Genomic DNA, 137,441 nt, shown 5'->3' on the forward strand with positions numbered 1-137,441 from the left:
TTTCTGAGCTGCTGAAATAAAAAACCTGTAATAAATTAAATTCCCATTAAAATTCTGCAATTAATTTTTCTCCCCCATAATGGAATTTTTAATTACAGGGATTGGTCCCAAGTGGTTGCTGCAAGGCAAGTTTTTCCAAAATGAAAAACACAATCACTCACCAATAAGGCCAAATAATGCAAATGTCATTAAAGGGGAACTGTTGCTGATAAATTGTGAGTCTAGAGGCAGCAGCAGTTGGGTGTGAGGACTATGAGTTTGGAAAAGATAAAATATCTAAGTGGTGTGGAGTTGAAAGAAAGAATACTTTCTGTAGCACACTAAATCTCTGACCAACCTGTTGCCGATCCAATGCATTATTGGTAATGTAGTCCACAGGTTTAGACAAGGAAGAATACTGTATGGAAAAAAGACATCTCCGCTTCTACTGCATCAATTTAGATTCTATTTTTTCCGTCTATCTTGAGTGACAATTTAGTGGGAGTGCAATGCTGAATCAGTGCAGCATTCTGTCAAGAGACCCGTCAAATAACAGCACAATTAAAACAAATATCATCTCTAAAGCACCTCACTGCCTTTTTCATAGAACAACTAGTCAGTCAGTGACAGCGAATGAGAGAACCTGTTTGCACAATGGTGGCAAATAAAACAAACTGTTCAGCTTCAGGCTGTGTGTGGACCATTTTTCCATCTCACTAGCAGCAACATACTGAGTGCACTAAACCTGCGTCTGGAGCGCAGCGAGAGTGCGTCTGTGAGGTCAATCCCATAAAAGTGCACCAGCAGGTGCCTGCTACAGTACATCACACAGAATTACACATTCAATCGTACATGCACGCGTAAATACACACCACACACATGCATGGTTGAGCTGATACATCCAGACGTCTGACTCCACAGCTCATAGCTTCTGAGTGCTGCTTGTTTCCTCAAATCACCTCTGAGGGAGAAGGGCCGAGAGACTTAAGAGACCTCAGTCTTATTTACCCCTTTGTTTCCTTGAGTGTGTGTTAATTCAGATCAAATAAGGTGCTGTGTAGGACATAAGGGGCAACCATAACAGATATTTGCACCATTCATAAAACCACAGAGATGGGATGGATGAATGAAGGAGCTCCAGACTCACTCTCTTCAGATGTCTGTCTGATTATGATACACTGTTCTGCTGCTTGGTTCTGCCAGGGGGGTTTGGTGAGGACTTTACTACAAGCCCGCTGATTGGCTGGCCTCTGGGTGACCCGGAGCTGCTGGTAGTCTTGAGATGTCAGACTAAGAGCTGCATGTGTAGTACCAAGATGCTCTGAGGGTACAGGAACAGTGTCTGGATCAGTGGCAGAGACTTTTGCGCCCAGATTGACAAAGAAGTGGGTCGAGTGCATGGCTCTTTGTTGGGGGGAAGTATGTCATTGCGATTGTGTGGAAAATGTGTGTGTGCAGCTTTGCTCTTCCAGTGATGATTTGTACACTTCAGCTAAAAGTCTTTCTCACATCAGGCCAGTTTACATTTAGAAGACAAAATAACGTCCGCTGATCAAAGCATTTGTCAGCCAAATACAATTTCACATCATCATTTTGTCAGTGTCTCAGCTGGACCAGAGGCCATCAGTAAAACAGAGGAGGTGCATACGTTATATCAGAGAATATCTGACAACACAGACAAATGTCAAATAATAGAAGGTGGCGGTGAGTAACCTCAATTTGTCATTACAAAGAACATGATTATTGTTGCCAATACAATAGGCTTGGTCGTATTTTATGGCAGATGAGGAAGAGTGATGTGATGTGTGTGGGTGTGCATGAATGATGGGCAAAGCTGTCATGCGGCTGTCTGGTGGAGAGAGCAGGGAAGAGGCACATTCATACCCATGGACATAATCAGTTTAGCTGTCTAGGAAATCAGAGTGACCAGTTCTGTTGATGTCATGGATCCAACATACACAAGAAATAACAAAAGTAACATAAGGAATAAAGGATAGATGTGAGAGAAAAGCTCTCTGTTGATTTAATTAGAGCAAAAATTATAGCGAATGATAATTTTAGGTCTGTTTGCCAATCATTGTATCACTATAGAGTCAATCTGTGCATCATGCTGTTTGTACCTGCTGATCTTAGACAGTTTTTTGAATAAAAACCAGAAGAAAAAAGTCACATGGCAGCACAGTTCAATAATCTCTAGGAAAGGCAATGCAAAAGCAAACTCAACATGGACCACTTATCATCACGAAACATGGACTGCCACCTTCATGCTCAGTTATGTATTGTGAACATATAGTCACTGGGAATGACAGATATTCTGACACGGCTGAAAAATGATTTGAATTTCTGACTACAGAGAATTCACCACGCTGAAATCTTTGCTGAAGCTTAATATTAAGTAAATAGCCTGTTTTTCCATCCATCTACAGGTAGACATCTCTATCTATTTACCAGTCTGTCCACCTGACTAACATTCATCCATCCATCCATACATCCACATAAACATTCGTAGAATCCGTCCATTCAGGCAGGGAGCTGCTCTTCCCCTGGGAGAGGCTCAGCTGCCTCCTGCAGCCCTAAGACATGTTTTAATGGTGAGCATGAACTATATAGGCTCCCCTGACACACACACACACACACACACACACACACACACACACACATCAAACACTGCATAAAATTGCATGTATATCAGCAGTGGTGACCTAACCAATGCCTCTGCCTTCTCTTAATATTTATACGTTTTTCTGTATTCAAATACTAATTTCTATGTCCACATAAAACATCTTTGTAGTCTCTTTTCATCTAAGTCCCTGTAAACACTGGTTACTTTTCTCTCCATGACATCCTTTTTTGTCTTGTTCTTGTTCCTTATCTCTCTGGCCCCCAGCCTGGCCATCCTCCTGGCTTTTCCTTTTTCTTCCTCTTCCTTGATACCACCCCTCCTCTTTCTGCTCCATCCCCCTTTTGTCCTTTTATTCATTTTTTTGCGTTTGCTCATTTTCAGCCCGTAATGTCATGCTGCCCTGTAGTAAATGTCTTTGTGTAAATGCGTGTCACGTGAGGACAGAATGTGTGCGACAGAAAGAGACAGACTCTGAGAGAGAGGGAAAAGTTAACTGTGATCTGCACAGATGGAAGGACACCTGCTCTGTAATGGTGTTTTCAGATGCTCCCTCTCTCTTTCATGCCCTCATGCACAGACACACACACACAGTTTCTTCTGAGAGGCAAACCTGGGCACAACATGAAGGCCCATCCTCCTCCTCCTCCCATGGTGCAATGGAGGCAGAGTGACGGATGGGATGGGGAGAAATGGGAGAGAGATAAAACGACAATATGGAGCCATGGAGGCAGGTCCAAAGGGGGGGCAGAGGGAAGTCACACAGAGATAGAAAGTGGGGGACAGACAGGGAGTAGTTCACACATTTGGCGAGTGAAACTAGCTGTGATAAATCCAGCTGAGCGGTCTTATCTGCGTTGGGTCATGTGTTTGCATGTGGTGAGTGCGGTCCTGTGAGGCTGAGAGGGAGCAGGTCTGTGCAGCTACAGGGTACACAGAGAGATGTGATTTTAAGCCAAGAGGCTCATAGTCCTCGTTAAAGGCTGTTACTGGACCTGATCCTGAGCTGTGATTGGATTCTTGTGTTTGAGGTCCAGCATATATTTTAATAACAGTCACAGAAAAGACTCCACATTGCTCTATGAGGAAAGATGAAAGGCACAAAACATGTCACCTTGAAAGTGATGCACTTAAGAGCATTTGTTTTTGTAGAGATAGTACTCAGGGCATAGTGAGATCTTGGACTGTGCTGACCTTAACACAATTACAAGTAAAGCAAATGCAGACTGGCCCTTTTTTACAAGTTATTAACATAAACATTAAAAGAATAGTTTGACATTTATGGAACTCTTGCAGAGTTTTTAATGAGAAGATTGGTACCACACTCTTCCGTGTCAGTTCAATATGAAGCTGGAGCCAGGAGGCAATTAGTTTGGCATAACAACTGGAAACATATAGCTTTCTTGTGTCCAAATGGAACAAAATACACTTACCAGCTGAAAACTAATTAACATGTTACATTGCGTTTGTCTAACCCGCACAAAAACGTCTATATAAAATCGTCACTCCCCCCCTCGAAGGAATTGAATTGAATTGAATACAGCCCTCTATAAAGCCATCAACTGCATGGATTTTAAAAAATGGCAGATTAACCTTTACATTTGTTTAAAGACTGACAAGCCATTTACCCCCATTTCTAGCCTTCATGCTAAGCTAAACTAAGAAGAGCTGGTCATAGCCTGATTTTGAGGGTGGTAACACTTCACAAAATGTCAAACTATTGTTTGAAAAGACTTATTCTGAAACCCTGTAACAGTAAGCACACTCCATAGATCGAAATGGTCGTAGGCCATCGCAGCCCCACTTCAGTTTTATTCATAAGAATATTGCTTAGTAGTTTTTAAAGTTGAAATCTGGTAGCAACGTGTTAATTATCAAAATGTATATCTCATCTCATCTCATTTTCTATACCGCTTATCCGTCAGGGTCGCGGGGGAGCTGGAGCCTATCCCAGCTGACATTGGGCGAGAGGCGGGGTACACCCTGGACTGGTCGCCAGCCAATCGCAGGGCCACATACAGAGACAGACAACCATTCACACTCACACTCACACCTACGGACAATTTAGAGTTACCAATTAACCTAATGTGCATGTCTTTGGATTGTGGGAGGAAGCCGGAGTACCCGGAGAGAACCCACGCTAGCATGGGGAGAACATGCAAACTCCACACAGAAAGACCCCGAGTTCAAACAAAATGTATATATGTTTATACATTTTAATATATGAGGGCTTCTATTCTCTATGAAAATGGGAAGAACCCAGAAGAGGTGGCACGGTGAATTTTCAAGCAACATGCTAGTTCTCAGAAGAGATGGGGCCGTATGGTTCAGCAGGCAAACACAGAGCAATGGCCATAACCAGTAGGAAGTGTTCAAATGGGGTTCCTGACGCCATGCATGTCAACTAGGACGAAAAACTACGAAGACACACACTGAACACACACAGCAAATAAACAAAACCTGGTAACTCACAGAAATGTCCATAATTACATGCACACATCATTATCTCATTTTATTCACTTCTGAGCAGAATCACTATAACATAGCCTACAGGTGTCATTAACATTTCAGACAGTGAAAATTATGCAAGCACCCTGCCACACAGTGGGGGCAAGCAGCTCTGCTCATTAAACACATCCCCCCGGCCGCTCTGACAAAACCTTTTCCTCATCTGTCAGTGTTTCACAGTTTTAGGAAAACAAACATCTTGTCAACATCGTGCATATCACATTTACAATAACACACACCCAGGCATCCGGGGGGCCGAGACAGACAAAAAAATAGCACTGCTAACTCAGCTGAGGAAAACCAATTTCAGGAAACACACACACACACACACATCGATATCTCACACATGAAAGATGGTATCAATGAACATTTTCTGCTCCCATCATCTTTTCTGACCCTCTTGGATAGACTGTCCAGCCCTGTGCCCACCAAAACCAATCTGCTCTTATTTCATTCCATCCCAGTCTCCCCTTTTCTTGGGTAAACTGACCAGTGTGTGTGTGTGTGTGTCCATCACACCCGGTGGAGGTCTATGTGCAGGACCTCAGAATATGAGGTAATCAATCACATCGTACTGCCTTAGATTAGAGTCACATCGATCTGGTCTCAGCTGTGACAAACAGCCTGACCTGGAATACATCCACCTGGACAGGACACACACACACACACACACACACACACAGGATCTCTTCTTTCGCAGCATTTCTACCACTCCACACAGCACCCCCTCCCGGGAGTGCACACCACCACATACACACATACCAAGAATATTTACTGTGAACCGCAGTCTCACACAGAGTGGTCCCTGTGCAGTAAACATCCAAGGCGGGATGATTTTCCCCCGTGGGTGGCTGTTCATTTGTATGCTCCTTTCACTGTCCATCACCTCCGCTGCCCCCGTCCACGAAAGCAAACACGTTCATCTTGACATTTTGACGTTCTCGTGACTCTCAACAGACTCAGGAATGCCATACATATTTCTACCTCTGTGTGTGTGTGTGTGTGTGTGTGTATGTGTGTGAGAGAGAGAGAGTATGCGCGCGTGTGTCTTCTCTCTATTGGCTTCATGCACTCATTTCATTTATTAATGCTGTGTATCGTCCCAATCAATGGTCGGTGGCATGATGAAGGTCCTTGCCTGAGGGAAGAGAGAGCAAATGGAAAAAGCTCTGAGATCTGCAGCGTTCACAGAATCATCAAGTCTGAGCTCAGGCCTGTGAGTGTGTGTGTGTGTGTGTGTGTGTATTGAGCTTAACAAGTAGCCTAATCATTAGCACTAGATATGCAGTGAGGGTGTCAGAGAGTTATCCAGGTATTGTTTGAAGATCCCTTGCTGTCTACCCTGTACTGCAGACTAGAGAAAATCAAAGCCCTGAACATCTAAAGTATGTGTGTATAAGCTTGTGTGTGCGCAGGTGACAAGCCTTTCCCACCGTTTCACCACAGAGCAGAGACTGAAATATATGCTCCCGTAAAACTACAGACAGGGGCTTGAAACTTTTCCACCACCTCTTTATCACAGCGTGAAGCATATGGCAGAGAGTACAATTAATTCCAATATTTCATTCAATCTTTGCATCTAAGGAAGACAAACTGTTTTGCAAAGTTAACACTGCTCTTCAAAATGAGAGTATGGATTCTTTTTGTGTGTGCGTATGTGCATCTGTCCAAGGCTACAGCCTGTCCGTCCTTGGGAGCTGGATCTCTCCTTCACTGTGGTGCTCCCAGAGATTTCTCTTTTCCCACTGGGTTTTTTGAGTTTTTCCTTCCCGAAGAAGGAGGGTCATAAAGGGCAGGTGATGCCTCGGACTGATCCATTGGCCTCATCGACTGCTGGACTCTTTATTAGATTGTTTGTTCGCTTACACTTCTTGTTTATTTCAGTGAACTTTGTAAAGCACTGTGAGACACTCTGTTGTGATATTGGGCTATACAAAATAAATTGAATTGAATTGAATTGAATTTTTTAATTTAACACATATGTACATACAGAAGTTAAAGTCATACAGCACTTACATACCATGCAGAGTGAATCTGAAACACTAACACGGTGCGTATTATGATGTTTATCATGAGGTCACTGACTGCTCTGCCACACTTTACTGTTGCCTGTTTGGTCAGAAACTGCTTAGCAGTCAATGAGTCAGGGCATCTCTTAGAAGAGGACAAATAAAAGTAAAAAAAATTGGCTCAAAATTTTGAGAAGACTTAGACTTTAGACTTTAGACTTTAGACTTTTCTTTATTTGATCCCCCATAGGGGATCAAATAAAGATCAAAGGGGGAATTCTCATGTTACAGCAGCAACAACAGTACAGGGAGAGTGAAAAGAAGCAATAGTAAAAGAAAAAAAATAGCAATAGCAAAATAAATATAAATATAAATATATGGCTGTGATGAAATAAATATTTACACTATGGGATATTTACACTTTGGTTCAGAAATGTACAGGTATGGACAGGAATGAAGGAATGGAATGACATGGATGGAAAAACAGTGTATTAACATCAGCCAGTGATGCTGATGTTAAAGAGTCTGATGGCTGATGGGAGAAATGACCTGCGGTAGCGTTCCTTCTTGCAGGGTGGGTGCTGGCCTGCTGCTGAATGAGCTGCTGAGGGCCCCCACAGTCTCATGCAGGGGGTGAGAGGGGTTGTCCATGATGGACTTGAGTTTTGTTAATGTCCTCCTCTCACACACCTCCTCTATGGAGTCCAGGGAGCAGTCCAGGACAGAAGCGGCCCTCCTGACCAGCCTGTTCAGTCTCTTTCTGTCCCTCTCCGTGCTCCCTCCTCCCCAGCAGACCACTGCATAGAGGACTGCAGACGCCACCACAGAGTCATAAAAGGTCCAGAGCAGAGTCCTGCACACTCCAAAGGACCTCAGTCTCCTCAGCAGGTGGAGACGACTTTGGCCCTTCTTGTACAGGACGTCTGTGTTGTGAGACCAGTCCAGTTTGTTGTTGAGGTGAACACCCAGGTATTTGAGGGTCTCCACCCTCTCAATGTCCAGTCCCTGGATGTTCACCGGTGCAGTCTGGGATGTCTTCCTGCGGAAGTCAATCACCATCTCCTTTGTCTTGCTGGTGTTGAGCTGAAGATGGTTTAGCTCACACCAGTCAACGAAGCTGGAGACGACCTCCCGGTACTCCTGTTCGTCCCCCCCTGACACACACCCTACGATGGCTGTGTCATCGGAGAACTTCTGGAGGTGACAGCTCCCAGAGTTGTAGCTGAAGTCCGAGGTGTACAGGGTGAAGAGGAAGGGGGAGAGTACTGTACCCTGTGGGGTCCCTGTGCTGCAGACCACCATGTCAGACACACAGTCCTGGAGCCTCACGTACTGCGGTCTGTTGGTGAGATAGTCTGTTGTCCATGCAGCCATGTGACAGTCCACTCCCGCTCTTTCCAGCTTCACCCTGAGCAGTGACGGCTGGATGGTGTTGAAAACACACTTGTTCATTCTCTTATCGAGAGATAGATGAGAAGATTGATATCACTCTCTTGTTTATACATTAAATATAAAACTACAGCTAGCAGCAAGTTAGCTTACCTTAGCACCGGCACTGGAAATAATACCTTGTTTATTTAATCTGTGCAAATACCAAGGGCCTTGTGGAGTTACCGTGACGTTGATGAGCATCTAGCAAGGGGACCTAGAGGTGGACATTGTTTGTCAGTCTAGCTGTTTCCAGTCTGTACATCGGATCTGCACATCAGCTTTCTGTCCCCAATTGCCATAAACATTGATGTGAAACAGAGGAACAACAACAAAACCAATAGAAAACAGCCTGACTTAAATTACTTATTTTTGAATTACTCCACTCTGCCAGACCTAGAACGTGCAACATACATGGAAAAGATTGATTTGATCAATGAGTCATGCCCCCTCATTCTACAGCACCAAGCTGGTGCAATAAGGTCCAATAACAACCCCACACTGTGGCCAGTGGTGTCCTACTTGGACACCTGTTTTTACCTTATTGAGTCTCCAAGTCTAAATTACCAGTGAGATACGACTTTCATATCAAGTTATCGAGTTTGTGTTGTTTCTGTTTAGATTTTTATGCTGGACCTTGAACTGGGGCTCATCTTGTGCCCTGGTGAGCAACAGTTGCACAGTGTGAGACCTACAGAGACAGCCGGGGGGGTCGAGTGACCAATGGAGTTCCTCTGGAGGTGGGGGGATTGACCAATGAGAGAGCAGGACTGATTGGAGGTGATTTACGTTCCTGACATCTTTAACCAAATTACCCAGCATCCTTTGCGGTGTGATTACTTTGATGCACAGTCTTGATGCCTGTGTGTAAAGTGTGTGTGTGTGTGTGTGTGTCATGCGGAACTGGAAGACGGATTTGGACACAACAAGTGAGATCCAAAACTACCAGACAGAAATAAAACATCTGTTTTTGAGATGTTCTGTGATAGTGTGACGTCTGTTATCTCTGGCAGTTATCACAGTTATCATGCCCACTGACCTGCAGGCGAGGCTTAGACAACGTGTTCAGGGTTTTATGAAGTAATCTCATTGATCGCTTGCCAAGACTGCAGTGAGAACATCCAGATTTTCTCAGCATTTGTTTGAATTTATGGAATCTAACAAGCTTGCGATTACATTTTTATACCAGTGCAAAACAATTTCACACAAAATGCCTGCCTTTCAGCAATCTGAAGACTAATAAATATTGAGCAACACTATCTGTAATAGGAAGATACAATAAAACTGTGCATGACATTCTTTGATTAGCTGACATCCTGGTGACTAAACCTGGTGACGCCACTGGTTTAATCTTTCCGAAAGACTAAACGAGGGGCGTAAAGATTTTCAAATATTCTGAGGCCTCGGTTAGCAATCACCTGACAAATTGCCATTAAAGACAGAATATATCAAGTAGAATATGGTGTGATTCTTTGTGGTTCATTGTGAGATATCTCTGTACTGGAACCAGCACCGTTTCCATTAGAGCATACAGGCTCATCTGACTGGGAGCCCGCATGATCCATCAGTTCATTTCAGCCACTCTGTTCTCCTAGCTCTGCTCTTAAAGACAGATAGTGGGAGACTGTCTCATTTCACGCTTGCAGGAGTTAATGCTATTAAACTAGACACACAGATGCACTCAAATTTGCACACATACACACATGTGCACACATACTAGCGCACACACACACACACACACAAGATGTAGCTGCTATCTGATGGCCTGAACAACGGCAACCTCTGAGATAAAGAGCAGCTTTCCTGTTCCAGTGATACACAGCCATGTTCAGCCTCGAGATGATATGTGTGTGAGTGTGTGTGGGTGGTTGCACCTTAGTGTGTGAGTACACATGACTGACGAAGGACCAATCCCTCAGTGATCCTATTACAAGGGTCTGACAAGCGAGGGTTGTGTGTGCGTGCGCCAGTGTTCATGTGTGTGTGATGGAGAGGATCATCTGAGAACTGCTGTTAGTTAGCACCATTCTCTATCACTGTGGCATGTTATTATCTGGCGAAGGTCTATGTCACATCACTCATACTTACACATAGAGATGCGCACGCACACACAAACACAGATTTGTCTTGATATTTTTGTGAGGACACTCCACTGACTGGATCCGTTCCTTATTCCTCATCACTACATGAACCTTAAAGAATAGTTCTTTAAGTAACATCTTGGGAAATGCTCTTATCTGTTTTCTTGCCATGAGATGGAAAAGAAGATATCGCTCTTACGTCTGTTCAGCAAAAATGAAGCTAGGGCAAAGAAACGGTAGCATTAAGTCTAAAAACAAGCAGAAAGCAGAAACAGCTACTGTGGCTTTGTTCAAAGGTAAAAGAAAATCTGCCAACCAGCAAGTCTAAAGCTCGCTAATTAACATGTTATATCTTGTTTGTTTAATCCGTATAAAAACTGAAATGTAAAAACATTACATGCAGGGATTATTTCTTGGAACAGTGACTTGCGCTTACTTGCAACTTCACAGTGATGATAAGAAGTCGCTGAGCCCCGCCAAGAAATAGTTCCAGCACCTCACTCTCCATAAAATTGTCTAAACATAAACCGAATCAAAGCCCTAAACCCAACTCTTAACCTTAGACAAGCCACTTAAAGGTGTGAGATCACCTTATCATAACCTCACTCTGGGGCTCAAAACCTGAAGAAGAGAGCAAGAAGAGCAAACCCACTCACGCACCCCCAATTTACTTATTGACTTTATAACCTCATCTGAGTAAAAAAAAATCATAATTTTAAAAATTTTTAGAGTAGCACTAATACAGGACCCCAGACGAATTACACAGGATGTGGTACTGTGTACACACTGCTCTGCCAACTGGTCCTTATCTCTATGCAAACTCGTCTCCCGGTACCTTGTTATTCCTGTGGAGTGCCAACCTGCCTGCATGACAGCGGAGCACAATTCAGCCAGTCAGCACAGACTGAGACACAGTTAAATGATACATCATCCACATAGACCAACACCAACAGTATGACAAATATTCCATGAACCTCGTGGAGCTGAGGTGCCAACCCTGCATAAACTGATCTGTGTCCACACACATCAGTTTGTATTTGATGTGTTTGTAGCTAACAATGCATGTTTATGGTGATTTACACATCTCGCATACAGTCTGTAAAAGCTGTAAGCTGAAAAATTCACTGCATTTACAGTGTGTGTCTGTGTCACACTGCAACCTATATAAGAGCTAAAATGTCAGAAAGACGTCAGTGTGTGTGTGTGTGTGTGTGTGTGTGTGTGTGTGTGTGTGTGTGTGTGTGTGTGTGTGTGTGTGTGTGCCTCTTTCTAAAGGTGTATCAGCTTGACTTGGAACAGGTTATGCCTTTCCTCCTCATATTTCTCCTCAGGTCCCTGGTTTACTCGACGCTTGTACCAGCACCTGAGAGCAGATTATTGTTTAGGAGACTTGCAACAGAACAGGCAGTAAGTAGATCTCCTCTTCTCTGCTCTAATCTAATCAAATTTGATGTTTCCAAACACACAGCAGCTGGCTAAAGGCACAGTGATGATACCCTAGGAACAAAGCCCACGCTTGTTGTTGGAAGCTTACCTAAGCTTCTCCAATTCCTGCCTCAATTTAGCATCCTCCCCCTTAAGCTTAACGCTGGAAAACAACAAGAAAGCAATTTAACTGCCTGACACTGTGAGTGTGTGCTTGGGTGTGTATGTGAATTATCCTCAGAGCTGTTCATGTCTGTTTGTAGAGCAGACATCCTCTGTGGGTTGATGGGGCAAGTCTCCCATGATCCCACGCTCTCTCAGCAGCAGCAGCGCAATAAACGAAAATTCAAGCACCAAGAGACGGTACTGACACAAGCAACCTTTAAATATTACCCCATCTTTTTACAAACACGCATTATATGTTCAAATATGTGCTGAAGAAAACAATGTAGTAACTGCATGACTACTAGCTTGATGTTCAGAGGTTAGGAGAGTTTTCCCTGTTGGCAGGTTTGTGTAGCCATCCTATGAAATACATAGTTTATATGAACATGGTTTGTAACACAGCTACATAAATGTTGGCGGTCAATGTAGGATTCGATTGGGTGGTGTAGATATGCTACCACTTTTAAGCTTTTATGCATTATTAAAACATAAATAATTTCTCCCTTCAAGTGAGTGGAATAATGGGGGAAGGGCTGATAGCTTTGATACACTATGTGTGGATCAAATGTAGAGATCACTCCTCTTCAGTCAGTACTGCAAAGATCCTTTCATCACTTTGACCTATCCAGCTCTCACTTTCATCTTACGCTAACAAGGGGCTCATTAATTTCTAATCAAAGGATCCCGATTTACTGCAGGTCTATTGAGGATATTCAGCCCCCTATGCACAGAAAGTGGACGGGGTCATCACATTTTAAACAATACATCTGAGGACCGGTGGGTACACACGACTGCTCACATAAACACACAGGGTGAAGGTGGATCTGTCTTTTTAATCATATGTATTAAACTCTATGCAGCCCAGACTGAGATGAGGGACAAAAAAAGGGGTTAGTATGAAGGCTGAAAATAGAGCTGCTTTGTGTTAAAGCATGGCAAAAAGTTCCCTCACACACATCTGGAAAGAAGACACTATCTTACTGTGTGCTAGTGAGTGTGTGTGTGTGTGTGTGTGTGTGTGTTATGTGTGTGCTTATGTGCACGCGCAAGCAGGAATGGCCGTTCCGCCACGTTCCAGATAATTCCACACACAGGCGGGTCTCTCTATACTCCCAGCCTAGCTCGACTAACACACCATCGGTCACTTTGGTCTGTGCTTGTGTGTAACTGTCCAGACTCGGTGAAACAGACGACTGCGCCTGTCTGTCATAGGCTGTTTAACAAGACATTCTGCCTCCAGACTCTCAATCTGCAGCTGCTGAGAGCCAGTGGAGCAAGTTTTATCAGTAAAAAAACACATTCAGTCTATCAGCAGAATCAATCACATCTCCACGGATTTCTAACTGGACTCAAAACCATTAAAACATCATGTAAAAAAAGCAGTCATGCTATTGTAGCAGCAGAATATCAAATGAATTCCTATGATAAATTAAGTTATGGAGTGATATGATAATCTAATCAAAATGAGTTGGTCTATTATTACTACTATCCAATTAAGGTAGAGTGTTATCATGTGCTCTCATTTCCCCTCTCTGTGGAATGAAAGAGAAAATATGGTAACTTGAACATATTTTTTTCTGACCATGCTGCATTCAAAGCACTTTAACACTATACACATCACATTCACTGGTTGTCTGTCTCTATGTGTAGGCACTGCGATTGGCTGGCGACCCTGCCTCTTGCCCATGACCCTTAAGGATAAGCAGTATAGAAAATGGATGGATGGACAAGTTGCCATCAGGAGGAAGATAATCGTGTTCGGTGCGTGATTGGGGTTCAATGTGCTGCCCAAAGACACTTTGACCATCAGACTGGATCATTTATCTTCTGATTGGTGGACGACCAGCTTTATTTCTGAGCCTACAGATAGTAGACAATATAAAGATAAGGGGAACAAGAGAGGATGTGTGTGGTTAAAACACGTGCACACACAAAATGTGCGTCCTCACAGCAGCCACACCAGTAACTTCCATGACAAATGGCTTATTAAGAATAACTGCAGAATATTTAGTAGTAAACTGTAAACTCATTGTTCATTGTGCTTTGCAAGTACGATGGTCTGGGGCAAGTCTGCTGAACTGATTCATTCAAAAAATAATTAAATGATATTATCATCATGTATCAGAGGGGAACATTTGCAAACATGTTTAGCTGTCAAGTTGTTGCAAGAGTTTCAGCTTAACAACATCTTTTTGACAGTTTCAACACTTCCTCATAACACAAAGACATTTCAGTTCAAACAAAAGACCAAATGCACATACAGGAGGAAAATTATTCATTTTCCATATTTGGCTTAAACCAGAGACAACAAAGGTGTAAATGAGACAAAAGACAGCAGCTTAGCAGCGGCAGTGATCCACCTGTGTCACAGTGCCATCTAGCTATTAATATAAGAAGTGCAAAGGCATTTTCTGCAATTCATCAATTAAAAAAATTTGTAATGTTTGTGTTTGTTTAATTGTCACTTAATGTAATTGAACAGGCTACGGGTATACTGCAATAGCCCTGCAGTTTATATTAGCTTATTCCGGCATCTAATGTTCAATTTTTCTAAAAGCTGTGTTAGAAGCATGCTACCTGGACTTTGTGATCATTTGTGGAGCTACTTTGTGGAGGTGTTGGTGAATTAGACTGCACTATTCTGTAATATGTCGCTGTTAGACTCACCTGCTGGAGCTGCTAATGACCTCAGCACACAGCAGTGACACAAGTTAACAAACAGGAGCAGGAACAGAAAACGACCATGACGCAGTGCGGAGAGTGTGAATAACTGTTTGAAACCAACATTCATGAGACCTGCAGAGCGCTTTCAGACACTGAGTGACTTACACTGAGCTCATTGTCTGTCCGCACACTGTCCGTTTGTCTTCAATAGTAAACTTCCAGAGTTTCAGAGTAAATTAATTACTAATGAGGGAGCCAGTTCGATTTGAGGGTATACAGTAATATCACACAAAGAAAACCTGTGCTTAATTTTTGCAGAAGTACATTTAATTGCTCACACACACACACACACACACACACACACACACACACACACGCACACACAGAGCATGCATGGCCTCTCTTTGGACACAGGCACTTGCTGAACTGCAGAATGTTAAATAAACTAGTGGAGGAATTCCACTGAGTCAACACAGGCTGTGGAAGTGGGGAGCTCTAATGTGTGTGTGTGAGTGACTGTGAGTGTGTGTGTGTGCGTGTGTGTGTGTGTGTGTGTGTTTACTCAGGACTGCCCTGTTACAGACAGCACTCTGTTCTGCTCCCAACGCACACGCACACACACACACACACACACACACACACACACACACACACACACACTGTTTAGAACCTACATGCCCTCGGAATGCACAGAATCCAGCTGCTATGGCAACAGAGACCTGCCACTCTGTTAAACACGTTCTCTCTCACACACACACACACACACACACACACACACTCACACTCACACACACAAACACACACACACACACACACACACACACTCACACATGGCATGATGTAGCGTTTGTTGTATCATCACTGTCTTTCATGTTATGAGACGATATGGTATATGCTTTATACCTGAGAGGAAGCTCGTCTTGAACTCGTAGCACTACTGATCTATCATTATAAAACATACAACAATACAACTACACAAAATCAATAGATCAGCCAACTAGTTATTTGTGAGTAATATCCTGCACCTTCACAATATATAAATATAAGAATAAGAATAAGAATAAGACCGCCTTTATTTATCCCGGAGGAAATTGTTGTGCCAGAGTGCGATACAGAGGTCGTCACAACAATACAAAATATTAAAATACAAAATTGAACAGAAACTTAGACACAATAAAATACAATTAAATAGTCTGTCCCTTTTTTAAAACAAAAAGTACAGATTGAAAAGTACAAATTTGTGAGAAGTGTCACAGTGTGTGAGGTGAAGTGTGCAAAGTAAGTGAAACTGTACAGAATAGACTTTAACAATTAAATAAGATATGTGCAAAGTGCAAACTGCAAAACGGGAGACAAAGTGAAAGGGAATGACCTTTAAGGTTATTGCACATGATTCTGCTGAATGAGTCCGTTACGTGTCCCTCCTGCTGGTGGAGGAGGCGTTATACAGTCTAATAGCCACAGGTAGGAAAGACCTCCTGTGGCGTTCTGTGGTGCACCTTGGTGGTCTGAGTCGACGACTGAAGGTGCTCTGACAGGCTATCAGTGTGGCGTGCAGGGGGTGGGAGGTGTTGTCCATGATGCTGAGCAGCTTCTTCAGCATCCTCCTCTCAGACATCTCCACCACAGACTCCAACTCGACTCCCAGGACAGAACCAGCTCTCCTGATGAGCTTGTTGAGTCTGTTGGCGTCAGCTGTCTTCAGTCTGCTGCCCCAGCACACTACAGCGTAGAAGATGACGCTGGCTACCACAGAATGATAGAACATCTGCAGCATGGTCCTGCAGACATTGAAAGAGCTCAGCCTCCTGAGGAAGTACAGTTGGCTCTGACCTTTCTTGTAGACGGCGTGGGTGTTTCTAGACCAGTCCAGTTTATTGTCTATGTGGACACCGAGGTACTTGTAGTCCTCCACGATGTCCACGATGTATATGCATACATTCACACAACACCCACAAATGGTTTTATCCCATGCACTCACTTACATCTATAAGCCTTTTCCTCAACATATATTTTGACTTTTCATCATAAAACAACAGGTGTCACTAATAACATTAACAGTTAACGCTCTGTTCTGCTCAACAGTCCCAGTAAGTCGTGACAGTGTGACATTGAGCCAGCATGCACAATACCAGGACCCTTAAACTGAAGGACCCACATGAAATGAAGCCATCATTTTTTCTTTTGTTTGCCTCTGCACCTGTGCATTTCCTATTATGTCAATACGACTTTAGTGAAAAAGGCCTATGCAGCAGTAACAAAAAAGAAATGTTGACCACCTTTGTAATCAACAAAACATAAATGATTTATCATTATTATTTTCAGTTACTCTGGCTGATTATCCCTCTGGTCAGGCTGAAGATGGTTGAGGCTATGCAGGGAATTACCTAAAATGTCACCTAAATCTATTCGGTGACATAAAAGGTGTGCATCTTCATGGTGCTGAGAAGATGTCTAACCAGGCAACAAGTGAAGACACCTGCGTGTGTATATGATGGGATATTTGACTGTAGCTGTGTCTCAGTTCCATACTACTAAGGGGATGTGAATATGTAGTGTGTTCATGCTGAAAGTGTGACATAATTAAGTGATAAAAATTTTAAAAAATCAGTATGTGCACTAAAGACAATATATTTTTAGAGGGTTGTTGATTAACACAAATGAAATGGGGGAGCTAATCACAGCTCATAGATGCAAAATGTGTTAAATTGCAGGTGTTGAAAGAGCTACAGAAAGATTTTGGAAATTGAAAAGCAGAAATAATAATAATTCCTTCAAATCACTTGTCAGTGGCATTCCTTAGCCTACACCAAAGTTTTTGCACAAGGTTTAGTCTGTAGACCTTTTTTTTGCAGTAGACATTAATAAAAGCACAAGTGGAAGAAATAACATGATCAACAGTTCCAGCAACTAATGCAAGACAGCAATTAGTCATGTGATTAGTTACACCTGAGTATGTCAAGTAAAAATGTATGAAAAGATCAATTGTGTTGGAAAAACTCACTAAATTTCACCATTTTACCACTAGATGGCAGTAAATTGTCCATCGTTTTATACAACTTTATTGTTTTATTTCCACAGCCAAGGACATAAATTGTGTAAAGTTCTTCTTTTATGTACTCATGGATGTTGCACTCGTGCTTGTACTTATCTTATACAGTCTGTGGTCGACTCCAGACACCATGCGTTGGCACGTCAGATGAAGTCACACGCAAAACTGAAGTGACGTCTCCTCCGTTCCCTCAACTTCCGCCTTGCACGTGTGTTTACTAAAAATGTGCACAGCTGAGCCTAAGCAGCACTAGCTTGTACATTATAAACACACTAACTGTCTGCGCAGCGGTGTAAATATGGGGAAGCTCAATGTGGTGGTGTTGAGATATTTATCCCGAGATGACTTCCGAGTCCTCACAGCGGTAAGAAGCTAGCAAACTGTCACGGGTGTTAGCTTCTGTGCTAGGCTAGCTTTGGACGGCTTGTCGCTGTAGCAGCTAATCCAGCGTGATGATTTTATCAGCAGGTCATTAACAGTTTAATGATGACATGGTACCGTTGCTATCAATTTGTGTTCCCCCTCACCCTTAAGAATAGATCCAAAGTTTTCAAGTCTGTCGATATTTAGCCCTCATTGAGATTACTGTTTGCCATAATCATTCCTCACTAAAGTGACTTCGATGTAACGTTAAGTGATGGGGGACAAAATCCACAGTCTTCACTCTGTGCTAACATGTGTTTCAAAGTTACGTTAAAGCTCTTACGAGGGTGTTAGTCAAATCAAGTGGATATCCTCCGAGTTTAACTGCATTCTTGTACAGAAAGTGTATTTTTGTCCCCCACCTACACTGTGATTGTGTTATGAAGGGTATCTCTAGAGGGCCAGGGGGGAGGGCATATCCTGTGGTGTTTAACCTTAATCTGTAATTAACCATAACTTTAAGACCTGCACACAACCACAACTGTCTATGATACAGCAAGAGTACTGAAAAGTGCTCCTCTAGAGAAACTGACCTTCATGTGTAAGATCAGTGACATGCCTTTTCAAATGGTGCATCATATTACCATAAGAAAAACCGTGTGTCAATGCATCTTCCAGTTGTCTAATGATCAGACGCTGTTTCCTCTTGTGAATGTCCCCTCACGCAGGTTGAGATGGGGATGAAAAACCATGAGATTGTTCCTGTGAGTCTCTTGTCCTCCATCGCTAGCCTCAAACACGGCGGCTGCAACAAGATCCTCAGAGAGCTTGTTAAACACAAACTTGTGGTCTATGAACGCTCCAAGAGTAAGTAAACGTTTCAGAAATGCTTGCTGAGCCTGATGAGTCCTGGTAGACACGGTACATGTAGATTATTCTTCTAATGTCCCATGTGTGTTTATTTTAGCTGTGCAGGGCTACAGATTGAACTATGGAGGATATGACTACTTGGCGTTGAAGACCATGTGCTCCAGAGAAGTGATCATTTCAGTTGGCAATCAGATGGGTGTGGGTAAAGAGTCTGGTAAGAAAACCGTCACAGGCACGATGTGCATGCTGTATATCTGCATACGCTCACATAGCCATCTCTTGTTTGGCCTGTGTGATTTCCTTGAAATCAATGGCATAATGCAAATTATTCTTAGTGATATGTGCAGTATATCATAACGTGGTGGACGCAAGCAAAGTTATGTGTTGAATATTTAAACGTAGATTCGCCCCAGAGAAACGCACAATAACTTGTAAATAGTTAAAAGAACTAAAATGTATTTTTTTTTAAAAGTCATGTGATCATCATATCATGAAAACTTGTTTATTCTAACAGACTATTGCAAATACCGTTTGCTGTTATGAGAGTGGTGTGTGTGTGTGTTAATGATAATAATATTATAATTCCTCCAGGTTTCCAGGCTCATTTTCATGCACATATTTCTCTGTATTCACCTCCTGCAGATATATATATCGTGGCAAGTCCAAATGGCGAGCAGTACGCTCTGAAGCTTCACAGACTGGGTCGTACCTCCTTCAGGAACCTGAAGAACAAGAGAGATTACCACAAACACAGGAAGAACATGTCCTGGCTCTACCTCTCTCGCCTTTCCGCCATGAAGGAGTTTGCCTACATGAAGGTAATGGAACAAATCAGAGACAGTATTTAAGTTATGTGAAATGGAGCGAAAATGTCACCAGCAATTTATGAGATGTGCCGTAAGACTCCAGTTCTGTGTGGGGCATCTTTTTAAGTCATCTCCTGATTTTTCAGGCGTTGTACGATCGAGGCTTTCCCGTTCCCAAACCTGTGGACTACAACAGACATGCTGTAGTGATGGAGCTCATCAATGGATATCCACTGTATGGAAACAAGCCATTCCTCTTTCTTGCTTTAAATATAACACTAGTGATAGTTCTAGTGCACTCGTCCTACTCTCAGGTTCTTGTGTAATTTGTGTTATCATGTCTCTCTTTCAGGTGTCAGGTGCATGAGCTGCAGGATCCACCAGCCCTGTACAACGAGTTCATGGAACTCATAGTCAAACTGGCCAATTACGGCTTGATTCATGGAGACTTCAACGAGTTCAACCTTATGTTGGATGACCAGGACCACATAACTATGATTGACTTCCCACAAATGGTGTCCACCTCACATCCTAATGCTGAATGGTTGGTGTCTGTTATAAAATTGAAAAATTAATGTACACCTAAAATTGATAAGACAAAGTTTTATCTATTCACCGTTCTAAACTTTGTTTGTAGGTATTTTGACAGAGATGTCAAATGTATCAGAGATTTCTTTGCAAAACGGTACAATTACGAGAGCGAGCTCTTCCCAACCTTCAAAGACATCAGGTAACTGCTCAGATTTGCGTCTCGCTTGCACTAAAACAAATTTTAGAAAACATTTAGAAAAAATACATAATGCATCATTGGTTTTCTTTCTTTTCTACATGGTTTTTGAAACTGATTTGGATGTGGAACTGATTCTTACATGACATTTTGTGACACTGTTCCTACAGGCGGTCTTATTCTCTAGATATCGAAGTCTCAGCCAGCGGCTTCACCAAAGATCTGGAGAGAGATGGTGCATTGCTACACCCAGCTGGACCTGAAGGAGAGGAAGATGATGATGAAGAGGAGGAGGAGGAGGACGACGACGGCAACGGCGACAACGAAGACGAAGAGACAGCAGATGACAAACTAGAAGAAAGCGTGGACATGGAGGAATATAAGCATGCAGTGCTGGAACTGGAAGGTCTGAAACTCAGCGGCACACATGCAGACACACAGGACGACGACGATGATGATGATTGTCAAAGAAATGAAGAACAAACAGGGAGTGAAACGGCACCTTCTGCTTTAAGCGACAATGACACAGGCAAGGACATGCAGGAAGAGTTGGATGAGGTAGAGGATGAGTGTCCAGCACTGGCAGACCTTTCTACCTCCAACAAAGAGTTCAAACCCTTCAGGTAAACACAATGGAAAGTTAACAGAGATATATCTAATATCCAAAATGAAGCACATTTGATAATATGATGCCAAGTTTGAATCCTGCACCTGCAGCTGTAGTATAGAGCCAACATATAACGTTAAGTCTGTTAACAGGAATGCCTGCTAACTTGAGAAATAATTTTTGACAAATATGCTGCATAATTTGGGTTAAATAAGGCAGGGTTGTTTAAAAACTGCTCAGAATTTGCATGCTTTGCTGTACAACGTGCCATAATAGCAACTGATTTATTTTTTTTTTTTTGTTATGTGTTTTCTCTGGCAGAGACTCAGACAGTCTTCTACACATGGCAGAACACAGGAGGAGGACAGACAGTGAGGCCACAATGGGCAGCATAGGGAGCTGCTCTACCATACCACCAGTAAGTAAAACACGGACACACACGTGTGCACAAAAGCGTATTATACAAGGGTCAAAGTAAGAGTGAGGGACATTTATTCAGTACCATCGCAAAATACAAATACTCTGACTCAGGTGATCACTTGAAAATGTCACAATTTGGTTATTTCACCAAACGCTGTAGCAACACTAGTACACAGTTTTGGACAAAAAAACGGGAATGGACTGTAGGTGTTGCTAAAGAGCTTGCACATGGTGTTTGTCAAAGAGTGTGACGGGTGACTTTCAGCAGACACAACATGTCTACATACTGTTGTGTCTGCCTTGTAGAGACAGTCAGCACATAAATTCGTCTGGAGTAACCAGCTGCCCTTGTTTTTGTGTGTGCTGCAGGAGGTGGTCCGTCAGAAGGTGCGGAGGCAGCTCACCAAGCAGCAGAAGGCAGCGCAGAGGAGACGTCTGCAGAAGGGAGAGGCCAACTTGGTGACCAAATCCAGAAGAGAGAACCAAAGTAACATCAAGTCCAGTATGGAGAGCGCCTCCTTCTGGGGATGAACAGGACTGCAGTAACGGACAGATGGAATTCATGTCAACATGTTTTTTTATTTGGTCAACATACATGCAGCTTGGCTCCTCCGCTCCTTTTGTCTGAAAAGTTGAAGACACACGATGTCAGCAAGAGAGTATCTTTGCTACAACTTTAATGTTCCAAACTGTCATGGAGAACACGGGACAGAAGAATTACAAAACCTCAAATTTTGAACAGCTGTGAACTATCATGTTCTACATAGTCTAATGTAAATATCAACTCCTTATTTTATGAAGCTGTGTGATTGATAATTAAACCATTAAACGTTACTGATCTATGTGTTATTTTTGTGAAGGCTTTAATTAAAAAGTACAAAATACTTTTTATCATATGAGTGAGCACATCTCACTTTTATTTTGATACTGGCATATCATCCCTCAAGATGGCTACAAAACACAGAAATCTATGAGCAACTTTTGCGGTTTCAAGTTCATTCTAGTCCTGAGTTTACCGTTGACAAAGTGACTAATGTGGGTGTGGATTTAAGATTCAAACAGAATACACGTTCATGGAGAGCTTTTATTCATGCTCAACTCCTGTGGCTCAAAGCTTTCCAACTATTATGGTGCAATGAATAGATGGATACCTCCACCCTCCCAGCAACCAATCAAAAAAGTAGAGAATGACACAAGCATGTGGGAACACATGCTCCAGAACACACCAATACATTTAGCATGAAAAAGTACAGGAAATAGACGCGTATACCCCTCGGTTCTGTCTCACTGACGAGACTCAACACAGAGTGAGGCATGACATGTACAAGATGAGAGAGCAGAGGACCACTTCTTTCTCAGAATTTGGTTCATTTATGCGTAAAAGGCTTTCAGAGAGCGGGTGGATTCAGACTTGAACAATGGCCATTCATATTGAAGGGGGTGAATGGAGCTCAGACCCTGGGCTCTGTGTGAAGTCAAAAGTGTCCCACCCCCACACATTTTAGAGACCATGTTGGGTAGAAATGTCCCTGAGATATTGGATACTGTGGGTATTTCATATAAAAAGAAGCATCCAGTAATACACCAGATCAATTCATATTTTTCCTGTTCTTTAAGAAGGTACATTGTTTTGCTACATCTGTGGTTCCACTTGGCAACTTTGTGCAGGTCTTTAACTGTCCAACTCTGTTCAGGGATTAGCCAGCTGCACAGCCCGAGGGGTGGGGCTCAGCATTCCAGCTCTGCACCTCTGTGTGTGTGTGTGTGTGTGTAGAAAGAGTGAGGGGCCCTCTGAGCTAATTGGCAGAGAGGGTGACAAAGGTGGTCCGCTTCAAAAGAGAAACCCTGGTGAGATGCTCACACAGCACAGGAGGAGGAGGAGGAGAAAGAGAGAGTGGAGGAGCAGTGGAGGTTTTGATTTTATTCCTTATGATGGTCTGTGATGACAGCAGTGGTTGCTCATTTCCAGAGTCATGTGGGCCGCTTTGGTGGACCATTCTGACGAGAAAAGTGGACTGAATGTGTTTGAGGCATCTGTGGAAGTAAACGCTGTATGAGGATGAGTAAAGTGAAAGTGGAGGAGAGCATCATGTCATACCTGTCACAGAGCGAGGCTGGCACCTGCCCCAAAGACTGTGAGTATCTGAGGAACTTGTGGTTTTAAATACCAGAATCAAACAGCTGTTATAACTTACAATTGTGTTTACCAATGACCTGACAATGATTTATTCAAATAATGCCAAAAAGACAAGTAATTTATTGTTTTCTTATAACTTTTGTGTATTCTTCCAACAAGTGTCAGTCAGTTTATCCCTGCTGCAGTGAACTGTTTGGCACACAGTGAAGGAAACGTTTAAACCTACCTCAGGGTCAGAAAAGCTCAAAGGGTTACAAAATGCTGATGCGTCTAAGTTATGGGGTGGTACTCACAGCTGCCTAATTCTACTCAAATAAACAGTGTCTAGGAATGCTGATTTACAGATGTCTGGCTTGTATATTTAAGTTAACATTTACACTTATTCTTACAGGTATACACAGAGAGAGACTAAAAGAAACTTGTGATGACAACACAGTAGAGTTGATCAAAATGTTTGACTTATTAAAAGTCAGTCACGATTAAAGAAACGTATCAATTTACACTTCCACCTGTGTACTCTTTGCTGTTGTCAGATATGCTTTCAGTGCTGTAGGTTTACATTTTAACATGCGCCCTTATTAAATGTGTGCAGTGAATGTAGTGGCCATGCTCCATAACTTCTGGGAGCAGAAGCATGTGAGCCCGTCAAATGGCTCCTCCAGTGAATCAGATGGTTCCGTTGGGGACGCAGCCGTCCAGACAGAGAGCCTGCTGCTGTATGAGTCTGCACCGTCTCCTGGTCCCCCATATGTCTGCTATGTCACCCTGCCTGGAGGAAGCTGCTTTGGCAACTATAAGGTGTGTTTTATCATCACCAGTGATGTCTGGCATGATTTCTGCACCTGAAAGTGAATCTAACATACCTGCACTGCATCAGAGAGAGCTTACATCAGTTTTCCTTCATGTGGTGAGAACAAATACCTGACTGATCACAAGCTAAATCTCAGTGTTTTTTACATACATGATGAAGGTGATCTTTCTGTCTTTATAGTTAAATTACAGAGCGCATGGAAACTGTAACATCAACTGTAAATGTAATTGCAGTTTGTTAGTCTATATAAATAACTAGCTATGGATGTTGTTTCAAATTAACTATGTCACTACACATAGATGGCAACTACCTCAGTACAAAATAGATCAGATCAACTGATCTAAATAGATCAACTAAATTATAAAGTAAACAAGCCAATAGAATCAGATTTTCTAATATGCTGTTACTTTTCTGACCCAAACCATTTGAATGTGTGCAAAGTTTTTGGTAATTGGCAACATAACCTTTCACATTCAGAGGTAGGTGCTTACAAGCGACATTTGAGGCCATTCAGTGGGAATAAACACACACACACACAAACACATGGACACTTTTAAGGTGGTTTTAAATTGATGTTCTGTTTAAATCTCACAATGCCTCTCAAAGGGCTCATTGTGACACAGGCAGCAGCCCGCAGCTCAGAGAAGGCATGTGATTGGTTATCTGTGAATGCCTCTAATGTCTTAATCCCATCAGTGATTTGAATTCTGATCCCATGATTAGCTGTAATGAAGTGTAAAATCATCAATGGAGCGGCCACCCATTTACAGACAGAACCGTTTGACTCAAGTCCGTTGACCCCAGGCTTACACATGTAGGCAGATCCTGAAATTTCTGTTTGATGGAACAGTGTTTCACATCCTTTCTCCCCCTTTTTGCGCCCTTTTTTGACATTTGAACCCTTCATGTTCATCACCTCCTGATCCTCAGGTGTGTGACACTCAGGCAGAGGCCCGGAGGGATGCAGCTCGCGTGGCACTGATGAACTCGCTCGTGAACGAGCTGCCATGTCGACGCATCAGCCCTCAGTTCATCACTCAGAGTTTGCAGCAGGCGGCCACAGACAGTGCCGTGAGTGTGAGCCAGTGCAGACACAGATTATTACACGTTATTGCAAGGCAGACTACGGGAATGACACAGTAGGAGAGGCTTTATATGCTCTGATTTACACTGTTGTCTCTGCAAAGGTCTCTATTGAAGATTCATGTGATTCAAGCACCAGTATAGGAACCTACAGTTTGCTGCTCAACTCCTACATAGGAAGGACCATGCTGGAGTTCCAGGTAAAACATAAAGCCAAGGCCAATTTCGTAAACGCTATTTGTCTTGTAAGCAGTGCTCATAAATCATGTGGTTTCATGTGGTAATAGTGTGAAAGATCTATTTAATTTGAAAGAATTAAGGCTGTGCTACCTTGCACCAAGAGATCTTAAATAGTGTATTTATAATTGGACTCCAAATTACAGCATTATCATTATACATAATTAGCAATTATTAAAACAAACATAACACAAATCTCAACCACTGGGTGGTAATCCCACCCTCCATTGTTATCATTAACCTGTTTTTGCCTTTTCATCTCACTCAGTTAGACCCAGGCAGGGAGTTGTGGTATGAATCAGCTAATATTTCAACCTTTGTGTAAATAAGCACATGTCTGCAGACAGAGGGTTATTAGCTGAAGGAAATGGGTTCATTATCATTCCTGCTAAAGCGTGGCTCGTAAAGCTGAAGAGCTTCCAAGTAATACACACTCCTCCATATGTGCTCACCCACACATACGCAACCACTGAAATGTATTCACATACATACATTAAAATCAGTGCGCACACAGCATCGACCCTATGTATGCAGCTGTCAGTGCTTCGTATAATTTTCATACAGTCAGTGCATTTCAGAGTGACTGGCTGTCAGGTGAAACCATAAACAAGTAACACGGGGCAGATGCACTGCTGGAAACAGAGTAAACAGGCATGTCCAACATGGACTTCGACCCAGCTTACGTGTCATATTTTCCATCTGTGTCTCATTAGGTCAATTTCAGTTAATGGATAGACTCTCACTGTTTAACAATAATGTCTCTAGCTCTTAGCACATGGCAGCTGTTCACCCGGACAGTGTTTTATAAATCAAACCTACCTGGTGAATAGAGATTTACAATATCTTTTCAAACCAATCATCCACAGTTTAGGTATGGGTTCAAGAAATATCCACATAATAAGTTATCTTTGTCAGACCTTTGTACACAGAGCTGGATGTTTGGATTTGTTATTAAAGTCATTACTTAAAGAGTTGAGCAAGACATTCTCTCTCTCTCTCTCTCTCTCTCTCTCTCTGTGGATCATTCTCACCCACTCTCTTTCTCTCGGTAGGAGATGATGACGGTTTTCCAGTTGCTGCACTGGAACGGGACACTGAAGGCTCTGAGGGAAAGGCAGTACTCTCGGCAGGTATAGATCCTGCCATGGACATATCTCATACCTGGTTTCAGCTGACTTTCCCTGCTGCTATGTAATGATGATTGATTGTTGTTTCTCCTCTTCCTCAGAGTGTGATTGCATACTACTCTCAGCGAGGTCTTGATGAGTACATGCGCAGCAGCTTGGCTCTGGATTGGCTCGGACGGGAGCAGAGGTCACCGGGGCGACTCGGGGAGGAGCTGCAGGTGGCGCAGAGGGAGCTGGTGTTGGCCCGTCGTCGAGGAGTGGAGCTGCGCTTCTACAAGGAAAAGACAGAGATCCTTAGCTTGGCTCTGAGTCAAGCATACATTCACCAAGCGCCCGAAGCTTTTAGCCAGATGCAGAGTCACACATACAATCAAGAACAGCTTCCTTTGCACACACTGTGCAGCCAGGACACACATGATCAGATAACCCCACCCTGCAGAGCTTCACCAACGCACCATAAAACCAAAGATCCAACAGTCTGTCAAAACTCTGGCAAACAGATTTCCTCCAATAGTCCTTCACTGTGATCACAGCAGACTTTTTGAGCATTTAAATAACTTTTAATAGACTAAAGCAGAAGGTAGATGATGATGATGATGATGATGACAAAAGCTGTAAAAAGTTACAGAAATTGTGTTAGTTCACATATTAATAACCGTATTAACACTCTTTTATGACTATAGAACTGAGTCTTAAAGATGTGTGTAGTGTATTTGCAACTATAACCCCAAGAAATACAACATTAACATGTAGTTGAATTGTAGCAGTGAACATCAATCTGTTTTTGTATGAGGATCACTCTAATTTACTGCCTTAGCTCTCATGTATGTTCACTTCCTCAGTGGAAATTATCTGCCACGGAAATTCAGGGTACTGACTAACTGCATTACATGATGGAGGATGTGTTGACTGGATGCCGCAAGACAGAGAGTCTGTTATGAGAGTGACACACTTTTATTTGATAATGTCACAGAGCAGATATAGTATATAATCTGGTTTGTATGTATCAAAGAGATTATAGAGGATGGCTGTTCAGGTCAACTGCAGCTACATTTATAAGAGTCAGCACTTACTATGGTACTATGGTATTTCGTGGTAAAATGTACACAGATATAGAGCATTCACTCGGCTGATTTTTGGTTGGGTGGTGGGCATGAAGGCATTTTAAAGGGAAAACATGTTTTGTTTTGTCTTTTGATTGTAATATACATTTATAAATAAATATTTTTCTGTTACTTGTGACCTTTCTGTGCTTTCAAATGATCACTGATGAGTAGAATAACACAAGCATAAATTACTGAATTACTGAAGTAAGTTAGAAGTAAATGTTGCATCCTATTGCTGGTCATATTACATTCAGCATTTATTAGTGAAGCTCCTCTGTAAGCTTTCAGGAACTGACATTTTGACTTCTGGTGTTTGTGTGTACAGATGATGTAGTTTGGGCTCTCTGGCTTTCCGTACAAAGGTGGAGTAGTCACGTGATCTAATAATGTAATAGCTAAGTTCCTGGAACAAACAAAACAAATGACAGCTGACAAGCGGACGGGTCCACCGTGGCATGGCACTAACTTCGACGTGTTGAAATCATATTTCGATCATGTGAACGACAACACGGAAAACGTGTGACCCACTGATGAATGAATTACTAAGAAGAAAAACAGCGTATCAAGCTAACAGCTACGCCTTAGCTTAGCTTAGCCCAGCCGTGGAGCGTCTTCTGTTTTGCAGCTAACGTTGTGTTGTCATCAGCAGGGACTGATTTCGTTTTTACCAAACATGTATTATCTGGATATTATGTCGAGGTTAAGAGACGTGGTAGCTGTTGCCTTGCCGTTCTTCCGCCAGCGACGTTTCTCAACAGGCCATACAAGAGTGTTTTGTACACAGTCGGTGAAAAGTGTTTATCTTGGCAACACAGCCAGCCACTAGCGAGCTGCTTATCGCAGGATAGACCTCGCAAGCGTTAGATATTCCAGCTAATGGCTGCTGTTTGTGTTAACGTATGAGGACTGTTCGTTTTCAGCTGATCAGCATCATTTCCACCAGGAGACACTCCAGTCAGCTGTTTGTCAATGTGATCGTAGTTGTTGAAAAATAACTGGTGTGAGCAGACACTGAAGATGGAGGCTGTAAGACCAAAGAGGACAAAGGCAAAGACTAGTGGAAAATCTCAGGTGATTATACCACATATTTTACAGTCATTCTTCGTTTGTTCTCTCCTTTTTAGGCCACGGGCCTATTGCAACAAGTGTTGGTCTTCAGGCAGGACAATCACAAGCACTCTTCACATGTCTTTTGTCACGTGTAGGAAGTGTTACGACATAGGCTGAGCTTTTGTATCTTATTCCTGGTGTTTGTTCGTTTTTCAGCAGGCCAGGAAGACGAAGCAGGCAGAGGAAGACAAAAGTGCCAAAGCTCCCTCAGCTGTCTGTGATGAAGCCTCCACTTGCGGGTTCAGTGATATCCCCCTCAGTCTGCCATACCAGGAGCCAGAGGAGGAGCAGCAGGACTCTGTTCAGCCACCTGAGACCACATCACAGCCATCAGATCAGCCCTCCGAGAGCCAGCTGATCCCTTCGTCACATGCATTACATCTGACAGAGTCAAATGAGACAGAGGAGAGTGGTGGAGTGGCAGCTGAGGGGGCTGAGCTTAAAGTCGCAGCACAGACCACTGAGTCGGGAAAAGACTCACAGTTATGGAATCAACCTTGTGTTTCGACTCAGTTTCATATCCCAAATGCCCCAAGTGCCCCAGCACTATACCCCTCTCTCCCAACGCTGGAGGAGGGGCCCATGATACAGCTCTGTGAGGAAGCTGTGAAAAATGGGGAAAAGGGACCTGCAGTGTTGGCGCTTCCAGAGCAGGAATCTTCCCCTCCAAGTTTGCAGCCTCTGGAGTCAGTTGCTGAACTTTCTAGGAGCAGACTTTACCCGGAATTACCGAAGACCGCTCCAGAAATTCAGGTTCATTTCAGCAGATTTTTCAATGTGTCTGTGCATTCCACAGAAAATTCACAAAAATACACAATAATACGAGAATAACTGTTGCATGGTTATGATATTGTGATGATAAAGGATCAGTTTATGTTTTCCATTTTGAAAGTGACTCTAGCTTATTAGACCTTTTTAGCATAATGAACAATAATTGCCGCTACGTTTTTTTGGTAATGGTATCCACATTATTAGTCATTTACTTTATAGAACAGTTGCTCATTCCTCATTTGTGATATTTGATTCTGTCAATGTTGCCCAGAACCAGTTAATAACATAGTTATTAAGTGACTACATTCATTGTATCCTTACCTCTACACACAATTAACATATGAGATATCTTCTGTCACCTCATTTGTTTCTTCTATAGCCGTACTCACTGGAGCAGCTGAGTGCCTGGGAGCCAGGCGGGGGTCTGCAAGCTTGGTTAGAGGGCCTTGAAGTGTGTGCAGCCCAGTTCTGTGCTCTTGCCCGACAGGAGAACCATGAACTGACTGAACTGCTGCAGAACTACTGGCGGTGTCGTAGACAGCTGACCCAGTCTCACACACAGCTACATACACAGTCGTCTGACTGCAAGAGCACACAGAATCGTCTCTGGAGCTTCAGAGATGAGCAGCTTACACTTCAGGTGCCGTAGTTGAAACAAAAAACAGAAATACAGTGTGTAGAGAAGCTGTTAACTAATGGTCCTCTGCTGTAATGACACTTTTATCATCATTTCTTCTTTACAGGGTGTGTGTGCCGAACAGTCCAAAGTGTGTGGGTACCACCGCTTCCAGCAGGCGGACTTCAGTCAGAGTGTGCTGGCCGAGCTGAAGAGACTGTTTGAAGCTCGTAGCGAGCTGCTACATCAGAAAGTGGCACTACATGCTTACACTGCCCTGCTGTCACGCCTCCAGGTGGAATCATACTTGTATCGTCTACTAAAAGGTGAAAGACTCAGGAATTCCGTTTGCCTCAAAGTGCCCGTAATGTGCTTGTTACAAACATGTCACTTAAACATTATACTGACACTAATAAATACATATCTTAGATCAGTTCTTTTCTCCTTTGTTTTTGTTATCAGATTGTTCGGGCAGCCAAACACAGCCCTATTCTCTCCAACCATTGAAAGAGGCAATCAGCGTCCTGTTTAGCTTCACACGTAGAGTCCTGGATGACTCACAGTTTCAGACAGACATCCATCACTGGCTGGAGAGATTGGTATACACACCCAAACAATGTACCATTCTTCTTGCTCGATGGTCCAGGTGTTTTGTTGTTGTTGTGTTTTCTCACATGGTTCTTGTCAACTCTCCAGGTGGCAGTCCTGCTGCATGTTGGAGGGTCAGGAGAGCACCTGTACCTGCTGTGCCATCTCCTATGCTGTCCTGCCGGTGTGGGCAAGTGGGCTGCACCCTTCCTTCAGGTTAGTTTGGGACACAGTCTTTCATTCATCGTTGTCATGTCAGTGGTAATGACTGGACCTTTCTTCCCAATTTCTGCCTCAGATCAGAGTTTGGGGGAAAACCTGTGGAGTGCAGCACTTTATGCAAGCTCTGACAATCCTCATGTCACCTGCCAGGTAAACACAGGAGCCCCCTTAGCAATTACTCTTTCTAATCCGCTGACTGTGAACAGTGCACTCTAGCTTTATGTCTTTGGTTTTCCATGAGAATCCAGGTCATGTTTTCACTGTCCAACAGCTTCAAATCTCTAACCAGTGGCTTCCATGTTTTCACTCAGACACCGTGCAGAGTTTCTGGGACATCTGAAGCCATGTGAGACCCAGAGCTCTGCAGCTTCTGGACCTGAGTCCGGCAATTGGACACTAGTGGATGAAGGGGGAGAGGAGGTAGGTGTAGGCAGGCAACGACTGCATTAAGAAAAGAAACAAAACTTAAAGTTAACTTTATTTTCCTGGTTGAAGAATATTTGTTTTGTTTTCCTACACTGACTGTGATGCTGTAAAATAATAATCAGTCCGTGTGATGTGTCGCTAAGGTTTGTAGATAATGACTTTATAAATCAGAACGTTCTGGTCTTTGTTCTGACCTGCTGAGTCACATTCAAAGCTGTTATGAAAAGGGTGCCAAATGAACACCTATGACCATTTAAATATCAGTCTGCTGGCTTAAAACTATCACTGCTGTCGGTAGAAATGTGTTGCTAAGGAACCACTTTGTTTTGAGAACATTCAAGAAACCTATTATTTTTTTTGCCGAACAGTAATATTTTAAGATACTGTAATTTAAGTATAATATAATTATTTCTTTTATTTTCATTTGTTTAATACAATGGTCTGTTATTACCATTTCAAATAAAAAGTAGGTAGCCTTCCCTTTGCATCTTGCCTTAAACAGCAACAGCAGTTAAAATAAGTGTGAAATGGAGCCTGACATGACTTATAGAGTGCAGCATGTGGTCATTTAAACTCTAACTACACTGCCTTTCTCTTGTCTGATTTTAGGATGAGGACCCGGAGAGCAGCTGGTTGTTGCTCTGTGAAGAGGATCTGATCTCTCTGCTCACCCAGTTCCCGTTCCAGCAGCTCTACTCACACATGCTGGGGATGAGCAAGCAGGGTAAGGGAGTCCGTCTGCCCTTCTGTCTATTGGTTTTTATCACTCACTGTATGAGCTAACGTGCCAATCTCCCTTGAAGGAGTGTATGAACCTCAGGCCTGTTCCAGTCAGAAGATGATGCGCGTTTTTGGTTTTGCTTCCTCACTCATCGAAGTTCTCGCTCTTGGTCTACAAACCTACAACAGGGCACGATACAGACAGCTCGTTAAACGAATAGGACACATCATACGGTCAGTGCACCAATAATAAACATTTGGCTGCTAATATCAGAACACACAAAATTATACATATATACATAAAACATCAAATATTCATGATGTTGTCCTCTCTCTTTTTTCCTCAGAATGACTGTGTGTTACGTCAGCGATCACTGGGCCCAGTATGTGAGTTTAACTGGTGCTGATGGATCTAGCTCTCACGTACACTCTCTTTCTTTGGAAAAACTGCAGCTGGAATATGACCATCTCTTCCTGAGAGCTGTTTTACATGTTCTCAGAAACAAAAGGTGAGGAATTGGTGTCGAGTTTCTAACTAGAAATTATTTACCTTGCGTGCTTCACATTTATTTTCTCCTGGTTTGTCTCACAGGTTGGGCATTTGGTTGTTTATGTCCGAGATGCCCTATGGGACTCTGTCCAGCTCCATGCTGTGGAGAGTCCTTTATGTTATGCAGTGCGCAGAGACAGCGGGACTGGAAACACTCAGCACTGCTAGTGATACGCACTCCTGCATTCAGGCTCTTAGAGGTACCAGCACACACATTTAACCGGCACAAAGCATTACCTCTCAAAACCTTTAAGAAATAAACTAGCATGGACATTATAGTAATGCTTAGATGTCACACCACAGTCTCATCATTATACTGAAAGCTGAATGTATCTCAAGCACAGGTCTTTAGGGCCCATAATACCCATAATACAGCAGGGTGTTATTATAATTATATTATAATCTTCTTGTTGTTACAGACCCAGAACACCAGAAGAGGTTTGAGCAGTGGCTGTGTGAAGTGAACAGCTCTGATGGCATCTCCCTTCTCACTGCACTTGCACACATGGCCACACCGACTCAGCACTCTGACCCTGCATTCATCACAACCATAACTCTGCTGATTTACCAGGTATGATAAGGAAATTCAGAGGGGACATGCAAGAAGACTCATCTATAAAATAAAGATGTAATTCAGATCTCAAACAAAACTTACGCAGATATTAAATAGACATAAATTAAGACGCTCTGTATTTTACATAGAGTATACTGTGTCTATGAAATATTGAAGCGAGTAACACAAGGAAGACAGTTTTAAGGATATCTAACGCTGGTTGAAGATTCATCTCCCTGGTCCCTTGGTTAGAAAACATACAGTACCTACGTTGTTCTCTGAAATTGCTTGTCTTGTTGTTTTCTCTAGGTGTCTTATGTGAGTGTGTCTACCAGAGAAACTTACTCTAAAGTGGGGAGGGAGTTGCTGGCTGCCATAGCAACAGTCCATCCCTACGTTATCTCTGTGCTCCAGGAGAGACTGAGAGAGACCATACAGACTGTAGGAATGGTTAGTATTCCTAGTGTATTTCCTAAGTCAGTTCTAAGGTTTGAACTGCATTTGGCTCAGACTCCTTCGATTTTGTTTTCTCCATGTGATGTGTTAACATTTGCGTACATGTGATAGGTGGCTCTGTACTTGTGCAAAGAACTGCCTCTGAGTCTGTGGCAGCCACGTCCAGAGGAGATATGTGTGATCGGAGCCTGGTTGCTCCAGCACCCCCTGTCTGCTGTGGAGAACCGGCTGGCTTGTGTTATACTGGAGGGCCTGAACTGGGGCTACACACAGGTAGTCACTGATGTATTAACCATAATGCTTCCAGATATCTCAATTATTGCTGTGAGTTTGTAGTTAAATCTGCTTTCCTCTTGTAGGATGGCTCCTTGGCCTTGTCTTCATCTCTCCACAGTGAAGTGGCTCTGCTGGTGGCTGAGGCCTATCAGAAGTACCTTACTGACAAACCGTACAGTGGCCTCATATCAGAAGGGATTAAACAGGTGACACATCCAGAGTCGGCTCAGATTTTTAGTGTCAACCACCCCGTCTTCATTTCTGCATCCAACATTTATTTTTGTGTTTTTACTTCCTTCCCACAGGTGTCTTACCTCGCCAGTGTCCTTCGTTTGGGTGTATCCCCTGAAGCATCCTTTAGTCAATGGGCGTGGCAACTGTTGCTAAGGCTGAAGCTCCATGGCAATGCCCAAAACCCTAAAGGAGCCTGGTCGGTCCCTGCGTTAACATCCAACCCACCTCCAGAGCTCACACACTCTCCCAGCATGCACTCTGTTATTAGGGCCGTAAAAGCAGGCATCCCCATTGGATGCTACCTGTCCATTGCCATGACAACAGTCGGACATAGGTTTGTACTCACTCGCCCTATGCCAAAAACGTATGGTTGATTTATAGATAAGATTTGCTGTAAGGTAATGTTCTATGGGGTTTCTTTCTGTGTGTCTTTCTAGTCTGGAACACTTTTGTACTGATGGAGTCGGGTTGTTGAAGAGTCTGATTCAGTCTCGCTACCTGAGAGCTGCTGTGCATCTTCTGGACAACATCCTACCCCCAACCTACCCTCTCAGCTTCTACCTGCTCAACAACTCTCAGTAAGAGAGATACACACAGCCTATAAAATACCAAAAAGAAAGATATTTATTATAGCGGCTACTCTACACTTTAATGTATTCTTTTCTCCACTGTCGTCTCCTTTTGATTTTTCTAGGTTTGTAAGTTGTATCCAGTTGTTCTTGCAGTACGACAGCGTGTGTCCTCAAGGTGTGACACAACAGGTCACTCACCGGGTCGCACCACTCCTCACAGGAACTACCTATGGAGACAATGTCAGACTGCTGAACAGTGTCATTCAGGTTTGTCACAACAAGTTTTTATTATGAAGATATTTCTGGTCTTTAGCCAGCACAGATTAGTTAATCATCAGTTAATATCAATCAGTTAATATTCATGATTCTCATAACGATGAGAAATCATCATATGAAATAGAAGGATTGGAAGAAAATTAGAAACGTACTGCAGCATCTTTCCTTTGTGTGTGTATATGGATGTCAGTGATGTAAGCCAGGAGTCAAAAGGAAAAGCCTTGACATTTCACTGAAAAAATGCTGGTGCCTTGTGCACAAAATAAACTGCAGGGGGCTTGTTTGCACCCTTTAAGCAGTGTTGTACAATCTGGTTTTGTCAACTTTTCTTCAAAATTGATGAAAAATGGATGAAAATGTTTCAAATATTTAAACCAAAACATCTTGTGAAATGAGTGCAAGTTGTCTTAGTCCATGCATTTTCACCAAATCTGAAAGGATGTGTGTAAATGTGCATGTTCCATCTTCCAGAGTCACGTAGTGGAGAGTTCACAGCCTGGTCGTGTTGGTGCTGCAGCTGTGCTGGAGTTTTGGGTGGGGATTTTGACTCAGCAGAACCTGTGGTTCCGGGATAAAACGGTCTTATTTCTCATGGATCAGATCTGCTGCGCTGCATTCACACACCATCAGGAGGAGTGTGTGCAGAAACTTCTGTACCAACAGCATAAGGTATTTATTCAGTCTAGAGGCCTCACAGGTTCAATTTTAACATGCAAACTGCCTCCAGTAACATTATAAAGATAAATATTACATTAACATTAAATGAGTTGCACGTTACAGTAATAGCTTGGTGGTGAGGGATGCTGAACAGTCTCCTTTAATCAATTAAGCTTTGAAGCGCTGTGCCAGCAGCATCTGGGTCTTTCTCACAGTGATAAAACTGATCTGGTATCACTGGTGACTATATTCAGTCACTTTCACCAGTGAAAAGTTTCAATCAGTAAACTTTATGAAGCTGAGCAAGCACAGTGACTCCAGCAATAGTTACATAGTTTTCCATTTTCATTCCTCATGCAGAATGCCTTGGGTTACCATGGAGATCGGGGTCTGCTCTCCTCTCTGGTTGGCTGGATTGCTGGAAATGCCACACCCTCATTCATAGAGGGCCAATCCCTGAGTGTGGAGGTAAGGGTCCCTGAAGCACCAACAGTATGTGCAAGTAATCTTGATCACGTCAGTAAAGTTCTCAGCCCTGAACGCCTCTGTGTTGTCTCTGTGCCTTGTAGGTCTGGTTCGCATGGCTGGTGCTGAATATGGAGGGTGTGTTTGAGGAGGATTCTCAGCTGAGACGCTGTGTTGAACATGAGCTCCTGTCAGAGCCCAACGTTTCCCCAGAACAAGCCTTAAAGGTAAACAGATAAGCAAAAATGTTATGTTCGCTGAGGTGGGAATATCTGGATTACTGTTATTTGTAGCAAGCATTCAGTATCACTTGGAACAGAGAATGTACAAGACTTTCATAACACAGAACACAGTAAATGGAGGACACAATCATTTTGAGTATTGTGTTGAGTTTGAGTCTGATTCATAATTCTAAATGCTATATGTAGATTGTGTTAACAGTGTGTCTGTGCCTGTTTCTGTGTCTGAGCTAGAGGGCGCAACAGAGGCTGAAGTTGCCAGTAGCACCTTCTCTGCAACGGCTACAGGTGTACCGATGGGCGTGTCAGGCCTTAATCACACCTCCTGACCACCCACTCCTTCCCCTGGTCTGGCAGAAGTTCCTACAGCTCTACCTCAGACAGCCAGGCCCTGAGTATGGGTATGTTACACACACACACACATTACTCTCCCTAGCCAGAGAGACCAGGAAATTTGCAGAATCTGTCTGATGTTTCCTTATTTTATTTTGTGTGTTTCGTCCTTCAGGCTGGCTGCAGGTGGATGTATTGGCCAAAGGTTCTTCCAGGCCTCTTCTCAGGCTGCTTTACTCAGAGACCTGAGGCAGAGAATACAGGAGGTGTCTGACTTCCACCACGCCGCCAGCCAGGCCCTTAGGGTGCCCCCACCACACACACCTTCATCAGACAGCCAGGGTGATGAAAGCCCAGACAATCTCCATCCCCCGTACCTAACGTCTCCTCAGCTCCACACAGAGCTGGTCAGGTAGGTCACTGATACTTTTAAATACATACCATTCTGTTGTTTTCTTGATACCTGCAGCTATTATTGTGTTCTCAGGCTCTCAGATCTCAGCTGATTTGTTGCCCACAGGTTGTTCGGTGTGTTTGCCGTGTGGTTGGATGATGAGACGCTACAGAAACAGGAAGTATACCTTCCATCTCTTCCTCCAGAGTATGAACCACACAGACTGGCGCAGGTCATGCAGCGCCAGCAGGTGGGTTTGTCTTTACGTGTCTTTACATTTATAAATGGAAAACATACAGAGGTTTGTAACAGATTAGTCAAATCTCGTTGTGGTGTGTTATATCATGTAGCTCATGCTTTGAATCTGTGTTGACATGTTTTGCTGTAGGAACTATGGCTGGAGTATATGGACCAGGAGCGTCTGCAGTATGATGAGAGAGAGGTTCTGTCTCTGTGGGAAAAGGTGCAGAGTGAGCCCATCTTCCTGCAGGCCCAAAACCCCGGCTTCACTGACTGCACCAGCCTCAGTAATGGTACAAAGCCAAATTTGATGCTGTAGATCCAAAGGATTTCATAAAGGTTTCACCAGACTTGCAGTGGTGGATGTAAAAATCTGACAATGACGACCGCGTGGAAAATAAAAACACACACATTCATAAATCTTGTTTTAGTTCATATACTGTAGGTATATGGTGTAGAGAGGAGTGTCAATTATATTACATACATCAACAAAAATAAATTAGGTGATTTTGCCCCCCAACCATTTAATGGTGTGTTTCGTGTCTCTCCTTTTGCAGCAAGGGAGCGTATCCTGTCCAACCTGCAGAAGCATCCAGTTCCCCGTCCAGCCCTAGAGCTGCAGCAGCAGAGGGCTCCAGTGGCTGAAGTCCCTACCGCCTGCCTCACTGACTCTAAAGCTGCTGCTGAACTGGTTCAACAGGACCTCAGCATCCTGCAGGACCAGGCCAGGTACATGGAGATCACACAAATTTTAAAGCATTTCCTCATCATCGACAGCAGACAGTGCACATGTGCATACACAGACGTGCATTCGTTTGTACTCGCACAAACTCGTGTATCAAAGCACATACAAAGCTATGCGCTAATTACGCAATACTCGTTCATCTTGGTGTCAGGATTGCAGTGACACGTGAAGCCCAGCAGGTGGCGATGGAGCAGGAGCTGCTGGAGAGTCTCCCACTGCTCTATAAGAACCAGCCAGAGCAAGTCACCATGGCCCTGGAGTGCAAAGGGAAGGGAGGGCAGCCGTGCCAGGGACCCGCAAACATCACTGTCACAGTACGACAACGAATGCTGCATACTGGCCACATTTTTGTACATTTCTTTGCCATGATCTAATAATGTGTCTGTGTGTAGTGTGAGAGGGTCCAGAGACAGGAGGCTGTGCAGACTCAAATAACGTCACTGCGCAGGGACATCAAGAAGCTTCAAACAGACTCCATGGCTCCTCCACCTCAAAGCCTGGCCCAGGCTGCTGTCCACACTGAGAACTTTATTACGTCAGTATAAACAGATTGTGCTACTAAAGAAAAAACACGTCTTACATCGGAATAAACATAAGCACAAACACATTTGAGAGATAAAACAAGGATGTTTTGACTAACGTGCGGGCTATTTTTATGGGCTCAGGGCTCTGGTGAATATGTACAAGGCGCAGAAATCCCCGGCAGTGCAGCATGTTGGCGTGTCTGCCTTCTACCAGGTGGTCTCCTACGTGTGTGAAGACACACTACGACATCCCCCAACACGCCAGTACCTCTCCTCATGTGTGGAGATTCTGGGACAGGTGAGCACACACACAGCCAAGCACGCACATAGCAGTAAAAAGATTTATTAAGCATTGTTTTGCTTTATCTAGACTACCACAAAGTTAAGTTGTTACGTCTTTAGCCACACAGAGTTTCCATGGTCAAGATTGTTAACCCTGACCAACTAGAAAGAAATGTATGGGTAAAAGGGGCAGGTTCATCGCTCGTTACACCCCCTGTGCACTCACTAAATTAGCAGAACTTGCTTGAATGTTCTGGCATTGTTCTTGCTTGTTTTGTGTGCAGGTGTTTATCCAGGGCAATGCGGAGGAATGTGGCCGTGTCCTTAAGACCATCCTGGAGCAGAGGCGTCTTTGCCCACTCATTTCCCCCTTCTTCACTCCCAATGCAGCACCCCATCAGCTGGTCTTCCTCTACCAAGACGTGGTGACATCCTTACACCTCGACAGTGCTGATGTCATTTTCATGCTGCTCACAAAGGTTAGCCTGGACGCAAATGCAGACATACTGAAGAAATATCATACATAAAGCCGTCCAGTTACAGTAACCACTTTATTCTCCCCCATTGTAGTTTGATTTGTCCCAGTGGTTGAATGAGGCCCATCCTGTGTTTTCGGAGAGAACCCGTTTGTTGGAGTTGGTTCACGGAGCTCTCTGTGTCTGCAGCCGAGACCCTGAGCCTGAACTTCTCACACCTTTTCATCTTTTCACCAAACACTGGACCTGGCTTTTACGCCACCATTTTCCCGATCACTACAGTGACTGCTTGCGTCTTCTTATGACCAGTAAGTGCATTTGTGTGCATCTGTGTACAAAGGTTGCCCGATTGAATTTGACGATTCAAATAAATATTAATATTAACAATTTCAATCATCATTTTCAGTTTTTGTTGTACACAACATTACATATTGCCTGGTAATGCACTTAGTAGCGCATTACTTAGACGGCTTTAAAAAGTCGTCTTGTTGATTCAAGTGATTCATCAAAACTCTTTCATCCTTCTGAAAGAAAGCCTCCCACTCATTTTCCCAACAACAAAGGATAAAATGAATTAATTAAATAAAACTAAAGTTAGCTGAATCATTCCATCAATGCACTGAATCAGACACAAGTTGAAAAGAATGTGTAGGGTATAGCCTCAGTGTTTACACAAGAGTGTTATCAAAGATCTGATACAGTATTTTTATTTCAAGGATATTGGATTTATGCGTTTTTCAACTTCTGTAACAAACAAAGGTATTTCTTAACCTCATCAGGCTCCTCAAACCAGTTACTGAGTCCAGAGTGCTGGAAGGTAACCCTGCGAGTGCTGGGCTGCCTACCTCCGTCCCGCAATACCAAAAGCAAAACTGAACAAGCACTCAGCACCACTGATGTCTCCGGCCGTGCTGTCGGACCGCCAGCCTCTCCCTACAGATCCCCCATCAGCCTCTCCCCTCAGCAGGTAACTGATGGTGAAAATAGCGAACATGGTGAAAACATGTAAAAATGTCGTTCTATTGGGCTCATTAAATTGTACGATGCTTAAACATTTATTATTAATCCTACCGTGCTGTGGGATTTTTATTGGTTGCTAACAGGTAGATGAGACTGTTGATTGGCTGAGTGACTTCTTCCTGCGGAGTCGTCTCAGTAAGCCGGACCTCCGCAGCTTCGGCCTCTACTCAGCCTGGACTCCCTACGTCAGTGAGGTTGTTACCTTCTGGGACCATCTGATTGGTTGTCTAATCAACGTGCAGCTCAGCACCTGTGCCAGAGAGTCGACGGGCAGCTGCAAAACAATGAAAGGTGAGTGCCAAATAATCAGCACATGTTGAGATCATTCATACAGTTCAGCTGATTTGTGCTTTTGCTTTGTTTTTATATCTGTTGTTTTGTGATTCCAATGTGTCTTGCACTCTCACAGCTCTGCAGGACCTACACAGCAAGATTGTGAAGTTATTTAAGCCTTGGATCTTTCCTCTGGTCACCGATGATGGCGGGTAAGCGTGGCACTCCTTCAGCTCTCGGGCAGTCATTGGTTTTAGATGGTAGGGAACTGTTGTCAGATCAGGCAGATGTGAAACAGATGTGAGCAGACTCAAGAGACTGCAGCAGGTAAACAAATCACATTCCACAAGCTTTTTTTTAGATGTAATCTTTGCTTCTTTTTGCAGGTGGATAGCAGATGCTTATGGAGTTGTAGTAGTCGTGTTACGTAACTGAACCATCAGTGGGAACGTTATTTCAAACCTCTGAAGCACACAATACATTACACAAAGTTGGCCTCAAACACGACACTGCTTAGAGAGAAAAGAAAATGGTAGATGTTTACTTCTGAGTGTGAGTTATAAATCAACCATGTCACAGTGAAGTCTCTCATGTGGTCAGAGCTTTGTACTGTGATTCTCCTGGTAGACACGCAGTAAAGAAAATGGAAAAACAAAGAATGTCAATATCGGTGTCTCTTTGTCTCAGTAACCTCAAGTGTTACCCCTGGCTGGAGACAGACGCGAGTGCGGCAGGATGTCTGGTCGGCCTGTACGCTCAGCTCACCGACACACTGCATCACAAATTCAGAGGTGTGTTCCCAGCAGTCCGGTGTTCACACATGAGCGAGTGTCCGTACTGCTTAAGTTATTTATAACTTATGTGTGTGTGTGTGTGTGTGTCTGTGATGCAGATCGCCTGCTCCCCGGCCAGAGAGGTGCACTGTGGCTGTGTATGATGCAGTACTGTGAGAGCTGCACCTCTCCTCGTACACCTGAGTACCTTCTGTACCTGTACCACACACACCTCCGCAGCCTGCCCTGGAGACACCTGCACCCCGACACTCAGCTAATGGAGCAGCTCTTCAACGTGAGACACTCTACCCTCTGACTCCTAACCCCTGTACCCCATCACTGCACACTAGTCTAGACGCTCATGTCACAGGGGAGATAGTTAATATGAGACCTCTGCCCTTGGCCCCTAGCTGCTATTATTAGCCTGACTTCACATAATTATAGTCTCAACACGCTGTTCCTGGAAACTAGCTCCTGTCTCTCAAGACTCACATGGATCTATAGAGGCCATTATACAGAATTGTAAGAAATAAAGTCATTAAAACAAAAATCAAATCCCAGACTGATAATCATATGAATGGTAAAGCCTACAAGGGATAGAAGTGTTTATTTTCTCGTCTTCCTGTGCCTGCAGGTGGAACGAGGAAGCCCCAAGAGCTGCTTCCTCTTTCTAGGAGAGGTGTTATGTGAAGTTAACTGGGTCAGCGTCCTAAGTGACCATTTACAAACGCCCCCCACCTCTACAACATATCCAACTCTACCGGACATGGGCACTCAGAAGGAGTCACACACCATGTTAGTCTATCTACTATACATGCTAGTTTTTCTGGCCAAAGAGGAACAACTCCTGAGTCAACCGGTAAGTCTACAGTATTTTTGTTTGACATCAGGGTCACACTTTTGCCCCTTCCTCAGTCATTCTTCATTTTTTCCCTCCTCAACAGGACTCTCCTCTACTCAGTCTTCTGGTCCAGTCCACCTCTCTGCCCTGGCACCAACTGGACCTGTCCTCATACCAGGGCATTCTGGGATATGTCAGCACCCACTACCCTCCCTCCTTACTGCTCAGTGCTGATTCTGCGCCTCAACTGCTGCTGAAATCATTGCGCAGTGCTGCTGGGCTCCACCCTCGCCCTAATGAGGTTCCACACAGGGTGAGAAAGAACAGTACTGTTGGTTTTAAGTCACAGGTTTACTGAGGCATCCTTAACCTCATAAGGTCTGGATTGACATCTGATTGAATTATAGCTGCAGTTCATTAAAGGTCTGTATGATGTTGTAGGTGAAAGCCCAGTCCAGTTTTCAAGCCCCAACTTTTCTCACAGAACATACCCACTGTTGATTTCTTTAGAAACTGGACATTCATTCATAACTGCATAAATATATTAGTGAGAGTCAAGTTGAAAACAAAGTTTCTTTGCCAGCTCTGTATTACTCAGCCAAATCACATAAATGTAACACCTAAATCCTCATAGTTGCTGTTAATGTAGTGCTGCAGTCCAAAATAGATAGATTTTGACAAAACTCTATACAAGACAGTTTCCAAGAATGGAAATCAAATATGTTCAGTCATACATAAATGATGAAACGTTCTGTATCAGAAAATAAATTAATCTTTCTTTTTTTTTTTTTTATAAAGATGACACATTTCACGTTGAAATTCTTATTTCAGTAAAGTTTACGTGAAAGAGAAACTGCATATAACTTAGTGATCATTTATATTTAATTCTTAAATATGAATAACTATACATATAGATATTAATTTAGAGAATCCAAATAATATTTAAATATTACTGCAACATTTAACTGTTAGCAGGAGGCAGGAGCTCGTGGTTTGGCGAATTGGAAGATCTTTTATAATATGTATGATAAATGACAAAGTTGTGTATTTATTCATGTATCTATTTCTGCACAGCACCAACCCAAACAAACAAACAAACCAAAAAACTACAACCTCTGTTGCTTTCCATCTGTCAGGAGGAGACGCTGAAGGCTGGAGCGTATGTGTGCTGGTGTGTGCAGTCTGCTGTGACTCTGGAGCAAGGAGGCAGCATCAGCCTCAGCAGCCTGGAGGCTCAGCTGGGGACGCTCCTGGAGAGCGTCGTCACATTCAACCCACCAGGTGAGTCCGACCTCACCGACTTCCTCAACATTATTACCAACCGTCTGCAATTATTGCAATTATTCTTTTATCACTTGCTTCCTCCTTGTCCCTCTACAGAGACGGATTTGGAGCAGAGGCACATGGCGTTCTGTGGCCTGTTCAGCGACGCTCTGGCTTTGCTGAATGGAGTGGGCGTCTCGACAGGCGAAGCACTCGCTGCTCATGTCATTACCTGGCTCGACAGGAAGGGGAGGGGCTTTCCTATTCTGCCTCTCCTAACCGCTTGTTCCTGCTGTCTTGCATCAGTACGGCACATGACGCGCATCATGGAGGCGTGTATTACAGCGTACTTCAACCACGGTAACCAAAGTAACATTTTCTTCAGATCAGGATTTTATTTTTTTATTATATAAAAGTTGTCATCTTATGCCTTTTTGTTATAGTAAGAGGAAGGTATTTTAGGGGTTCTCCTCTGGTAGATATTGCTGTCCTATGCGTATGCACATGCTAGCTACATGTTAGTATACTTTTAAGTCCAAACTTTTTGTTGACTTCCCTTCACTTCCAGTCCTTTTCTCATACAAGCTGTATGAGAAAAGTTGTTTCCCAAAATGTTGATTTAGTCCTTTTTAAAACTTCTCCCTTCAGTATATACAGTTTGATGTGACATCAAGGATTCACATGTTTTCTTCCCCACTGTCTGTCCTCATTTCAGCAGAGGAGGAGTCTTTAGGTTGGGGTCCTGTTTTGGCGTCGCTGCAGGTGCCTGAGCTCACGGTGGATGACTTCCTCTCTGAGAGCCAATCAGGAGGCAGCTTCCTGACGCTCTATGCCTTCATCTTGCAGCGCCTCAATACTGAATACACAGCAGCCAATGAGAGGAGGACTCTGGCTCTAATAAACACATGGACCAACCAGGTCTTCCCCAGGTTTGATCCCTCATTTGATTAGGTCTCTTATGGCTTTTAAAAGTCCATTTAGCATGGCAGCATGTGTGCTCTGAGAGTTGCATGTGTTTCATACATGCTACGTTGTGTTTTGTGCATGCAGTGGTCCAGGAGATGAAGCAAAGCTGTTTCTTTGGTGGCACAAAGCACTGAATCTGTCAGCGGAGCAGCTGCAGCCACAAGCAGGCCAGACTGAAGTATTGGGAGTCATCATGGGTCTGTTGAGGCTGCAAACTAGGCTGCTTCAGCTGGGAGAAGAAAGACTGAACTCTGGGCTGCTAGGAGCTATTGGCCTGGGCAAGAGGTCTCCTGTCTCTAATAGGTAAGCTCATATTGCATTGTATTTGCTAATGAAAACACTTGAGTAAAATATGAATTTATCATTGTTGATAAACCACCTGTCAACAGGTTCAGAGTTATGGTACGCAGTCTGGCAGCATTCCTGACGGTCCAGATGCCATCGGAGACGGAAGTTAGACTCCAACCTACTAGTGACCTGCAGCTCTCTGCGAAAGCACAGCAAGTATGGAACAAAACCTGCAAAGGCATTTTCTAGTCTGCAATTATCTCCTAAAAATAACTCGTAACTTCCTGGTATTTTCTGTGGATGCAGGCGCTGGGGACGTTGGAGGCCATGACCAGCAATAAGCAGTACGCTGAGTTAGAGGACTCTGTGAGCAAAGCTGTCCAGTTCATCCGCTACCCAGGACACTGTCTCAGAGATGGACCCCGACTGCTGTCCCTGTTGGCCAACCTCCTATACCCAGACCTCCGATACCTACACATCATCCGTTAACCTTGACTGGACCTGACACTCATGCTGGAAGTCTGGCAGGACGTTGCTCTTCTGTGGCAAACACATTGACAGTAAATCTGTTCTGCACAAAGACAATCTTTATGGAGCACAATGATTTCAAGTAGTGACACTGGTACTGAATTGCTTTTGCTATTATATCAGCAAGAGCTACATTATTATCTTATCAGCGAGGGTTTTCAGAGCTCGCTGTGCACTTGTTAAAGATACTTCCTGACTGGTGATATTCAATGAAGTGTCGTAAAACCAGTCGGAGGTATAAGAAATGTCATATGATAACCTCTATACTTTACTCGCACTTTGCTTTCTTCTGTCGTGTTCATGCCTTGTTGCTTTTTGTATAACTTGCCTGTTGGTTCTCAACACATCTGTTCTATTCTTGATTTGAGAGGAAGTTGCACATATTTATTGAAGCAGAATTCATGAATCAGAATTCAACACTGGGCTTAAGGTGTGAGTGTCACACCTGTGTGTGGAATCTAACATCTAAAAAAAGTTGAAGGGTCCCCAGATTATTTGGAGGAAGTTGAAGGACAGATCTAATAAGCCTATACGTTTAGTAGTACCTTCTTAAAATGAGGGTGGGGGACATACCAGTGCAGCTGGTAGACAGGGTTTAATGCCTGATACGAATCTTAAAGTCGGCTTTTGATGCTAGCTTCTAGCTGCAAGCTACAATCTCTCAGTCCTAGCTACAGTTCACACACAGATGAATAGAGTGGCTGCCTGTATGATGTGATCTTGATTTGCCAGTATTATTTTTATGTCTAGCCAAAAGTGCTTTCCTTGTTTCTGCCAAAGACTTGTTATTTTTGTTTGCTCAGCTGCTTAAATCTTGACGATGTACTCCATTTGTTTCATCTGTCTCTCTTAGGTGCAAAAACAGCAGTCTGAAAAAGCATGAGAAGATAGACTAGATAGAAGTACCACTTAGAATGTGCCACACCACTTAGCTTCCTTATAAAGTCGTGTGCGCGCAGTAATACAAATTACTGATGCTGTATCGGTATTACTAATAGAGCAGGTATGTCGTGTTGTTTGAGCTAACTGGACTCATATTTGAGGATAAAGGCAGTGTAAATCAGGCTCATCAGCCTGCACTGTACACCCAATACAGTGTAACTACTTTTGTTGGTTCACTTCTGTTGCTGTGTGCCATCTCAATAATAATCGTGCTGCACTTCTGCAGCCTGAAGCTGGCCTTATTGCCTGTGTTATGTGGTGACTGCTAATGTCAAAAGCATTTCATTTTTATGAGTCAGTGATCAGGAATGGGTCTGTAAGGCCGCTGGAGGAGGGAGCTACAGAGCGCAGCTGTACAAAGGAGAGAAGACTGTTCAATAAAGGGAACTGAATGTCTCTCAGCTGCAATTTACCAAGTCAACTCCGTCTCTCAGAGGCTCCATGTACCACATATTGTCCCCGATCACTGACTGATACTCCCTGGACAGGTCATGTGGAGGAACACATGCATAAGACGCCTCTTTATGAGACGAGCTGTAAAGACCCATTTAGGGAGACAAAGAGATCCAGACAGCAATACAGAATATATTGTGCAATCTCTACAACAAAACTGGCCTGCAATTTGCATTGTTCGTGCATAACGCTGCATATGGTCAAACTGAAATTAAAGCTCCCTTGTCTCAGAAGCCTGTTATGACAAGCCTGTAATTTGATTGGCATTCGCATCCTGTTGTTCTTTGCGTCTGTGCGAAGGTACAATACATGTTCCCAAGTGAAAGGAGCTTGTACGAAGACTGTTCGGGAAGGGGGGGGGTCTATAAATTGAGCTGTTGTGCACACACACATCCAGCATCCTCATTTGACACCACAGAGTCTGTCTGGGAGAAAAACCTCTCTTCAGGAAACGGTGGTCTCTATGGTTACAGGAAGGGTAGAAGTGAGAGAGGAGGTGGAAAGGACGGGGTGTTCTGAGTCTGCGAGAGAGGAGGTGGGAGATGCTTACGGATGCTCATTCCTGCCTCCTCCTCGTCTTCGCACTGTCTCTCGGCTCAGGTGATGGAGTCGATATTTACGTGATAGCTCGCTCTCAAACATTAGACCTTCAGGCTGTCTCTCACACACACACACAGACACACACACAAATACATATACACGTGCTCAGAGGACCCTTTGCTGAGACTGGCAGATACACCACACTGTCTGGCAGATTCCCCTGTCACCATGGAAACCCAGCATCAGGTCAAGACTAATTGTTCCTAGGTCGTTTCAGTGCACACTCAGCATCCTAGCAGAGCATGAACCAGCTCCCCTCAGTCATAACTGGCAATAAGGATGCAGACAAACGGTACAATTGCAGATTTAAGGGAAATGTATCCCATGAGTAAGAAGACTTTATTGTGCTGCCAAAACACACACACTCAGCTGGACACACAAGAATGTCTCTCTGCATTCTCCTCCACAGCTATGCAACACGGGGACTCCTCCACGGTCGTGTGTTGTTTTGAAAGTTTCGTGTGTGCGAATACATGCAGATGAGACTGCATGCATGCGTGTCAGACAGGCTCCTCCATTGAGAGCACCCACTTCTCTCGCACCTCCTCGCCAGTGCAGTGGGGAGCGATGAGTCAATCTTAAATGAGTCTTTATTTCTCTCTGTCTCACGTTGACCCAGCAGAGCAGCAGCGATTTCCCCCCCAGCTGAGTGTACCTCTCTGTGCACTTAACAGTAAAAGTCATCAACAATGACTCAGACCTCCACCAGTGCTGTAATATCCATGATTTTTAGAAACTTAGGTGGGTGGCTTGTTGATCTGGTCTGGATAGAAAACCGTGGTGAAGTCAGGAATGTTTGGCCTTGTGGATACTCTGTGCGTTCAGTTTGTTGCATGAATCAGATCTTACTGTGACGGACGAATAGAAACCTCCACTCTGAGGAAATTTGTTAACATTGGTTTATATCTGGATTGTGAGTCTGATGATCGTGGCCTCAAGAGTCTGGTCTTACTGTACAGACAGTATAGTTAGGCTGTCGTGGTTAAAGTCAAATAAGGGGCAGAACGAGGCTGGATTACCAACCAGCCAGCTGACTGGTCCTCCAGCCTTATTCATTTATCTGGTTTGGAATATTGTGATTGAATATTTGTTTCACTATCAGACGACATTATAAGGGCCTTAAAGTGGGATTTTAGTTTTGTGTGTGTGTGTTTAATCAATTTAACACACTAAACTCCAGAGACAAGCAAGTATAATCCAGTTATTGGTCAAGCTTCAGAGATAGCTGGGTTATTTTGAGGTGCTTACTTACATTTAACATTTAACTTAGATGAAAGGTTTGTGCTGGGGTGCATTGTTAGGCGCTGTGAGCAGTAGTGGGTCTAACGGTGTCTTTGAGTTTAATTTTTGTGTCACTGAAGGAGTTTAAATTGAGGATAAGGCCAAAGTATTGAGGTCAAGACATGAAACTAAGGTCAGGGTTAAGGGCAGGCTGGGTTATTTGGGGAGGACTGTGTAAGTTTAGGGTGAAGGAGAGGGTTAATTTTAGGGATCAGGGTTGGCAGAGGAGGATGTGACTGAATAAATCTTCAGTCTTTGCAAAGATAGAAGATCAAAATGCGTGTGTGTGTGTGTGTGTGTGTGTGTGTGTGTGTGTATATGGAGTCATCACATGACTCAGCGGTGTTTATACCAACTCAATCCAGGCACGACTTCAGGCTCACACACACACACACACACACACACACAGTTTTTACCAGGTGATTGCCTCTCTGTCACTTTCTCTCTCTCTCTCTCCTAATATGACTCTGTTTGCCCGCTCAGCCTCATGCCTGCCCAGTCCGGTGAATCTTGCAAGGGGGGAAGAAGTAAAGCAATGTGTCTAATTCAAATTCTCCAGTCACACTTCATCCTGAATCCAACTCAGTCTGAGAGTGTGTTTTCGGACGGACCTTGAACAAAGAGCCCTGCTGGCTGCTGGTTGAGGGCTGGCTTTACTCTCCAGACTGCAAACTGAGTGTTTTTTTTTTTTTTTTAGACACGAACAGGCGCAGGATCGGACACAAGACAGCAGACTCGGTAAGGAAATCTGTTTATATAATGTATTGTTTATGCCTAAATTGGTGCAGATTTCCTACCAGGGAGGATCATGATCGAGGGATGAGGGAGTAGACCTCAGTTTACTCACCATTATTAGGGAACAGAGTCGTCTGTTACCTCAGCACAGCCTGGTAATAGATGAGTTAGTTGAGTGTGATTATTTTATTATAATAATAATAATAATAATAATAATAATAATACTGAATATTCATGCTGACAGAAGCATCAGATGGTGAACTTTTTGCGTTTAGCTGTCTCTCCAAACCCCCTTTGTCGGTGCTGTCAAAATAACAGCTGACGGGTGTCTGAGGGTTTGTGGCCGGCTGTGCGGGCAGTTGTCTGAGGTTTTCCAGTGAAACGTCAGATGCACCTCAGTGTTTGGTCACCGGTTATTTCCGAGCCTGTGATCCTCCCGGCGTCCTGACGTCAATTTATAAGGACCCAGCAGTGCCGGGGCGGCAGGCAGGCAGATAACAGGGGCTGAAGGGAGGAGAGACCGACACGAGCTCCGGACCATGTTCATCTGATTTTCCTCATAAATTGCTGAGCATTCCGGTAGGCTCTTTCTTTATTTCATCTCGGTTCCTTTCCCTTGTCTTCGTTTTAATTTGCGTTGAATCCGATCTCGTGCGTGGAGCTGGCTTCCTGTTACTAATATTTCATTTTCTTTGTATGGGCAAATATGGAAAATATCTCGGGTGCATTGTAGCCCAATTGTTGGTCTAAATTACGGTTTGAATTATTGGTTTAAATGAGGATTTTAGGCTGTATACTGCGAACCATCTCTGTGTTTTCTAGCAGCGTATCAGAAGCACATCTTAATGTTGTAGATAAAATGCTTTTTCGTCCTGTTCAGAGGCACCGCAGTGTCTCAGTGAGGGGGTTTCTGCTGTCTGACAGGTTGTGTGTCTGCCCAGCTGATGTGGGGGCAGATCACCAGCAGCATCAGCCAATAGTCGGGTCAATTCTAACTATATGGCACTAAATAACGACATTTCAAAATAAGTGCAGTTGAAGGAGATGTTTCCAGGTGTTGTCTGTGCCTGCGGGGCTGAGCTCATAGGGAGAAACCCTGTGATGGAGCGGATGAGGGGGATTCCTCTGACTCTACCTCAGCACAGCAGCCACATCCCCATAGCAACAGTTAGTAAAACCAGTACTCCCTGTTCCCATTTCTCACCATCACTAAAGAGACTTCAGCCCTGAAGGAGAGCACTTGAGTGCACTCTGCCCCTCAGCCAGGACATATATAGTCTGTTGCTGCGGTCAGCATCCGCCTGGGAGGAGTATTGTAACACCCTAACAGTAGATCTGTATCTCAACAGTGACTGACCACGACCTGAGCTGAAGAGGGGGGGTCCCGGTCCAGAGAGTGTATGCGTGTGTGCCGCTATGGGGAAGGACTACTACAAGACCCTGGGCATCCCCAAGGGCTCCAACGAGGAGGAGATCAAGAAGGCCTACCGGCGAATGGCGCTGCGCTTCCACCCTGACAAGAACAAGGATGCCAACGCTGAGGAGAAGTTCAAGGAGATCGCAGAGGCCTATGAGGTGCTCAGCGACCCCAAGAAGAGGGTCGTCTACGATCAGCTAGGAGAGGAAGGTGAGGAGTGGGGGAAGTGGTGTCATGTCTGGGTTTGATCCCATCTGTCTGTTTGTGTCTGTGTAAGATCATTCTGTGGAAGTGGTCAGAGAGAGCAGGCAGAGCAGCTCTGTCAGTGAGGCCTTATTAAACGGGCGTTATGATGTATTAAGTTGTTATTGAAATAACTCAGGAAAGGACTCGGCATGTAATATCACAGTGGAGGACCTGGGTGGGCTTCAGCCACTGAAGTAATAATAGTGTGTGTCTCCTCCATGTTTTCACGTTTGTGTTTATGTGTGTGTGAGACTGTCTATTGTTATCTTTAGTGTCAACAACACTTACCAGCTGTAATACCTTGTGGTCTACCTCAGCTGCTAGTGTAGTGTGTGTAGAATTGTGTGTGTGCGTGCTGACAGACAGATGGCTTAAGATCATTACGTGGTTGAGATATGAATAGCAGCGACTGCTGCAGTTTGCATTTGTGGGTGTTTCGTGCGTGTGTCTCTGTTGAAAAGGTGTGTGTATTTGTGTGAGTGTGTTGGTTGGAGTGACCTGGTATTTCATGAGTTGCTCCACCACCAGCGCTGTTGGAAGATCGGTGATGCTGTGGGATTTTTCCCGCCCACGTGGGCTCCACTCTTCTCTCTGCTGTTACCCACACGCAATCTTTTTTGAACGGGGTCTTGTTTCTGGTGTGCGAGTTCACGTTATGTGTGTTTTTCAGCTGGTGGGTGACTGGGTGTACATTTGCCTCACATTCTTCCCTCTCCTTTCTCTCTCAGGCTTGAAGACGGGAGGCAGCAGCTCTTCAGGTGCTCCCGGCAGCTCAGCGCACCACTACACCTTCCACGGAGACCCCCATGCCACCTTTGCCTCCTTCTTTGGCGGCTCCAACCCCTTCGACATGTTTTTTGGTTCCAACCGCAGCCACAGCCGCTCCAACGGTTTCTCCTTCCACAATGACCATGACACGGAGCAGGACATGGACATGGATGAAGATGACCCCTTCGCGCATTTTGGGAGACAGTTTGGCTTTCCAGGAGGGATGAACAATGGCTTCCCGGGGGAAGGCCGCAGGAGGAGGGGGGTGCCATCAGAGCGCCTGGGGACTGGGCGAAAGCACCAGGACCCTCCGGTGGTCCATGAGCTGAAGGTCTCGCTGGAGGAGATCTTCCACGGCTGCACCAAGCGCATGAAGATCACCCGTCGCAGGCTGAACCCAGATGGGCGGAGCATGAGGACAGAGGACAAGATCCTCAACATTATCATCAAGAAGGGCTGGAAAGAAGGAACCAAGATCACTTTCCCAAGGGAGGGGGACGAGACCCCTGAGAACATTCCTGCCGACATAGCTTTTGTGCTCAAAGACAAAGGGCACATCCACTTCAAGAGAGACGGTTCCAATATAATTTTCAACTGCAAGATCAGTCTAAAAGAGGTGCGTCTGTCCCTTTTCATCGAACCTCTCTCTCTTCTCTCTTGCTATCTTCTTTATTGAGTCCTCTCTCTTTGTCATGATCTGCATGTAGATGAGTAGACAATGCTGCTGAGGTTGGGAGTTTGATGCCCACAAACCAGGAAGAAATGTAATGCATTCACAAAGCCGCAAAGTTTTGGATGAACACCCAAACAGAAATGATGAAAATCCAAAACTTTTCCTTCAAATCGAATCAAAGCAATTTTATTTTCATTGCGCACAACACAGTTGATTCAACGTGCTATAAAGCTGGGCAAACAGCGGATGAGATGGAGAGGTGTGATTTATGGGTAGGATTTTGTCCTGGGTGGGTGGTCACATAAAACACACTGAGGAGTGAGTGTGTTGCTGTAAGGCAGGATCAGTGAACAGCAGCGTCTATGTCACTGTAGTGTTAGAGAAGGAGGAGGAATGTGGTGTCCTTGCGTGACCGGCACAGAGCCATCGTCCTCACTTGTTCGACACTGCTGTATGAATAAATATGCATAAACACACATGCAAGCAGGGACACACAAAGCCACACACGGGCATAAAGATGCATGCATGCGCACACAGTCTTGCATCTTCAAGCATATTTGCAGACACGCTCAGATAAAGATGGATTGTAGTGTGACACCAGTGACAATCCAGGCTGCTATTACTGTGACTGGCAGGATATTTAATTAGCCGCTCCTATGAGGGCAACGGGTCCAGCACAGCTCTGCTCCATCTGCAAATTACACAAGCCTTAATGTTTCTAATAGCGCTGCCACTCACTGGCCTGCACCCCACGTGGCTAGCTTAATGGCAGGTGTTCTCAAAGAGTTGGAGATGTCAGGGGAGTTGTTTGTGCTCCACTCAAGCCAATTTTGAACAGTTTTCCGCTAAAAGCAGCAATGAGTCTAATAAATCTCCAAAAAGGTAATTCACTGTGAAACGAGGATGCCTGCACAGAGCACAACTACGAAGGCAGCGTGGTTAATGGGAGCACATTAGCGGTTGTTAAGTCGCATTAAGTAGGAGATGGTACTTGATCAAACCTGCACAATGATTAAGTTCGGACTGCAGAACTCCCACAGCTAAGTCCTCTGCTCTTAAAGCAGCCAGATAAGAGACTTAAGTCTGATGCAGCTAAAGACGGGGTGGGGGAGAGAAGGGGAGATGTGGTTAGAGGGGGTGGGGGGTATCCGGGGAATATTAAGGAAGTGGGTCAGATGATTCAGTATCCAAAGCAAATAAGAGCTCATATTCCACTGCTCCACTCTGCTCTGTTTCCCTGAAGTTGGGATGCTGCAGTGAGAACAAAGCACCAGCTACATGCTGTACGCCAAACAACCTGCCACATATAATATGGCAAATGTTATGCAATGCACCACTAGATAACATAACCTAGCAAACAAGAGTACAAAAACGAAGAGTAAGGCTAAGACTTATGTAAGGAAGTGTCTTAAGCAGATTTGGTTATGTTGTCATATTTCGACAGCTGTATGATTCCTCCGCTATTTGGTTGCTCTTTTTTTTTTTTTTTTTTTTTACTGCCTGAAGCATGCTCTGATGAGCAGCTGCATTCAGTGCCGCCAAGCTCATTTGTCCATACTATAAACTCCTGGGAGACACTGCTAGAAGCAACTTCCAGCCCTGCACAGTCTTAGCTGTGACAGCAGTCAGAAACAGTTAGAGAGGTTAGGAAAAATTTGACACATTGATTTCCCCGAAATCAACTCATATCTGGACCCATGGGCTGCTCTTTCTGGCATTAATGATGCCTCTGCAGTGTACTGGTATCATCTGTGGCATTGCATTCTAGCTCCTGTCACCATAGCACTCAGATCAGCAGCAAAACCCACGTCCAAACACATGTAGGTGCTAACTGTAACTGTTGGGCTCTAAAGGCAAAGTGGACAGCTCTTTACAGCTCAACTGCTGATATCATTTAGAAAGGCAAATACACTGTTTATCCAACATTACAGAAGATGTTAAGGCAGTGTGTGCATCTACTGTGGTTCAGTCATGTCAGTTCAATTAAATGCAGCAATAACAGCCAGGATTCAGGACAAGCATGTATTAAGTGCATGGACTGAGTTGACCGCCCACAGACTTATGAGGACACTTTGGATGGTGAGGACGTTCAGAGCATTCTCACAAAGCACAATCGAAGCGTCTGCGTTTGTGTCTCTAGAGCTATGTTGTCTGAGCTGAGGCTTATGCAATCACCGAGTCCTCAGATCAGCGAGCGGTGTGTGTCAAGGGTCATGGCAACCTGTCTCTGTGTGTAAGTCTTGTATTAGTGAATGGAACTGTTCATAACAAGAGGATGAGCACTAGTCTCCATCACCAGGATAAATCACCTCCTAATGTATGTAGTGGCTGATGTCATGGCTGGAAAACTCTGCCCGTGGTCCAAAGCAGCTGCTCTGCCTGACTGAACCTCTCGCCACATGTCCATCCCTGTTTGTTAAAAAAAAACCAACCAGACGAGACAAGAAAATCACCCAGCAGTCTTAATACAACATTGGCCTTGTAATGACATGGACCGGGTGTTAGAAGTTATACATGTGCCAATGTGGGCCAAGTCACTATTGCATCATGAGGAGCTGATTGCCTCACGATGATTGGTGTTAAGAGATGGTATGTTTTTGAAAAAACTGGGAGGAAAAGTTGAGCCACTAACACTTTGACATCAATAACGTTACCTTGAGTAGATAGCCTAATACTGTAACCCGAGCACTGACATGTAACCCAGTCCATTACAATACGTTTATCTAAAACATTGCTAAAGATAGATTCTCAGCATGAATTACAATTCAATTCAATTCAATTCAATTCAATTCACCTTTATTGATCCCCCAAGGGGGGAAATTCCATTTTTACAGTGGTGGGGAAAGTGGGGGGAGAAAACAAGAGGAGAGAGAGGGGAGGAGAAAAAAACATGCGACACCAGACTGTACTCATGTGGAGTGCAGTGTGGGACCGGTAAAAAAACCTCAGCACATATTTTTGCACATCACATGACAATAACAACATGGCAACAGGGGATGGGAAAAGGGGAGTAGAGAATTCCAGCACCGCAGGAGGCAGGTCGCTGGCTACAGCCCCGTGCAGGCGAGCCCTTGGACCACGCCCCTCGTACTGGAGGGGTGGAAGCTGGCGAAGGCGTTGGATATAGGGCAGGAGTAAGTCCTGATGTGTTTGCCCATCAGTTCCCAAAACCCGCCTCAGTTCATTCGCGGTCGTCGGCGATAACATGGCGGTTGCCATGGAGACGTCCCTGGTCCGGTTCCAGATAAGCCAACAAACACCAGGTGGATGGGGGAGGGATGCGGAAGAGCGTCCCAGCTGCAGTGCACTCAGACGGGAGATTGTTCAGACAGTGACCTTGGCCAAGGCCACTGCTTAGGGAGGCCAATTCAGATTAGGTGATTTGGGTTAGAGCGAGACAGCCATATTCAATAGACTTGGCTTACTCTATAATCTATATTTTACTTCGTAAAAAGAGATTTAAATTTTTTATTGAACTCTTTTGAAGGCTCTAATAGTCCCCACGGAATTGTTTTATCAGATCACGGTCGGCTAACGTTTGCTTTGTGCCTTTCTTACTCTTATACATGCCATTATCCAACTTGAACCTCTTTGCTGGCAATAATTACACACCTGCATTTAAAAATTAACAGTCTGTTTTTTAATTCATAATGATTTCACTGCTGATTTTTAGCCATGCTAGCAGCATGCCACTAGGGATGGCAATGTCGGTTGGTTGGGTGGTTGGTTACTTGGTTGATTGGTCCACAACTTTGATCTAGACCGAAATATCTAATGATAGGTTGCTGTGAAATTTTGCACAAATATCCACGTTGCAAAGATGTTGAATTCTAACAACTTTGGTGATCCCCTGACCTTTCATCCACCACCAGCAGGTGAAAGTTTTCATTTATTTCATCTAGAGAAAATAGTAGATATTCGTGGTTCCCAGGCACATTAGTGACTTATGTGATACTCCAGCTTTTCCATTTCCATGATGAGTTTCACATTTGCCATTTTTACATAAATATCTAAATAACTATTTTGATTGCCAAGAATTAACTCACTCTCACGTTCCCCTAAAGATGAATCGCAGTAACTTTGCTGATCCCCTGACTTTTCATCTACGTCATCATCAGGCCAAAATCATAATTTTTCCTTTAAAACTAAAGACGTCATCAGCACCAGCTGTACCTTGTATGGTAACACCTTAACATGCTGAACTATGACGGTTGGCTGTAGATTTATACCTGTTAAACATTAGCATGTTAGCATTGTTATTGTAAAGCATGTTGTTACTCCCAATTATTTAAAAGCTGTGTTGGATAAAGTCAAGGTAGGTACACTATATCGCTGTTGTCTTTTTGAAAATACATTTGGGGTCATTTTTGGACAGCAGAGAAGTAACAGAAAATTAGGATATTAAAAGGAAGGATCTCCCTACTGTGCATAGACAGGATTATCTTTCTTTCTTTGAGTTGACTATGTTTTTGACAAACTTCCTGTCATCACTTTATATCTGTACCATACATTTGTGGAAAAATTCAATAAAAATATCTTTGAGAAAAAAAAAAGGAAGGATCACATATCACAAAGCCAAACGAGAAACCAGGGTCGTCAAACGGCACAAATGGTCAGTATCCCAAACCCTTTGATGACAAAAACACCCCACTATATAGTAATTTTATATGTTTCCAGGTTATCGTTCTATTTGTCTAACTTTCTCGACCCTAAACCCTGTCAGTCCTAGTGAAATATAGGTCGGCCAGAATGTCTCTCCATCTTCCTTTCTCCGGATCTTTATGGAATTTATCCGCTGACCTTATTTAGTGTAGTAAATCATTTTGTAACAGTTGCTTAGGAATACGTTATGTAAGAAAAGTTTTTATTCATCACGAAGTTCATTCACAGAGTTGTGGATTTAGATAGTTTTTTTTTTTACTCAGCGCAAATCTGGCGAGTGATGCTCACTGGAAAGCCTGTGAAGTCGTGATAACCACAGGTCTCCATGTTTGGTTTAGCGCTCTCTACGCTCTGACTGGATTCATCAGGCCTTGTGATAAGGAGGTGAAGCTTAGTGTGTGGGTGTTTGTGTGTGTTCTCTCTCCTCGTCCTGCCAGCCCATCTGACAAGCCCTCCAACTATTTACGAGCTCAGCCGATTCCTGCCTCACTTCGTTAGCCGCGGCTATGAGACTGTTGCTAAAATTAGTCTCCTGTGCAATGTGTAGCCCCTCCAACACTGACACACACATACCCCTTCTACTTACACACACACACACACACACACACACAGACACAAAGACCGGAAAACTTTTCCACTGCCAAGTCATGTTTTCCTCTTCCAAATGCTGTTCTACAGACCCCACAGTGTTGTAGTCGATACTAAAACTATTTGCCAGTAATGCCTACTTTATGTCTGTTTCTTTCTCACACATATACACACACGCTGAATACACACAGAAAACATGTGTATGTTTAACTTGTTAGGATGACGTACTGAGGGAAGATTAACTAACGTTTGTAGTTCATGGAAATATTAACTCATAGATTTGGCATTTGATTCCTTCTAAAGATATTAACCATTTCAATCCCCTCTCTTCTCCTGCAGGCATTGTGTGGCTGCACAGTTAGCATTCCCACGCTGGAAAACCGTATTATCTCGCTCCCCTGTCACGACATCATCAAGCCAGGGACGGTGAAGCGACTCAGAGGGGAAGGCCTGCCTTTCCCCAAGAACCCGTCACAGCGCGGTGACCTCATCGTGGAGTTTTCTGTCCGTTTTCCAGACAGGATCCCGCCTCAGTCTAGAGAGATTATCAGACAACACCTCCCCCAGTCATAAGAAGACCCCCCCCCCCTTCCGCTACTACACACTCCAGACTAAATGACCCCAACCCAGAAAACAGAAAACAGAAAACCAACCCTTAGTACTCCTTCATCTCTCATATTTTGACCCTCAGTGTAGTTTCCCTTCCCATTTCCAGTCCCCATGTCCTGTGTGAATATGCACGCAGCATTAAGCAGACACTGTTGTTTATAGGGACTAGGCAGTGGGAGAATGATGGAAGAGTTCCAAGATGAATGGTAATATTGGGATGTAATTATTTGTGTTTGTTTTGTCACCTGAGCAATGGAGTGGTGCTGAGGAGGGGCTCAGCACAATTGTGGCTTTCACCGGATCGTCTTTTCTTAACTCTGTTTTTTACGGATTTATCAGTGGTTTTATATGCTGTCCAACTCTCTGATCCTCGTCTTTTTGTGATAGGATGAAGCGTAAGATATTTTTTTAAATAAACATTTTTTCCAGGATTTTGTTTTCCAAAGGAAGTTTAAAAATTTCATTTTTACCTTGAGTGTACCAGCAGCTTCAGTGTGTCAAGAGCAAACCCCAGTTTTAGTACAACTTCTCATGAAAGCTTTTCTCGTGCTCTCAGTCTGATAAAGCATTGTGCTTGAAGTCTGTAGGCCGTTTACTGTTAAGTAACGTCGGTCTCCCCTAAAATCAGCTGTGTTCTTACATGTGCAATGCCACAGCGCACTTAAAGTCCCGCATTACTCCAAATGATAATAACATATCTCTGCTGCATTGGAAAATCTGGGAATGACAATCACATACTGTAACAGCAGTGTAAGCTTAGATAACACAATCTGCACATAATATGGGTGCTTTCCCTTCTGAGCTGTGTGGCTGCTCTGAACTGAATAGCCTGGCTCGCTATCTGAGGGACATTTCGGTGCCTTAGCCCGGTGTCATAACACATACGTGAACACTCACACAGGTCACACTGTAATACACACAACCAGCCATGTTAAGTGCACACCAGATAATGGCCCTGTGCTGTGTTAGACGTTACCATTGGGAGCTGGTGAAAAACAGTAAGTGAGCAATGTAAAGTCATTTACCATATTGTACTGTATGTAAACAAGGACATTTTTAGGGAGATTTGATACAAAACTGATAAATTTTGCCAATGTATTCCTGTAAAGTGCCGTACAAGTTCAGGTTGGATTTCCCAGAGGAATGTAAGCACAAACTTAATCTGAAGTCCATATTGAATAGTCAAGATTTCTCTGAGAAACCCAGCTTTGCTGTGTATATTCTGCTTTCTCTTGTGCCATTTTAAGGCAATGTCTCGGTGCTACTGTGAGCAGTGCCAAAAACAGACCCCACCCCCGGTGTCTTCTTTTTGGTTTCATGGAGTCCTCAGTTAGTGTTTTGATAACTGCTTCTGTCCTCTTTAACATCTCTACATCAAATTTTACATCTGGTTTTTCAAGTAGAAATCCCTGTTTAGGACACAGGTTTTGTAATATTGCAGCAGCTGTTCTCTGTCTCCTCTGCAGGGGGCTCCGAATGCTCTCTGAAAGCTCTTCCTACTGTAGTTTACAGCAACGATAAGACGTATGTGTGAGTATGGTTTGTGCAGACAGCCCGAGTAGGTCATATATATATATCATGTGTACGGGAAAATGTTTGAATGCATCATGTTGATAAATGCACTTTTGTGTCATAAAAGATACTGACTGAAACTATGAGATGATGGGAGAGACTTGAATGACTCGTCTGTGTGTGTGTGTGTGTGTGTGTGTGTGTGTGTGTGTGTGTGAGCGTCCTGCCTCTCAGAGCCTCTGGGGACGCTGGACTGTGGCTGCACCCAGGATGCACATGTGCTGCTGCTGAATGACTGTCACTGCTTATGTGCATTTGGCAATATTTCTGATCTTTTAAAAATAACAAATAAACCAAATGTGTGAACGGCTTGCGTCATTTGAGTTTGTCTTCATGTTTGACATAAATGTATTGTGCACCTCAAAGTTTCACCATAGCAAGCATGTTTGTATGCACTATTGTCTGAGACCCAAAAAGGTCAAATTATCCGATATTACATCAGAGAAGTCCAAAAACTGAACACACATTTGAGAGGAGGGGATCCCTTGTTTGACAGCTAGTGGACCAAACAACCAAACTGTATAATCAGTGGTTAAAACCTCTGGGGGGTGGCGGGGATCATTAAACTTTTGATACTTGAAGTATATTTTGCTGATAGTGATTTCGTTCGTAATGGAATATTTTTACAACGTCGTACAGGCACTATTTAAATAACAACTAGTGCTTCTTGATTCAGAAATGAATGGCTGAGATGACAAGAAATGAAGACACACCCGCATGCATGATCAAAAATGTGGATATTGTCATAATCATGTATACAGAGACATAAGTAACAAGGTTTCTCATGTTCTATGCAAACATCATGTCCTGAAGACTGCTGATCAGACTCAAAACTGACTAATGTGCACGTAAATTATCTAGAAATCATTTTTCGAATCCTGCATAATCAAACATTTGTAATGTAGGTTTGACTGTGTGCTTTTGGTGAAGTGGAGTTTGGACATTTTCCATCAGTTTGAGTTACAGATAAACAAACGAAGGCAGACTTTGACCTCAGCCGGTTAAAAAAAGAATCCAGATGTACAGCTGCCCTCCGCTGATCACCGGTTCATCTACAGTATCAGAGTGATCCCAGGTAGGAACGAAATCCTTGACTGGAAAATAAAGAGATATTAAATCACTTTATGTTGAAGCTCTGTGCCATTTTCAGACTGTGTCGGAGGATTAGTCAATTACACACTGTGCTGCTGGGTCAGGAGGCAGTCAGGGCAGGTGATCTGTGTTAAGAGACTGATCATGTGAAACTGCAGTGGCTGCATGTGTGTGTGTGTGTGTGTGTGCATCACATGGTAACGATATAGGAGACAATTAGTAAACCATGGGAAGACTCTGAGATGTGCTGCAGTTACACCACACTGTGACTAATGCCATATAGCTGTATCAGCTATTTCTGGCAATAAGGCTGGGTTCACAGAGGGTTTATATTTCCACTGAAACACACTTTTCAGCTCAGAGGGCGAAAAAACAAGAAAGAAAAAGGAGGTCGCCAAATGGTTTCTTTCATCTGCATGATTAATGACCGCTGCTCTTGCACATGTAGAATACATGTACACACACGTGACGCCTGCTGCAGCGCAGGAGTTAATGAATTCAGATGAGTTTGTGAATCAGTAACAAAGTATTAGGACTTAGTCATGATGACTGGGTCCATTTCCATAGACGTCTGCATGTGAAGACCTCACACACTTCTTTGTTGCCGTCTTTCCTCCGTCAGGGCCTCAGAGGTGAAACATGAGCGCCTTTGTGACTCTCTCGACAGGGCAGAGGATGCCCGTGGTCGGACTCGGTACATGGAAGAGCCCTCCAGGACAGGTAGGACTAGAAACCCTGACACGGGCTTTGTTAAAAAGAGAAAAATAATGTTTGTGCCTGTGTCCCATGTGTTCTCAGGTGAAGCAGGCCGTGCTGGCAGCTTTGGACTGTGGCTACAGACACATTGACTGTGCTGCTGCATACAGCAACGAACAGGAGGTGGGAGAAGCTCTGGCTATCAGGGTCGGTCCTGGGAAGGTGAGAAAAGCTGGCTAGGCTTGAATTAGACATTTTGATGAGCTTTGACAAACTCAGCTCAAGATCCAGTTGCCTATCACACAGTTTTCCTCAGTAGATGGAGTTTGCTCAGATGTCATGAGCTTCAAACTCTCCTTTATTCCGAGCATTTAGGACATCTACAGGTAAGTGTTTCATTGCTAAAAGCTCTAGAACAAGTGACTCAGTTGCCCTTGAGTGAAGATCTTTTGTTTTAGCGTTAACTTAATGTTGATAAAGTAGGTGGCTGTGACGTGTCAGTTACATGACACTGATTCAATGCTCACAGTAGAGTCAGAGGCGACCCTACGGGCTCAGAGGTTAAGCTGCTCACCATGAACAACTGCAGTTTGAGTCCAGCTAAGAACCTTTTGTTGCATCTCTACGTAGGCTGGCGCTATAAAATACAGGCATTTTAAAAAATGGTCTGAGTCACCGTTGATGCAGATGTTCTCTAAGATGTGGTTTGTGCTTTGGAGACTGGAGCAAGGTTAATGCTGGGTTTAGGATTTGGGGTCAAGATTGAAAATGGTGTTTAATTTTTATAAACCCCTGATAATTGAATGAACATCAGTGTTGCTGAGACATTTTCATGAGCATGTACCTCAGAAATAACTATCAGTTATTTCCCTGAACTGAACAGCAAATGCTTGCATACCCATTATCCCTTTCCCACCAGGCTCTGCGCCGCGAGGATGTGTTTGTAACATCCAAACTATGGAACACCAAACACGACCCGGAGGATGTTGAGGAGGCCTGTAGGACCAGTCTGGCTCACCTGGGTCTGTCCTACTTGGACCTGTACCTTATGCACTGGCCCATGGCATTTCAGTGAGTGGCAGCATGTTAACACAATGATGATAATTCTGAATTTGTCTCCCGATGTCTGTCACAGTGTGGATCAATGGGAATCACAGCCTTTGTGTATGTGGATGTTTCAGGCGGGGGAAAGAGCTGATGCCTCGGCAGGAAGATGGAAGCATTTGTTACTCTGACACACACTACAGAGATACTTGGGCAGCCATGGAGAGCCTGGTGGACAAAGGCCTGGTGAAAGCTATAGGACTGTCCAACTTCAACGCCAGACAGACCGATGACATCATCAGCATGGCCAGACACCTGCCCGTGGTGAACCAGGTACAATGGAATTTTCTCATAGGCCTAAGTGAAGATATTATGTTTCAACAGAGGATGTCAAATTGTGCGTCTCATTTTACCAAAGGTGGAGTGTCATCCTTATTTGTCTCAAGCAGATCTCCTGTCTCACTGTCGGTCAGTCTCACACATTATGAAAACATTTTCTTTGAGGACAGTTCCATCACATATTGTTCCCATTGTGTCAGTAACAGTGCTTTATATCTCTGCCTCAGGTCAGTGGCGGTCTGTGTGACAGCCTACAGTCCTCTGGGCAGCGGGGACAGACCCTGGGCCTCTCCCCACGAACCAAGTCTGCTACAGGATCCTCGACTGGGAGCGATCGCCCAGAGATACCAGAAAACACCTGCCCAGGTCATACTCAGGTCAGTTGAGAAAGTCAGAACCAAAACCTGAACCTCTTTGGCAGCTGCTTAAATCTTTGCTGTCGTTTTGGCAGGTGGCATGTTCAGAGGGGAGTCGTGTGCATCCCTAAGAGTGTGACGCCCTCCCGGATTGAGCAGAACCTGCAGGTGTTTGATTTTTACCTGTCAGAAGACGACATGAAGCTGATTGAATCTTTCAACCGCAGCGAGCGATTCATCGTCCCAACAGTCGAGGTGAGTCACTGATCTGATGCCACCTCACTAAAAAGCCCACAGAGCAAGAGCCAACAGTCCAAATTTAACTTTAACTGCTGTAGACTCCCCGTGGCTGAAGCATCAGCCTGTTTTAGAGCTCTATGAACATGCTGACACGTGCAGAGGATACACTTTTAGAGAACTGGACTGGAGGAACTTGGGTAAATTGTCCTGACTCATGTAGTTTTCTATATTGTAAACAAACCTTCATATTCAATTATGTGACCTTAATCAACTGTAATTTTGTTTTTTTTCTCCCCCCCCACACACAGAGGGATGGCAAGAGAGCATGGAGAGATGCAGCACATCCTCATTTCCCCTTCCATGATTCTTACTGAGTCTACACACAAGGGATGTAATAGTGTTTTTAAAAGCCGATCGTCACAATACGCTGAAGAAACTGAATTTATGTGTGATAAATAACTAAATCTGTCAGGCAAGTTGCTTAATGTTAACATTTTTCCAGTAACTTCTTTACTGAGAATAAACAGACTTCTCCATTGCCTTCATGATTCTTTCATTGCCAGGGTGACACTATGTGGTCAGTAACAGGACTGCCTCTCAGCCAACCATCAGTAGCTTTGACCACATGGTGGCTGTGTGTTTCACTGAAGGTTAAACTTTCAGTCACTTCTGAACAACTCATTAAGAGCTTTTCAGTGTCAGCTCGAATTAAAGTCATTTAACTATTGTGAAAATTCAAGCTGAGGCATTAGCTCTCTCTCCCTCTTCATGTTCTTATCTTCTTCTATTGTATGAACATCAAATAAAGCAGGCATTGCCCCCCCACCCCAAAAACAAACAAAAAAAACATAAGTGTGACTATTACTATATACATATGCCTGCGTCACTGACATTTCAATAAACCTTCCCCCATAAATTGGAATTGTTAACAAACCTAAAATGCACAGGATATGAACTACATTAAGAGCATGGCTAACCTTTAACAGACAGAATGTACATGAACTCTGTATCAGTCAAGAAGTTTCAGACACTGATAACACTTCCATTTCGTGAGATTTTATTTTCAACAACATAACCTTGACAAATTTGTAATACATTATATGCTACTGTTTATTTAAAAAAAAAAAAAGAGGAAGTCATTAGCAATATGTTTTTTTTTTTCTTTCCTTTCTTATAGTCTAGCATAGAATCCCATCACTAAAGTCATTCATGTTGGTTGTGATATACTGAGAATGAGGCCACTCAATAAACGCCCCCCACCCACCCCTCCCACCCCAGTCTGCATCAGTCACTCACCTTCCACTTCCAACATCCCATTACCCCCACCCACATCAAAGCCAGGGCAAACCAAGCGGCTACATGCTTTCTCCGAGGGAAGTCATACAAAAAAAAAAAGGAACACATGAAAGAAGCACAAAGTCCTAAAAATGTGGAATCTGGTGAGAATTTGTACAGGTGTGATCCCGGTACTGACCACTGTGGGGCAGCGTACATTTATCCATAAAGGTCGTCGTCGTTATCTTCGTTGAACACTGGACCACTGCCGGTTCCTCCTGAGCCGTGGCTTGGACCACTGCCGCCTGCAGCACTGGAGGGAAACCTGGAAGAGAAAAAGCATATGTGATTAACCATTTTATAAAAAGGACAATACTGCGATAGGACAACCAGTTATTCTGGCAATACTAGTATTTTAATGTGTGAAGTAATAACCATCTTTTGTAGTCTCTGATTCTGGGAAAATACCATAAACATGATAAAGCTTTTACAAAAATCTTTTTAAACCTGCAGTTAGGTCTAATGTCTGTGTAGACAGAAGAATTGACCAAATCAGCTGCAATTTCACTTCAGTATAGTCTATCAGAACACAAGCTCATTAGCAAAGAAGCTGATTCTGTGCAACAAGTCTGCAGAAAGAACGCACATGTTAACGCGGTCACTCCACAGAGCTACCGACACTGATGCACAAATCAGAAAATGTACCTGAAGCTGCCAAAGCCACGGCTCTGCTGCAGTGTCTGGGCAAACATCTCATATTTGCGAATGTCATTGTCACTGACGGAGCGACGAGCGAACCGCATCGCCTCTTCAAAGTGGTCCTTCCTGATCTCTGGCACAGGATCGTCCTCTTCCACCTCCTGTGAAGAAAAAAAAAAAAAAAAAAAGATACGCAGGTTATTAACATGCAAAACATTTAGAGCTAGATGCTCATCTGAGGGTGAAAAAAAAAAAAAAAAAAAAAAAAATGAACAAGGGGATAGAACTAGCAATGACCATAGCTGACGGGTTGGTCTGCCTCTCCCTCTCCCTGCGGATCTCATTCTCGATGCTCTCTCTGATGGCCAGCTTACACGCCCGCTGGCAGATCTCTGTAAGATCTGCTCCAGAGAAGCCATTGGTCATCTTTGCCAGGAAGTCCAAGTCCACATCCTAACAAACGTCAAAAAAAGGAAAGGTTTAGAAGCTTGATTCTGTTCAGACTCCGTTCTAATGTAATCTATTCTGTTAATGAGACTATGGGTGGCAGCGCTGTCACCTTGCTGATGGGGCTCTTGCGGAGGTTGGCTTTCAGGATGCTCATCCTGCTCTTCTCGTCAGGCAGGGGGATGTAGATGAGCTGGTCCAGGCGACCAGGTCTCAGGATGGCAGGGTCGATGATGTCTGGTCTGTTTGTGGCTCCGATGATGAAGACGTTCTTCTTGCTGGACATTCCATCCATCTCTGTCAGGATCTGGTTGATGACGCGGTCAGCTGCTCCGCCGCCATCTCCCACATTGCCGCCACGGGCCTTGGCTATGGAGTCCAGCTCATCAAAGAAGAGAACGCATGGGGCCGCTTGACGAGCCTGTAAACAGCACACAGACAGAAGAGGATTAAAAAAAATTTTAAAAAACTATTTGTTGCAAAGATTGAAGCATGTGGGCTTCTGTGCATTAAATGTACATCATTCAAAATTCACCCTGTAGGTATGACAGACACCCCAACAGCATTCTTACCTTGTCAAAGATCTCTCGGACGTTGGCCTCAGACTCTCCAAACCACATGGTGAGCAGCTCGGGTCCTTTGATGGAGATGAAATTTGCCTGGCACTCATTGGCGATGGCTTTGGCCAGCAGAGTCTTACCGCAACCAGGGGGACCGTAGAAGAGCACACCCTTGGATGGGGTCATTCCAAACTTGAGGAACTTGTCTGGGTGCTCCACTGGGTACTGAATTTAAGGAAAGGGAGGGGAGAAAAGACACAGTAAGAGAAAACAATCCAATTACAGTGTAATGTGTACAGTTTGTGACACATTTCAGATATGATCTACTTCTGGGAAAGGTTCATACCTGAACCAACTCCTGCAGCTCCCTCTTGACATCATCCAGACCTCCGATGTCCTCCCAGGTGATGTTGGGAACCTCAACAACTGTCTCCCTCAGTGCAGATGGGTTGCTCTGGCTCAGGGCCCACTGCAAGACAGCGTTGAACATGTTATCGAGGGCCCAGAAAGCCATTATAAGCAGATACAAAAGACCATATCAAAAAGTTCTTACCTTGAAGTCATCCATAGTGACAGCAAGCGAGTTCATGACTTCGGCATCAATGGTCTCATCCTCAAGGTCGATTAAGTCCATCTTCTTCCTGATGGCCTGCAGGGCAGCCTCAGAGCAGAGAGCAGCCAGATCTGCACCCACATGTCCATGGGTCTCATTGGCGACCTGCATGAAACGATACAGACGACACAATGACACTTTCCATCATATGCAACACACCTTCATAAAAAGTACAACCATGAACGGTCACTGCTAATGCAATGCAGTAACTCTAAATGAGAGTTATATTTGTCTGCTTATCTACAGTTGGTTGACTAATGACTCTCTGCATCATGTAGAATAACAACTGAAATTAAATCACAGAGGAAGCTGCACACTCTCGCCAAGCAATAACAGTCCTCTGGCTAAGAAATGATGGGATTTGACAGAATTACATCCATTCCACATCAAATAGTTTCCCTTCTGTCAGATTCCTTGTAAGTAAATTGTGTAAAATTAGATGCAATTTCTTGAGTGGTTTAACACGTCTCTTTAAGGCAATGATAATCACATGACTCTGCCACTACTAAGGGAAGCAATGTGATGTGTAGTGTCACCTGACTACAGAAAAATAATTACATGGACGAACCTGTTCCAAATCCACATCATCAGCCAGTTTCATGTTCTTGGTGTGAATCTGGAGAATCTCCAGTCTGCCAGTGGCGTCAGGGATGCCGATGTCCACTTCCCTATCAAAACGCCCTGGAGGTGGTGGGGATGCAAAAACACTTAGTCTATGTCCTTGGAGTTAACAGGATTAATAAGACACATCAGAGACGCCTCAAGATAATTTCAGCACACAGCCTGCAGGGACTTACTCGGTCCTTTCTAATAGCGTGGCAGCATATGCAACATGTCTAATCCTAGATATCAACTCGATAACTTACAAAAGCATCAGGATTTGATAACCAAGATCCAATGCCAAGAATCCTTTCACCTAAGTGACACCTTTAAAACTGTGGAAGTGCACAGCAGATATGACAACAAGCTTCAGTGAGCCACGAACGGAGCAGTTACTTTGGGTATTTTATTGTGAAATTTCTTGGGTACACTATTACTACACTACTATTGATTACATTTGAATTTGCTGGAGATGATTAGTAAAATGTTCATAGAGACAGATTATTGTGGCAGGAAATGTTAAACACTGCAGCCCCCATTAGACAAAATGTCCTAAGAAATCATGGCTGTATTACAATGCAAAGCTATTCTGAAAGCAAACATACTGTATCTACATTGCTTTGCTGGTCTTAAATGTGGGCCATGTGAGCATTATGCAATGTTAGCAAAAAATTAATAAAAACACCAGAAATATTGACCACCTACTATTGCCGTTTGATCCTATATTTAAAAAGGGCTAACATGAGGGGCAAACGTGTGACAGAGACAATAGCAACAATGCCAAAACAATGAGACCTGGTTTATTACATTTCTTTTTCCGAGCACCAACATTCACTGCTTTATGCATAAATATGCATTGGAGGCTTCTTCTAGTTACCACTGCACTACCTGAACACGTGCAAAAGCAGATAACTTACCAAATCTCCTGAGAGCTGGGTCAATGCTGTTGGGTCTGTTGGTGGCAGCCATGACGATAACGTGAGCTCTCTGTTTCAGGCCGTCCATAAGAGTCAGCAGCTGAGAAACAATACGCCTCTCCACCTCTCCGTGGGTCTACAAAAAACACGATGTACATTGTTGCCGTCTATGTCACATTTTAAACCTTTTTAAACCTCATCTGATTTTGTGTACTTTGGCCAGTGATGAAAATGACAGTGACATCAGTTACACTTGCTGTTCAAAATGACATACCTACATGTGTAAAGAAATTATACCACACTTTTTGTGCAATTTCGTCACTTATTTCAAACATTAAAAAATTACAAGAAGGTACTGTGCTGTTATTCAGTTATCCCATCTGATTTTCCCCTCTCTTCCCACTCACCTTCTCCCTCTTAGGAGCGATTGCATCAAGCTCATCGATGAAGATGATGGCAGGAGCATTTTTCTCCGCTTCCTCAAAGGCCTTTCTCAGGTTACTCTCGCTCTCTCCTGCCAGTTTACTCATGATCTCAGGGCCTAGACGGAGAGCCAAACATCTTGATGTCACAGCAAATCACAAGATAAACCCTGTCCCATCTAAAACACACTAGTAATAGATAAACTATAGTGTGCCTGAGAGTTAATCCATTACACATAGTACATGCATGGCAAAACTACAAGTGAAATTAAAAATTATCTGATCAAACTAATTTTCCTAATTGTGAACCCCTTTTCTGTGAGATTTTATATAAGTGAGCTGATCTCTGTACAGCTAGCCAACATCATGTCATCTTTTCACTTGATGCAGATATTTTATTCCTCATAGTAAATGGGCAAACACTAACAGGATTCTGATCGAGAAAAAAAAAAAAAAAAAAAAAAAAATACAGTAACCCACACTCCACTACCAGGAATAAGTGTGTATAGAAGACCAATCAATCAAATACTTTATTAATCCCCGAGGGGAAATTCCGTAAGATAAATGTAGATGCGTCTTCGTACCATTAATCAAGAAGAAGAAAGCTCCGGTTTCATTGGCTACAGCTCTGGCAATCAAGGTCTTTCCAGTTCCAGGGGGTCCATACAGCAGGATTCCACGTGGGGGCTAAAAGGAGGGGGTGGGGGGCAAATTTCAAAATCAACTTATTGGAAAATTGACCGCATTTGTAAAAACAAAAAGGCAAAATTTCTACACTTGTAGTCAGTTACGTTAATCACAACATCAGCAGAAAACATACATGTTGTGGGGTAGTGTGTTTATTTCTCTTGTGATTAACACAGCAGCATGAGTGTAGAAGACTCCTAAAGGGACTCAATATCCGTCTCCAGCTAGTCAATATTTGTCACAGGTCATTCCTGCATCAGTGTGTTGTAGTATAACCTCTGTGCAGTGTGTATCAAAATTTGGTATAGGTGCATTTTATCTCCTAGAAATTCAACCTTACCTTGATATGACATAAGAAAGTGCCATTTTTTTTTACTATTTTGAAGATGTATATGGTTTACTTTACTTTAAATTCTACAATGAAGGCCAAAGACATTTGCTTATTTCTCATGCAGATTAAAAGGTTCTTACCTTCACTCCAATGGCCTTGAAGAGTGCAGGGTGTCTAAGAGGCAGCTCCACCATCTCTTTGATCTGAGCTAACTGCTTCCTCACACCTCCAATGTCATCATAGCCCACCTCGTTCAGGGACTCTTCTTCATCCTGCATGTTCAAACACAGAATGTCCACATTTCAATGTGGTTCATTTTTGGTAAATGTTGGTAAATGCACCGTGTGTGTACCGCTACCCACCTCTCTCCTGATTGGTTCTCCCTCACAGTGGATGACTGTATCAGGAGCAACGATGCAGTAAGGAGAGGGATCGGTCTCTACCACCTTGAACTCCACAGCACGCATGCCTCCTCTGACCAGGAAAATATCACCTTCATGCGGAAGAAAACAATGTTAACTTTACCGCTCTAGAAGAGTTGCATGTTACACATTGTAAAAGATTTGATCAGCCAGACAAAATTAAATATTTGTCCCAATAACAGAAATCTGTACTAACCTTTACGGATTGGCCTGTAAGCCTCCAGGAAGTATGGCTTCAGGTAGACCTCAAACAAGTTGCCAGTAATTCCCTCTACTGTGTCATCTATTGGGAGGACGTGGATCCTCTTTCCGTACTTCACATCAGGACATGGCTGAATGCTGAGAGAAATATTAGACTTAACACCACTTTCTTAACATTTTTTTTTTTTTTTTTTTTTTTTTTAAAGAATTTAAGATAAGTGTGTGCTTTGCCTCACCTGATGACATCGCCCAGTCGGACCCTCAGATTGTTGCGGACCACCCTGTTCATGCGAACCTTTTCATCGGAACACGTGTCGTCAGACAGCACGATGCACACAGTCTCCCGCCTCTTCTTGCCCTTCATCAGCACTGTGTCTCCACGGAAGAGCTGCAGCTCATCCATCTTGGTCTTAAAGATTAAACAAGGAAGTTGTGACTCTCACTGCGATTACATTTAAAATAAAGATTTAGGGTTTTGAATTTGTAGAAACATTAGCCATGTATAAAACCTTCTGAGTGTGTACCTGAGAGAGGGAGACCACGCTGTTGTCTTCATTGATAGATTCATCAACAATCAGTCTGTTGGGTCTGTTCTTTTGTTTCAGAATGGCAGTGGCTAGATCATCATTTTTGGATCTAAGATTAAATTAAAAAAAAAAGGTAATATACTGTAAGTCATAGAGAATCATTATTGTTCACCTTGAAAGCCTCATAAAGATGAAAGCAAATTAATGTTAGATTTAAAGCAAGCGATGGTGCTCTGTGGTATAGTGAAACTTCTCAGTTTCTAGTTTAGTTTCTCTAGTATGTGGGGATTTGGAAATCACCCTTCCATTTAACATCCCTGGGAGGACAGCTTTCTGTGTTCAGGTGGTCTGAACGGATCATTACTGAGATCATTTTAAACTCAAGATCACACTGTGCCTAAAGAGATCAGGAACTGAAATATTTGTCCATATATTATTTGTATTGTGTCTAGTAAACGTGTTTTTACTGTATTGTCTCCGTAGTTTTTCCATACAAGCCCACTCTGGAATAAGAATAGCAAGACAACATATATTATAAGTGATATGAAACATTACTCGCTTACATTTAATTGTTGTTCTGTTGTGTGTTTATGTTCCTATATTATCTTTAATATTGATAATACCGTCTCCAAGAATAAATATGCATCAATGTGACCGTAAACAAACAGGTCGTATAACGTTGAACAACTCGCAAATTTACGACTACATATCACTTGCGAATAATGTGCACAAGCATGGGTGCATTTACCATAACGTTTAAAAGCGGTAACTAACGTTAAGGTTTAAATAGCCACATGTTTCCAGAAAACTCTTTGTAGTTTCTATTTCGCGTAGTTAGCATGCTAATGCTAGCACTCCAGCTAAATGACTGGCGAGCGAATGAGCCCAGATGACACAGCAAAAGAATTTGAAAAAACTTTGTTAGCCAGCTAGCCGGGTTGCTCCACGGAAAGATTAGTGTTACGTTATAACTCTACCGTCACTTTAAATACATCAGCGCCACCGTAAGCATGAGCTACACGGTGATCAAATGATGAAATGTGTTATTTCATGTCTGTTTAGCTAACAGCGAAACAGAGCCCAAATAAATGACCGACCATTGAGAATGAATAGCCTAGCCCCGTTAGCCTGCTAGCTTGGGTGCACTGTGTAGAGAGGCTAGGACAGCTCGCCATGAAGTTAGACGTCTGGACGACTAGCCACGGTGAGCGTTAGCCTCTTACCCAAACCTGAGCCATTTGCTGACAAGATTTATATTTCTTCCATTTAGCTTCAAGCCTATTCTACAGGCAGGTTATTACTCGGCAGATAGGCCAACTTGTCGGTGTGATGGTGGATGGCTTTGGCCTTGACAGTGTTGCTAAGCTAACGTTAGCATTCAAACACGACAGCAATGATTACGCTTTGTCAAGTCGCTGTCATACAGCGGGCTAACGCCGGTAACTCGCCGTGTAGATGACAACAGTTTAACTACCACCAACAGTTCGTCGGGTTGATGCCCAACGGTCAGTGGATTTCTAATGTCTGGTTATCCAAACAACCGACATTAAGTGCGGAGGCTGGAGTAACTGACCCCATTACCATTAGCGCTCTTGCTAGCAAACTCGGTTATCTATTAGCAATTGAGCTAACTTTAATAAACTAACGTATTCTGAGCTGTCGTTGCCCATTTAAAGGGCATTTACTGGTAGCCATTGTTCGGAAAAACGCATTTTAATAAGACTCAAAATAGTTTCTACTTACTCCCCTCCCGAGGCCATGGTCGTCCACCTGGATTACTATTAATAAATAAAGAAATTCTAGCTAAATATATAAGAGGCTTAACCAGTTCTCGTTGCTCAACGATCTCTGTGATTTCACACGAAAGAGCAGCAGTTTCCGTGCTCTTCTTTACAGTTATACCGTGAGCTGGATGCATCCGTCTCTCTGATTGGCTGGGAGCTGCGCATCGAACTCGGCAACCAATGAAAGACCTTGGAGTCTGACGTCAAAGAGAATATTGCGGAAATATAGCCAATTACAAATGAGTGGGGCGTTCCTATTTTCATCAACTTTTCTCTCATTGGTCATTTAAGCCATCACTAAACTTCTTGTCATCCAATTAATGTGCACCGCGTTGATATTAAAGGTAAAAAACATGAACATGGTCTTTACTCTTGGTAAAAACTGCATGTGCGCCAAGAACAGTGCAAATTAGCTTGTGTGTTTTAGTCTAATAAATAAGCATTTTAGAGTAGCAGCAGCAGCACAGTTTATGATGTGTATCTTCTTAAGTAGTATATAGTGGGCTTCATACTGAAAAGCTTAATCAATTATTAAAGTAACAGTCTTGAATACTCTTGCCTGGCCAAAATAGACATTTTATTTATTACAAGTTTACAGTCTCAATGAGAAACAGCTTTACAGAATGTCTAGTAGTTTTTTATCATTTCATGCATAACCCATCTGCCAGGTTTTACTAACCACAGTCAATTTTCAGTCTCCAACAATGTACGCCCTTTCTAGATGCTTTACGCTACTGTTCCAGCAGATATATGTTTGTTGTGGGTATGGGTTTCAGTTCACAGGCCAGAGAAAGTTGATCCAGTTCAGTAAGTGATAGGGTATTCTTCTTTCCTCCCTCTCTAGGCTGACAAGGTAGGACCAAGTTCCTGTAGTCTGTGGCGGAGCTCCATGGAGTCCAACAAAGGGCCAGTCTGGGGCTCCTGCAGGTACAGAGAAAGACTCCTGCAACACAGAAGACATACGACAGTTGGAAGGAGAGTAACATCACAGCATATCCTGTTCGTACAGCAGTGTCTTAAATCAGCACACATTAAGACTGTATCTAGATCCAACCAAGACAGACTGCAATTCATGTGTGGCACCAAAATTGCTCCTCAAATACATTTTGAGTAACCACTTGAGATAAAATTCAAGCCCCAGTTTACATTTGAGTGTATCTGTAAGAAATTATGTCCTATGCTGAAGAGAAACACTCACATGTGCACATTTGCACTTGGCCATCTTGACTGATGATGATCAGTCAAATGATACCACCCCCGGATGCATTGCCCCAGGTGCAAGCTTACAGATGGAATTGCCAAAGTTTTCATAGTAATATACAATGCACCTATTTTATCAACTTGTACAGTAGAATGTGGTGAAGCACTTCAATTGTGGATTTCTCGTGGTTGGGCCACAGATGAGTATAAAATGCTTTAGCGTGGTTGGGGATGCATCTACGTTCACTCAACTCAACACACACTTCAAACATGTGATTATAGCAGTGCACGTGTGCTCAGGTCACCCAATATACATTTCTGCGCAACGTTTGTGTAGGGAGGAAATGTGCACATACTGTATGACATACTGTACAGTACAAACCACAAACTTATCTAAGACAGTGAATATAAGAATGACGGTGTCTTACTCTACTGAGGATTGTGTGGTGACACTCCACGTCTTTTCCCAACAAGCTGCTGCTTCCCGTCTCCTGCCAAGCCTCCACAGCACCTCACCACACCACAGCCCTGCACCCACAGACTCTGAGACAGAATACACAGCATGATGACATGCGCTAATAAAAGACTGTCAGAACCAAGTACAGATTCAACACTGTTCAAATCTTAACTTGACTCTGAATGACCAAGTTGCTGCAGTGATAGCGGACTGGCAATAATCCTGTATCAAAAATTGTTTCGTAGTTTCAAGCTCTGCTGTATAGACAACAGCTATGGTGCGTATACCTGGGAATGCCTGCAGGCTGAGCTGGAGGTCTCTCAGTGCCTCTCTCAGCTGGTCTGTCTGTGAGAAGCTGATGCCCCTACCAGCTAATGAAAGCCCCTTCAGCCTCTGGAGGATACACAGATCTGTTCCCTGCTTGCCAACCATATCTGCACTGGGGATTTGTGGTTGGAAACCTGCAATTGAACAATTAGTTAAGTAAAATGCACAAAGTAAGGGTAGATGTTGGGTGTATAAAAATGGCAATTTCTCTCCAAAGCATCAAAACAGACGGAGAAGTACTCACCTCTCTTTTTAAAGCGCACTTTCACCAGCAGGTTGATACACCTGTAGTGCAGAACACAAAATTATGTGTTTGTTTATAATCACAAAAAAAAACTGATGGCACGAATAAAGCCCCTTTCAGCTTACAGACCTTGTGTAGAGAGTAACAGCCTGTTTCCAGTCCTTCAGGTGAGTGTGGCAGTGACCCTGGAGCACGTAGGCAGCGCCAGCCCAGAGCAGCATCCTCACCCTATCCTCCCCCTCTGCCCGTGAAGCCCTGGTCTCAGCCTCACACTCCTCCTCTGGCTCTTCCAACACCAACTTCTCTGGCAGCATCTCCAGTGTCGTGCTGATGACTTCATCGCACAGCGCCACACAATCAGCGGGCCGTCGCGCCATGAGCAAGGCAGCGCCAGCCTCCAGGTAAAGCTCTGGTAACCTGGGGAGGGGAGGGACCTCAGCACGCATCTGAGACGGGAGACATACAGCAGACAGATGTCAACTAACACGTGACAAAATGATTCTTCATTGGGGAAGATACAGTATGAAACAAATGAGCTCAGAGCATTTATAAAAATATATCTAAAGCTCATTGTTAATCAGTCTTGAGTGTCTCTCAGTGTTTTCAGTCTTACTCCGTGATGATCTTCTGAATGAAGTGTAGCCAGCAGGTCCAAATAATATTCCACACCCTCCGACACCCTGGGGAAACAGCAACAACAACCATTTAACTACAGTGTGCACAACGTGTGTACTATTCTCATCTCCATCTACCTTCTTCTGGTTTCTACCAGTGATCAAGTGCCAGTAAAAGACAGCAACAGGGACTCTGAGCTCCATGCTGGTTTTCTCACCTCCCATGGAGTATACACTTCAGAGCCAGACTGTGAAGGACAGAGAGGGCAGAAGGAACTGAGAGCAGGCTGTTCAGTGATTGGCTGCGGAGAAGTAAGGATGGGGAGAGGAGATGAGTACCAGCCAGAGCGGGCTCTGTGGCAGAGGGCAACATCAGAGTCTGTAAGACAAGTGAGGTTTCATGTTTCAGTAAGCTTGCCTACATTTACATGAATGTGTGTGTCAGTGTCCCAGATAAACCCTTCAGCTCACCTGCTAACAGCTATTCTACGACATAAAGGCAGACAATTAATTCATTTCATTTTGTCTTCCTTCCCTGTATATGCTGTATACTTGTGTTACTCACTGAGTGCAGCAAACGTAGAGCTTGTATCTCAGCCTGTGTGTTGCCCAGCTGTCTGTAGATTAGCATACTCTGATACAGAGCACAAACACACCAGGAGTCTGTCTCCAGTGCCTTCCTGTAACACTGCAATGCCATCTGAGGGCGGCTCTGGAGAAAAATGCAAACACACACACTCTCACTGCATGCAAATGCTCAGACCCTCAGTGCATGCATGATACATGCTAATTTTTCTGTTTGCCTGTGTAGAGTCTGTGTGTGTGTGTGTGTGTACCATGTGGGCAAGACAAGAGCCTGAGAGGAGGTGTGCGTATGCCACTAGAGTTCTGGGAGCAGGAAGGGAGAAAGCTGTCTGCAGACCAGACAGCGCCTCTGAACTCCGACTCTCACTCAACCTTTCTGCACCTAAATGAATCATACAGGGCACAGCAGAACTCAGGATTAATTATTCAATGCTACAAGCACAAGTGCATTCTCCTGTAATACTATTGATTTTGTCTGCTCCGTGTACTCTTTCGGTGCAGGGGCAGAAAAGTGAATAGACTATATCAGGTGAAGCATGTATCTAGAAAGCACAGAGCAAAAGTCAAGGCATTAACTTTACACTTAAGCTTCATATAATATTTTAGTCTGGTCCCAACAAACTGTATCTGTTACTTCAATATGCATTAATAAAAAGGTGAATGTTGCTGACCTTGGGTAATGAAGGTACAGATCTGCAATAATTCAACAAGCCTTCCTGGCTCGATCACCAGTAGTGGAATATCAGAGGACTTTCTTTTTGTCTCGCTCCTCCTGTCATCCTTAACTTCAGGAGATAGTGTCTCAAACAGAGAAATCAGCTCATCCTACATCACGGGAAAAGTTTTACAAAAGTTTTATAATTGCATTTGTTTAAATACTGTCAGATCCACAATAACAACAACAAATACAAGATCAAGCCAGTACAGTCCCACACAGTAGGGGACTGGACACTGGACACAATGTTACTGCACGTTCTTCTCAAAAATATTATCATTTCTTTATGTTTTTCTTCAAATAAAAAACAATAGCAAATATTTAATTTCTCTGTGGAATTGGAGTATAAATGCAAGTAGTTGGTATTTGTCTCATAAATAACAAGGAGGGGCCAAGAAATGAAGGAAGAGCACCAACATGAATCATGAATCAGTTAAACTGATACTGAGCAATAACCAAATGCCTTCAAGATTACACAATAACTCAATGTGTGGAGACTCAAGTGGAAAATGCATTGGCACCACTCACAGTCAACCTAAATCTGGGCATCCATTTACACCAGACGGCCGAGAGGGACGACATCTTTATGGGCTTTATGGTCAAAGGACAACAGGACATTTTCTAGCCACGGTTAATGGCACTTATCTACATCACACAGCCTTCTGGTTGGTTACAGTACAAGCAAACCACGGTGGTGTTCACTAACCACGACCCATCATTTTAGCTACATGACAGCCATGTCAGCCGCCTAAAAAAACTGGACATAACGGAGAGCCGGAACGGAGCTCTTAAACAAGTGAAATGGGAACACAGCCTACAAGCAGGATCTTACCTGAAATCTCTGTATAGTTTTCAGCTGGCAGGTGGCCAGCCATACTGCCCACTGCAGACAGAGAAGGTACAGTACAGAGGATTTAAATGCTGTTTTTCCCACTGATTTGAGAACTGTTCTCCAAAACTCAGGAGGGTCTGAAGCAACAGGGTCATCTCCGTTCATGTGTAGAACTGTAGGGAACAAGAGCGGGCAGTAAGAGGCAGAGATGAGCAGTCCTTCGAACTAACACGATGCCACTAATGTATAAAATTAGTGGCATCTCCATCTCCTCCGGTTTTGTCATCATTTCACAGCACAGACCTACCTCTCTGCGTGGCTTGTTTGAGGAGCACTTCAGCCTCCGAGAACTGAGACTGAGCAGCAGAGAACACACAGGCATTGTACGCCACCGCAAGCTCCAAATGTGTGTGGTCTGCTAGAAGAGGCATGCCTGCAGGAGACGGGCATGGGGAAAGAAAAAGGAGAAAGACAGAGGATACATAAAGGTAAGCACTCAGCTCTCCACCACAACACATTAGGCCTCTGCATTACGAAGGAGGTGGAGCACCTTGGATTTTCCTCAAAAGTTTGTGAAATTCAGATGAACACCTTCTCAGATTGGTGTGGTTCTGGTCTCGGCTAAAGGCCTCTCCTCCTCCTCCTCCTTCCTGCTGAAACAATGAAGTGAAAGCAAACTGGAAAGTACATTTACTTAAGTACTCTATTTACACTACTCACAAAAAGTTAGGGATATTCAGCTTTCAGGTGAAATTTCAGGATGAACCTAAAATGCATCCTAAACTTTCCAGGTGAACTTCTCTAAACTTTTGAATGCATATGACCAACTGTTCAGTGTTTCAGTACTTTTTGCACAAGTTGCTGTTCTCTAACAAGAAGCTTAAGAGCAACATTCACAACAGGTTTGATCCATGAATCGACCAATACATTTCCTGCTTCAGTTAGAATTGGTATTTAAACAGTCCTCCTCATCATGCTGTTCACATTCTGACATCATGAGACCAAGACGACACCTAACAGTTGATCAACAGCACCTCAACACTGGAGGCTTCAAACAGGAAGTCCTCAGACGGAGGTGTTCACTGAGCTTAGAGGGTCACAGGAGGTTGTAACAGTGATACAGAGTGACTGGAAGAGTCACAGAAAGGAGAGGAGTGGACGTCCTTTGGCCACATCCCAATTTATTGAGACACTGAAAATTTTTTGTTGTGGTATACCCACCACTGTTGTTAGATTTTCTTCAAATAAATTGTTTAAGATGAATAAAATTACCATTGCATGCTTCTACTTAAATGCCCTACTTTCATGATATAATATCACTGTAGCATTCACTTTTTACATTTTCCATATATTTCACCTGAAAGTCGAATATCCCTAACTTTTTGTGAGTAGTGTATGTACTTGAGTTTGTACATTTTATACTACCACACATAGCTACTAGACTATCATCTAGAGGGAAATATGGCACTTTCAGTTTTAACAATTACTACATATAGACGTGTTACCTCTCAAAAGATTTTGCACATGAAATATCATCAGTTTTTAAAAGATGATGTTTATTGATTACACTGGCCAACAGCATGTCAAGTATCCAGTCTGTGGTTCAAATCAGCTCCACCTTGATCATGTACTATAGAAAGATGCTGCTTACATGTTTACACAGCTGTAATAGTAGTATAGTAATAATATATAAACAGTCATATGAAGAGGAGCCATTCTACCCTGTGACTACTTTTACTTTTGATATTTGAAGTGCGTTTTTCTGTCACTTCTTTAAAGTGTGGTACTATTTACTCACCAAGTAAAGTAACATTAAAAGATATGAATGCTTCATGCTTCTTTGATTATAATAAAAATCAATACATCAAACATAGATCAATAATTAAATCCCAGATTCAACGTCAGAACAGAGTTATATAACCTATCAGATGTATATTAATTAATGTTATACCACTTCATAGTGTAACGTTAGCTAGCTAGTAGATGCTAATCCGCTGATTACTACCTACCTCCCACTTGTTTATCAACTCGTTGTTTTCCTGGATCCACCGCTCTAACATAGAGAGCTGTCGGTACATTTTATTAGACATGACACCGCTGATTAGTGGCAAAGTTTGCAGTGTTTTGTTTGAACTTTCCCTCGCAGGGCAGCTGACACAGGAAGTGAACATGAGTGATTTCTGCCCGCAGCGCCCCCTGTGGTCAAACTATGAAACGACATCTGCAGTCTGACAGCTGTCCAGCAGGTGGTGCTGTGACAAAGCAAAGTTCAGTTTTGTTCTGGAAACTTCAGTCTCTTGGATGTTTTTTTTTTTTTTCATTTCACAGCCATCAAACCATGATTTGTTACTGCTGTTTGTATTTGGTCATTAGCGTTATAACTCTCCAAATAAACATACAGACACACTTATTTTTGCTCAGTCCTAACATATTCAGTTTGACTTTGCATGATGGCTGCTCACACCTTTAAAAAAAAATCTTCATTTTGGCAGCAGTAGCATGTTACCACGATCACATGCACGCACATACACACACATACAGATCTAAAACAAACACAGTCCAAGGCCTTAATTGTATTACAGCTGAGTCATCCTTGAGACTGCCAGGACAGCCATTTTTCTAGATGTCCCTCCCAAGGTGACTGGCTCTTCTCTCACCCAGTTCCTCTCCCCTCTTCTCCTCTCCTCTCATCCCTCTTTCTGTGTGCCTCTGTCATCTCTCCATCAGTGTATCATCCTCTTCCCTGTTGTCTGCAACCTCCTTTGTCTGCATTCATCACCATGTCCCAGCTCCTCTTTTCTTTCATTGTCTCAAATCACAGAAAGCTCTAAAGCACACACCATGCCAAGACAAGGGAAGCTCCTGACATCCACTGCTCCACAATATACGCTGCAGCTGCATAGGCGTGCACACACAAACATACACAAAAGACATCTGTAATCCCGATTCCCCAAGTGTTTTTTCTCCCCTAGGATGGATTTCACTGTTTTCTGACATTTTCCTCTGCATCGATCCTTCTGTTTTCCATCTCTCTCTCTTCATCCATCCCTTCAAGGACAAGGTCATTACATGGCAAGAGCCTCCCACCTCCTCCTCTGCTCCCTCTTCCAATGTCACTCACATGGCAAGACCTCAAACTTTCATTAAAAGGTTTGTGCAAAATTGTTACCGCGACAAATCCACCCATGGCAGCATGAAAGTGCAGATTATGTTTCCTTTGAGAAACCAGCAACAGTCTAAATTTGTTCTGTTGTTTCTGTCGTCCCTTCTATGGGATTCCTGCCATTCATCATTTGGAGGTCTGTCTCAAACCTCAATCTGGCTTGCAAGATAGCCATGGTTGCTCGTTCTGAGCATCACTGGTGATAAACTCTAAATGTGGCCTTTTTTGGTATATTTCTCCAGCTGGTGTGTTCTAACAGAGACCGAACAACTATGAGTCTTTTTTCCTGCAGGCTTCAGCCGCGTGCAGTTGGTTCACTTAACAAGGTTTTCAGGAACATGAGATCCTCATGAATTCACAACTGAATTCTGCCCACTCTGCTCCATTATCCTCATCCATTAACCATGAAGCTGGTGGAGGGAGCGCATGTGAAACATGTTATTTCTGTCCTGTATGGCCCTCAGCCTCCAGAACATGTGAGATGTGGTGCAAAAAAACACACTGTGGCTGCTTCACTACACTGTAACGCGTGTCACCTTTGAAAGTAAGATTAAAGCAAGTTAACCAGACACGACTGGCTTGCCGGAGGACAGGGTAAGTGCTTGGGAGTCACACCGTCCCCTGGGTGTCATTGGGCTGACGACAAGCATGTTCACAGGGATGAAGAACGGCTGATACAGAGAAACGACTGTGCGCTGAGCTGTCTATTCTTCAACATATGCCTACATCTCGAGGGAGAGGCATATCCACAATTCTCCCTGCTCCTTTAAGGTATGCAGAGTAAACTCACTCACCCTCAGTGTGAGTAATCAATAGCTGCTGTCCATGCTCTTCAGAGCTGGTCCTCTTCTTAGAGCAAACATCCCTTTAGAGCAGACACAGCTCCGTCTGATGTTGTGCGAATGCTGTATCATCTCAGTGCACATCCTGATGTGCCCGCACTATAAAGTTGCTTTTTATGCTGTTTTTTTTTTTTGGTTTATATGTCAGTGCGTGTCACAAGTCACGCAAGCACATCTGGAGATGATTCACTCCTCAGCAACCAAAGGGATTAGAAACTACAAAAGACGTAAAAGTTGTGTTAGAAAATTAAGGGGAGGAGGGGGAAAAAAAGCTTTTGTGTGTGTTTGTGTGTGTAGTAAAAGAGGGGGAGAGTCTGTCAATGGCCCAGCAGTTGAGTTGAATCCCAGGAGGGTTGGCATGGATCTGCAAACTCACACTGCAGCAGTGAAGCTACAGAGAGCATCAGCAGAACACACTGCACACCCACACAATCAGTTCACACACACTCACAAGGCACACTCAAAATGTGAATGTGTCTTCAAAGCTTTAAAACATGGCAAAAATTATTAATTGGGCTGTTTATAAAGAGCAATGCCAGGTGACAGGTGGAAATAGCCCCAAAATGACTCATGATCATTTACACACACGCTTTAGTTTCCCCAAGAGTTTTATATGCACAAACACATTGAGAAATAAAGTGGAAAATGATGCTGGAATAAAATGTTTAAATGCTATAAAAAAGCAACATTGAAGTATTTGCTTTATTAAAATACACCTCATCAACGCCTTCAGTGGGAATTCAATGTGTCTACACTGATCACAGTGAATATATTCCTGCGCAGGCAGTAGTTTTCTGAATTAAAGATATCTCTTTAAATAGAGTGTGTCCTGGTGCTGACTCGTGAGTTTTCCCTCCCTCCTATATAAACCCGGCGCTGCCCCTCCTGCTGCAGTCACTTCTCCACCGGCTCGGCCAACATGAGTTTCTCGGTAGAGCACCACCTCTTCGGCCCGACCTCGTACCGCAAGGCTCGGCCGGCCTCCGTGTCCTCCAGCGGGTTTCACTCCCAGCGCCGCCGCCTCACCCACAGCCAGCCGTCCTCCGCCGACAGCTTGGAGACCTTCAACGGCGACATGACGCGGAGGAGCGAGAAGGAGATCCTGCAGACTCTGAACGACCGGTTCGCCGGCTACATCGACAAGGTGCGGAACCTGGAGATGCACAACCGCAACTTGGAGGCAGAGGCGGCAGCTCTGCGCCATAGCCAGGCCGGGCGCGCCTCCGTTGGGGAGCACTACGAGCGCGAGTTGAGCGACCTGAGGTGTCTCCTGCAGCAGCTGACCGGGGAGAAGGCCCGCGCGGCTCTGGAGCACGAGCACCTGGATGAGGACATCCAGCAGCTGCGCGCCAGGATGGAGGATGAGGCGCGAAACCGCGAAGAGTTGGAGGCTGCCGCTCGCGCCATGAAGAAGTATGTGGAGGAGTGCCGCCTGGCGCGACAGGAGCTGGACAAGAAGCTCCGCGCCCTGGAGGAGGAGGACGCTTTCCTGAGGAAGAACCACGAGGAAGAAGTGGCGGAGCTCCTCGCGCAGATCCAGGGCGCGCAGGTGAGCTTCGACATGCGAGAAACGCTGAAGGCGGACGTCACCGGCGCCCTGCGAGAGATCCGCGCGCAGCTGGACAGCCACGCGTCCAAGAGCTCCACGCACGCCGAGGAGTGGTTCAAAGGTGAGCTGGGTCTGAAGGACAAATGTTTGAGTTTTTAAACTTCTGCGTGCGCTTTTCAGCCTGCAGCGTAGTGGCTGCCCTCTGTCCGTGGTGCTGAAGTCTGAGATCACATCACCGGCACTGAACAGTAGCGTTTTAACGAGGGCGCAGCCTCGGTGTGGTGCGTAAGGTGAGTGGAGGTGAATGACCATCAGGGCCGCAGCAAGCTATAATTTTCAATAGGAGACCATCAACGCTGATTAAATAGGCATTAAACGATCCGCCAGGCTGCTCAGTTTGACAAACCGTGACCTCCAGTTTAGATGTTGCGCCTGTCTGTGGGTGCATAGCTGCCGCAGAAAGATCTTTTTTTTACTCCAAGCAAGCACTGCAGGAGTGAGATGGCACACTGAGAGGAGACTATGTTTCATTTGCACTCTCACTGTGGGTGTCAGTGGCTATGTTCTTGTTCGCCCCCATGTGTGCCCTGTGTGTGCCTCCCCTACCCTGAGCCTGGACCTCTACAATTAGAATAGCTGTTTCAAGGTCACTGTCCGTGAGACAGATAATGCTTCTCCATTAGGAGCTTGAACAGCCATCCTCCGTGATGTCGTGACTGGAGTCAGCCAAGGACGGGGAATTTAGTTATACATGTAGGACAGAGGTGACGGATAGACCGAAGCATGGCAGTAACTAAGACTTCATCTTGTTATAACTCCTGATCACATTTGTACAGTAAGAGGATTCAACATGGGATGCAACGCAACACTGCTGACCTTTGTGGCGCTACACAAATACACAATGGACACCTTTAGTGGCGTGGGAGGGTTTCACCTGAACACCAGTTCAACTGCACATGACAGAACTTAATGATCTGTAGATTGACCCTTGCTGTGTATCTGCATGCTGACTTGATATAAGCAGTGACAGGTGTAAGCAGAATGACCTTTCCTGCGTGCTGTCCGGCTGACTGCAGCAGTGTGGCTCAATCATGCTTGGGAGAGGGAGGGAGCTGAGTCAGACTACTGACTGACAGATGGACACTGTCAAGGTTACTCAGGCTGTCTGCTCTCGGGGGACAGGTCGAATGTCTCAGGGCCAAGACAGAACAACAACGCCTGTGTGGGCTGAGGCAGAATGTGGTCAGTATATGCAGGTCACGTCAAACTGTTTTGGGACAGAGGCCGGTCGACGGTGTGACACAGCAAATGTGCATTCATAAAACGTATCCATTCTTTTGTGTGTTGTTTCTGCAGTGCGCATGGAGCGTCTGTCTGACGCTGCCAGGTCTAACCAGGATGCACTTCGTGGGAGCCAGGACGAGATCGCAGAGTACCGCCGTCAGCTCCAGAGCCGCACCATTGAGCTGGAGACTCTTCGGGGTACCAAGGAGTCGCTGGAGAGGCAGCGTATGGAGAGCGAAGACAGACACCACGATGACCTCAACTCACTACAGGCAGGGAACCAACGCAAACATCACACCTACCTCACCTGTGGTCCCATGGGGAAACACAGAAATGCACATTCACTGCACATATCCTGATGTTTGACCTGTAAGGCTGCATGTTTTCATTTTGCAGGAGACCATCAATCAGCTGGATAATGAGCTGAAAAACACCAAATGGGAGATGGCCAGCCAGCTGAAAGACTACCAGGAGCTGCTGAATGTGAAGATGGCTCTTGACATTGAGATTGCTGCTTATAGGTTCGGCCGCGGTTCAAAACCACACATAATTAAAGGATCCTTTGGCTTCTTAATGTTAAAGGGTGCTAATAGTTTCACCGACTTTCTGTGTTTGTGTGTAAAACAGGAAGTTACTGGAGGGAGAGGAGAATCGCTTCGTGTCAGGAGGAAGTCCTTACTCCTACATGGACAGCAGAATCTCCTCCCACTTCAAAGTGAAAGGAGAGGAGATCTCCGACACAGTCATCGTGGAGGAACAGACGGATGAGACCCAGGTGACGGAGGTGACAGAGGAGGCAGATGAGGAGGAGGAGGAGGAGGAGGAGGAAAAGAAGGAGGAAGAGGCGGGAAAGGAAGAGGAGGAAGCTGAGGAGACCAAAGAGGAGGAGGGAGAAGGCGAGGAAGGAGGAGATAAGGAGGAGGAAGCAGAGGCAGAGGAGGAGAAGGAGGAAGAAAAGGGAGAGGAGGAGGGAGAGGAGAAGGGGGAGGAAGAGGAGGCAGGTGAGGACGAAGAGAAGTCCAAATCTCCAGAAAAGGCTGCATCCCCTCCTTCAAAATCCCCTCAACCCAAATCTCCTGTTGTGAAATCACCAGAATCTAAATCTCCGCAAAAATCCCCAGAATCTAAATCCCCGATGCCCAAATCCCCCGCAGTCAAGTCCCCCGCAGGAGATGAATCAAAATCACCTGCACCGAAGTCACCCGTGTCCAAATCCCCACCAAGCAAATCCCCCGAATCTAAATCACCACCCAAGACCCCTGAACTGAAGTCCCCAGAAAAAGAGAAGGCCAAGCCTGCCACTGCCAAAGACAGCCCTAAAGAGGAGAAAAAAGAGGAGAAGGCCCAGCCAGTCAAGGAGGAAAAGAAGGAGAAGGAGCAACCCGTGAAGGAGGAGAAGAAGCAAGAGCCCAAGGAGAAAGAGCCGGAGAAGGAGGACAAACCTGACGCAAAGAAAGAGAGCAAAGCAGACGAGGCGTCGAAGATGGATGTCAAACCTGCAGCTCCCAGCAAGCCTGTGGAGGACAAACCTGCCCCCAAGTCTGAGCCTAAAGACAGCGGCCCCCCCGCCAAGGACGAGAAACCCTCCGCTCCTAAATCAGAGAAGGCCGAGCCTGAGGCAAAGCCTGCCCCTAAAGCCGAGCCTGAGAAGACGGAGGGCAAGAAGGAGGAGAAGAAGCCAGAGGAGAAGCCCGCTCCTAAAGCCGAACCCGAGAAAGCAGAGAGCAAGAAAGAGGAGAAGAAGCCAGAGGAGAAAAAGGAGGCTAGTAAAGAAGAGAGCAAGGAGGTGAAGGAAGGCGGCAAGGCAGAGAAGATGGAGAAATCTTCTGGCACCGAGTCGAAGGAGGGCAAGGAGGAGAAGGCCAAGAAGTAAGACTGACGAGCTGTGTTTCAGGGCACGTGTTCGGGAGAGAGGAGGAGAGGAGAGGAGAGGAGAGGAGGAGGTGGAGATGCCAAAGAACTATGAGGGAGTAAAAAGCAGGAGAAATGTACCCAGCTGTCCAGGCAGGCACTTTAATGTCCAAAGCAAAGCAGGTGATGGTATATAAGCAATAGTGATTTCTGTAGCAAATAATCCCCTGCTCCCCACGTATGGCCATTACACCCCCCGATGCTTCTGATGTATGACTGTAGTGAATGCAGAATGCTCTCAACTCTTTATCTGAATGTGACGACTGCCCTTAAATAAATAACAAGTGCATTTAAACTGATTCCCACCGACTGGGACCGCAGGGGCCTGCTGTACCTACACAAGCCTTCAAGGGTAGAGATGTCAAAACAATATCAAGCTAAAGATTGTGACAGATATTGAATATAAAAATGTATATTTAAGCAGATACAAATGTCTATTATATTTACAGATACAGTAAGAGACGAGACTTGAATTTTGCTTGTTGTGCACCTTTACGCAGCTTCTCCTGACAGGTGAACTGCAGTGTCTTCTTGGTCTGCAGTGCTTGGACGATGATGGCTGTGCTACGTATAAACTGCTGAGAATATGCAATATGAAACAGATAAATAAAGAATGAAAAATCAAACACAACAAGCGTCTGGGGGTTTTCTTAATCAGCGTACGCCGCGGGTAAATCCGCGGCGCGTTGACCTCGAGTGCAGATTTATGAGGGAGAAGTGTCAGGAGTGATCATACGGGGTGTGAGGCCGACAGGTAAATGCTTCGAGTAACTGCACTGCATTGCGGCTAAGGAGAGGGGGAGCTGTACCCACCCACAGCATCCACCGCACCCTTCCTCACATCCGAGAGACCACGCTCATGTATAAATCAGAAGCAGAGCTGCTTGCTTGCACAGAAAACGCTCATTTCGCCAGTTCTGCCCCACTGCTAAAAGGAAAAGTTCACACCCTGAAGCAGACATGTAATCTAATTATTATTCAGTCATGATAATTAGTTATGTAAGAGGTTGAGTATCACAAGCTAAGGTTTACACAGCACGGAAACATACAACGTGGATGAGGAATTGCACATCTTCCCTGTGTCATTTCTGGTCACGGCTTACAGTCGTGCTCAGGACATTCATAGGTTTCTACAGTCCCTCACAGAAAAGGTGGAGCTACATTGTTTAATAAGCTTTACTAATGAGAACAGCAGCTGGAGTGAAAAAGTCATCCATCTGACCAGTCCATGTATATCAAAAGCAGCTTACAGTTACATTAAATCCATTAGGGGACATCTTTTTATATGCGCACTTAACTGACATTGGACACGCTTCAGCTGACATTGGAAGGATTCCTCTCCTGGCACGGTTTCAGCGTTTCGATAGATGGATTTGTATTAATGGGATCTGCGACCACGTCATCAAACACAACAGGTGGATGTTTCTTCTGCTCCAGGCAACGCGTCTGAATCGCACTTTTATCACCATGCTTTGTGAAATCTCATCTTTTTTTTTTTTAACCAACGTTTTCCTTGAATGCTTTCTGAATCACATCACATCAGCTCGTGACAGCTCTCAGGAAGCTTTGGGAGTTTAACAGTAGTGCAGCCTTTAGCAGTCAGCCAGGACAAGCTGTCTGGCTCCGTTTTGTTTGTGCTCTCGGCTTTTCCAATTACAAGAACAAGGAGTTGTTTTTGCCTGTGAGGGTCCAACACAAGATCCCACTCAACAATGTTTCTTTTTTTCTGAAGATGGACATTTTGCTCAGGAAAGATTCCAATTTTTGTACCATGGGGAAGAGACAAGTATTGATTAAAGCTCTACTGCAGTCCTCTTAACATTCAAATTTAGTAGTAACAGTAGTAATCACCACCAGTGGCCTTCTATCCATAAACCCACAACGCATTAATGTCTGCATTAGGTTACATCCTGCCGGATTTACACTTTAATGTGCATGAAGACAGATGCTTCTTTGGACTGCTGCTAGCTAATCGTAAAAAGAGAGTAATCCTTCATGGAGTTGGCATCAGTATCCTGAATAACCACCTGATTTTCTTCCATTATCTATCTTCCAAGACAATGAATTAAAGGCCAAAGGCTGACAATACACCAAATATCATATTCCATGGACATGATGCTCAGGGGAAATGACTCAGCTTGCTGTAGCACTGAACTACAATGGCATAATAATCAGCCAGTGCAGACGCCTATAAATAGAGCAGCTCAGTGAGAGGTGAGGTTGGAGGGGAAGACAGAGGGATAAACCAGAGGCATGGATGTAACAGAGCCTTAAATAGACCAGAAACACACTCATTCAAGAAAATAACAGTGATTTTATTTTCAAATTGTTATAAAGACTTTTAAAAATGGATACTTAAAGGTAAGCAGGTGAGAGTTGTAAAGTAGAGTAGGGAGAGAATCACTGGGACAGCTTTAGCGGTGACTGAAGAAGCCCTGAGGATGGTTGTACTTGAATGGCTTCAGACGATTTGGACCCCTGAGAAAGACAGAGCGAGATGTCAGAGATACAGCGGATCTATTCAAACACCAAACTGCCTTTGACCAAATATTCGTGAACCCCTCATCTTAAGGGCCGTGTACCTGACAGTACGCAGGCACATCTTCTCTCTGGGAAACTCTCTTGGTCCCTCCACGCCGTCGTCTTGTCCTTCGGTCTCCAGATACACATCCAGGCAGACACACAGGCGTGAAATTTGATTGGTCAGTAGCTGGTGTCCCGGGCGTGGTCCCTGTAGTTCATTTTTGAACACGTTGACCTCGCTCTCCATGGCCTAAAAAAAGAAAAAAAAAAGGAAAAAGGTGAGCTGGTTAGAGCTTCAGAAATCCAGACACAAAAAGCAAACAGGTCTTGTGCGACCACAAAGCACCCGTGGGAGCAGCGTAATCTGCATTAAAAAATGTTCATACTCTAAGGTTGTCATCGGTGCGTCCGCTGCGCTCTCCCTTCCAGCTGAGCAAGAGGGAGAACAGAGGAGAGATTTCTGGGTAACGGGGACTCAGCACCACAGCGGCATGGAGACGAGCTGAGGACGAAAAAGAAATCAAAGCGGCTGGTTTGTGAAAGCAAATAAAAACTATCAGCCAGTTCTATCACGAGTGCTAGTAGTCACCTGTGCCCCGCTCCACGACACACATGAAGTAAAGATCAGTCTCCTTTGCCAGCCCAGCATCAGCCACATGACGTGTATATAGCAGATCCTTGCACCAAAAAGAAATATCACAGTGAGATGAGTGCTGCACGAGATCTTTTTTTGATGCATTCTTTCAGAACAGGTCAAATATCGGTATGAATGTTCATGTGTGTATACCATGTACTCCTCGTAAGTGATGGTGGTCCAGCGAGCTAAGCGGGAGATGATCTTGGCAGGAAAGAGGTGCTGACACTCACTGGAGACCGGGATGATGCTGTGCTCTGAGGACACGGGCGCAAAACAACGTCAGTCAAAGTGTCCTCTCTCTTCTTTAGGAGTGTTTAATGCGCGTACCTGGCGTAGCGTACCTAGCGAGGCAAACTGTTTGTGCAGAGCCAAGCGGGACTGGACCCGTCCCCTCAGCAGCTTCATGGTGTTCTCCATTTGGCTGGCGCTCAGAGAACTGCCCACGCGCATACCCTGGAGAAACAAGAGAATATGCCCACATGATAAGGCTGTCGCGCACAGGAAATGTGTTGTACTGAGATAATGCTTGATTCCGACGCGCACCTCTGAAGTATCGTTGGGAAAATGCAGTCCTCCGAGACTCTGAACCCACATGTAGGGATGTCCCAGTTCCTCCAAATAATCAGCAAAGGAAACAATCCTGAGAGGAAATTAAGGTTTAATTCTTCTGCAGTTCTGTTAAATTCAATGGCCCTCTTCCATCTTCATATTTCCTTTAATTATCTGACATCCTCACCCGACTTTATCAAACTGGTAGCGGTTAGCTGGATTAGGTGTTTCTCGCCCCTGGTCGTTGGTGTAGAGACAGCTGAGCAGAGTGTCTGATTTAAGCAGGTCACTGCAAAAGAAGACATCGTTAAACTTTCCTGTCAGGGATGGAGACAGATGCTGAAGTCCTCACACACACACACACACACACACACACACACACGTACCCTGCGCTGATGGCTGTGTTGAGGTCTGTGGAGGTGGAGACCTTGGTCTTGACTGTCGTAATGTTCAGATTCATCAGGTAGTAGAAGGAGAGGTGGAGGATGCTGCCATCTGTGGAGACATGACGGATAACACATGGCGATAAAATAATCCATTACTAGCTTAACTCAATACTCTCTCAGCCCCCCCCCTACTTTCATTAGTCCTCCCAGTGAACGTCCCCTCAGGGTTTATCTTACGCTGCAGCACATTAGAGAGCAATAACGGGGTGTGGTCATGACGCTTGCAAGATGCACCCAGGGGACACATACTATGCTGATGGTCATTTTTCACACTCCGCTCTCTGCAGTCACAGTGAACTCGGTGACACTCTGTCACTCCCAGACACAAACGCTTTTGCCTTTACTGCAGTAAACTGACTGCTGCGGCTGGCAGCAGAGAGGATCATTCAGGAGAGGGGAAGCAGTGGAAATAAAAGCCGGAGTTAAAGAAGGACCGGTGATGAGAAAATATGCTTACAGCATGTGGTAGGTGCTGCAGACCCACGCTGCTGCAAGCATCTCTCTCACCTCTCTGCCTCCTCCCCCTTTAGGTAGAGTTACGCCTGCAATGCAGATCTCCCTATAATCTATCACTATTCCTTTTATTGCCAGCAGAGGGAACATAAGGGTCAAACGGTGTCATGACATCATAGCAGAGTAGGTCACGCTTACTTTCTTTCACATACTATCTGGTAGGTATAGCGTTACCACGATATGCAGCACAGCTATGGTTCCATTACAGGTAAAGTAACACAGATGGCGTGTAAATATTTGAGCTAAAACCTGCTGAGTAAAGACAGGGAATGTGTCTGCATGCACAAAAATGCACAGACTGAGGCCAGAATTGTAAGTCACGAATAACGTAGAATGAGTTACCTTTACACTTGAGGTCCAAGCAGAGGGACAGAGGGTGCCTCTTCAGCATCTCCCGTCTTTTCTCATCCAGCTGGCCGCCTGTAGTTGGCCTTCTCCTCTTCTGTAAAACAGACAGTAAAAAGCCACGGAAATGAGAGATGAAAAGAAAGGAAGCAAACGTGCATGTTTGGCATTGTTGCATATCAAATAAATAAGAACCAATTTGCATCAGATTCCAGCTGCTTACAGGAGAAACTTGGCATTTTAGCCCTCTACAGTTACATAATGAAGGAGGTGGCAGTTGCCCTATGAAGAACAGACAGAGATGATCACAAAACAAACGAGTCATTTATAGTTACTAGGGAAACATCCGAACAGACAGACAATAAAAATGAGCACAGGTTTGTGCTTGGCCAAGGTGGTCTCAGGTTACAGTCACCTAGCCATTCTTGGTAAATATTTCCCAGAATCCTCCAGCTGGCACTCATCCGGATGGAGGAAGCGATCGATAGCTGCTGCTTTTCTACCCGGCGGACCACAATGTATGATAGCTCGGGCTTCAGGGACAGTTTGTGTGTCCGGTTCAAAGACAGGTCTATTAAGACATCGCTGAACTCACTGACCTGAGAGTGTGTGTGCGTGCGTGCGTGTGTGTGTGTGTGTGTGTGTGTGTGCGCGCTGGTAGGTCTAAGACTCACCGTTTTCTCTTGCTCCTCCTCTGCATCTGAATCACTCTCATCATCTAGATGAAACCAGAACACATATTTTAATGTTTTTTTTTTTTTGTTGGGGATGCATTTCTAGTTTCTTGAACTATTAAGCACAACAGGAATATGAACAGCACAATGAAGTTCTGGTGTGTTCTGTGGAAATGCTGTACGAGTGATTGCAGGCAATTATAGTAACGTTTGTACCCTGGGAATCTTCTGGAGGTTTGGACAGGGCCTTGGCCTCATCCACATCACCACTGATTGAGATGTTCAGGTTCTTGTCTGCAATAGAAACAAAATAAACCACTGGCAAATGGGCCTCGTATCCCGTAAAGGAAAACTCTATTCTAGATACACAAGATACCCTCTAAAGATTACTTACCACAGGCCTGGCCGTAGGCATTGGCTTGAACAAACAGGACGTAGAGAGGTGGAGGCAGGTGGCGGGCAATCTCTGTCTGCTTCTGAGTCTGCTCAAAAGGCATTGAGAGGTACTGCTGCACCGGGATAGAGGCCTGTGACAGAAGAGAGACCACACATGGTGTTCACTGGTGCTACAGCAAGTTAAGACCATCATCTCAATGAAGACAAAAATGAATTGGATGCTAGAGAGCTCTTTTCTTTCAAATGAATTATACATGAATTAAATATGCAATGTGATAAACAATAAATTATTAACACATTTTCAAAACGCTTTGCCAAAATCAATGTTCCGAGCTGCTGAGACTGGAGTCATAGCGCAGTCCCCGAGATCTTAACAATATGGCGCCCAGACAGCTGTTATACCTGCATTATGGCATTGAGTCCTGGCTGCAAGCTTGTCAGATGTTCCTTCTTCACCTCGATGCTCTTCTGGATCTTCTCCTTTGTGGCCTGTGACTCCTCGTATTTCTCTGCCAACCTGAATCCAAGCACAACCTTTTAACAGCTGATCCGCGCCCCTCAAAAACCCTGAATGTTTTGTAACGACAGCGTGCTACTAATGCACTACGTCGTGCACAAGTTTACATACCTCTTCCTCTGCTCTAGCTCCCAGTCTAGTCGTGCCAGTGTGAGTTGGTGGGGGTCGTTTTTTGTGAGCTGAGGCCTGGAAATCTCCTGTGGTGACTCTGTGTAAAACTCCTCCACAGACACCAAGTCTATTTCCTCGTGCTTAGACCTGTGTCAAGGAAAGGTGTGTTAAAGCATTTTGTGCACGAAAGGTGCTGTATATACTTTTATCAACAGTGGGTGTACCGAGTCATATTGACAAGCTTCACTCCACACGAGCAACTTACTGAATAACAAACAATACATTTTAAGTATCTCATGGGGAAAGGAATTACTTTCACTTAAGAAAGTGCTGACGGATTATAAGTCTACCTGACAGAAAGAAAGTAGGCATCTTCATTTCTAGGGCTTAAAGTAACCTGACTGGTTTTTTAGAAAGCACTTTGTAATCTTTTTCTTCTTCTAGTACATAAGGATGATAGTTTCAGCAAATATTCATGGTAATAATTTTGCCTGGTGTCAATGTTATTACATTAAAATGTATATTAAGAATGAAATATTTTGCACTAACTTGAACTCCAGGCACTTGCTGATCTCCTTCTGAAGATGCATAACTTCGTAGAGCAGGTTCTGTAACTGAAGGTGCAGCACATCCACTTTCTGCTTTGCCTAAAGGAAAAAACAAAACAAAAACGTGGTTAAGTGCGGTTTCCAAACACAAACCCAGTGGCCCTGGAAATGAATACACCCCAAACAACATGCGAAGAATCAGATCAAGAATTCAGTAAGAACAAAGGGCAATAAGCAGGATCCAAAACTAGATCAATTCCAAACAAAAACAATCACAGGGATGTGTAAGCTTTCTTCTTTCAATTAGGTGTTATAAGTAGGAACAAAGTGCTGTTTGTTCCAATCGTCTTTCCTGATCAGCACAAGAGGGAGCTGAGGCAGCACTTTTTTTCCCCAGCAAATTGATAGAAAAGAGTGAACTTAACCCAAACTGGTATTTCTTTTAATATGCCATCAACACTGGACAGCATTTAAGAGTCGTGTCGCAATTACCTCGTGCGTCTGGTCTCTGCCTCTCTTTAGTCGCATATGAGCCAGACGATTCAGTTTCTTTAGGTTCATGAAGTGGATGCAGCTCTGCATGCGCCTCTGCTCCACCTCAGCACACTGAGAAGAGATACAACTTGTTAGGTCTCATTGTTATGGGTGAGGAGACAGAATCAACTTGGGATCATGATGCATTTGATTTACCAATACTACAGTCTATATTAAACTAGTCTTTGATGTAACTACATTATCACGGACAAAAACTGACAATGAAATCAGACTATAATGGCAGTAGTTTGGATGTGTAGCTTAAAAATATGATTCTTACACCCTCCTTAGCTCCGTTGGCTTTAAGATCCTGGATCTCACTCATGAGCGTGGCCAAACTCTCACACGATTCTTTGTACTGCAGGTAATCCTGCTCAGGGTCCCTGCCATCCAGCTCCACCTCCTCATTATACACGCGCACATCCTGGAAAATAGAAAAAAAAGTGTACAGTATATCACATTACTGTCAACTCCGCTTTAACTCGAGTCTCCTCTTCCTCTCAGTGCTGAATCTTTTACAACAAGGATTGATGAGCAGGGATTTGGACTTGTCAAAAGCAGGAGTGAGTGACTGAGTTAACAACTCTGAACTTGACTCACACTTTCATTATCCTAAATTAATACCTTGGTAATAACATAGCACTCCCACTGCTCATTTATTAACATGAGATTTGTATCTCAATCACAAGAGCAACTCTAGCTATGCGTAGACTTTTGTATGATGTTGGTCTAAAGTAAAAAGGAGGTGGACACAATAACACCTGTAAAACAGATGGTAACCCCATCACCATATAAGCCCTATAATGAGACCATAAGACATTAAATTGTGGTCATTTCTGAAGCTGGATTTCATGTTTGCTGTTTCTAGGGTTTTGTAAACCCGGGAACGTGATCTTATGCAATCTAGTTGTTATTTTCGTGGACTATGTGAAAATCTGTTCTCACCAAAACAACGTTTTCATGTACTTTACTTTAATTGGAAGACAAACTTGAGCTCGTGTGTTTTAACTCTTATATCTCGGTATGTTGTCCTACCTGCTGGTCTCCGTCTCCGCGACCTCGCTTCATCTCTGGGGTTCCTCCTTCACTGCGGAGAACCTTCGACTTTCGCTTCTTCAGGGCGTCAGACGACATGTTGGCTGGATAAAGATCGAGAAAACACAAAGGAAATACAATAAGATTAACATTTAGCTATTTGGAGTAACGCACGTACACTAGTGTTTCCCTACTAGCAAGCTGCTGATAGCGAACGCTTACTAGCTTGTTGGCTAACAATCGTTAGCTTATCGGCTCATAAAGGCGCGTTTTTATGCTGTAGATACCAAACCGTCGATATTTTGTGTATTTGATGAGATGTACTTAAATATCCACATACCTTTATGATGCGAAAACACGCCTGAAAGGATAAAATCGTGCGCTAATGCACATGCACAGAGTACTTTGTTTCACCGCAAAGCACCGACTACAGACGGAAGCCGCGGCGGGTCAAACTCCTCAGGCCGGACAGCAGCTACACTGCCACCTACTGTACAGAAATATAAATACTGACTGCACGAGTTTTTTCAGAAAGACTGCAATACACACAAAATTGAAATATTACTTGATTTCTTCTCCCTCTCGTCTGATTGATTGATGGTGAAAATGTACTCAAAAAGGTAGAGTAAAAGTAGCAATACCATAAGGGAGAGAAATCATGTGGAAATTAGTCTTGTTCATAAATATCAATAAAAAAAATGTTGTACATGTAAATCAATATCGAATGAATGAGACTCTAGTAGTATCTATAAAGAAATATATATGGAGAAAATTGCCTTGCCTGTGTTGAATGCTAAACCAGCTATCATATATACATAGATATATGTACTATACCGTATACTGTGTAAGTACTTAATCTTTATTTGCTTGCATTTCTTATCGATTAAGAAAGTCACATGGCAGATCACATACATTCAAAAATGATTTATTTACAGTTCTAGTGACACTTAAAAAACATGCAGACACATAAACAGTATCAGCACACTGAAGTCACATAAAAAGCGAACATTTGCTTTATTCTCTTTTACATTTGGCAGATCAAGGAACCAGTCGGTCCACCCTCACTTGGCCATATCTATCAGACTCTGCAAAGACGTGGGCACCCAAGTCTTCTCTCCTTGCACAAACACAACCCCTCTGTCTATGTAGATGACAATACGCCCAAACGTGTACAGCTGTTTGCCCTCATGCCGTTTGGCCACCAAGGGCATAAAGACGATGTTGTTCTCCTCAGCCTTGGTCTGGATAAGATCTTTGAAGTTAGTCGGCACCCCTGCACTGACGCCCCTGTGAGCCACGCTCTCTGCATCTCTGCGCTCCTGCATCGCTTCATACTGGAAGTCCTTTCGTCTCTCTGTTTGTGTTAGATATGCAATATTCTCCCTTGCACCAGGTTGCATATATCCACCTGTGGATACGAAAAAGAATTAGTGTTGTGTTTGTACAGCAGAGGAAATAAAAGAATCTCATAGAGGCTGTGTGTGACACCAACCCATGCCTGAAGACACTGCACGGTTCATGATGTCCAAAGCTTCATTGAATTTCTCTTTCACGAGCGGCTGTGACAACACGACGTCGCTAAACATGCTTTTCCAACCCAGGTACCATTTAGTGATTTCCTCATAGTTCGGACTATTGCTCAGCCATGAACACAGGACCTGTAAGACAAAAACATATACTTATACAATAATAAATTGTGGCTAAGTGCTTCTTTGATTTCTTTTTGTTCTGAGTACAATTTAGTGTGTAAGAATAGACGGTGACCTGCAACCACTTTGTAAAGAAGTTTTTGTCCAGTAGGGCCACAAGGCTAGAGGGAGACAACATGCCCTCCCAGTCCATCACCCAGTGAAACGGCTCCATCTGCTGCTGGTGAGGGTTGATCACCAGCTCTTCCAGACACAGAGCTGAGGAGGGAAACCGGAGACATCAGATGAGGCCGGGCAACCAGCAGGGAAAGGAGGGATACACAGGGGAACACACTTTCATGCACTGCTATGTCATTTTTAGAGGCTGTCACAGATGAAGACGTACCTAGCTTCGGGATAATGTTTTTCACCATGAAGGCCTCCCATGCACCTGGCGTGAAAACGTCTTTCCACGGCTGCAGGATGAGGCGGGCCGAGGCGTCGCTGGGGTGCCACCGCTGCAGGGCGTTGGACAGTTTGCTCCTGATTGGTGGGTAAAGAGGCTCTAGGCGTGCCTGGAGCAGAAGCAGCCAAGGATGGATCCAGGAGTGGATGGGCACCGTGTCAGTTAATGGGTTCCAGTTATCCACCTACCAGAACCGGAAACAAAAAGGAATAAAAACATCTTGCAATGTAGAAGGCGATTATCCACAAGTAAATTATGGGAAATGAGTGACCTCAGTTGAGTGTTTCTAAATCCACTTAAGTGTGTCTTGCCTCTCGCTGTAGCCTGGGTAAGATCAGTTGTTCCAACAGGTGATCCAGGATCCACAGGGGGAGAATAGGAGCCCACACTTCCACACAGTCCACCATTGGCCCTACGGTACGAGGCTGCCACCCTGACACACAGGACCGCATCACTGGGATCCACACTTCCCACAACATTCTGGACCAACAAAGGCAGGACACACATGTCACAAACACAGGCTGGAGCACCTTTCCAGTAGAATTTGTCCATGAAATACATGAGCACAGCATAATTTAAGTTTGTGTGTTTTAAATGACCTGTGGTAAGGGTCCATGTTTGAATCTGGAGCATTGGACTGGACGTCTCTAGATTCAAGGATTGCTCTCCACTGACCAATGTCTTCCAGGCAATATGTGCTGTCCTGAAATAAACAGAAAACAGCGGTGGCTTCATTATGAATTATTAAAGATGAAAACAAATGCTGAAAGAATGCAGATACCCCAAAAGAAGATAAATGCAAAAGCAAACCTTCAGAGGGTCCCAGGAACGAAGTTTCTCTTTGAGTAACGGCTGAACAACAGCCACAGCCAGGTCAGCCAATCCCATTGTTTTGTATTCTTCATAATAGTCTGTTTGTAAAGTCTCAAAGATCCGGGTACACTCCTGTAGAAAGAGAGAGAGGGCACCAAAACAATACATATATGGATGTAATAACAGATCAAACGGAAGCAACCTGATAACTGCAGCCATTTGTGTGTGTGTTTACTGTACATGCACCTGTAGGGTGGGTCCCTCCCCTGGTGCCATCTCCCCGGAGGGAAAACGCTCAACCAATCCCAGAACAGCCTCCATTCTCTGAATGGCATCTTGCTCTGCCTCCAGTCTGCTCTGCAGTGCTCGTGATTCATGGCTCAGAGACACCACTACATCTTTTTCATGCTGCAGGCGTCTGGCAGACTGCAGGAGGTGGTGATGAGATGGCAAAAGAGAGAGCATGTCAGCAGAGCATGTGATAGGGGAAGGAGTAGCAGAGTGGTACATGGGGGGGGGAAACATAACAAGATAAAACAAGTCTCAGGTGGCTTATCCAGAGCCTCTATTAGGTATTTGGCAGATATCTATGATTCCCTCATACCTGTAATATGTCCTGTTCTGTAAGGTCGATCAGTAGCTGCAGGTTGTGTTCGAGTTCAGGGAGGGCAAAGCCAGATCCCCTCTGATCCTGAGCGGACATGCTTGGTGGACCTTCATCTGGAACACTGTGCTTGTTGGACATCTGACTGTAGCTGTAATACACCTTCTGCTCTCTCCCAGTCATATCTATTACCTAGAGATGGGAAGAGATGTGGGGAAAATGAGTTCCCACAGTTTCATCTTATACTGAAAGTAAAAGTACAATTAACTTAAGTTCTGGATGCGTATAACATTACAGCCTTTATCAAGTGGTGTGGAGATGAAAGCCGTAGTTCCTGATAAAATTCCCGTGAGACAGACACACACAAAGTGTTAATGCAGGTATTTTCACACATACCTTGACCTGTGCCAACTCTCCAGCAGATGCTGCTGTACTGCGCCCAGCCAGCTTGCCTTTGGCCTTCAGCTCGTCCACAGTTCTGTAGGAGTACTTGGGTTTTTTTTTCCCAACAGAACCTGCAGGATCCTTACGCCACTGGCCTAGCTCCTTCCTAAACTCCTACACAGACGGAAATTGAGAACAATGTCAAAATATTGTTGACTCACTCCACAAGATCACTTCAGCAATATAGTACAACTGTGAGTTAAATGAAAAAAAGAGGCAAAGACAATTTTTCACTATACCTTTTCCTCCTCTTCCTCTGAGTCGACCACAGGGAAATCCTGAAGACTCTGCTGGGTTCTCTCATTGCCGTAAGCACCTACGGCTCCCTTGCCTTTACGAACCTTTGCCTCGATGGGGTTTATAATACCTGCAGCAATAAGGGTGCAAGGTCAGAATATATCCTCTCTATTCAGTATAACTAACCATCTCAGTAACATAGCCTCATCAGGCCTGCCCACCTTGAGCATTCTTGCCCAGGCCTTTGCCCGGTTGGTAACCCATTTTCTGCAGAAGTTTCTGTCCAATCCCCTTTGTGTGCTTCTCCCAGGTACCGATGCCTTTACCAGACTGTATGCCACCTGCAAACCTCAAAGACTGGTTGCCCCGGAAATTACCCTAAGAATAAAAAGGAATAGTTTTTGACAGCCAAGGCACTGCTGCAAGAGTATATGCAATGGGCAAGAATGAACACACAAGAAAATGTACCATCTGGAGTTTTTTGGGTGCAAGGCTGCGAGGAGGTGGTGGTGCTGAGGGAACATCATCATCAGAATCATCAGAGCCTCCATCTCCTTTTTGCTGTTGCTGCTGTTTCTCCTCAGCTGCAGACTTGCGCAGACCAGCACTCACAAAGTTCACTGGAGCACTGTAGTCTTTAGATCTAAAAAAAAATAAATAAAACAATCGACTCATCATATTAACAACTGTTAATATACGCAGCAGTTAGTATTTGTGTGGACTATTCCTCTTGGACTGACTAAGATGGGGTGCTGTGTCAAAGTCTGTTCCCCAATTATTAAATTTGTGTTTGTGTATCTCAGACTATGGTCAGGTGTAGCAGTAATAACAGAGGTTGGGTTCAGGTTCAGATGAAGCATGTCAGAGGAGGACTGCAGGTTAAGGTGAGGAGAAAAAGACTCCAACACAATGGGGGCACTAAGGCAACAAAAAATAAACCCATGTCTTACTTCTTGCCCCCAAAGCTAGGCCTCTCATCCTCGTCCGAGTCCCTGTCAGCCCAGATGCCATAGGTGGCCTGGTCCTTGGTCTGCCTGTGTCTGCGGCGGTCTGGGTTGAACTCATTGGCCAAGTCCCAGTCTGTCACCTCAAAGCTCTCCACCTCCACACCATCCTCCTCCTCCTCTCTCCGCCCATACAGGTGGGACATGGACATCTCTGGATATCACATAAGATAAAATACAAGTAGGTTAAGGTAGTGCATCTCTGTGACAGCATGGCAAACTATCTGGTGATGAAAACCATTGGAGGAGACTGAAAGGCGCGGTAAGAAACCTGATAAGTAATTCATCTTAAGCTGATAATACTTCTGTCAAATAACTGTTACATCCAGTAGGTTTTGTTTGTTTTGAATTATTTGCAGCTGTCATCATGTGATCTTCTCCAAGACAACAACGACCATTAGCCAATGTTAAAATTAATCCAAAGAAATCATAAGCAGCATCATCTCCATTCGTTACCCAGCTAACTAACACAACCACTCTTACTAAATATATCTAAACAACTACACAGATAGATTTCACCCTGTGAAGAAAATCCAACGTGAAGACAAGCTAACATTTACTAGCAAAAGCTCACGTTAGCTTTATGTAGCTAAACTGCTCACTTTACAAAAAAAAACTTGCGTGTAGGGAAAAAATGAAAAGGTTGTTTCCTGTAACTCACTTGAAACGTTCGTTATTCTTGTAACCTACGCAGAGATCAGGTATACGTTCATTCTTCTGTCACAGTGATGAAAGGTAATCCAGCTAAAGGAAGCTAACGCTAGCCTCTTCGTTATACACACGAAAACACAAGTACTTCCGGTTAACCGCCGGTGTTACACCAAACTTTGTAACCCTTTGAAAATGTCTTTCCCAGGCTTATGTTTTCATAAATGTGTCCCAGTTTTACAGAAAACAAAGTAATTTAGAAAACAGTTCAGTTTTGTTTGGTTTTAGGATTCATGGCAGTTACGATGACAACATTTTGGTTGAGAGGATTTCACTCAAGCAGAAAGATTAAATGTCACCTGGTTCTGATTCTTTGTATTTATTATTATATCCAATGACAAATACCCACTGAGTGGACAAGACGAAAAGCAGTAAACCAGCTTTATTCTGACAAATTTAACTGTCTCATTGTGGAGTCGCATTGAAGACCGCTTCATACAAATACAATGCAACATTTGGCCAGCAGCTGTCGCCATTTTGATTATCAAATGCTTCTAAACAATTAACCATTTTAAACATGATGAATTCAGAGCGATTTGATATACATAGATATACATGTATAATATAGGCCTACAAAGTACTCATCTTCGTCCAGTTTATTGACCATTGATTTTACAAAAATAAGAGGATACAACTTCTATTAACAGTCTAGGGTTCCGGGCACACCGGAAGAGGACCTGTGTGTGTGTGTTACACTCAAAATAGTCCCACTTGCTGCAGACTCGCCAACGCCAGGCAGCATTTAAATTTGAACTTTTAATAAGACGAATATTTTTAATGACACGTCTGTGTATCTGGGTCGCCGGTGAATTATCATAGATGTCGGACGCCGGGGAGGAGTGGCAGGTGGCCCGGAGACGAAAAGGTGCAGCGCGGAAATCAAACCTTCATCAGGTGTCCCTTAATTCAACACGCTGTCAGGAGCAGCTGGACATCGGGAAGACTATTAAACGAATCAGAGACACGCTGTAAGAAGTCCAGTTAACCAGCAGGCTCCTGGAAAACCATTCAGGTGGACACATAGAGCAGAAATTCTAGAGAGTCCAGTAACTCTGTTTATCCTCCTCTGTAGGTCTGAGCTAAGATGCGAGGAGTTTTGGCAGGAGTGGAAAGGTGAGTGTCACCAGATATTTCCTTTTGCCGTGGAAGAATTCATCTTGCAGCCCAGTGACCCTTTCTGGATCCTTATCTTCAGAGCAGCTGCTGTGTGCAGCATCAGCAGCCCCCTCAGAGAAGGAGGACACTGACACCGTCACAGACCAGCCGGGGAGGAGCAGAGATGGAAGATCACGTCAGCAACTGGAGTGTGTGTGTTATGGCCTTGGCTCCTTTTCCTCCTGTGTGTCAGCTCGCTACCAGCTTGCCATGTTGATGCTGCTGCTGGATGCAGGACAGGTCAGAGGAAACAAACACACACACACACACACACAAGACCCCGTTCGTTGGACATCCTGTGTCTCACTGCTCCTCTCCCTGTAGATTCCTCTGAAGGACTGCTCTGTGTATGATCCTGCGTTCTCCTCTGGAGAGAGGGACGTTTTGAGAGAGCTGGGTCTGACCGTGCTCACAGAAAATGAGGTCAGTTGGTAATGGTTGTGTGGCGTCTGAGCTGATAATGTTGGAAAGTCTTCCACTGTTGGTTTAAGAGCTCGTGGGAAAATCTGGGCAACCAAGAGTTAAGCGTCTGCTGCCAAAGACAAATCACTCGTTATTGCTTTTTATTTTTTCCTTAAACATAGATGTTGTGAAAAAAGGGAAACACAAATTAAAGGTAGATTATTACATTCATACAAAAGTTGTCTAAATTTTAAATGCCAGAATCTCCGTTTTAGGAAATCACTTCTCAAACAAACTTTCTCAAACTTTCTGTCTTGCTGTATTGTGCAGGAGGGGAAACGTCTGGTGACTAAGCCCACGCTCTTTTACCTGATGCATTGTGGGAAAGCCCTGTATAACAACCTTCTGTGGAAGAACTGGAGCGCACGATGTCTTCCTCTTATGATAATCATTGGAAACAGCTTCAGTGGCATGAGGGACAGGTATGTACGAGACACAAATGAGGGAGATGATGCTTAAGAAATTGAACAAGAGGTGACGTTTGTCTCTCTGTCGTCCCAACAGGACAATCGAGAGAGAGCTCAAGCGGGACTACAGCTACATCACTCAGGCTGTGCCCGTGTGTGAGGAGACACAGCTGCCTTGTCCGTCCCGTCTGATTGACGTCTTCAGTGACACAGCAGTCATCACCTTTCCCGCCAGCGGCCTTAATAGACTCCCACAGTCCACCTGGGCAGAGCCGCCTGAACCACAGTATCAGCACTGTCCTGATTTGGAGATTATTCAGAGGGAAGCACAAAGCTGAGACAGGAGATGAACAAATAATGGACACTACTCATGTTTTTTTTTTTTTTTTTATTGTAAGCAATAATATAAGAAGTTTTTAAATAAATACACCCTGCTTCGGATTGTGAATTGAATATTGTCATACTGAGCCACTATCACCATAGTTTGTCTCCAGGCCTTACTGGAGAGGAAAAGAGACTGCTGAGCATCTTGGACCTGTTCTCAACCCCCCCATGAAAATGTTGTTTTTTTGTGACCTCCTGTGTTTTAATTCCACACCTGCTGCAGTGATTTACAAGTGTACTCCAGGACAAAGTGACATCAGTGCTGGGCACAGAAAGAGGTAAATCAATGCACATTTCTGACCACACCCAGCTGCACCCATCAGTGATGCTCCTTCTGTCTACACAACATGAATCAACCTGAAGGAGCAGATAGCACCCACTCTTCGTGCTTTAGTCCTGTGCGTCTTAAGTGCTCTGAGGGACGCTTTGAAGGAAGCAGAACGACCACCTTTATATGTAAATTGACAAAATGGCTTTATTCTTTTCATAACGTCTGTGTCTGCCAGTGTGATTTTTTTAATTTTTTTTTCCCCTGAAAAACAAAACCTGTGGATGCTGTTTTTGTCTCTGGACCACAGACTGTATAAAACATCTGTGGACAAACTCATCATCAGAATTTACTTTTTAAAATGATATGTTCTTTCCAAAGCTTTACCTTTCACTAAAAAAAGTAACATCTACTCAAAAACAATATTTTCTAAATGATGGTATCCATATATAGAACAAGTGTAAAGTCTGTACAGATTGATTAAATAATTAATTGATTAAAGTGATTGGTAGTAATAAAAATCACAGATGTAGTCCCTTACGTTTTTTCTTGTGTTTGCATTTTCAGATTTGGCTACAATCCATAATACAATATAATAAAACAGTTTAATATGTTCCAAATCTATTCTATATAGCATGACCTTCCACGGTGTGCTAGTTACCGCTGAAAGAGCAATGTATCAATGTTTCCTTTAAATTTGGTCAGATATTTCTTTATATCTGAACCAGGATTCGGTGGTTAATAGAGGCATACACACACACACACACACACACACACACACACACACACACACACACACACACACACACACACACACACACACACACACACACACACACACACACACACACTATGTACGTGCTCAAAGCAAGGAAGATCACAGGTAAACCAGAGTACAAAGTTTATTGATTGGGGATAAAAAAAGTAGCACACACCAGTACAGCCATTTCCCAGCATCTGCAACAACAACACCAATACAAAGTCATACTCATCACCTGACTGTCTGTTACCTTACGCTCTGCTTCATGTTCATCAGATCAAATTACATCTGGGTTCCTTGAAGGGTTTTATCTTACAGCAGTGACTTGGACAAACTTGACTACAACACTGTTTTTGTGTTTGACATGTTTTCACTCCTCAGCTGCCACTCCAGTGACTGCTGTGTCTTTGTTTCCTCTTCCATTGGCCATGGCAGCTTTTGAGACAACCTCTGCCCAGGTTCCTTTACTCTGAAAGACTGATGGGCTAGCAGGTGTGTTAAAGGCTCCATTTACTTCACCATTAACTGTTTCCTCTCCTGTAGCCCTGACCTCTGATTCCCCATTCACTACCTTGACCTCAGCATCTGAAGCTGCTCTGTCGCTGTCCTCACTGTCTCCTCCATCTATGTCTGTTTTCTCCTCATGCTGGTTTGGTTCAGCTGGCTGCACCACGTGAGCATTAGCTGAAACTGTGGCAGCACTCTCCACCGAGCTCCCCTCCACCGGCTGCTCCTGTTGGCCCTCGCCGGCACTCTCCACTGCCGGGCTTCCTCCGTCCTCAGCTTCCTTCCCGCTTCCTGTTTCTTGATCTGAGCTTTTCTCTCCCCCGTTCACGTTCTCTGAGGCAAAGAGCTTGCCGGTTATGTCGAATCCTAGTTCTTTTGCCACCGCAGCCTTTAGTTCCCGGTGTTTCTGCCTGTACTCCTGGAGCCTGTCACTATGAAAAGAATGAATTCATGAGTGTCTTCCTATCTAACAAAAATCATTAAAATACACAGTTTCCAGTTTCTGTATTAGCTCACTCTTTGCTTTTTTAAACCAAAAAATTTAAAGTATTAAAAGCACTCATATTGCAGAATGCAATATGAGAGTTATAATATAATTTATAGCATTGTAGTTTTTATTGAAATTTGGGGTACTTTCAGAGCTAGACTGATAAATAATGTCCCATTTTGCTCATCACAGATAGAGAAGTATTTGTATATTTGTTGCATGATAAGTAAAAATACATTACACCAAAGATTTGCTAAAATATGTTTGAAACAGTTTCACGATTGCTCGTCAGAGAATCAGAGAACGCAAACAAATTTATAACAAGAAAATGTTCGGAGTGGCACACATCTTGGTCACAGTCCTTTAAATGAATAAATGTAAGGGATTCTTTTTAGTTTTAGTGTCATATCAGATATTATACCCTATCACATAACACATATTACAGTGAATATTTACCTTTGTGCAATCTTCCTGACCCCTGTCAACAGAGCCATTTGTTCCAGGACAGTGTCAGTTGAGGGAGTTAGACACTGAGGACAGAGAGGACAGCGAGATTAATAAGCACACTTAACCTTTTCTTTGTAAGATTCAGGTTAATGGGATCAGGGATGGCATGAGCTCCTGGGTATACAGTACCTCCACTGTTTGCTCCGTGCAATCAGCTCCCGCCTGTCTGAGAGAGCGTTCCGCCTTCACTGCCTGCTTGGTTATGGTGCACAGAAACTCCTTGCTGCAGCCTGTCTGAGAGTGATCCTCTCCCAACTGAGAAAGAAAATAGATATAAGGATGACGTCCACACTCACAACACATATCACTCTCTCTTTCTCTTGCAGATATACTGACCAAGAAGGTAAAAGCAGTGAGGGCTTCTTTCTCGTGGGTCATGGCACTTCGGTAGTCACCTTTGCTGCACATCCACTGCGCCAGCAGGTGCTGACTGCACAGACAAGAAACCAGGTGGAGAAATGGTAACGATATTGGAAAAAAGGACAAAATAGATCAAAGCGAATTATATTACTTTTTTATAAAATATGTCTGCAAGCTACCAGTGGTGTCTTACTTGAGAGCAGTGTGCAGATTTGTGGAGTCAAAGAAGGAAACGTTGAGCCTGAGGGCATTCTTTAAGAACTGCCCGGCCTGATCTCCCACCAGCACCAACCCAAGACAGCTCTGCAAGAAAACAAAGAGATTGTTTATAATCCTATTGTGAAATGCATTTTTTGGGGTGAACCAGAGTGTTGTAACCTACATCCAGTGTTGCGGCGTAGGGATGGTCCTCTCCGTAGACTGTTAGCATTAGCAGACGAGCTCTGAGGAGACACTTCTGCGCCAGGGCAGTCTCCCCTCCAGCAAACATGTACACAGCCAAGAGGGCCTAAATAGAACAACAAAATTACAACAAACACTCACTCTACACACATGACACAGTACATACTATAAAAAACTCCATAGAAATCTGTAGTCTTGAACCCAGGGGTACGGTTCATCTTTCTCCATGGTGACCAGTGGTTTGATTTCCAGCATTGATACCTCCAGCATAGTTGTGCACAGAGGTGAGAAAATCTGGGAAAAATGTGCAGCTGTACTCACATATTGCTGGATAGTGTTTGGATGGTCAAAGCCGAGCACTCTCTCACTGATGATCACTGCTTTTAGCTGGATACTGCGGGCCTTGAGGACAGACAAATTCACAGTGATGACAAGAATCAATGCTCAGCTTTTTGTATATTAAGATATAGGTATTATGACTGGTGGTTTTTTCTCTGCCCTGTTTCCTTGTTTGAGTGAGAGCACATTTGAGTCTGGGAGTCCTTTGAGCAGGGAGGGGCTGGGCACTATTAATATGTAGGTAAAGAAGATGAGAAAGCTCTTTAATAAATGATATCCTATTCAGGTTGGTGCAGTCCTCAGTATGTATGGGTGCCCATGGATAAACTGAGATGTCTGCAGTAACTAAAAATCTTACATTAATGCTTTCTTAATTAGGTTTCCGCTGAGGTGTGTGTGTTCGGTTTAGCTCACTCAGTAACTGACAGCTGAGGAGAAAGGCCCTTTACTCAAGCTCAGATTTACCTTACTTTATTTGCTGGGTTGCATCTTCTCTTTGTTATTTTTGTTATTTTGTTAGTGTCTCTGACACATAAACTATAATGGTGGGAGGCATAATCCTGCATTGAAACTTTGCATTCAAAAAGTTTAGACATATTATCATCAAAATTTTATTAAGGAATGAATCCTAAAATTACTCAATATGCAAGCTCATGTTGTGATATTTTATAAAATAATATTAATAGCTTTGTATGGAAAAGTTTTGTTTACTTTGTTACTTGTAACTAAGATGCCGTTTATATTTTGTAGAGTAGGTACAATATAAGAAATGGAAATCCTCAAGTGCCTCATGTACTTGGGGAGTTTCTGCTACTACAAAATGTATTAACGTAGCTGTGAAAAGTTGCAGAGCAGTAAGCCTACCTCAGCTGCCTTCCCCTGCAGGTAGGCCACCTTGGCCAACAGGCTGTGGCAGAAACATGCCTCAGGGTGTAGGTCATCACACACCCTCCCAAACAGGTAGGTTGCTTCTTTCAGGTGCTCGTGGGCCTGATCCAGCAGACCTTCAGTTTGGAAACACGCACAGTAAGTTTGCACAGGATCAACTTTTCATTCAGATTCTTTTCAGAAACACACATTGACCATTAAGATCACAGATACATGAATCTGCAGCACTTTTGCTAAGTGGCCAGCTCCACTGACCCACCTTTCTCAATTGAGGTCTGTGCAGCACGATATGCAGCTGAAGCATCCACAGTTGGCACGTCAATGTGCTTGACGACAGGGAAGATGTTGAGGATGTCGTCTGGACCAATGGGAGCTTTGTTTTGGTTGTCGAGGAGGTAGTCTCTCAATCTCAACTGGTGTAGACACAAAATTAACATTTTAACAACTATTTCCTGTTATCATACACTACACACTACAGTATCTGTCAGCTAATTTGGCAATTACTACACAGTGTGTATTAAAACATAAATACATATGTGGTATGTGTATCAGTTGATCTAGTCACTAATTTTTACCAGACTAATTACACAGTGAATCCATATTTCAGATATTACCTGTACTCCAGTCTTCAAGCAGAACTCTCTCAGCAGAGAGAGCTTCTGAAGGCCGTAGTGCTCCACCAGGTGGTTTGGACCAGAGCTGCCGTAGAGAAAAATGACAGTTACTCCACATTAGACTCCGAGCCATTCATTGCATAACAAACATAACAAGTGTGAGGCCAGATCAAAGAAAGAGTGCATCCTCACCCGAGGCAGTCAGAGATGTCATATGTTTCAACAGCATCCTGGCAGACCAGGTTCCACAGCTCAGCCCCAGTGAGCGTGCTCCAGGGAGAGCTTTCACTGGCCCCGGCCCCTCGGCCACGCCGCCTTGACTTCTTTTTAGTCTCCTCCCCGACAGGAGAGGCCGTGAAGTGGGGAACCAAAAGGCAGCAGAGGAAGTGACTGACAGCTGCAGAGAGACTGGGCACGTCCACACCCTGCAGCGACATAAGTGGAGGCTTGAGTTCAGTTTATCTACAGTATGTGGATCCACACCTGCTGTTATTTCAACACTGAGGTGTGCCAACATGAGAATGAATGGGAACGCTCATTAAAGAATACTTTAGGGTACCTGGATGAAACTGTTGAACACTCGTCTTGTTGAGCGGATGAATATTTCACCTGTGACTGATCTCTGGTTGAGACAGAGGGATGTAACAAACAGTTAGGAGCGTGATTACATCATCAAGACCAGCTCAAGTTTGACTACATTCTAAATCAAACACACCATTATATGCCTCAGGCGCTCCTTGTGTTCTGACTGGCTGATGGCCTTGAGCACATGCCCCAGATACCGCAGGTTGATGCCTCTCAAATGTAGCATCTGTTTTAAAGAAGCTCCATCCATTGGTGCCTCATTGCTTTGAAGGCAATACTCCACCTGCATACAGACACACACACACACGCACACTTACACATGCAGAGCTTGTTTCATGTTTGCAGTAGATGTGCCTATTATAGTGTGCAAACAATGGATCCACTTACAAAGGCTGGTATCTGGTGTGTGATGATGAAAGCTGCCGCTTCCCTCAGTAACCTCTCCTGCAGCTTTATTGACTTACTTTCACTGGGAGGGACGGATACTCCTGAACGCAAAGCATAAGAAGCCTGTCATATTGTGCTCTAGCAAAAAGATTTGACTGTGTGTGTTAGTGTGTGTGTGTGTGTGTGTAGTTTCTCGTGGTACCTGGAGAGAAGGCACTTGGGTTAAAGCGCATCTCAAACATGATGTTGCTAACTGAGCCCACTTCTTTACAAGCAGCTCGTACTGCATCAGTGGTGCGGGAGTCACCTGCAAGTAGGCAGACATTTGTCCGGTATAAAATGGGCGTAGTTCTGTATGTTTCATTTGCACTTTTTGCCATGCAGTTATGTCTTCTGAATCACGTCTTACAAGCTGTGGCACATTCTTCGAAGCCTCCATTCTCGTCCAATATCTCCCTGGCACGCTGAGTGAACTGGCAATGTCTAAAAATGAGCAAAAACAGAACTTCAGCTTTGTGGACACACTTAAAAAACTGAGTTTAAAAGCGTTTTATTTCATGTAGAACTCACTTGTGCTGGATGAAGGCATGCAACAGCTCCGGCCTCAGTCTACAGAGTCCGTGACGAAAGTTCTTCGGAAGTCCAGAGTCTGAGTGATAATTCTCTGGCCAACCTTCTTTTACACAGCCCTTATTCTCCTTGTCCGCTTCACTGCTTTTACTACTCTCCTCTTCTTCTGCGACTGTCTGAATTTTGGTCTCCACCTCTGGACAGAAGTTGGCGTCAGCTGGGAAGCTTCTGAACACATCCAGTACGTAGAACCTCCCGTCTGCCCCCAGCAGTCCCTGAGCATCCACTGAGGTGAACAGCGGTACTTTGTGACTGTTGGGCGTCACAACAACATGTCTCTGGATAGAAAGCGACTTGGCAGCCAGAGCCAAGTACTCAAGTAGCCGTCTGCGTTGGGGAGACTCTTGGGGTCCTGCATTTACCCCGTACAGCAAGCCTCTGTAGAACAGAAAAGTAAAGACAGTCAGACAAAAATGTCGGCCTCACAGTGTTGCACCACTACCGCCATTGTTGAATAATGTGTCCACAGGGAGTACCTTGCAGCAGTCCCCTGGTCCTGCTCTGAGCCTTCCAAGCCAGGGGCCAGACCCTGAGCGGACAGGCGGACCCCCCTGTAGTCTACAATGGCTGTAGGTAGCGTGTGCAGCCCCTGTAGCCCCTCTATGTTACTGTAGGCCTGCACTCCTTTAAGCTCCAGCCTCTGAGCAGCCCTGCAAGCAGATGATGAGGAAACATTTAAATAATATGTGCCCAAACAATGCTGTTATAAATGTGAAACAAAAAACCTATTTTATGATGCTCTTAGCAGAAACAGAGGGGGTGCCACAGTGCGCTTGTGAATCATTTACAGCCATAACACAATGTGCACAATTAAACGCAAATTGATTTACTGGTCATTGTTATTGAACTTTTGGTTTGCTCTCACCTGCGACCTCTTTCCCCACCAAACATTTCGCTTGTCGCCCCCTGGCTCATGAACAGTCCACCCCACAGGAAGGCTGGGTCCTCAGGGTTTCCATTCACTGGCTCCACAAAGCCATCTATGACAGTTTCTGCCCCCTGAGTCACGGCCCTGACAAATGCACTGTTTACCTGGAAAAACAGGTACAAATGAAGGTGAGAGTTGAGTACCAAGAAAGAGAAGAGATGATCAGAGCCTGATAACTGTCCTGCTGTTGCTTTGAGCTACATTACAGTGTTTTTTAACTCACCTGGAGCAAAGCTCTGTCTCTCTGCAGCCTCTCCTCCAGACTGCCCATGGGCAAACCCCGTGCCGCTTGCAACTCCTCATTCCAGTCTGGAGCCTGCCCATAACACACATAGTCACACGTAATGTCACTGCCAGCAGCACACTACACAACAAATAGCGACAAACAAGTATGCTGTGTAACCTGTGTTGCTGGCTGCTCATCCACTCCAAGTCTGCTGAAGGTGTTTCTGTGAGTGCGAGAGGCACAGGGAGGCCCGAGCCAGCTCAGAGTGTGGTAAGGGGTGGGCATCACCTCGACTGAAGGTAACAGAGGTCTGAGGGAAGAGAAAGAACAAGCTGCACAACCCGAAATCCACTTCACTTACAGTCAGTTATTATGATCATTTTAATTACTTGAATCTGGATTGAACACCTCACCCACTGTTAGGATACTGTAGTAATAATGTATGATAATGTTACCTGTTTTTGAGTGTGGTGAATGTTTGTTTGAAGGCAGGGCTGATATGACAGAGCAGGTCAGTGAAACAGTGACAAACTGAGGAAGACTGTGCAGGACGAGGATCAAACACTTCTTCTGTAGACCTGAGATTAGGAAGGAGGGATTAAAGCCGGTTACTCAGGCAGAATGGACATTATTCTGGAGCCTTTCATACATTTTCTACTACAGTGTACTGCAACCATAAACAGAAAGTAGTTATTTGCAGTTATTTTTTTACCTATTGAGAAAGAAACCTTTTGGACAGGATGTGATGTCACATCGCCGTCCCTCCATTGTCACCACAGTGATGTACAGGAAGTCTCCCTGCAGCTTCCTGTGTCCTGGAGGCGGGTTCCAGCAGCTGAGAGACATGTCCCTCATGTGGCTGCTGGTCTGAAGAGACAAATTCAGACAAGTCAGTGAGTCATTATGGGCTGGCCCAGTGTGAAACACAATTCCAGGTATGTCCATACCTCTGGTTGGGAGCTCTGTGGTAGCAGGGCCATGAGCGGTCTCTCTGTGGAACCAGGGAGGAGGTACTCAGGAGGAGCTGCATCCTGGCTGGTTGTTTCTGTTTTTGTGTTGCTTAAAGAGCGTTTCAGGCTCTTTCCATTTGGTAAGCTGGAGTCTGTGCCAATGATGAAGGAGATTTCAGCACAAGCCCGATTGTTTATTTTGTATCATTGTTCGACCCTGTTGTCTAAGTGCACCATTTGTGTGTGTACCTGGTGTGTGTGCATGTGTGAGTGTCTCCAGTACGCTTGGCGAGCGTCCCTCTCTCAGTGCATCCTGAGGTCCAGACGTTCTCAGCAGCTCCAGCACACGAGACAGATGGAGCCTGGCTGAGTGGGCGGTGTAGGGTTCTGGAAAGACACACGGCCTTATTATAAAGATTACACTGACCTTAATGAAACTGTGAACAGGAACAATAGCCAGGATGCACAGGACAGACTCACCCAGGATAGAGGATGCCACTTAAAATGTATGTTTTATTGGACTAGTAGCACATTAAGAGCATACATTAGTAGGACATGTATTAATCGATGATGCATATTCTCATAGACAGAAATCTGAGAGAGTACACTGTGTACATAATAGCAGATGGGCTGTGGGATAGTTCGTTTCTGTATTCCAACAGCCAGCGGGAGAGTCAGACTAATTGGTTGGCACACAGTTGTAATTTCTGCAACTATAAACCTTGTTATGGTGACTAAGGAAAGGTGAGTCAGCTATTTGCACTGAGCTGAGAGAAACTTAAGTATGTGTGAAAGGGAAAAGGCGATGAAAATATGGGCAGGATTATTTGAGTCTAGTATTCAATATTCTGCAAGAGAGTAAAAACTTGTTGTTAAAAGGCCAGACAACAAATGAATAGTGTGTAAGTTGTGTTGCGTGTTGATAAAAAGCTACTACTACCAAAAATCTCTAACAATTATGTCAATAACTCATTAGTAAGATACCGAATACAGCTGGAATATAAAGTTCTGCTATTGAAAACGCATGCAAAACTGTTCATAAAATTCATGCTACAAATGAAGATTGGAGATGTAGATTTACAATAGATTTACCAAAAAAAAGTGTCAATACCTTCCACCAGGCGAAGCAGAGCTCCCGGTTTCAGCCCCTTGAGGCTTTGCAGTTCTGTGAGGGGGTCAAGCGCCGTGCCAGCAAGCACCAGCGACAAGTTAGAACGTGGACACACCTCATCTCTCGAAAGCAGAGTCATTACTGCGTCTTGAACAAGCCAAAATCCACGAACCTACAAAGACATGTGGTTTAACACAGCAGGTAATGCCAAAAATGCAGATTACAAACCTGCCTGTAAAAAAAATCCCTCTCTGTGAGAATAGTCCCCACAATACACAGAAAGATTATATATATATATATATATATATATATATATATATATATATATATATATAAACACATATACATGGAAAACCACATAGAAGATAGAAGAACCTGGACAGAAAGATAGATAGAAGAACATGTGAGTACAATTTTGAATATTTATGACACTGTGGTTTGTACCTGCAGCTCAAATGGCTCTACACCTGCTCCCTGGATCTTCACAGGGAATGATGTGTCCTCATCTTGCTTAATACCAACAGCATCTTTTCCACCAGCCAGGCCAGTTGCATCTGTTTGATGGAGAAATCAGAGAAACAAAACTAAGTGAGGATAATCACAAAGCCCTGCAACCAATGGGTGAATAGTTTCGGTTGTTTTCCTGCCTTCTGCTTATTACAGGCTGGGATTGTTTCCCAATTCACTACGACCCTGAAAAGACTTGAGCTGTTATAGAAAATGCAATGAAAGAGTGAATGAATTATAATAATGTCTTGTCACGTTCAGATTCCATCGCCTGTTCTTTGCTGCAGAATCGAACAAGAGCACCACTCTCCTCTAAAATGATCTTGAGCTGAACTGAAGCGCCTGTGTGTGTGTGTAAGAGTGCCTGAGGGTGAGAGTGAATTTACGCAAGAAAATGTCAAAGAAAGGGAAAGTGGGGTGTGTCAGTCTTTATATACACACACAAACACAAACACACACTCACATACACATGCAGAACCAGAGAGAGAGCAGGATCCAGCGTGTTCTTTAACCTGAAGTGTGACTAAACCAGTTGCATTTGCATACTGGCCTTCATGTCATCTCAGGGTGAAGGGACAGCCACACCCAGAGCAGGCATGTGGAGACAGCAGAACGCTAAAACACATAAACTAACATACCCATAGCTTGGCAGCAGAGCGTGCCTGCATGCACTGATGCGTGCACATGTTGTATGCACAACACTTTTGACATGAATGCGACAAAGCAGAAAATTCACTTTGCACTAATCTCTGAAAACAGTAGTTCATTTTACAATAAATCTCCAGTTCTTGTTGTCAACCTGGGATTACTTTACCACTGGAAAGCACCCAAAAAATAGCTTCTCTGCTCCTGATTGGATGGAAGAAGGTCCCTCCTCTCTGCAGGCTCAGAGCCATCGGCGTCTTTCCTACTAGAGCTACAGAATACAGTATTGTTTTCAGCCCTGACAAGTTTATCTTAGCACTGATTTGGCTTGTACCACAAACTAATCCCTTTCCTATATGTTATATAACAACGGTACAAAAAGATGACTTTCAATACATTTAAATGTCAGCGATAACATCCCTTTGAGGGGTACAAATGCCTCACCTCATCTGAAGACTTGCCAAAACAAACTCTACCTTAATTCAATTATTCTGTCTTGTAAAAGGGGAGTAGCAGAGGTTACAAAAGGCTGAGAGGCCCACTTGAGAGTGTGGCAAAAGGAGAATCTATTATAAGGTTGATAAGGTGGTTGGCAGGTAAGCAGGCAGGAGGTTTTTGATTCTGAATGAACAGCAAGAGAAGTTGTGTACAGAGATTTGAATAAAAGCTATTCTTTGTCCAGAGAAGTTACACTTTCGGGTTTACTTGAGCGCGCGTGTGTGTGAGACTAATGTTTACCATAAAGTTACAAGCAGATTCTCCAAATGACCAGACCAGGTTGGTGAAAGCAGAAAGAACAGCACCAGCCATGTTTCAGATCAGCAGTGCAGTGCTAAATGTCCCACCCTCCCCACATTCTGTTGTGAGGGAGGCACCGGACGAAAAAAGAAGGAAGAGGAAAGTGCAGAAGAGAGACTGGAGAGAGGAGCATAAAAAAAAAAATAAAAAAAAGACATCGCTGAGATTTCTCACCAGTTTTGGCCTGATTTCTTCCCCCTCCTCTCCTGACTTTGTCCTTCATGGCTGTGTGCTGAAGTTTTGCTTGAGCTTCCCTTTTGTGTGCTGGGAGTTGCTTCCCCTTGAAGTCTCACTTCAAACTGCTGGAAGAAGGCACAGGAGGGGGACAGAGAGTGTGTGGAAGTGAGCGGCTGCACTGACCGAGAGCCCAGTAGAGTGAAAGTAAGCGGCAGTCTGTTCACTGTTGTGACTCCTGCCCCTCTCTGCAAGGCAAACTCAGTTTATCTGTGCTCCCTGAGTAAAAAAGCCACACCCTCTTATTGCTCCACACAGGCTCATTACTCTGCATGACTCTCACACTTTGTTGGACTGGGTGTGTCTATGACTTCTCGCTCTACTCGCTCTTCCTACCCCTGGCATTTTTCACTCCTCCCTCCCTCACTCCAGAACCCCTGGAGGAGAGGTGGGGATTGAGCACTCAGTGTGTTAGGCAGTGGTTTGACCACAGTCCCAGTCAGGCTATTTTTGACAAGTATTTCATTTTACAAATGTTGTGGTTCAGTTAATGAATTAATGTATGTTTACATGGATTAAAGGAAACAGAGGAAACATAGAATATTACTTTTTAAACCACATATATTCCTCTAAGGTATTCCTCTAAAGTATGGGTGTATCCTCTGTGTTGTGCTGTTGACTCTGATTGGTGATAGTTTGTTTGAAAAGCTACCATGAGACAGTTAAAATGCCAAAAATTAGTCTGAATATGTCTCATGGTGTGAGAGCTCTATCATTGTTCAGGTGCCTGCACCTCTTACAATCACATTTTACACATACCTGGGCATATTTCAGTCCAGGTTAATCTGGACAGGAGGCTTGTTTGCTATTGCAAGAATCCCGCACATGTGTGTGCGTGTGTGCGTGTTTGTACGTGCGTGTTTGTACGTGTGTGTTTGTATGTGTGTGTGTTTGTACGTGTGTGTTTGTGTGTGTGTGTTTGTATGTGTATGTGTTTGTACGTGTGTGCGTGTTTGTACGTGTGTGTTTGTACGTGTGTGCGTGTTTGTACGTGTGTTTGTATGTGTGTGTGTTTGTACGTGTGTGCGTGCATGTGTGTTTGTGTGCGTGTACGTGTGTGTGCGTGCGTGCGTGTGTGTGTTTGTGTGTGTACGTGTGTGTGTGTGTCTTTAACATTTGAGGGGGCGGTGGCCTGGTGATGCTGTGGTGTTTGATGTTGCCTTAAGGTGCTCCTCGTAAATGTATCGATTAAACACGAAGCTCGGCTCTTTCACGCAACATGTCATGTTTTCGGTGACAATTTAATTTAGAGTTTAAATTACTTTGTTTTACGGTTGAATACTGACCTAAAACAAATGTAGGATTTTATTTTAATGTAGAGTTAATTTATTACGAATATTTTTGTCTATTTGCAGTGGACGCTGTGTTCACGCAATTAACCTCATAGTCGTCCCATTTTTGAAAACGCTTGGATAACAGAAAGCTTATTCTGTTTAATAATTGTTGTTTAATCCCTATATTTGGACGTCAGTCATGGCGGTCGTGAACGTTTATCTCGTAATTGTCATATTTCCGACAACACTGTAACGAGACATCGTTTGACAGGAGGCTGTCCTTGGCTAGCCGAGTTAGCCCGAGCGAGCTAAACAACGAATACAAATCCTCTTCTTTAACTGTATGAGAAGTTGTCGGTGAGTTTAAATTAACGACTGTCTGCTACTCGTGTTATAGCGTCCAAAACACCAACAGTATGAAAAAAGGAAGAGCTTAACCCGAGTGTCCCGTCCAGCCACCGTAGCTCAGCTAGCATGAACCTGAACCAACGCTAACACTGCTTAGCCTCTGTGATGCGTTTGTTGTTATTTAAAAACACCAGTAAAACGAGAAATAACCTTTGACACCAGCTACTTTAGTTCAACATAATGTAAAGAAGTGCCACACATCAACAGATAGTACAACCATCGCGTGACAGTTAGCTAGCAGTTAGCTGTTAACCTGACTGTTTTTATTGTATCGTTACATCCCAGCAGCCGATGAGACAGTTGGCATTAGTTCACTTATCAGCTAGGTAAAGTTAAACCACTGGGAGGATGTGAGCTAACTTCATCTGACTCGTTTGTCCTTCAATCACATCACCTATGGTGCTTTGATAAAAGTAAATGTCAACAACAGTTTGTTGTCACAAGTGGATCCATTGATGTTTGACAGGTTATAACGTGTCGCGTCATTGTTGTGATGACCTCCTCCACGTTTCTCTCTTTCTGTGTGCAGCTGGGTCGTTACAGAGGCTGTGTTTGTGTGGCCCCCTGCCCCCCTCAGGTTACAGCTGAGGGTTGGGATCAGGTCTTGGGCTAATGTCATACAGGCCTGGTGAGAGGGGGGGTCTATCTCAGACTGCCCCAAAAGTCAACACTAACAGCCCCACTCAGACTGCCACGACAGAGAAGACTCCTGAGGAACAGGTGAGAGTACATGTGTGGTTTTGTGTATGAGTGTTTGATCAAAATCTTGTTTCCTGACACACTGTTCTCCATGTCTGTGTTGACTGGTTGGGACTGGGATTAGGGTTAGGTTCAATTTAAGGCAAGGAGAAACATTAATTCATTATAGACATGTGCATACTTTACAGAGCGCTGTTGGCCTTATTTCTGCAGAGCAGTATTTACCTTATTTCATTGCAACAAGATAGGTTGATTGGTTTTACAAAGTAAGTAAGTACGTATTTTGAAATGTATATGGGCTGTACTGAAAGAAGACCCAGTCTGACTTCTCACAGTTACCATCATTTTGCAGTAGACTGTCAATGGGTTATTTACGTTTATGTTAAAGATTATTTTCAGTCCTGCCATTGTTTATTATTGATCTGCTTTAGGGGCACAAAAGGCTGCTTGTCTTAATCAAAGAAGTGCACTTTGAATGTGTTATCTCCAACAAGGTTTATTTTCTGTCTTGGGCTAGGCTGATCTGTGATAAACCCTAAGAGGTTTATGTTTCTGATAGAACTACCAGTGACCCTTCACACAACAAACAACCAACATTCAGCCAAGGCAGCAAAACCATTCAACGCTTAGTAAATCTCATTAACAAATGAAAAAGTACAAAGAGATTGTTTGTACTCCTGTCCCCTGAGGCAGAAATGGCTGCTTCATTATTTTCCTGAATGATAGTAGGGCAAAGTAGAAAAGGTCTGCTTGTGGAGGGGGTATAGGTGGAGGTCACATGCTGTCCCTCTCTAAAGTATTCACACATTGTAAATTTTTGAACACAGCATGTACGCCAGAAGAGACGATAAAATTAGCATGGTGTCCAGAGTAAGAGTCAGTGTGTACCTGCCTGTCAATGATAAGGTAGAAGCACAACTTGTTTCTGTTTTACATCTCATGTGCAACCAAATATAGGAACAGGAAGGTATTATTTGCGAGGAGATCAACAAGATTTAATTCTTAGGAGGGGCGTCTTCCTTAGAAATCTTATGTGAAATCTGTACATCTGCTTTATGCACATTACACTGCAGAGTGTGTAATGTGGGTGTTTGCTGTTGTGTCAAGCAGTGGCAGGCTCTCTCTTTCGACACACAAATTGCAGAATGCCAAAAGTATTACTGGCAGCATTGTTTGTGAATGGAAGATATTCAGCGGAAAAAGGTTGTTTACGATCTGTAGCTGTGTCAGTTGTGGAAAGAAGAAGAGACAAGAGGCAGCTTGTAGAGGAGGAAAGAATAAAACAGGGCTTTGTGCGTCCGGTCGTGGGGGGGTCTGATCCCTTCCTGTCCGACTGTCCTTTGCTTTGTCTGATGGTCTCAGGTTCCTCGATAGAAGCTTAATGGAACAGACTTAGCTCAGACTTCTATACTTACTTATTCTGGACGCTACAGACTGGACGCTGGATAGTTTGAAAACACAGGTGTATATAGCAGGCATTTAATTTTTACTTTGTAACTGAGCAATATTGCTGACATGAAGAAAAAAACATTTGTTTTAGCACCTTGACCATGCTGTCATCATTTCAGGTGTCGCCTGTGGTAGATGAGGCCTCTCCTTCGTCAACGTCCTCCTTTGAGATGCTTGACATGGAGTCGGTCCCAGCCCCTTATAAAGAAGTGCAGCCTCACTGGTTCTTCTGTCGACGGGCTGAGGACAGCACCTCCTGGCTTCCTTTCAGCACAGAAGACTCTGACAAACTAGAGAATGCCTTCAACAATGGTAAGCATGCATATATACCTTATATGTACATTATGTTTAAAGGTGTTTGTGATAAGGTATGTGAAAAGTAAGAAAATAGCGAGTTTGCTGTAAACAGTTGTGCTGACCTGCTATTTGCTGCCCAGTGAGACGCTTTAGACTCTGACAGGACATACTCACCATTACTGGCAGTTTACAAGAAGCAACAATAGTTAAGAATTCTCAAATCATTTGAAACTGTGACTTTAAAAAAAAAATCTATATAAGGGCTCCATAAACAAGCAATGATCTTGTCTTTCCCTTTGACAATATAAGTCCCTTTGACAATATAAGATAGGATGGTAGTCACTTTCTTCACATTCCATAGAGGATAGGTCCATATTATTCTGCTGCAGAGGTCCAAAATCAATGAGCAGTCATTACTGCAAAGTAACGACATAGTCCTGTGGGTAAATGCTGAGTCAACAAACTTTAGTTTGAAAAAGATTGTCTTTCAGAATCACTGTAACCGTGGATATTCCTATAAACATTGAATTCATTTATGTTTTTCCTCCATGCATTTAACAAAAAAGTGTAACATCAGGGAAAATGTTCTCTTGCAATTCTATTGCCAGAACTAAAGTAGAGCACTAGCACACTTACTCTTCCTCCTTATTGAAGAGTGACTCATTAATGCTGTATCTACTTGTGTATGCGTGTGTTTACTGTGCAGTTGAAGACAAGGGGGAGGAGGTGGTGGTAGCTGTGGATGGAGAGCGGTTTGACGTTCACGTCAAGGAGAGGAAACGCTACGCTGTCTACTGGGAGCAAGGTCCCACTGAAGTCCGCCGCTGCACCTGGTTCTATAAAGGAGATAAAGATACCAGGTTCATGCCTTACCCTGAGGACTTCAGCAAAAATCTGGAGGTAGTGTGGCACTGACCCTGTACCACCACACTGCTCATTCCCACAACTTCTGACTGTCCTCTTTGCTCTTCCCCCAGTTACTCTTTTCACACCTGCTTGTCATTGATTTCTTCCCCTCCCATCCTCCAATTTTTCAGGAGGCATATATGATAGCAGTGACCTTGGACGAATGGAAGAGAAAACTGGAGTTTCCCACTGGAGAGACTGTCATCTTACACAATCCCAAGGCAAGGCCTGCTGTGTCATGACTTTTCTGAGTATATCATTTTTTCTTAAATTAGGCACATTGTTTTCTTGTCTTATTTTTCCTTCAATTTCCCTGCTCCTCCCTCAGCTGATAATGCAGTACCAGCCAATAGGATTGCAGGATGAGTGGGTGTCCTCACCCTCAGAGCAGACCCGGCCTCGAACAGTCAAGCGGGGAGTGGACAACATCTCTGTAGAAATACCTGAGGGTATGTGTGTGGGTGGACCAGTGAGAGATATACTGGAATATAAACACATTCTACAATTAACATTACAAGTATCACCTACAGTTCATATTTCTGTGTGTGCTCTCAGGTGAACCAGAAAAGGTGGACCATCTTGTCTTTATGGTGCATGGCATTGGTCCTGCATGTGACTTACGCTTCAGATCCATCATACAGTGTGGTAAGTGTGACTTTGTGTGTGTGTGTGTGTACACTATATATATAAGCATACACTGTATGTATGTGTACATGTTGTTTGTTGTCTCTCTCCAGTGAATGACTTCAGGAGCGCTTCCCTGTCCCTCCTGGCGTCTCATTACAAACATGCTCAGCAGGACGGCAAGATAGGAAGGGTGGAGTTCCTTCCAGTCAACTGGCACAGCGCTCTACACGGGGATGCCACTGGTGTGGACGAGTAAGTATGAAGAGAAAGATAGAGAGTGGACAAAACTAGATTCCTCTATTGTATAGTCTTACTTAGGTCTCCAATGCTTATGTCTTCCCTCGTGTTATTTTCTCTCTCTTCCCCCACTTTCCAGGGACATTCAGAGGATCACTCTACCCAGCATCAGCAGGCTGAGACATTTCACCAACGACACTCTGCTGGACCTGTTTTTCTATAACAGCCCCACCTACTGCCAGACTATAGTGGACACAGTGGCCTCAGAGATCAACAGGCTGCACACCCTCTTTAAACAGAGACACCCAGAGTTTCATGGGGCAATCTCGGTAGTGGGCCATAGTCTGGGTAAGACATGCACAAACACGACACACACACAGTCACAAACCATCGAAAAGCTACATTTCAGCTGTCTCGTTCCGCAGGTTCACTGATCCTGTTTGACTTGCTAACCAATCAGAGGACTGAAACAGATGCCAGAAAGGGGGTACGATGACACTCACAGTAAAAGATAAAATACTGATAAAAAGAATGCATATTTCTCTATAAGGAGATAAGAAAGTTTTCCCATTCTGTCCCTCCCTGTGCTTAAGGCCCCTTCTCATGAGCCCTTTCATCTGAGCGGTGACACTCTGGAGCAGACTCTGACCAGACTGGGCCTACAGCAATACCTGGATACACTACAGGCAGAAAACTTAGACCTGGAGTCCCTGGTAATACACACACACACACACAATGGGCATACAAATTTGAGTGTAATGTATAAAAACTAATGGATCTCCTCTTTTAGGTTCTTTGCCAAGACAGTGATCTCAAAGGTTTAGGAATTCCTCTTGGTCCTCGGAAGAAGATCCTGAACTACGTCAGGAGGAAATGGCTTCCAGAGGTTGAACATAGTCTTTAATCTTTTAGGTTTTCTTGTTTTGGAACATATGTGGCATGTTTTTGTGTTTTTTACATTTTATGGACAGACCAGATTGTCTAAGGCAACTGGTTGTCTGTAGACAACAGTGAGAAGCCCTCTGTTTGGTGCAGCTAATTTGATTTAATCCTCTTTTACTTGGGGGCTCTCTTTCCAAATGATAGTAACCATATAAATTATCTACAGCTGTGATATGATTTCAATAACTTCATATTTCTCAATCTAAATAGCACTGTAATACAGGAACAGTACGTCTGGCGCCAGGGTTGCAAGTTCCAGCTGAAATGGCCAGCAGTGACGACGGAACCCAGCAGCAGTCCCAGTTTCACAGGGCGCAGTCGGTCACCAGTGCTGTAGACTACGAATACTTTGACGTGGGCATTGGACAGGTACAACATTTGAACTTGCGATCTTGTGCTTGGGAGAACCAGTAGATAAACACTTTGTTGCATCACCCTCCTGCTTCTCTCCTTCCCCTGCTTGCCTGGACAGACCAATGGAGGCATAGCCAAGGGACAGGTGTGTCTCACATGGTGTCCCAAAGCTTTCAGGCTTTGTTCTTAGCCCTCTTTGATCGCACGGTGTCCGTAGTCTCTCTTCACATACAGTCGGGTCTGGTCATGGAAAAGTCAAGGCGACTTAATTGTAGTGGTTATTTTATGAGCAATAGGGTTTTGTACATTGTGTCATTACTGAGGCTACCATTTTTGTCCCATTGAGTCGTACAACCCAATACCACACTCTGTCTGTGCTCTACCACTCCTGCATGAATGCTCCCTTGTCTCCTTCTTAGCTGCTGTCACACTCTCTGCCTGTTGTCTTGTGCACCAGACAAGTGTTAAAGAATTTCTATTTATCTGAAAAGCTGTATCGTCTTAGAGCAAGAACTGTGTTGATAAGGTTTTTAACAAATTGAATAGCATCCGTGTTTTCGACCCACCGTCTCCACAGGTATCAATTGATTACCCACAGCTGGCTTTCCACCCTCAAACATTTTTTGCTTTTGGCTCTCCCATTGGAATGTTCCTGACCGTTCGTGGGCTTAAACGTGTCGATCCCAACTACACATTCCCAACTTGCAAGAGCTTTTACAACATCTACCACCCAGTGAGTAATCACATATTTACTGCAAAAAGGCATGAATAGAGCAGTTCTGAATGTTTCCAAATTTTATTTTTATTGTGAATCAGCCCATTAATGGTTAGACATTTTGGAAATGAACACAGAACTGAATGAACATAATAACTCTAGTAGCAGTGTCATCACTGTTTATTTAATAATCTTGGACACACACACTGGTCTAATCTAACTTTTGCTATCAATAAACATGCACAACAAAGTATATAGAGTATATCTATAAAAAGTAACATTCATCTCTTCCCTTTTATTGCGGTGTAGTATGACCCTGTGGCTTATCGGATAGAGCCTATGATTGTGTCAGAGGTGGATTTGGAGCCCATGCTGATCCCACACCATAAAGGCCGCAAGAGGATGCACCTGGGTATGGCTGTCTGTTTCTCTCCCCTCGTCTTGGCTTTTCTTTAGTCAACTTCATGATAATCTCTGCTTCTGGTTCTCCAATAGAATTAAAGGACAGCCTGACCCGTATGAGCACGGACTTGAAGAACAATGTTTTGGGATCGTTAAGGACAGCATGGCAGTCCTTTGCCAGACTGCCAGTGGCTGCACTGCCCCCAGTAGAGGAGGGAGAAACTACAATAGAGAGAGACATTCAGGAGACACAGGGTAGTAAAAGCACTTTTTGCCTTTGTGTATTTGTGGATGGTGTGTGTCTGTGTGAGTGTGCAAAAGAGTGTGTCTAACCCTGTCTTTTCATAATCCTGTCATTCCTCTCTGCATGTTGCCACCCTCCCCTCCCCTCTTCTACTCTGTCTGGTGGTTGCTCCTGCTTCCCTTTCCGCTATACCTTGAACCTCAGCCTCAGCTGCAGTCACTGCTTCTGCAAAGAGGGAAGAGAAAAGTGCTGATTTTTGGACTAAAATACTGGAGTGGCCCATGGCCCTTCATAAGCATTACTTTCAAGGTAAGCCAGGATAGTCATTTGGCAAGAATAAGTGAGAGAAATGAATAAATCAACTCTTTCTAGCTTACTGGTAGCTTTGCAGTCTGATTTTCTCCATAAATTTACCTGATTCAGTGATAGCCTACTAGCCCATATAAACTTAAACTTCTTCTAATAAACCTCCTTGGCTAAATGAAATACTATTAATACCCGTTTTAATGGATAAATCCGTGCTGCTCTACCTGCAGCATTTATATATAAAAGCACAATTTACTTTGGCGCATTTGCTCACTCACTAAGAGCAAATGTTATGTAATGTGTAGCATAATCACCTCAGGCTCTCACTACTCTGTCTGCTCCTCCTTCCCCCAACTGCACCACTGCTTTACTCCAATCTTTAACTCAATCTTCAGTTTACTGCCTCCTCTGTCAGATCCTTCCCGCTCTATCCGCTGTCAGTTCTGATTAGTTGGATTTATTGGCTGCTTCACTTTCTGTCAACGTCCCAAGCCAATTGAGTGAACAAGTAGGACAAGTTGAATAGTAGTGTTCTGCTTTTTTTTAATAAGAGTAAATGGCTGAACCTCAACCTGCAGGTAATCAGTAAAAGGTCCCCTACCGTAGCTGCATGCAGGTACACGTCCTGCCCTTTTCTACAGCACCTCAAGTACTTAATCTGTCAGCTCCATTCCTTTTACAGGCTACCTTCTTTGTCTCACTTTTCACTTTGATCTGCACAAAATACTCAGAAAAAATAATAATGCTCAAAAAATACTGCTACTTAAATAATGATAATAAATATCTTAAATAACTTATAGACCCTGCTTTTGATTATGCAAAACAGAACAGTTATCACTAGAGAACAGCTAACAGACTCCATTTTGAGGTGGACCTGCAGGTTGACGTAATGCCATAGATATATATAGAGAGAGAGAGATTTGTAGAAATAGTCATTAAAAATCTGTGAGAAGCTATCAGCTGCCAGCTCACCAGGTCTTTGTGGTTGTCTTAAGACAACAATACATTTGTAACATATCATCATTCATCACAAAACTGACCCACCTCAATGGCATTTACTCAACATCGTATGTGAACCTAAGGGTCTACAATGTTTTTAAATGACATAAACCTTTAAGCTCAAAACACCTATAGTGCGAGTCTTTACCTATAAACGCATTATGCAGTGTAATTCGAAAGAATCACAAACTATTCTGCACCCCTTAGATCATCTCATAAAATATTCTCGGCATAGGCAGAAGGATCACTGATCGCTGTTGACTAATCTCAGTTTTATTCACTTGCATAGGTTTGAATGTTGCTTGCTGCAGACAGCTGCTACTCTCTACTTTCCTGTCCATTATCTGATCTGATCTCATTTAACCAAAAAATATGAGTCAAAATAAACAGGCCCTTGTTTTTGTTGTCTCCCTATACAGCCTCATCTTTTTTGACCTCTGTCCCAGCAGGAGTGTGTGAGGAGGCAGAGTCCTCAGTGTCAGCAGAACCAACAGAAGAGCCTGAGATTAAAGTGGGAATGTTGAATGGAGGACGAAGGATCGACTTTGTACTTCAGGAAAAACCCATCGAGAGCTTCAACGAGTACCTGTTTGCCATCCAGTCCCATCTGTGTTACTGGTGAGTCATGCATACCTGTGGAGGGGCGGACTACAGACATGTCCTTGTTGTTGATATTTTCTCTTTGTTTTATCACATTTAACTTCTCTTGAATGTGATTATTACTTCAAATAATAACTTGAATTTGATCATTACTTCAAGTAAATTATGTTTTCCTCTTTCTGTCTATTAGGGAATCTGAGGATACAGCTCTCCTGCTGCTGAAGGAGATCTACGATAAGCTAGGAATACCCTTTGAACAGCCACAACAGTAATAAAGTTTTTATGAATGTAGACTTGCTTTTTAACGTGAAAGTGATGAAACAAAAAACAGCTGACAGAGTCAGAGGCTGCACAATCCTCCTCCAGAATGCCTTACCGTGTGGGTGTTACCTGACTGCCCTGCCCTATCGTCCCCTGACAGTGGAGACTGTCAGTCAGGTGATCTTTGTTCAGATCCGTCAGTCAACCTTGATTCTGCGGTAGCAGTGGCCTCCTGGTGCCGCCTACTGCAGGACTGGGTTTGGTCTGATAGTTGTTTAAAATCCACCCAAACATCACTGTCATGCGCCTGATTGCACCTTTCTGTATCTTTCAGAGACATTCGCTGTTGTACTTTACTTTGCACTTTCACTCACCAACAGTTGTTGACATATCATTCATATAGCTGCAGCTGAATAATATTGAAAAACTAATTGTGATTCTAACCCGAAGACACACGCAGTACTTCACATTATGTTATGTATCAAGTATGTTTATCACATAGGATTACATGTCAAACTGGGATATATTTTCATCCTATGTACAGCCTCCAAAATTCAAAGATGTACAACCATAATAATGATAACAATCAACTATTATTCCTATTTCTATTATATTTACCCTGACCCTTTAAACTTCAAATGCTCCTCACCAAGTAAGCTCTCCCTTAGCCTAACATCAGAGCTTACCTTTATAAAGAATCAGGCCAGGTGGTTTAATTTGGTTGACCATAAAATGTGTACTTTCTGATGGATAATGAAGGTTGATGTTTTTTTGTTTCACATCCTCCTGGCAGCTATATTTTCTTTCTGACAACATTGAGGCCACTTGAAGCTGCTACTCCTAAATGTGTGCAATGTAATAATAATGTTGATATTGCTCTTTTTTTTTTTTTTCATTTCACAGACCACTCCTGTGATGACATTATCATTGAAAGTCAAGTTTACCTTGCTCTCTAATCACATTGTTATTTCACTTGCGTTATGTCTTTCAGTTTGAACATATCAGCACATTTATCTAAACAAAGTAATCCTAATGAAGGTTTCTGTGAGATATGCAAGTGCTTGAAAGGACAAGCTGGTTGTCTTTTCATAGTGTGTGTGTGTGTGTGTGTGTGTGCGCGCGTGCGTGCAGTATGCACTGTATGTGTGTGTGAGTACAGTATGTTTATTATAGCAGTGTGCGAACTGTACAGGAAGGCCAGCTCCAGTTTCTCTCCCGTGGGTCTGTGCCATTCCCCCTTTACCGCTTCCTTCTTTATGCTAGTTTGCAGTTGACACTGATATATCCTCGTGTACTTCTATTATATTCTTTATTCTAACATGTGGTTTATTCCAATGCAGACTGACATCTCTAACTTTTGCATAATCTGAGGGCCAATATTACAGTGGTACATGCTTCTCTTATCTGTTCCTTTGTATCAGGTTATCAAGGTGTCTGTGTGTGGTTGCATGCACTTTTTTGTCATGTTAGAGCAGCAGTTTCTCAACATGTTCGGGTCCTGGCCCAACTTTTAAGTCCCAAAATGTTCATTAATCTCACGGCTTCATTATCAAGAGCGTTTTCACATTTAAATCATACGAGTTTGATTTAAAAAGCGCCAGAATAGAGTATAAAGAGTTTGTTTCAAAGCAAATAAATGTGTTTTATATAAATATATATATGAAACACTTATCAATTACCAGTGTTATAAATATCACAAAATGCACCTTCATGCAAAGCGACATGGGGTTCGGGCTACAAAGTTGAGAAACTCTGCGTTAGAGTGATTTAACTTCATGAATGACTCATATGTTTTGCACTGTCAGGGCGCCACAGCCCTCACCACCAAAGCTTTGAAAGACCTGTATCTCAGCCCTCTGGGTGTAACAGCCGCACAATAGATGAATTAATTTAATGGTTTCTTCAGTTTTTCTTTAGAAATGCACTGAATACTGAATGAACACCGTCTCTGTTTTTGTCATTTTTAGTGTCTGAACAGTAAAAAATGGTCTCTGGCTCCTCTTCCTTAACTACTGTTTTTACACTCAGTACTAATATGTTGATACATACCAAAAACAGCTGTTCTACTTTATAAGTACATACCCTATGAATATGGTTACATGTGTGTGCCATAATAAAACATTACAAGTGTCTTGTGTTCTTTGGATTTAGATCCAGTAAATTAACCTTTTTTTAAGGGTTTGATCATGTTGACATTGTTACAACCCTGGCTCACAGGCTGCAACAAGTGAGAGAGTTCACACAAAAGTTACAGAAAAGATATTTACTTCCACCAAATAATTTAACAAAAATAGGCCCATTCCAAACAACAAAGGGCTCTGGCAATTCAGCTCAGACAGACAGACAGAGAGACAGAGAGAACAGATGGCCTTTTATATGCCTGGACCACACCTACAGGTGTTGATGCTCACTTCTCCAGAGTCTGGCTGGAGAACAGGGAAGGAGACATCACAAGGCCGTCACAACATCATCCATCGCAATATTAGTAGTAAAAGAAAAATGTACAGAATTACAGCATATTTAAGTCAAACTGCATAATTTACAAAGCAATAATAGTCCTTCAAAGCAAAGAGGGAGGCGGTTTAACAGAGAAACCATACACATAAACAGTATTTTGATGAGCAGCTATCAAATATACAGCCTAACAGTGGTGGAAGAAGTACTAAGATATTTTACTTCAATAAAAGAAACAATGCTAGAGGGTAAAAATATTCAATAAGTAAAAGTCCTGCATTCAAACTCTTATTTAAGTAAATGTCATGCAGAATGGTCCATTTCAGAATCGCATATTATACTACTGGATTATATCAGTGGTGTTTTAATGTGTTACTCAGATTTAATATTGCAGCTGATAAAGCTGATAAAATTACTAAATGTGCAGTACTATACTTTTATTTTATATGTCGTACTATCAATCTAAATCTGCAAAGTAACCAGTAACTACAGCTGAATGTAGTGCAGTAAACCACAGGTGAGTGCAGCACCTGAGTAAATGTGACGTGCAGCCTGCACCTCGTTGCTATGGTAAATCACCGGAGCATGCGCAGTGCTGTGAGAGAGCAGCATCACTCGCAGCGGGTGAATTAACAACAACTTTTGACAGCAACCATGAGGCAAGTTTAACTCTTGTTGTTGCGTTTTGGAGTTTGCTTTTGAAGTTATTCGTCGAGGCTGTCGGCTACATGGAACAAATGTCCACGTATTTTCTCGTAGTTTATGGCGCTAACGAGTTTCAAGTGGTCATAGTAACGGTGAGTGGCTGTGACAAGCTACATATCTTACCATGGGTTGTGGTAAAAAGGTATTTAACTATTTCACTGTGTGTGGGGAGTTGTGCGCCCACTTGTAATGAGTCGTATCAAAGTCATTCAGAAGTTAGGACCTCCATAGTGAGCCTCATGTGATTCTTTTCAGTGGGAGGAAGTTATGCACTAAAGCCTCTGAGTTATTCTCAAAGGCGAGCCTGTCCTGGGCTCCACTTCTGGGGGACTCACCACTGCTCTGGGGGGGTTTACCCATTTTTCATTTCTTCAAAAGAGACCATGTGGATGGGTCTGGACTGAATGAGGAGGTATGAATTCCTTCTTTTATCATGAAGGGGCTCTGCTGTTGTCTCACTGGATGAATCGACTACTGATTTAGTCATAGACTGTTTTAAAGAAGATTTCAAGGATGTCTTATACACTGTTAAATGGAGAGTTGGTTAAATGTCTAAGAAGCTTTTTACACTTTCTTCTTAATCTTGTTCAGTCTTTATCAGCCTAAATGATGCCTGATTGATGACCTGATTTTGAAGTGTGTCCAGGTTTAGTTTGAGGGTAAGAGATCAATAGGCAGTGATCAGCTTTGGAAATGAATGTATGCAAACAAGCGTGTGTGTGTGTGTGTGTATGCATGTGTATTGTCATGCTAAATATCTAAGAGGCTGCAGGGGTGGGTATTGGGTCACAGCAGGTAGGGGGAATGTGGCACAACAAGTGGGGCTGTGTTTTATGCCGCCAACTCTCCCTCCATCATCTTCCATCCCTCCCCCTCAGATCTGGTATTCAGCTGACTCACAATAGAAGAGACTCTTTCACGCTTGAACAATACTCTCAGCCCTGCCAGATACCCCCATGACACACACACACACACACACACACACACACTCACTCCAACTCCTTGGACTTAGTGGTCTTTAAACAATCCCCCTCCATCAACACTCCAACTCTCTGTCTTTATCCTTTTAAAGGCTATGCACTGCCTACCAAGTGAATGTAAGCTGCCTATGGTGTGTGTGTGTGTGTGTGTGTGTGTGTGTGTGTGTGAGAGAGAGAGAGAGATTTTGGAGGGCGAGGAGAAGTAGAGCGAGGAGGCGGACCGTCAGCAGAGCTATTCATGTGTGATTAGTAGTACTCCAGAGCCCTTAGACTGTACAGCATCAACAGAGAAAAGCCGAGGAGAGGAAGAGGAGACGCTGGTCGGCGGCACCAGTCAGTCATGAGAAGCAGTGCGGTGTGGGGCTCTGACACTGAGCCAGGCTGTCTGGAGGAGAGGCAGAGGTGAACCTTGGGAGGGGAAAAGGACATACGGAGCATCTGGGATAAACGTGAAGCAAACACAGACTCAGCTGATGCCATGGGGGGCTCTCTCAGCCAGCACAGGAAGGGCTCCGTCAGCTCCCCGCGGAAGAAGAGCAGCATGTAAGACGAGATGCTTCATTGTTTTTGTGTGCAAGTCATTGATGAGAAATGGAAACGCAGAAAGGCAGAGAGGCTCCAAAATAGCTGAGTATGTGCAGCTGATCAATGGCAGTCAATCAGCTTCCCCTTGGTTACTTGAGATTGTGTTGTCGTGTGTGTGTGTGTGTGTGTGTGTGTGTGTGTGTGTGTGTGTGTGTGTGTGTGAACTTAGCGCCTCTGTATTGGGGAGGGGAAGAGGAGGGAAAGATGAAGGGTTGAAGGGCAGTGCTGGGACCTTGAGCCAGGACTTTCCCATCCCAGCTCATTAGACTGCACTGCACAGAGCCTCATCTGTCGTGCTGTTTTGAATACTATTTAGGTATTCAAATCCAAGGAAAGAGGGAGCGGTAGAGCCGATGACATTAGCAGAGAGGCTAATGTAATGAGCATGAGCTGATCAGGTCATGCTCCTGAAATTAAGACTTAGCCTTCCTCTCAGTGGTGTTGACATTTTAGCGGTAGTATTTGTAGTTATAGAACAGTAGAAGTGGTAACGCTGCTATCGGCTATAAATTATGTAGCTGTGACCTCAAATCTAAAGTGGTATTTTAATCATACAAGCTGCACATTTTATTTCTGTCTGAGCAGGTACTCCCTGTTCTGCTCATGATGCAGTGTGTCTGACATCTGTAAAGTACTGTGTGACATATGAACTACAGCTGTCCGGAGCCTTCGTCTTGTCAAAATAAGAGAACAGGAATAAAGATGTTGCTGCTGAGGCGTGTGGAGCTTAAAAGCATTTAACTGCCACGCTCCCTCTTCTTTTTCCTCTAATCCTTTGTAACAGAGAGTGAGCTCTTTCACTTTGTCCTCCGAGCAGATCTTTTAAAAGCTTCTGTAAGCCCCTTATAGTCGAACATTTTCTCTCGACGCATGTTAACGTACACGCTGAGCCAGTGTTTTCTGAAATATCCCCGTCTTCACTCTGTGATGCAAGTCATGGAGAGCAGCGTTTGGTAACGTTATAAGAAGCAGTGCCGCCATGCACTGAAGCAGATGTTGCTTCTGAGATGATAGGGAAACACTGTGAGCGACAAAAAGGCAAGGATGTGAGAGCTCAGAGTCACTGAACAAAGCCACGTTACAGCAATGTTCTTTGTTATTTGGGTGTTTTTAAAAGTAAGCCTACTGTAGTCTTCTGCATTCAGCTGTGTTTGTGTAAGGGCAGGTGGGGGGTTGGGGTCATCCCTGTGGGAAAACTGGGAAGCCAACCGGCGGTGTGGGATTGCAGTTTTCAGCTTCCGCTCTAATTTTAGTTGGCTTAATTATCTGTTTTATGCCTTAACTGGAACAGTCTTTGATGCACAGTGCGCTTCCTGTTCTCCAAAAACCCCTGAACATCCACGCAGTCCCTCATTTGGGAAGAAGCTGACCTGCATTTGGAACTCATTTCTTGCTGCAGTGGTATGGATTCAGGCCAGTGTGGACTGAACAAGGCTTCTTATCGTTAGAGAGACACACACACACGATAGTGAATACACAAGGAAAGGCACAACATTTGAAGACATAGATTTTAATTATGCATTAGAATACACTGACTGAACTTGCAAGCATGAAAGTTAAACCCACTTCAGAATAATGCAGAAGTAAATGGCTGAAAACCCTCATTGGCACAATATTGTTATGGATGATGTTGATATCTCTGTGTTTGAATTCACAGTGGAATTTAATATAACTATTTGGCATTTTGAATGGAAATCATATCTCACTTAACTGGATTTAAAAGGCAAAGAAAATAAAAGGAAACATCATAAAGTAGAACAGTAGGGGGTGTGTTGTCTCCCTGCCCTGTGCATGTGTACAATGAACATGCACTAATGTCTGGGAATTGTGTTCTCTTGTGTCCCTGTTGTAGCCACGAACAATAGCTCAGCTGGTGTCTGTACATGACTGCTCTCTGGTAAACCCCTCCTCTCTTTTGCTCTTGTTCCCTCATTCTTTCTCTTTTTGTTTTATAGTGCCACTGTCAGTTAAGTTGTTCTTGTGTACAGTAGCACGGTGAGGGCTTCAGCTCCATTCAGTGTGACTCCGTTCACTCTCGGCTAGCTTCCTGCTCTGATAGCTGCTAATTGGCTGTTCTCTATTAAAAATTCAGAGATATCAGTGATGTAAACGCAGTTGTTCTTTCCCGAAAGCACATCACTGACTTGGGAGCATCAGTCTCTCCCTGCATATTTTATCTCTGTGAGCCGGCTGTATCCTGGATAATGCTGAGCTGCATTAAAGTATAAAAAGCAACGAGAGACAGTAAATATCAGTTGCAGTGTTACATTATTTACCTCTGTCTGTTTGGAAGAGCATGTATGGTGTCTATATATGCACGTTTTCATAGTGTAATACACTTGTGACCCCCCCGCCGAATGGTTGCCATGGTGAAACCACCGATACTGTCATCTCTGTTGAAGCTCCCGAAGGTGACGTCAGAACTGCTGCGTATCTCCCTCACTTTCTCTCTCCCGTCTATTCTTCCCTCAGCTCTTTTTTTTATCTTCATCAAGGTATCATATCACTGAAGGGGTGGTTGAATCTAATGCTGCTAATTTTATATGTTTTGTTTTCCCAAATGAGGAATCTGTGTGAGGCTGTGTCCAATAATGACCACTGGGTGGAGCCATAACCTAAAACAAAAGCAAATATGACCCAGCCATGCTACCCTGACCAGATTAGATGTTGCAAGTCATCACACAGACACAGTCATACACATATATATATTCATGCCTCTGCCACACACAGCCACATTTTCATTCCGTGCGTGGCAGACTGTAGTCACATCAGAGCATAGGAACATAATTCACAACTTCCTTTTGTTATGAATATCTTTTGTGCTGCTCTCTATCGAAACCAAACAATACTGACTGATACAAGCATCCATGTAGTGTTTGTTTGTCAGCATGTATCGTCTGTTGCACCAGAAGACATTAGTTTGAAAAACCTTTTTTGGATTAAATAGAAAAACCTTAATGAAATATAAAAGAAGCCATTATCAAGTATTTTATTGTTAGAGTGATTATTACTTCAGGACAGACATCTGAGTGATTAAAAGAAAGACCCTTTCTGCATCAAATGTGGTGCCACTTTAAGGAAAACACTAATCATGCAGGTTTCACTTAGTCATGCTCTTGTACTTAATATGCATGAAGAACAGTCAGGCAGAGAGGATCAAGGGTCTGATGTGTATTACATTCACTTTTGGATGAACTTTATGCTTTAAAAAAAATCAACAACGTGTAACTGGGATAGTTATGCTAGTTTACAGACACATGGCCTGACTTATATCGTAAATACTGACACTGACAGGTTTATTACATTCTAGGTTTGCTGTTTGACGTGTGTGCTGTGTAAATGTTGATCAAAGTAGGCACATTTAAAGCACATTTAAAGACATCACTTTCCACATTTCTTGTGACTTGTACTTGAAACAGGGCAACTGCCCAAGTCTAAAATTAAAGGACTGAAAGCTGCCATTAAACACCACAATATAAAAATGTAAGACAGACAACATAATGACAACTCTGTCAATCGTAGCAATGCTGTGTGTAGAAATGTGCAGCTGTCTTCAGGATGGTGCTAGAGAGGATGACTGACATTATAAATCAAAATGTCTCATCCTCCTGGGATCAGACCAATCTGCACATAGGATATGGAAAGTTGACATTTTGGCTAATAGGCAGGAAAGCATCTGTAGGGCCCAAAATGGAAAGGTGCTCAGTAATTTCTATGCAGATCTCACCATTAGGTTGTGATTTTATTGTATCCACGCTTTCCTGTTGATTGAACTTGAGGAAGAACGTGACCAAAATATCATTAGTCCTGATCGTCTGGGGATAAACCTGCAGCCATGGTAGCTGCTGTGAGGCTGGACATGTACAGCACAGAGGTGCCCTGAGCAAAATGCTCACAATGCGACACCAACATGCTGTTGTTGATATTTAGCAGGTACAATGTTTACCATGTTCAGCATTTTAAATGAGCACGCTAGCAGTTGCTAATTTGCATCAAGCACACAGTACAGCCGAGGCTGATGGGAATGAGTTAGAATTCATTTTTACAGGTTTCCAAATTTCATGTAGCTCCATCCTGTAGCTGAAATATTCAAGTCTGGGCCAGCTGACAGAGCAGCATTACCATCCTAGAACTAGCACGTCTAAAAATAATCACAGCAAATTTCATGTAAATCCACCCGTTCATTTTTAGGATACCTTGTTATGGATCTAATTATAGGCCAGTGGAAATGTTGACCTGATGGTGGTGCTATACGAAATGTCAGCCTGGCTGGCTGGCCTTCTGTCATCATGGAGGGGATTGAGAGCAGAGATAAACAGTCTGTAATAGTTGAGAACCTTCTCCAATTCCCTCTCAGTGTGTACACACAGATAGTTATCTCATCCAGTATCACATCACCTCTGTTGTGGCTCATAGATGTGCTTATCATTTCTGATTTATTCTTAGCTCATAACCACATGTGTTGCTATCAGTCAAAATATAATTGATAATAAAGGATTTGCATTTTTGCTTGATTAACTGACAGCAAACTCACATAATAGCCAGTATTGTGTGTGTTTGGTGTAATATTTCCACATTGCAGGTCTTTTTCTTCAAAGATGGCAGCTCTAGATCACATATGGGTGTAGTGTGTATATGTGGGTTTGCAACTGTTTCACTGTGTGCTATTTGTGGTTTCAAGGTATTACATAAGAGCTGATTCTTCTCCCTTTTTCTGTTTTCCTTCTTCTTCTCTGTCTGTGGTCTGGAATATTCCCACTCTGTCCAATCCTGCATGTTGTCTCTCTCAGCGTACAGACACGTGTTTTCTGTGTGTTATTTTATGTCCAGAGGCAAGTTTACTGCTTGAAGGTGCAGCAGAGTAAACTGTCTCTGCAACACAATGAGGAGGGGGGGGATTGTTAGCTTGGGGCAGATCATGTCTTCTTGAAGGCGGACAGGTTTGTCTTCTCAGCTGTACTGACTGATAAATAAGGAAACAAAGGAGCGAAAGGAGACAATGTCAGGAATGTTAAAGAAAGACATAAGATAATTTCAGATTCCAGTCCTGCCCAGAAACTCACTTTCTTTACCTTTCCTTGCTATCTCTTTGTCTCTCACTCCCCATTTTTAATTAATGCTGTTTTCCATCTGCCTTGCCTCTAATTTGCTCCATTTTTCAGTCCAGCTATCACAGATGGAACAGAGTCTCTTTCTCTGTGTTCACCAGTGTGTGACATTATTTTTGAGTGTGTTCGTGCATCTATTCATCTCTCTGCCTGCCTGCCTGCCTCAGTGGACCAGCTCAGTGTTATCAGCGGT

At 43.8% G+C, this 137,441-nt stretch overlaps 14 protein-coding genes across 16 annotated transcripts in view; 9 read left to right on the forward strand and 5 right to left on the reverse strand.

The window, feature by feature from the left end:
* The first annotated feature begins 18,129 nt into the window (after window positions 1–18,129).
* On the forward strand, window positions 18,130–22,558 carry riok2 (RIO kinase 2 (yeast)). Its single transcript, XM_070833643.1, has 10 exons — window positions 18,130–18,295; window positions 19,023–19,161; window positions 19,262–19,378; window positions 19,807–19,982; window positions 20,117–20,205; window positions 20,323–20,514; window positions 20,608–20,700; window positions 20,868–21,320; window positions 21,626–21,722; window positions 22,094–22,558. Exons 1-10 carry the CDS (start codon window positions 18,230–18,232, stop codon window positions 22,253–22,255), a joined length of 1,584 nt encoding a protein of 527 aa, XP_070689744.1. The 5' UTR covers window positions 18,130–18,229; the 3' UTR covers window positions 22,256–22,558.
* A 1,225-nt stretch (window positions 22,559–23,783) lies between these two features.
* Window positions 23,784–27,646, forward strand: LOC139203370 (protein limb expression 1-like). Its single transcript, XM_070833056.1, has 6 exons — window positions 23,784–23,859; window positions 24,454–24,659; window positions 25,603–25,743; window positions 25,860–25,955; window positions 27,045–27,122; window positions 27,221–27,646. Exons 1-6 carry the CDS (start codon window positions 23,784–23,786, stop codon window positions 27,644–27,646), a joined length of 1,023 nt encoding a protein of 340 aa, XP_070689157.1.
* Window positions 27,647–28,657: 1,011 nt separating this feature from the next.
* Window positions 28,658–47,530, forward strand: epg5 (ectopic P-granules autophagy protein 5 homolog (C. elegans)). 2 transcript variants are annotated; one of them, XM_070833054.1, is made up of 45 exons: window positions 28,658–29,296; window positions 29,492–30,088; window positions 30,486–30,746; window positions 30,850–31,048; window positions 31,185–31,321; window positions 31,419–31,526; window positions 31,609–31,682; window positions 31,844–31,952; window positions 32,568–32,682; window positions 32,762–32,912; window positions 33,026–33,187; window positions 33,271–33,428; window positions 33,648–33,799; window positions 34,091–34,231; window positions 34,349–34,510; window positions 34,597–34,719; window positions 34,819–35,081; window positions 35,185–35,325; window positions 35,442–35,586; window positions 36,067–36,264; window positions 36,613–36,720; window positions 36,822–36,944; window positions 37,191–37,357; window positions 37,465–37,701; window positions 37,810–37,933; window positions 38,072–38,216; window positions 38,481–38,652; window positions 38,820–38,982; window positions 39,061–39,203; window positions 39,334–39,490; window positions 39,759–39,953; window positions 40,045–40,258; window positions 40,730–40,917; window positions 41,054–41,261; window positions 41,380–41,455; window positions 41,931–42,034; window positions 42,136–42,311; window positions 42,651–42,875; window positions 42,961–43,170; window positions 43,994–44,138; window positions 44,238–44,480; window positions 44,836–45,049; window positions 45,171–45,389; window positions 45,476–45,590; window positions 45,681–47,530. In XM_070833054.1, the coding sequence occupies exons 1-45, from the start codon at window positions 29,243–29,245 to the stop codon at window positions 45,861–45,863; spliced, it is 7,704 nt and encodes a 2,567-aa protein (XP_070689155.1). In that variant the 5' UTR covers window positions 28,658–29,242; the 3' UTR covers window positions 45,864–47,530. The 2 variants fall into 2 exon arrangements, with proteins under 2 accessions (XP_070689155.1, XP_070689156.1); XM_070833055.1 differs by having other exon boundaries at window positions 29,495–30,088.
* A 2,868-nt stretch (window positions 47,531–50,398) lies between these two features.
* dnajb5 (DnaJ heat shock protein family (Hsp40) member B5) lies at window positions 50,399–60,754 on the forward strand. Its single transcript, XM_070834407.1, has 4 exons — window positions 50,399–50,492; window positions 51,263–51,540; window positions 52,305–52,960; window positions 58,607–60,754. Exons 2-4 carry the CDS (start codon window positions 51,330–51,332, stop codon window positions 58,838–58,840), a joined length of 1,101 nt encoding a protein of 366 aa, XP_070690508.1. The 5' UTR covers window positions 50,399–50,492; window positions 51,263–51,329; the 3' UTR covers window positions 58,841–60,754.
* Window positions 60,755–61,465: 711 nt separating this feature from the next.
* Window positions 61,466–64,830, forward strand: akr1a1a (aldo-keto reductase family 1, member A1a (aldehyde reductase)). Of its 2 annotated transcripts, XM_070833591.1 has the most exons (9): window positions 61,466–61,523; window positions 62,163–62,260; window positions 62,339–62,458; window positions 63,156–63,307; window positions 63,418–63,613; window positions 63,699–63,748; window positions 63,847–63,996; window positions 64,071–64,230; window positions 64,524–64,829. In XM_070833591.1, exons 2-9 carry the CDS (start codon window positions 62,180–62,182, stop codon window positions 64,587–64,589), a joined length of 975 nt encoding a protein of 324 aa, XP_070689692.1. In that variant the 5' UTR covers window positions 61,466–61,523; window positions 62,163–62,179; the 3' UTR covers window positions 64,590–64,829. The 2 variants fall into 2 exon arrangements, with proteins under 2 accessions (XP_070689692.1, XP_070689693.1); XM_070833592.1 differs by lacking the exon at window positions 61,466–61,523 and having other exon boundaries at window positions 62,180–62,260; window positions 64,524–64,830.
* Window positions 64,831–65,255: 425 nt separating this feature from the next.
* vcp (valosin containing protein) lies at window positions 65,256–73,792 on the reverse strand. The gene is made up of 17 exons (XM_070833308.1): window positions 73,660–73,792; window positions 71,914–72,025; window positions 71,626–71,798; window positions 71,385–71,527; window positions 71,129–71,259; window positions 70,907–71,038; window positions 70,333–70,435; window positions 69,734–69,867; window positions 69,327–69,462; window positions 68,378–68,490; window positions 67,750–67,914; window positions 67,543–67,665; window positions 67,209–67,421; window positions 66,749–67,057; window positions 66,487–66,642; window positions 66,196–66,350; window positions 65,256–65,815 (listed from the first exon to the last, which is right to left on the reverse strand). Exons 1-17 carry the CDS (start codon window positions 73,674–73,676, stop codon window positions 65,710–65,712), a joined length of 2,421 nt encoding a protein of 806 aa, XP_070689409.1. The 5' UTR covers window positions 73,677–73,792; the 3' UTR covers window positions 65,256–65,709.
* Window positions 73,793–74,293: 501 nt separating this feature from the next.
* Window positions 74,294–83,756, reverse strand: fancg (FA complementation group G). Its single transcript, XM_070833447.1, has 14 exons — window positions 83,706–83,756; window positions 79,225–79,327; window positions 78,982–79,107; window positions 78,675–78,847; window positions 77,799–77,952; window positions 77,379–77,509; window positions 77,108–77,254; window positions 76,761–76,921; window positions 76,542–76,608; window positions 76,058–76,374; window positions 75,929–75,969; window positions 75,645–75,818; window positions 75,329–75,443; window positions 74,294–74,643 (listed from the first exon to the last, which is right to left on the reverse strand). Exons 1-14 carry the CDS (start codon window positions 83,754–83,756, stop codon window positions 74,541–74,543), a joined length of 1,863 nt encoding a protein of 620 aa, XP_070689548.1. The 3' UTR covers window positions 74,294–74,540.
* LOC139203627 (neurofilament heavy polypeptide-like) lies at window positions 83,755–87,385 on the forward strand. The gene is made up of 4 exons (XM_070833448.1): window positions 83,755–84,349; window positions 85,585–85,784; window positions 85,909–86,033; window positions 86,140–87,385. The coding sequence occupies exons 1-4, from the start codon at window positions 83,755–83,757 to the stop codon at window positions 87,383–87,385; spliced, it is 2,166 nt and encodes a 721-aa protein (XP_070689549.1).
* Window positions 87,386–89,717: 2,332 nt separating this feature from the next.
* On the reverse strand, window positions 89,718–96,679 carry thoc5 (THO complex 5). Its single transcript, XM_070833325.1, has 20 exons — window positions 96,592–96,679; window positions 96,252–96,355; window positions 95,497–95,640; window positions 95,175–95,288; window positions 94,684–94,781; window positions 94,135–94,281; window positions 93,909–94,023; window positions 93,505–93,637; window positions 93,327–93,404; window positions 93,111–93,154; window positions 92,434–92,533; window positions 91,519–91,627; window positions 91,320–91,421; window positions 91,127–91,223; window positions 90,925–91,036; window positions 90,734–90,837; window positions 90,536–90,623; window positions 90,333–90,448; window positions 90,006–90,196; window positions 89,718–89,901 (listed from the first exon to the last, which is right to left on the reverse strand). The coding sequence occupies exons 2-20, from the start codon at window positions 96,348–96,350 to the stop codon at window positions 89,838–89,840; spliced, it is 2,055 nt and encodes a 684-aa protein (XP_070689426.1). The 5' UTR covers window positions 96,351–96,355; window positions 96,592–96,679; the 3' UTR covers window positions 89,718–89,837.
* Window positions 96,680–97,160: 481 nt separating this feature from the next.
* On the reverse strand, window positions 97,161–102,220 carry tfip11 (tuftelin interacting protein 11). Its single transcript, XM_070833324.1, has 15 exons — window positions 102,109–102,220; window positions 101,394–101,601; window positions 100,912–101,086; window positions 100,665–100,821; window positions 100,446–100,573; window positions 100,159–100,320; window positions 99,763–99,954; window positions 99,405–99,584; window positions 99,156–99,290; window positions 98,945–99,048; window positions 98,657–98,825; window positions 98,286–98,529; window positions 98,016–98,158; window positions 97,744–97,909; window positions 97,161–97,659 (listed from the first exon to the last, which is right to left on the reverse strand). Exons 2-15 carry the CDS (start codon window positions 101,597–101,599, stop codon window positions 97,313–97,315), a joined length of 2,508 nt encoding a protein of 835 aa, XP_070689425.1. The 5' UTR covers window positions 101,600–101,601; window positions 102,109–102,220; the 3' UTR covers window positions 97,161–97,312.
* A 693-nt stretch (window positions 102,221–102,913) lies between these two features.
* On the forward strand, window positions 102,914–104,708 carry srrd (SRR1 domain containing). Its single transcript, XM_070833329.1, has 6 exons — window positions 102,914–103,123; window positions 103,228–103,268; window positions 103,351–103,550; window positions 103,635–103,733; window positions 104,043–104,194; window positions 104,277–104,708. The coding sequence occupies exons 1-6, from the start codon at window positions 102,975–102,977 to the stop codon at window positions 104,515–104,517; spliced, it is 882 nt and encodes a 293-aa protein (XP_070689430.1). The 5' UTR covers window positions 102,914–102,974; the 3' UTR covers window positions 104,518–104,708.
* Window positions 104,709–105,715: 1,007 nt separating this feature from the next.
* LOC139203529 (clustered mitochondria protein homolog) lies at window positions 105,716–116,885 on the reverse strand. The gene is made up of 28 exons (XM_070833322.1): window positions 116,637–116,885; window positions 114,957–115,066; window positions 114,513–114,684; window positions 113,651–113,788; window positions 113,399–113,553; window positions 113,164–113,318; window positions 112,907–113,029; window positions 112,629–112,761; window positions 112,449–112,541; window positions 112,163–112,329; window positions 111,774–111,947; window positions 111,238–111,675; window positions 111,077–111,150; window positions 110,870–110,974; window positions 110,668–110,768; window positions 110,411–110,563; window positions 110,255–110,317; window positions 109,888–110,120; window positions 109,696–109,780; window positions 109,341–109,494; window positions 109,058–109,197; window positions 108,176–108,256; window positions 107,835–107,960; window positions 107,646–107,755; window positions 107,429–107,522; window positions 107,222–107,347; window positions 107,042–107,115; window positions 105,716–106,529 (listed from the first exon to the last, which is right to left on the reverse strand). Exons 1-28 carry the CDS (start codon window positions 116,683–116,685, stop codon window positions 105,962–105,964), a joined length of 4,194 nt encoding a protein of 1,397 aa, XP_070689423.1. The 5' UTR covers window positions 116,686–116,885; the 3' UTR covers window positions 105,716–105,961.
* Window positions 116,886–118,091: 1,206 nt separating this feature from the next.
* ddhd2 (DDHD domain containing 2) lies at window positions 118,092–128,303 on the forward strand. The gene is made up of 19 exons (XM_070833330.1): window positions 118,092–118,327; window positions 118,908–119,098; window positions 120,646–120,838; window positions 121,530–121,723; window positions 121,861–121,950; window positions 122,058–122,178; window positions 122,285–122,374; window positions 122,467–122,608; window positions 122,733–122,941; window positions 123,019–123,080; window positions 123,187–123,306; window positions 123,384–123,479; window positions 123,746–123,904; window positions 124,467–124,622; window positions 124,914–125,016; window positions 125,100–125,261; window positions 125,455–125,559; window positions 127,005–127,173; window positions 127,346–128,303. The coding sequence occupies exons 2-19, from the start codon at window positions 118,991–118,993 to the stop codon at window positions 127,425–127,427; spliced, it is 2,361 nt and encodes a 786-aa protein (XP_070689431.1). The 5' UTR covers window positions 118,092–118,327; window positions 118,908–118,990; the 3' UTR covers window positions 127,428–128,303.
* Window positions 128,304–131,832: 3,529 nt separating this feature from the next.
* LOC139203532 (transforming acidic coiled-coil-containing protein 1-like) overlaps window positions 131,833–137,441 on the forward strand; it is a 21,609-nt gene continuing 16,000 nt past the window's right edge. Inside the window, exon 1 of the mRNA XM_070833328.1 lies at window positions 131,833–132,098. Coding sequence (XP_070689429.1) covers window positions 132,034–132,098 — 65 coding nt within the window. The 5' untranslated portion in view covers window positions 131,833–132,033. The remainder of the gene's footprint in view (window positions 132,099–137,441) is intronic.

The sequence above is a fragment of the Pempheris klunzingeri genome, chromosome 7 (assembly GCF_042242105.1).
Source record: "Pempheris klunzingeri isolate RE-2024b chromosome 7, fPemKlu1.hap1, whole genome shotgun sequence".
Classification (NCBI taxonomy): domain Eukaryota; kingdom Metazoa; phylum Chordata; class Actinopteri; order Acropomatiformes; family Pempheridae; genus Pempheris; species Pempheris klunzingeri.

What these genes read in the sequence shown, in the direction of transcription:
- ddhd2 (XM_070833330.1), top strand. Translation starts at nt 118,991, where the DNA reads ATGTCATACAGGCCTGGTGAGAGGGGGGGTCTATCTCAGACTGCCCCA. An exon ending in TTGACGTGGGCATTGGACAG is followed by an intron (nt 123,905 to 124,466) that starts GTACAACATTTG and finishes CCGTCTCCACAG; the next exon opens with GTATCAATTGATTACCCACA. An exon ending in TCATAAGCATTACTTTCAAG is followed by an intron (nt 125,560 to 127,004) that starts GTAAGCCAGGAT and finishes CTGTCCCAGCAG; the next exon opens with GAGTGTGTGAGGAGGCAGAG.
- srrd (XM_070833329.1), top strand. Translation starts at nt 102,975, where the DNA reads ATGTCGGACGCCGGGGAGGAGTGGCAGGTGGCCCGGAGACGAAAAGGT. An exon ending in GTTTTGGCAGGAGTGGAAAG is followed by an intron (nt 103,269 to 103,350) that starts GTGAGTGTCACC and finishes CCTTATCTTCAG; the next exon opens with AGCAGCTGCTGTGTGCAGCA. An exon ending in CCGTGCTCACAGAAAATGAG is followed by an intron (nt 103,734 to 104,042) that starts GTCAGTTGGTAA and finishes TGTATTGTGCAG; the next exon opens with GAGGGGAAACGTCTGGTGAC.
- epg5 (XM_070833054.1), top strand. Translation starts at nt 29,243, where the DNA reads ATGGAGGCTGTAAGACCAAAGAGGACAAAGGCAAAGACTAGTGGAAAA. An exon ending in TGGATGAAGGGGGAGAGGAG is followed by an intron (nt 31,953 to 32,567) that starts GTAGGTGTAGGC and finishes GTCTGATTTTAG; the next exon opens with GATGAGGACCCGGAGAGCAG. An exon ending in CTGCATTCAGGCTCTTAGAG is followed by an intron (nt 33,429 to 33,647) that starts GTACCAGCACAC and finishes TTGTTGTTACAG; the next exon opens with ACCCAGAACACCAGAAGAGG.
- akr1a1a (XM_070833591.1), top strand. Translation starts at nt 62,180, where the DNA reads ATGAGCGCCTTTGTGACTCTCTCGACAGGGCAGAGGATGCCCGTGGTC. An exon ending in CACTGGCCCATGGCATTTCA is followed by an intron (nt 63,308 to 63,417) that starts GTGAGTGGCAGC and finishes TGGATGTTTCAG; the next exon opens with GCGGGGGAAAGAGCTGATGC. An exon ending in GATCTCCTGTCTCACTGTCG is followed by an intron (nt 63,749 to 63,846) that starts GTCAGTCTCACA and finishes TCTCTGCCTCAG; the next exon opens with GTCAGTGGCGGTCTGTGTGA.
- vcp (XM_070833308.1), bottom strand. An exon ending in GAGAACCAATCAGGAGAGAG is followed by an intron (nt 71,039 to 71,128) that starts GTGGGTAGCGGT and finishes TTGAACATGCAG; the next exon opens with GATGAAGAAGAGTCCCTGAA. An exon ending in TTTCTTCTTCTTGATTAATG is followed by an intron (nt 69,868 to 70,332) that starts GTACGAAGACGC and finishes CTCTCCGTCTAG; the next exon opens with GCCCTGAGATCATGAGTAAA.
- fancg (XM_070833447.1), bottom strand. Translation starts at nt 83,756, where the DNA reads ATGTCGCCGTTGAAGGTCTCCAAGCTGTCGGCGGAGGACGGCTGGCTG. An exon ending in CGGAGGACGGCTGGCTGTGG is followed by an intron (nt 79,328 to 83,705) that starts GTGAGGCGGCGG and finishes TCATTGTTTCAG; the next exon opens with CAGGAAGGAGGAGGAGGAGG. An exon ending in CTCTACGTTTGCTGCACTCA is followed by an intron (nt 76,922 to 77,107) that starts GTGAGTAACACA and finishes CTTGTCTTACAG; the next exon opens with ACTCTGATGTTGCCCTCTGC.
- LOC139203627 (XM_070833448.1), top strand. Translation starts at nt 83,755, where the DNA reads ATGACGCGGAGGAGCGAGAAGGAGATCCTGCAGACTCTGAACGACCGG. An exon ending in CGCCGAGGAGTGGTTCAAAG is followed by an intron (nt 84,350 to 85,584) that starts GTGAGCTGGGTC and finishes TTGTTTCTGCAG; the next exon opens with TGCGCATGGAGCGTCTGTCT. An exon ending in ATGACCTCAACTCACTACAG is followed by an intron (nt 85,785 to 85,908) that starts GCAGGGAACCAA and finishes TTCATTTTGCAG; the next exon opens with GAGACCATCAATCAGCTGGA.
- dnajb5 (XM_070834407.1), top strand. Translation starts at nt 51,330, where the DNA reads ATGGGGAAGGACTACTACAAGACCCTGGGCATCCCCAAGGGCTCCAAC. An exon ending in CGATCAGCTAGGAGAGGAAG is followed by an intron (nt 51,541 to 52,304) that starts GTGAGGAGTGGG and finishes TTTCTCTCTCAG; the next exon opens with GCTTGAAGACGGGAGGCAGC. An exon ending in GCAAGATCAGTCTAAAAGAG is followed by an intron (nt 52,961 to 58,606) that starts GTGCGTCTGTCC and finishes CTTCTCCTGCAG; the next exon opens with GCATTGTGTGGCTGCACAGT.
- thoc5 (XM_070833325.1), bottom strand. Translation starts at nt 96,350, where the DNA reads ATGTCGTCTGACGCCCTGAAGAAGCGAAAGTCGAAGGTTCTCCGCAGT. An exon ending in ACCTCCAGAAGATTCCCAGG is followed by an intron (nt 93,155 to 93,326) that starts GTACAAACGTTA and finishes GGTTTCATCTAG; the next exon opens with ATGATGAGAGTGATTCAGAT. An exon ending in TCACTTACGAGGAGTACATG is followed by an intron (nt 90,624 to 90,733) that starts GTATACACACAT and finishes TTTTGGTGCAAG; the next exon opens with GATCTGCTATATACACGTCA.
- LOC139203370 (XM_070833056.1), top strand. Translation starts at nt 23,784, where the DNA reads ATGAGTAAAGTGAAAGTGGAGGAGAGCATCATGTCATACCTGTCACAG. An exon ending in TGGCACCTGCCCCAAAGACT is followed by an intron (nt 23,860 to 24,453) that starts GTGAGTATCTGA and finishes AAATGTGTGCAG; the next exon opens with TGAATGTAGTGGCCATGCTC. An exon ending in GGACCATGCTGGAGTTCCAG is followed by an intron (nt 25,956 to 27,044) that starts GTAAAACATAAA and finishes TTCTCTCGGTAG; the next exon opens with GAGATGATGACGGTTTTCCA.
- LOC139203529 (XM_070833322.1), bottom strand. Translation starts at nt 116,685, where the DNA reads ATGAAGGACAAAGTCAGGAGAGGAGGGGGAAGAAATCAGGCCAAAACT. An exon ending in TAGAGCCATTTGAGCTGCAG is followed by an intron (nt 114,685 to 114,956) that starts GTACAAACCACA and finishes ATGTCTTTGTAG; the next exon opens with GTTCGTGGATTTTGGCTTGT. An exon ending in GCTTGAAGACTGGAGTACAG is followed by an intron (nt 109,495 to 109,695) that starts GTAATATCTGAA and finishes TGTCTACACCAG; the next exon opens with TTGAGATTGAGAGACTACCT.
- tfip11 (XM_070833324.1), bottom strand. Translation starts at nt 101,599, where the DNA reads ATGTCCATGTCCCACCTGTATGGGCGGAGAGAGGAGGAGGAGGATGGT. An exon ending in AACATGGACCCTTACCACAG is followed by an intron (nt 98,826 to 98,944) that starts GTCATTTAAAAC and finishes TTGTTGGTCCAG; the next exon opens with AATGTTGTGGGAAGTGTGGA. An exon ending in TACCCAGGCTACAGCGAGAG is followed by an intron (nt 98,530 to 98,656) that starts GCAAGACACACT and finishes CGGTTCTGGTAG; the next exon opens with GTGGATAACTGGAACCCATT.
- riok2 (XM_070833643.1), top strand. Translation starts at nt 18,230, where the DNA reads ATGGGGAAGCTCAATGTGGTGGTGTTGAGATATTTATCCCGAGATGAC. An exon ending in GGTCTATGAACGCTCCAAGA is followed by an intron (nt 19,162 to 19,261) that starts GTAAGTAAACGT and finishes TGTTTATTTTAG; the next exon opens with CTGTGCAGGGCTACAGATTG. An exon ending in TCACATCCTAATGCTGAATG is followed by an intron (nt 20,515 to 20,607) that starts GTTGGTGTCTGT and finishes CTTTGTTTGTAG; the next exon opens with GTATTTTGACAGAGATGTCA.